The sequence below is a fragment of the Crocuta crocuta genome, unplaced genomic scaffold (assembly GCF_008692635.1).
Source record: "Crocuta crocuta isolate KB4526 unplaced genomic scaffold, BGI_CrCroc_1.0 scaffold409, whole genome shotgun sequence".
NCBI classification, from domain to species: Eukaryota; Metazoa; Chordata; class Mammalia; order Carnivora; family Hyaenidae; genus Crocuta; species Crocuta crocuta.
The window spans coordinates 1,396,912-1,541,090 of record NW_027528006.1 but is presented as its reverse complement, the minus strand read 5'-3'; the positions used below and the strand labels follow the sequence as shown (position 1 = coordinate 1,541,090).

The 144,179-nt window shown below is 37.4% G+C and overlaps 1 protein-coding gene and 1 pseudogene across 1 annotated transcript; one reads left to right on the top strand and one right to left on the bottom strand.

Annotated features, from left to right (window-relative positions):
* Positions 1–33,892: 33,892 nt before the first annotated feature.
* EMB (embigin) lies at positions 33,893–75,578 on the bottom strand. Its single transcript, XM_077752888.1, has 12 exons — positions 75,464–75,578; positions 75,313–75,396; positions 64,768–64,884; positions 64,189–64,278; positions 63,611–63,700; positions 48,690–48,873; positions 48,360–48,448; positions 40,299–40,426; positions 37,854–38,133; positions 37,050–37,083; positions 34,669–34,723; positions 33,893–34,080 (listed from the first exon to the last, which is right to left on the bottom strand). Exons 1-12 carry the CDS (start codon positions 75,576–75,578, stop codon positions 34,063–34,065), a joined length of 1,284 nt encoding a protein of 427 aa, XP_077609014.1. The 3' UTR covers positions 33,893–34,062.
* Positions 75,579–85,169: 9,591 nt separating this feature from the next.
* LOC144222409 (rhomboid domain-containing protein 3 pseudogene) lies at positions 85,170–86,601 on the top strand (annotated as a pseudogene).
* The last annotated feature ends 57,578 nt before the right edge of the window (positions 86,602–144,179 follow it).

The following is a 144,179-nucleotide window of genomic DNA, read 5'->3' as shown; positions in this document are numbered from 1 at the left end:
AACAAAAGAATGCTTTTGTTAAAATGTTTTATACAGGTTTTACAAAGATGAAAATATTTTGATGCCAATTTTAGTTAAAAATTTCTCCAATATAAAAAAAGCAGTCCAGTTGCCTGAGATTCAGGTTGTAATCTAGTTCTTTGGGGAATTAAAAACAACTCTTTGTCTTTCAAATCTTTGCAGAACCAGAAATACAACTCTAGAAACAAGTCAGAGCTCACCTATCTTTACCAGTCCCCAAACCTCGCCTATTCCAAAATGTTTGTAGATATTATCCACAGGGTCTTGAAAGATCAAGGCTTTAAAACAAGTGTCCTGTACTTAAGAAAAAAATAAGTAAGTTTTAAACAACAATTACCCTGAAACTTTGGAAACAAACAATAAATTCATTCTTTTTGTCTCTTCAAATTATAAATCACATGTCTTTAAAGTGTAAACGCAGCCCACAATTTCCCAAAATTAAGGAAATAAAATGGAAAAAGACTTCGGTTTTTTTTTTTAATTTTTTAATGTTTATTTATTTTTTGAGAGAGAGAGAGAGAGAAAGAAAAAAAGGGAGACCCAGAACCCAAAACAGGCTCCAGGGTCTGAGCTGTCAGCATAGAGCCCTATGCTGGACTTGAACTTTGGAACAGTGAGATCATGACCTGCACTGAAGTCATACACTCAACCAACTGAGCCACCCAGGCACCCCAATGTTTTTTTCTTAATACAAACTGCTAAAATGGCTCTTGGGTCCAGACTCTTGCACCCCTCATAACAGACAGATAGGCACCAAATCTTTCCTTTGGAGAAAACTTGAATACTTCCTCTTTGTGATGTAAAATTTCTACCCCCACCTGCTCTAGGACATAAGAGCCATTCTTTGAAATACAAAGAATTAGGGAGAACTTTCAGGAAAGTTTTTCACAAAAAGAAAAAAAAGAGGAAGGCATTTGGAAATTGGAGCGTTAATGTCCTTTCCACAAATAGAATAAAAGCTAGAAGACTGTTTGCATTTTGTCTGTATATGTTTCCATGAATCTCATCTGTGTCTGTGTCCATATATGTTATAAATGGAAGACATGTTTGTTTGTTTTTTTACTTCGGGATTGTATGGTTAAAATTCATTTGCAAAAGAGCTCTATTTAGGAGGTTCTAAAGAAAACACTTGTAAAAATTGGGCATTCCAAAATGCTGAAAGATAGAAACTCACCAAAATGTTTTCTTCATGTGTATGTAATCTGGGAAAATATTCAGTACTAAAGTGAATTTAAGGTTGTTGGTTTAATTAAAATAAAATTGTCTTCAGGTTACATGTTAGATTTAAGACTTTTAATTTATCTGTGTTTAATGAAGGTCGAATAGGTTCCTCTTGTCTCTGTTGCTTATTTGTCAAAAAGAAAAATTAAAATAATGGTTAACTTTGTCTAATGCCTCATGATGTTTGTGGGTAATCTAAACATTGTTAAATAGATTAAATACTTGTAAATAAGATTAAAGGTTTAAGCGTAAACTATTGGGTGGCCTCCAAAATATTTGGTAACCTGAAAGTTTTGCTGAGTTAGATGAGAAGTTGACTTTCTTGAATATCTAGTTTTTCCAAATAATATAAAATAATGAAATATTAAGCACTAAATATAGATTAGTCTACTTTTGTCTTAGTTCAATAAGTTAAAGATATGTATGGGTCTGTTAGTAAGCGTGGTTTGTGCTTTAATAAAATTGTATATTAAAAAAAACACATTTTGGGACACCTGGGTGGCTCAGTCTGTTAAGCATCCAACTTCAGTACTGGTCATGATCTTACAGTTTGTGGGTTCGAGCCCCACGTCGGGCTCTGTGCTGACACCTAGCTCAGAGCCTGGAGCCTACTTCACATTCTATATCTCCCTCCCTCTCTGACCCTCCCCAGCTCACACTGCCTCTCTCTTTCCCTCAGAAATAAATAAAACATTAAAATATAAAACCATACATTTCTAAGGCGTCTGGGTGGCTCAGCTGGTTAAGTGGTCTGACTTCAGCTCAGGTCATGATCTTGTGGTTCGTGGGTTCAAGCCCTGTATCAGCCCCTGTGCTGACAGCTCAGGGCCTGGCGCCAGCTTCAGATTCTCTGTCTCTGTCTCTCTCTCTGCCCCTCCCCCAATCATGTTCCGTCTCTCTCTCAATAATAAACATTAAAAATTTTTTAATAAAATAAAAAACCACATTTCTAAAAATTATAAATATATTCATAAATTTGCTAACTTAGAAAATACTGGTATAGCAAACTGTTCACAATTGCTTACTACTTAGTTTTCACTACAAATGAAGGTTTCTAAGAGCTAAGAATTCTTCTTTTTAATGTTATTTTACTTTATTTTTTTTAAGAGAAAGAGGAGAGCGTGAATGGGGGAGGGGCAGAGAGGGGGGACAGAGGATCTGAAGCAGGCTCTGTGCTGACAGCAGTAAGCCTGATGTGGTGGTGCTCAAACTCACAAACCATGAGATCATGACCTGAAGCGAAGTTTGATGCTCAACCAACTGAGCCACCCAGGCACCCTCCCAAATTTGTTCTCCTTGTGAGAAGAGGACACCATTGGAAACTTTGGTTATACTATCAAGGCTTTGACTGGAATGTCATATTTGAGACATGCATAGACTCAGAGATGACCAGACAGATTTAGGGAACTAAGGTTGACTTCAGGGAGCTAAGAGAGCCCCTTGGAGATGTTGGCCAAATACCTTGCCTATATACAGTTTCCAACAGCTTGGTTGCCAGGTGGACTGGAGATAGCCTGGAACCTGAGACCTCAACCCAACCCCTCCCAAAGTTGTCCCTGAAGACTCTCGGTCTCTTCAGGAGAATGAATTCAAGGACAGACACAGTACAGTGGATAAGCAGATCAAGCAGGAAAGTTTACTAAAGTATAAAGATATGAGAGCAGGCAAGCTGAAGCCCAGGAGATTCCACACACCAGAATTTGAGTTTGTCTTTTATTGACAGTTGTAAACAAGGGGGTGAAATATTCATTACTTGGGAGCAGGGATTTCTTGGAAGCAGAGTTTCACACTTTTTCTTCCTTACTTGGTCAAGCATTTCCTGTCATGACACCTGCCATCTTAGACCTGTCTGGGTTGATCTGGCTTCTGTTAGCTTTGATTTGGAGTGTGCTAGGACAGGCCTCTGACTTGCCCCATAGCTGGCCATGGCTTCCTTTTTGCTGGCCTCCTGTTAGAACCTAACTAGATTCCTCCTATGCACACTATCAAGTTTGATTTTTCTCCTGTTAATCTTCTCATGGCAATTTGATTCTAAGTCCAACTAGAAGGATATTAAAGGGAATGCTGGGAGCCACACCGGTCTCACTGGATGATAAGTCAACAGGGAGGAAATGGCAGCATTTGCACAGCTCCTGCCATGAGAAATGAAAACTGGTATCTTCTTCTGCTACTACTGGCTCATGTTGGAAATAAGCCTGCTGGTATTGACCAGGCCTCACAATATTCCAGATCAGACCCATATTACCCACACAGATTCCTCATAAAGAAAAGCATATTTCTGCCTTTTCAAAAGAGATTTTAGACGAAAGCACTGTAGATGTTTGTCAAAAGGCTCTTCCTGTGGGCCTTGTAGATCCAAGACTTAGATAATAAAGGGGGTTAGGAACACAAGAGTTACAAGTGAGCCTGGCCCCGAGACAAAGAGCCTAATTTAGAGTTAAGGAACAGATAAGGGCAGAACTTAATACTTATACCTTTTCTAAATGGTGATGTGTGGCAGTCCCTTCCCTAAGGCCTACATTCCACTAACACCCTCTCTTACACTGGCAGCTGGGATGAGGATAGATAAGACTAGCTACAACATAAACCCAAAAACAAAGGCTGACACATTTAGGGGCTCCGTGGTGTTTACACATTCAGCATCTAGTCAAAAAAGTTTCCACAACTTATTAACCAGCTCAAAAACACTTGTCTTTTTGTGAGCCAGACAGAATGACTCCCAGCCTATCTATGTACTTAACCCATGTCCTAATCTTACCGTTATTAACTTAGAACAAATACATATGTCATCCTGTTTTTCACTAAGAACATTCTGTTATTTCCGTAGTTGTAAGATTTACTCAGATTTACTCAACCTCACTATCATTGGGGTAATTCTGCAAGAAAGCTACTGTAAAACCTGTTTTTATACACTTTCCAAAGCATCTTATCACAAAGAGTTTTCCATTGTAAAAATTCTTTTTTTCTGATCTCATGTTGTCGTTTCACCTTTAAGTAAAGACACCCAAACCGACAGGACAGAGATGCCTGCCAGGTGATCAGAAAGATTCCCATGGCTCTCTCACTCCCACTCGCCGACACTGTCCATCCTTCAGGGACCCCTGGACCGGCTGGAGCCGGCCTCCGGCAAGGGGAGAAGAAGGTCTTCCTCCCAGACAAGAGCCTGAAAGTAAATATTTTAGGTTTTGTGAGCCATGTAGTATCTGTTGCAGCGACTCACTCTGAAGATCTAGAGGGAAGCAGCCTCTGAATTCGATGGCTGTCTGAATTTGGCCTATGGCTCACAGATTGAAAATCCCTGGTTAACAACATTATTTTTCATGCATATTATTTAAACTAAGAACCAAATAGTTCTATAAAGGATGTGGTATGCTGTGTTTGGGGGTCATGCACTCTGTAAAATGCTAGACAACTCTATTTAGCTATGGGATTCCCATGAGTAGGTGATAGCTAAGGACTGAGCAAGGCAGCATTCCTAGCAGCCAGGAGAAAAATTCTTCAGTCCTAAAATGGGGTTTTGGAGACATAACACAGTATTCATTATGATCCTCTCTTCACACAGATATCTGAATCAGATCACTATCAGTATATTTACTTATTTGCTCAATGTTAGAATACACCAAAAGTAGTTTCAAATTTGCCAACCCATCCCATTAGGGATTTGGGGAAGAAAACCAATAACTAGATTTCAATATTAGTTGTCAGTCTCTTTCATCTTAAGGTATTTAAAATACTGTGTTCAAAGGTTACTAGTATTCACTCTTTATACGCCCCTTTAGCGTGCTTATGGCATTCATTTGAGACTTGTGGCTGTTTGTGTTTCATTTTAAGATTTTTTTCTTTAATCTCTGTTGATTTTATTCATTATTTCATTCATTCATTCTTTTATTCATTTTGGATTGGAAAACATTAACATGGTTCCAAAAGTCAAGGCCATATAAAATACATACCCACAGAACCCTTGTAAATAACCAACATGACTAGTTTTTGGCATTTCTTCTGGTGTTCCTTTTTATAATGTTAAACACATATATGTATATTTTCTTATTTCTCCTTACTCCTGCATAAAAGCAACATACTACCATAAATCTTTTTTTCTTCACTTTTTAAACTTTTATGTGTTTGAAAATCCCTCCATTTCAGTTCCTAGAAAGCTTGTTTATTCTTTTATAGAGCTTCATGGTTCCCCAATGTGTGGAAATACTGTAGTGTATTCAACTAATCACCTGTGTTAGAATATTTTAGATTGTTCCTAATGTTTTGTAGTTGTAAACAGGGTATCGATTCTAATTGAAGCATATACATTTTTGTGTCTTTTGAAACTTTATCTTCAGAGTTAACTCCTAGAAGTAGGATTACTAGGTGTTTTATGTTAATTGATTCTTTTTAAGAAAAATATTGAATTTAACTTTAATTCCTGAAACAAATCCCATTTGTATATAATGTATGATTTTATTAATGTGGTGTTAAATTCTGATCATGAATGCTTTATTTAATATTTTTACATTAATATTCATAAGTGACATTTCCTTTTATTGTACTCACTTCATCAGATTCGGGTGTCATTGTTATACTTCCGTCTAAAACAAGAATCAAGAAATTGTCCTTTATTTTATCTTGGAAATAATCTGTGTATATTTGAGACCATCTTGTTTTTGAAGTTTTGTAGAATTTTCTGTGAAAATACATGATATTGGTGCATTTTTGTCAGAATTTCCTAGATATTTTTTTCTATTTCTTCTACGAAACTTGCTACATCTTCCAGAAATAACATACACTTAATAAAGGTTTACATATATATTTGTTGGAAATGTCAGCAGTCTTGTACGTTTTAAAATTATTCTCTTTAAATATTTATTTTATCCCTTGTCAACTAGTACATAAATATTGGTGTTTTCTTTACTTTTTGCTAATAAAGTCTGTTAGTAGTTTATTTTATTTTTTAAAATAGGATTTTGAGTTATTAATTAAATATAATATTTTCAATTTCCTACTTCATTTAGTTTCTATTTTTATATTTATCATTTCTGTGTATGTGTGTATGTGTATTGCTTTATTTGGTCTTCTTTTTCCAAGTTTTGAGTTGGGGATTATATTATTTCTCATTCTTTCATTTTTATTAATGTAAATTTAAGGTTATAGATGTCCCACTAATATGCTTTAAATGCATTTCAGGGGCACCTGAGTGGCTCAGTTGGTTAAACGTCCGACTTCAGTTCAGGTCATGATCCCACAGTTTGTGAGTTCGTGACATGCCTCGGGCTTTGCACTGAGAGCTGAGCCTGCTTCAGATCCTCTGTCTCTCTCTCTCTGCCCCTCCCCCATACGCACATGTGCTTGCTCCCTCTCTCAAAATAAAATTAAATAATTTTAAAAAATACATGCATTTTGTAGATTCTGAGATGCAGTGACATTTTTAACATTTTGTTTTGAGATAATTATAGATTCACATATACTTTAAAAAAATTTTTTTATTGTTTATTTTTGAGAGACAGAGAGAGACAAATTCGATTGGGGAAGGGGCAGAGAGAGGGAGACACAGCATGTGCAGCAGGCTTCAGACTCTGAGCTGTCAGCACAGAGCCTGACATGGGGCTTGAACTCCCGGACCGTGAGATTATGACCTGAGCCAAAGTCAGCTGCTTAACTGACTGAGCCATCCAGGTGCCCCGATTTACATATACTTTTAAGAAATAACATGGAGATCCAGTATATCCTACGTTTAGCCTCCCACATAGTAATAATTTTCATATCTGTCAGCCTTATTCAGATTTCACCAGTTTTCATGCATTTGTTTGTATGTATGCATTTACTTCTTAACAATTTATCACGAAAGATTTATGTAACCCTCACCTCAATACAGATACAGAACAGTTCCTTTACAAAGATCCCAAAGAAGTTGCCAAGGTGGCTCTGTTGGTTAAGTGTCTGACTGCAGCTCAGGTCATGATTTCATGGTTAGTAAGTTCAAGCCCTGCATTGGGGCCTAGGCTGACAGCTCAGAGCTCAGAGCCTGGACCCTGCTTCAGATTCTGTGTCTCCCTCTCTCTCTCTTCCTTCCCCACTCATGCTCTATCTCTCTCTCAAAAATAAATCAGCATTAAAATTAAAAAAAAAAAAAAGATCCCCTCATGCTGTCCTTTTATAGCACAACAAACTAGCTGTCTTCCCTATCCCTAACTCCTGGTAAAAATTAAATCTGTTCCCCATCTCTATAATGTTGTAATTGCAAGAATGCTATATAAATGGAATCCTACAATATGTAGACTTTTGAGACTGGCCTTTTTTCTCTCAGCCTGATACCTTGAGACCTATCCTAGTTGTTGTGTGTATTGACAGCTCATTCTTTTTCATTGCAGATTAGTATCCGTAGTAGGGATGTACCACACTGTGTTTAACTGCTGGCCTGTTGAAGGACATCTGGATAAGTTCCAGGTTTCAGCTATTATGAATAAAGCCCCCTACCTAAGAACATTCATGTTCAAGATTTTGCATGAACATAACTTCTCATTTCCCTTGGATACTATCTGAGAGTTGAATTGCTGGGTTGTATAGTTATTAAAAATTTAGCTTTTTATTAAGCTTCTATACCTTACCCAGAATGATTGTACCATTTTACATTCCCACCAGCAATATATGACTAGTGCAGTTTCTCTACATCCTCATCAGCATTTACTGTAATAATTATTTTTATTTTAACTATTTTGATACATGTACAGGGCTATCTCAGTATGATGTTTCTGTTTTTGTTTTTGGTTTTTGGGTATGAAGCTCAATGTGGAGCTTGAACTCAGGACTCTAAGAGTTGGACGCCTAATCAAAGGAACCACCTGGGCACCTCTATGTCAGTATGGTTACAATTTGCATTTCCCTACCGGCAAATGATGTTAAGCATCTTTTCAGTGCTTATTTGCCATCTATATGTCCTCTTTGCTGAAATGTATGTTCATGTCTTTTGCCAATTTTCTAATAGGATTTTTAATTTTTTTTAGAGCTTGGTTTGAGAGTTCTATATATTCTAAATACAAACCCTTTTCCAAATATGTGGTTTGCGAATATTTTCTCCCAACTTGTAGTTTGCTGTTTTCTCCTCTCTGCAGGATAGAACAATAGCTTTGTAAAGCCAAACTTTTTTTATAGAGCAAAGATTTCTAACTTTGATGAGGTCCATTTTATCAATTTTTAATTCTATGGATATGCCGTTTTGTGTCAAGTTCAAGAACTTTTCAATTAGCCTTACATCCTGAATATTTTTCTCCTTTGAACTGCATTCATATTTTGTCAAAATTTTCAAAAATAAATGTTTATTTCTCCAATAATATCACAGCCTTGGTTACGTTAGCTGCTAGGAAAGTCTTATAATCAGGCACAATAATTCCTCTCACTTTATTCCTTATTTTTTTCAAAATTATTTTGACTATTCTAGGTCCAGTGACTTTCCATGTAAATTTTAGAATATGCTTACCTATGTCTACAAAAACCTTGCCGGGATTTGATTTTTATAAGAATTGCATTACACCCATAGATCGATTTGAGGAGAATTGACTTTTTATTACTATATTAAGACTCCAATCAATGAAAACAGTATGCCTCTTCATTTATTTAGATCTTTTTTATTTCTTTCATCAGCATTTTATAATTTTAACCATACACATATTGTTCATTTTTTAATGTATATCTAAGAATTGTATTTTCTTTGGAGCAATTGTGATATTATGCTTTTCTCAGTCGAATTTCATTCTTAACATGTGAATTAATTTCTGTCCGTTAGCCTCATATCCTGTAACCTGCAATGACTTGTTAGTTCAAGGAATTCCTTTTTATAGATTCTTGCAATAACAGAAACAATCATATAATAATATCATCTGTAAATAGAAATGATTTTATTTCTTCCTTTCTACCTGTAAGCATTTATATTATTTTTCTTACCTTTTGTACTGGCTGTAGTGTTTGTTATCATTATTTTTAAGTTTTTTAAGTTTTAGTTTGTATTTCCCCTTTTACTGAGAAGAAAAGTGAGTAAAAACAAGATAAAAGGGGCCAGCCAGATGTCAGAGGATGGATACTCCCCTTGCATACTCTTGGCTTCCATAATCTTGTTTGCCTCCTGTGTCCACCAACTGCCAGGACAGCCCCACTGATAAGTGTCCCCACTCTTTTTCTTTTGTCTGTCAACCCCCTACCATCCCAGCCATAGAAGGAGGCTGATGCCAAGGTTCAGGGCTCAGACTTTGGAGGTGACTCTGGTGGGCTGCACCGCTGTTTAATAAATAGTCTTCTCTGATTCCCCAAGTGCACGAGGCATGTCTCCTCCTGGGCGTTGAGAATTTGCTGGAATATTACCAATATACAAATCATGTATTTTTATTCTGTAGTTTTGATGCTTTCACATTTTGGGATCTTGCTGGAGAGATTGCCCCTCCCAAGGCTAGCTAATTCCTAGAGATAGCAGACAACTCCCCTAGCATATGTCTTTTGTATGCAAACCAACCAATCCAGGGCTCATACTCCCAAACACCTCCTTTATCAGGCTTTCACACTTTTGGCCAGTATTTTCCTCCTATGCTTTCTTCCATACACAGAGGCACTATGGTGCTTTTTTTTTTTTTTTTAAATTGAAGTAGTTCATATTTTCAGAAGTCTGAGTATATGACATGTGCATTCAGTTTTTGCTCTTAATCTAAAGCATTTGTCTAAAGTGTCTTCACTAGATTATTCTTGTATAAGTAGATATCCTCCATCATTCCATCTGATGCATTTAACAATACACAGACTGATTGCTGGAATTAGTAATAAAATAGCAGATGGCAGAAAGGTGAAGCCTGTCTGTGTATGAACCAATGGTGTCTGAATAAATAACTGTCAAAGTAGAAACTGCAGTGACTCCGCCAACGTTCTGAGAAAGCAGTGCAAGCAAATGAGCATGCTTCACTATGTGGTCCCGATAGTAAGGCATGGCTGTTCCTCTTAGGACTCTGTGAGCATAACAGAGTATCATTTCAATGGCAGTTGTCTTCTGATCTGTTGGCCTTGTCAAACCTAATTAATAAGAAAACCTATATTTTATAATAAAGAGCTGTTTAACAAAAGGTTTTTATTCCTGGTAGAAAGACCCTTTGTTTTTATCGTATAACTAATTTCTAGTTTTATGGCATTGTTATCAAATGTTATTAGTGTATTCTCTTTTATCAGGGTGATGTGGAAGCATAAGGTAAACTGAGGGCAAAGTACAAGCTAGCATATCCCCCCCACCCCTAGCCAAGGTGGGCTATGTGTGACATTCCTCAGGCGCTCCTGGCTGCCCAGGAACAAAGGAAAGGAAAGAAAACAAATGGCTGACTGACAGATCACAGTCAAACAGGACATGGGTCTCCATCAGTTTACAAATTCCTTAGTAAATTATAAGAAAAAGGTAATCTTATCAATAGCCTGAATCTCCAGAAACCTATAGACTCAGTTTCCTGGAGCTCCAATCTCACCCCTCCATAGTGATGTGGGGAACAAAGACAAGAAAGAAATGGCGGGTAAAATTAAATTTCCGTATAACCTGCAGCCCATTGACAAATACTTGAGGCAAACCCCATACTGTCCTAATGTTAATGCTTTGCTAGAAAGAAAAACAACCTTAGCTTGACAACAGCAAGGCCTCAGGTATCTTAGGAGTCCTCTTTAGCATATCAAAGTCCTCTGGAGGCCTCCCTTTTAACTTTACCCCCCCACTTCACAGTACAAAACCAGTCACTCTTTATTACCCCAGTGCCGCTCTTTCTGCCCATGGGTCCAGTCCCCGTGCTTTAATAAAGTCACCTTTTTGCACCAAAGACTTCTCAAAAATTCTTTCTTGGCCGTTGACTCCAGATGTCCCCCCCCCCACCACACCAAAACCTCATCAGTTGGACAGAGTGGAGACTAAACAATATCAGCCTTTTCAATAAATGTGCATGGGCTTAAGATTCTCAATTTAACTCACAAAGCAACACTATATAAAAGCACACCCAAACAAAGGGATCTGGAAAGGTTAAAAACAAAGAGATGGACAAAGGTGTACCAGGCAAAGGGGACTAATAAGAAAGCATAGATTGCAATTCTGATATCAGACAAGTAGAGTTTAAGTCACATGTATCAAACATGACAAAGAAAGGCACATTTTATCTCAAAGCTGCAATTCAAAATGAAAATATAATACTTATGAGTATCTATGCACCAAATAACTATAAAACAGACACCATAGGTAATGTAAGAAAACACTGATAGAAAAATACTTAGGGCACCTGGGTGGCTCAGTCCATTAAGCGTCCGATTTCAGCTCAGGTCATGATCTCCTGGTTCAGGAGTTCAAGCCACATGAGGCTCAGTGCTGACAGCTCAGAGTCTGGAGCCTGCCCCAGATTCAATGTTTCCCTTTCTCTTTGCCCCTCCCCCACTCATATTCAGTCTCTCTCTCAAAAATAAGTAAAACACTTAAGAAAACATTTTAATGTTAGGAAAACTGCCAGAGACGAGCTCCAACCGGTCCAGGGGTCCCTGAAGGATGGACGGTGTCAGCGAGAGTGAGAGAGCCCCAAGATTCTTTCTGATCACCAGGCAGGCGTCTCTGCCCTCTTGGTTTTGGTGTCTTTATTTAAAGGTCAAAAGACAACATGACATCATAAAAAGGAATTTTTTATAATGGATAACTCTTTGTGATAAGATGCTTTGGAAAGTGTACAGAAGCAGGTTTTACAGAAATATTCTTGCAGAACTCTTCCAATTATAGTGAGATTAAGTAAATCTTATAAGTAAGGAATTAACAGGGTATTCTTAGCAAAAGACAGGATAACATACATATTTGTTCTAAGTTAATAACAGTAAGATTAGGACATAGGTTAAGTGTATAGATGGGCTAAGAGTCATTCTGTCTGGCTCTCAAGAAGATGCATGTTTTAAACTGGTTAATAAGTTGTTTGTGGAAACCTTTTTGACTTGATGCTGAAGGTGTAAACACCATGGAGGCCCTAAAATGTGTCGGCCTTTGTTTTTGGGTTATGTTTTAGCTACTCTTATCTATCCTCATCCCAGCCACCCCTGTAAGGGAGGGTGTTTGCAGAAAGTAGGCCTTGGGGAAGGGACTGCCATACATCACCAGTTAGAAGAAGGTGTAAGTATTAACTTAAGCTCTGCCCTTTTCTGTTCCTTAACTCTAAATTAGGCTCTTTGTCTCAGGGCCAGGCCCAATTGTAACTCTTGTGTTCTTAACTCCCTTTATTAATCATATCTTGGATCTGCAAGGCCCATAGGAAGAGCCTTCTGACAATCATCCACAGAGCTTTCATCTAAAATCTCCTGAAAAGGCAGGCATATGCTTTTCCTTATGAGGTATCTGTGTTCGGAATATCGGTCTGATATGGAATATTGTGAGGCCTGGTCAATACCAGCAGGCTTATTTCCAACATGAGCAAGTAGTAGCAGAAGGAGATACCAGTTTTCATTTCTCATGGCAGGAACACTGCTATTTCCTTGCTGTGACTGACATCCAGAGAAGCTGGTGTGGCTCCCAGCAGAAAACATTAAAAATTTTTTCAAAATATTTAAAAAAACTAAGAGACTTTTATACAATCCTGTATAGAAGATCTGAATAACAAAATCAACTAGGAAGACAGTTAGAGTTAGATATTGATCTTTTACACCCTTGAATGGAGTTTTGGAATGATGGAGTTTTCCTCAGAGCTGTCAGTGGAGGGGTAGGGGGGCAGGGGGGTTGCTCGCACTTTGTCCTCAGCCCTCCCCACACTCCCTCATCATTTAAGCCTGATAAATTTTTTCTTTACATTTAAAGTTGAATAGTTTTACTAAAATATGCCTATGGCTTGATTATTCTGGATCACTTTTCATAGATAAGTAGGAAGCCCATTAGATCTGTATTTTATTTCTGAAAAGTGCTCTGTCTAATAAATATAAATATTAATGTTATTCCAGTGTTGATTTTTCTTCAGTAACTTCATTTATGTTTATGTGGACCTTGTTTGTTTGTCTTTTTCAATTGCTGCCTCTCTGACCAATTTTACTCCATCATCTCAATTTTCATGCTCTTTGATGTTTTCCTACTTTTGTTTCTCAGGCATCTTTTAATTTAGTCTTCACTTATTATATGAGTTTCTCTTTTTTCTTCTATTTCTTTCCTGAAGAAGTCAACTACTCTTTAATTTTTTTATGGTTTTGGTGGTTTCTTTACTTTTTAAAATTTCTAATTGTATGGCTTGAATTTCTAATTCAAACCCATGGCTTGTGGGTTTGAGCCCCTCATAAGGGTCTGTGCTGACAGCTCACAGCCTAAGGTCTGCTTCAGATTCTGTGTCTACCTCTCTCTCTGCCTCTCCCCTGCTCTCACTCTGTCTCTCAAAGATAAATAAACATTAAAAAAAAATTTTAACTCCTAATTCAAGGTTATTGGGACATTTTTATATCACCAAGTGTTTGAGAATTTAATTTATTTCAGAATATTGGATTCCTTCTACTGTGCATATGTGCGTGTGCATGCATAAATGTGTGTGTGTGTGCGCACGTGCGCACACATGCACATGCATGTTGGGAGCTTGGTTTTCTTCTTCTAATAGCTTTCTGGTGATCAAACATCTTCTGCCTTATGTTTCATGAACAAGGCTATTGGTGTAGGGTGGTTCAGAATGTTGTTAGTTAAAGAGTGACTCCTTTCCCCTTAGTCAATGTAGGAATATGCGGTTTTTAAGTCAGTGGCACTTAAAGGATAGTTTTTGTGTTTTGATTTCTATAATTTGTTTTCTTCTTTCTTCTAAAATTTCTCCCTACTTGCTCCTGTTCTCTTCATTGCACAATTTCCATAGAACACTTCTCTCTTCCTTTTTACCCTATTGCCTCCAGAAGCAATAACTTTCCAAACTGCATACTTTTAAGTCCCTTATCTGTAACCAGTGCTCTGCTATAAAAGGCCTCTGTTTTCAGTATTTTAGCACTTAAGATAGACTTTCTTCTTTCTGGTCATGATTTAGTTCAATCTTAGGCCCTCCATTTCCTCCTATCTTCCAGAGAGTTTTTCAAAATGTCTACCTTCTATTTTCTGCAATGGTTTGGTTAGAACTCAAGAAATAGAGCCACAAAAACATGACATTTGTTTTTCTACGTAACAAGTCATGTGAAGTTGTAGTGTGCTCTATTTTCTACTTATAGTGAAGCCTTGAGATTTGTGTGTTTTTCTTTGTTATTCTTCTTGAGTTGTATCATTTTGAAGGACATGTGAGATTTAAATGTAGATAGCCACCACTATTTTGGCTATCCAGAGTCAATATATGGCATTTAGAGAATGACTGCTATGTTTCATCTATAAATTCTTTTTTTTTTTTTTAAAGGAATATAAAACTATTTATTGACCACTGTTTACCAGTATTTACAATAAAGTAAACAATATACAGTTGGATAACATTCTGACTACAAAGTTATTATTTTTCCTGGTTTCTGCTGAACCAGTAACTCAAATACTGAGAAGATTGAGCCTACATGTAAGGAATAAGTTGGGGTCAAGAAAAAACATGCAGGTCAAGAATTTAGATGACAGGTTTGTCCCCGTATCTATTTCAGCAGGTGCTAAATTGCCAACATCTCTAACCATATGATTATGATCAGGTTTCCATGAACAAATCTTAATACATTCTATGAATCATGTCCTTTTAGTCAATGCAGCACAGGGACTTCAATTTCTTGAAAAGGAATGGTTCACCAGAAAGAACCTTCAAATGTCTATTTAGCTAAGTTTTGCTTACCTAATTAAAACACACCAGGACTTGTCTGGTTTTCTCATTTGGGTGGGGAGGTTGTTGGTAGTGATAACATTTTCCTTTCAGGGATCTTGCAAACAAATTTGCATTTGTGTGACTATAGACATGGGTTCTGATATGGCTGCTTTCAAAGAGTCCAATTTAAATTGCTTACATTATATGTAAATTGTCCAATTACTTACAAAATTTGAAAGGTTAAGGCTTCATGAAAAATTTTAATTTAAGTGATTATTTCTTAGGTTGATGAAAATGATGGCATCCCAGAAACATGGGCTTATCCATGGTTTTAAAATGCGCCTCCGAGCTGCTCCTGGTCCCGGGTCTGCGGCGTCTCTCATCTATAAATTCTTAATTATGTATAGAAGAAAATATAAACTTTCTGAGTTTTATCTTTATTTTACTTTTTTTTTTTTTTTTGAGAGAGAGAGAAAGATCACAGGGCCTGCAGGCTGGGGAGGAGCAGAGGGAGAGGGAGAAAGAGAATCTCAAACAGGCTTCACACCCACCACAGAGCCCAGTGTGGGACTCAATCTCACGGCACTGAGACCATTACCTGAGCAGAAATCAAAAGTTGAATGCCTAACCAGCTGAGTCACCCAAGAGCCCCTAAATTTTTCAAGGTTTAATTTAAAAATTTTCACAATATAAATCCAATTTACTTTTGCAGATTCATCAACCCACTTAACTCCCAGCTCTCACATTTTTCCTCCATTTTAATAATTGGTGCCACTTGTGGGGATGAGCACTGGGTGTTATATGGAAACCAACTTGACAATAAACTATTTTAAAAAATAATAACTGGTGCCACAATTTTTAGCATTCATTGATTTTGCCTTATTATTTCCCATCTTTATGCCTTTGTGTGTGCTCTCCCTAACCTGAAAAGCTCTCTCCATTAATTATTCACTAGTTAAGAATATTATTTGTCCATTGAGTTTTTACCTTTCTCTTCAGTTGTCATTAAATACTCAATGACTATATGGAAAGAAATCAAATCAGGAGAACTTTCCCACTCTTGAGACTAGCACCATTTAGTGGGATGACTAGAAGCAACATACAAGCAAGAGAATATTTTTCTCTTTTTCAAAAGATAATTATTATGAAAGTAATAAATTCAACTAAATCAATAGTCTGTGATTCATTAAAATTGATCTCCCACTTAGTGTTTTAATAACATATGGTGACCTTTTCCTTGATAAACATTATGATTATGACTATCAAGTTTCAGTTTCTGCAATATTTCATATTCTTCCAGAGATACATTTTAAAGATATAGGTGGTTTTAAATCAGTAAAGGTCTGATTTTTTTTTTCACAGCTTTAATATTTTCTATTCTTGGTTAACTATTCCATGAGGCATAAATCAGGACTTTGGATGCTCATTTCAAATTTTTTTAAAAAGCCATGCATTAGGGTGCCTGGGTGGCTCAGTCAGTTGAGCATCCAGCTTCGGCTCAGGTCATGATCTCACGATTTGTGGGTTTGAGCCCCACATTAGACTCTGAGCTGACAGCTCAGAGCCCGGAGCCTGCTTCAGATTCTGGGTCTCCCTCTTTCTCTGGCCCTTCCCTGCTCACACTCTGTCTCATGCTATCTCTCAAGACTAAATAAATGTAAAAAAAAATTTTTTTAAAGACATGCTTTTTGGGGCACCTGGGTGGCTCAGTCGGTTAAGCGTCCTACTTCAGCTCAGGTCATTATCTCACATTCTTGGTTTCAAGTCCACCAGAATCCAGCTCCAGATGGTCCAGGGGTCCCTGAAAGATGGATGGTGTCGGCAGGAGTGATGAGAGAGCCTCGAGATTCTTTCTGATCACTAGGCAGGCATCTCTGTCCCTGTTGGTTTTGATGTCTTTATTTATATGTCAAACCATAACATGACATCAGAAAATGGAATTTTTACAATGGATAATTCTCTGTGATAAGATGTTTTGGAAAATGTACAGAAACAGGTTTTACATAAGTGTTCTTGCATAACTACCCCAATTATAGTGAGGCTGAGTAAATCTTACAACTAAGAAAATAACAGGGTGTTTTTAGTGAAAAACAGGATAACATACACATTTGTTTAAGTTAATAACGCTAAGATTAAGTCATAGGTTAAGTTGTAGATAGATAGGCTAGGAGTCATTCTGTCTGGCTCACAGGAAGAATGTCTTTGAGCTAGTTAAAGTTGTTTGTGCAAACTTTTTGATTTGATGCTGAATTCATAAACACCATGGGAGCCCTAAATGTGTCAAGCTTTGTATTTGGGTTTATGTTTTAACTACTCTTATCCATCCTCATCACAGCTGCCAGTGTGAGGGAAGGTGTTTGTGGAATGTAGGCCTTAGTGAAGGGACTACTATACATCACCAGCTAGCAAAGGAATATGTAGTAACTTATGTTCTGCCCTTATCTGTTCCTTCTCTCTAAATTAGTCTCTTTGTCTCCGGGCCAGACTTAATTGTCCAGTTATACTCCTTATGGCACCGGTGAGCCAACGATACCTTTAAAGAGTTTAGCTCATTTCCAATACATAGAACAGCTTCTTCGAGTGCATTTACCTTTGTGTTTAGTTTTTTGTCTATGATTTCTTGAATAGCTAGGGCATGAGAAACATTTTTGGTTAGTTGATTTACATGTTCAGCTGTATGAACCTTTTGGACTAACACAATGGTAGAAACAGAATTGTACATGTAAAGGTCAATCTTTTATGAGTAAGGATCATTAGCCTGTTTATAGCTCAAGGGAAGTATCAAGGAAAACAGTGTCCTCAGGAAACACATTGTCTGCTCCCATAATCACAAAAGAAGAAGTTTCTACAATAAGTTCCTTCACAAGGTGCAATCATCATACCAGGGCCAGAATAAGGGGACAAGTCACTCTCCGTACCAATCCACAAGGTGCTTTGGGGGTCAGTGCTCAAGCAGAAACAATTAAGGTTAGATATTGTTCATCATCTGACAGCAAGAGACCTTGCAAACCTGCTTTAACCTCACAAGGAGTATTCTCAACTAGTGAGTTCAGAATGGTTCCCAACACAACAGCTCAGAGCCTGGAGCCTACCTCAGATTCTGTGTCTCCCTCTCTCTCTGTTCCTCCTCTACCTGTGCTCTGTATCTCTGTCTCTCAAAAATAAATAAAATAAAATTTTTAAAAAGCTGTGAGTTTTTCTAAAGTCCCTTAGTGGCTCAGTTGGTTGAGCATCCAACTCTTGATTGTGGCTCAAGTCATGATCCCAGGGTTGTGGACTCAAGCCCCACATTGTGCTTGGTATGGAACCTACTTAATATTCATTCTCTCTCTCTCTCTCTCTTTCCTTCTGTACCTCTCCCTCACTCATATTCTCTTTTCCTAAAAGAAAAAAAAAGTGTTTTTAAAAACAAGACACTTGGATAATTTCCAGGTCATAACTATGGAGACTGACCTCCACCTTCATTTGGACTCTTGAACAAAGGTGATCTATATGATGTATACAAACATCTACAGCAGAATAAGAAGTAAATAAAATTCTGGGGAAGTCTAATTCACCAGCAATCTATGATGCCTCTATTTGAAAACCTCTGCACTTTAGTTCTTAACCATCCTTAGATTGTGGGGATTGTTCTAGTACAGTTAAACTAGATTTATATGGCCATGGCCCTTACAAATCGAACTTGACAGTGTAAGTTTGTTGCTGATTTGGCACATTTGTTTATTGAAGAACTTCTTGAAATAATTCTGTTAAACTCCTGAGCACACTAAAACGAAGCATAAAAATATTGAAACATTCTTCTATATATAGGCAGACACTGTACCATCCATCATGCTGCCTCCCAGGAAATTGACTTTTGGTTTCCTCCTCCTGCTTTTCCAAATCAATGATTTCACTGAAGGGGTGGAGGAGATATTTGTAATTGGTGGAATTTTCCTACCACTGCTCATATCAGACCACAACACAGAGAGCTGGCCTTGACAGCAAGATACCAAACACATCAAGTCATTTAGGAAATCCAATTTAATGCTCTTTAGCTGATGAAAAAATAATGACTTCTTTCCTGGCTTCTTTTCCTTTTCATATTTTTCTCTCTCTCCACCTTGCTTCAAGCACACACAACACAACTGCATTTCCATAGCCAAGTTGGAAGATATGTCTGTTCAGAAACAAAGCATGCTTTTCCTCTCCTTGGCAAAAATAATCATATATTGTTAAAAAATATTTGGTAGGAATGGTTAATATGAAAAATTACAGGAAAACAGTAAACACTGTAAATAATTTTACCAGATTATCTGAACCCTCTAGAAGGATGACTATTACTTGTTTTTTTTCCGTTCTCTCCTCTTTCTTTCATTCCTTCAACTATAGTTTGGCTTCTCATTGGAAGGGGATTTATATTAAGTGGAAATTATATTTCAAAATCTGGTCCATCTAAACCATGGCAAGAAAATGATGGCAAAATGCTTTCTCCTGAGATTATACTCTGCAGTGAGTAACAATGATTTCCATTATTTCTCTAAATATTTGTTTCACTAAACATATTCATTTGTCTTGTCAAAATTTTTGCACAAATTTATATATTTTAATGCACAGATAGCATTTCATGTCATTGAGATTCGATGACCATAAGAGGGTTACAGAAAAAGGCTTCTATATTGTCAGTTGACCTATTATTTTGAAACACATATTAAGCAAATTATCAAGAAAAGATAAACTTGGGGAAATAACACCAACAACTGGTATTTGGCTTGTCCCACAGTAAGCCCTACCTATCCCAATCTAAAAGCCATTACTAAGGTAACCAAAATAATGTTGAGTTTACTGCTGTGGACTTTTATCTGGTCTCCCTGCTTCATTTCTTATATCCTCCATTCTCCACACAGGAAGGTGATTTTTTAATAATGTAAATCAGATTGTACCATGCTTCTACTCAACACTACCCAATGGCTTCTGCTCTCAGAGCCGACTTATTTTCCACCAATACCTATTTGCTATTCTTTGATGAGAATTTAATCCCCAATATATTCACAAATGTCCAGAATGGAAACTACACTTTCTACTTTCTCTCAGAGCTAGGTGTAGCCTTAAGATACACTTTTCAGGAGATAACTTTTTTAAATAGAAGCATTTGCTTTGCTCCTTTGTACATTCTGATCATTGAAATGTAGAGTTGATAGCTAGGGCTCATTCAGCCATCTGGGTCCCTGAAGCTAAAGCCACATTCTGAGAATGACTGACCCCTAAGGATAGAAGGAGCTATGTCCCTGACAATTTTTTGAAGCTGAACTGGAATGCCTATATCTTAATATCTTTATATGAAAGAGAAGTAATCATCTGTCTTTCTTAAGCTATTCTAAATATAAATTTTTCATCACTTGCAGCTGTACCTAATTCCAACATTTCATATGACTGAGATTAAAATTAAAATCCTTTCTGTGGCCTCCATATTCCTTGGCTAATTTTATCCCTCATTTCCTACCCTTCATCCTCATTCAGCTATACTGGACTTCTTGCTGATCCTTTGACATATCAAGCACATTATTATCCTACGGTCTGTGTACTTTCTGTCCCTTATCCTACGGTCTGTGTACTTTCTGTCCCTCAGCCTGTCGCGCTCTCCTCAGATATATGTGTAACTTAAGTCCCTGCTTAGACCTCCTCCAGAAAAGCCTCTTAACTATTGTCCTTAAATTAAAAAAACAAATTAGTCTTTCTTTGTTTTATTTTTTATAGCATTTGTTAATCCCAGTTAATATATACTTTATTTGCCTTTTCATTTATCTGTCTTCTCCATTAGAAGGTAAGTTCCATGAGGGAAGCACCTCACTCTGTTTGCCACTCCCTGTCCCAGACCAGGAACTCTTTTTTCTTTTTTAATGTTTTATTTATTTCAGAGGAAGTGAAAGAGACAGCATGAGCAGGGGAGGGTCAGAGAGAGAGGGAGATACAGAATCTGAAAGAGCCTCCAGGCTCTGAGCTAGCTGTCAGCATAGAGCCCGATGCGGGGCTCAAACCCATGAACTGCGAGATCATGACCTGAGCTGAAGTCGGATGCTTAACCGACTGAGCCGCCCAGGTGCCCCTCCAGACCAGGAACTCTTACAGGCACAGTTGTATAATATATACTTCTTGAATGTGCAAATGCTTTAAGCAAACGATTATACATCTAGGTATACATCTACTATTCTTATACTATCATGAAGTATATATTCTATCTATGATACCCAGAGAGTTAGGCTCATAAGCTTATATGACACTGGTCACTTTTTTTTTTTTGATGGTGAGTTTGTTAACGTTTTCCTGAAGAGCCTTCAAAGTTCCACGTAGTGAATTACTATGTTGTTGGTTTCATTTGAAACACAAGAAATAGGAAGAAGTTTGGTGAGATTAGACCATTAAGATTGGTTGTATTTCTTTTCATTTGATGAGAAGAAACCAAAAATGAAATGGAATGAATTTGGTGTGCCCCATTGTTAACTGAACTGGTTTTGACACAAATATTATCTACTATTATACAAGTCAAAATTTAGCAAATATATTGTTCTCACACTATTATAGGATTGTTTTATGGACAAGAGTAGAATTTTCCCTCAGTGGATATTCCTATCGTCAATCACACTGGAAAGATGTCAAGATTGAGGAAGGAAATGAGCCTCCGGAGGTACATCAGAGGCTGAGAACTGCAAAACCTTTAGTTTTCTCTAAGTGTTTTTTAGATATGTGGCCAGGACTCTGAGAAGGTGAGACACTGAGAGTTCTCCCATTGGTTGAGGCAGCCTGGATTCACATAGGAAGGGAGTCTGGTAACCATTCCGCAGTACAGGGCTGCAACCCCGTAAGACTTATAAATTATTTTCAGCGCACCTGGGAGTCTCAGTCTGTTGTGCATCCAACTCTTGGTTTGGCTCAGGTCATGATCATGTTCCTGAGTTCAAGCACTGCATTTGGGCTCGGTGCTGACAGTATGGAACCTGCTTGGGATTTTCTCTCTCTTCCTCTCTCTCTTTCTCTCTCTCTGCCCCTCCCCTGCTCATGCTCACTCTCTCTCAAAATAAATAAATAAACTTCAAAAAATACTTTAAAAAAGATTTATAAGTGACTTTCTATGCTGTATTTCCTAATAGTGTAGTCAAGCCTACAGTAACATCTTGATAAGTGTTCTTTATGTCATAAGGAATTAAGGGAAAGGAACTCTTCCACATCTTAAGATGAAGCAGTCAGAGAGCTAGCAGAGGCCTCTTCCAAAATTCAGGGTGCCCGTCTTGCCCGGGTAAAGCTGTGTCAACATAATGGCATCCAGCCCAGGCAGTACACTGAGGCCTGCGGCATCGCACACAGGAGGCTGGAGGGGAAACCAGAGGCACCTGGCTCATAAGATCCAGGACTCTGAAAACCTGTCAGGAATTTGCTGAAAAATGAAGAATTTTGAAAAAAGTATTTATGACTATACTAAAGCCATCATCCCACTTTAACAAAGGCTACCTAGGTAAAATATCTTTTATATGCTCTTTTCTATTTATATTCCAGAAATTACTTAGCAAAGAAGAAAGCATTTATCACATTGTATCGAAAATTGGTTCTTATTTTTTTCACCCAGAACTCGTCTATAAATTCTTTAGGAACTGCTTCTTTCACCCCTGAATTTCTAGTAGCAAGCACAGTACTGAGCAAAGTAAGTCCTCAATCACGGCTTGTGGCATGCATAAACAAGTCTTTCTAACAGCATTTACAGTCATTCCTATCATTTGAATGAAATAATATATATAAACTTTCTGTCATAACAAAATTAATTGAATCTCATGCGGTCCTCTGGGCCTTTTACAAATGAAGGGTAAAAAAAAAATGAGCAAGAATTTCAAAATAGGAGATGACATGAAGCAACAAGAATGCCCTGTACAACTTCAGTCCAAGAAGTTCTTTCACAGATTTTTGCAATTCCTGTTCCATCTTTTAAGACACATCAAACTAGGATTGGGGGTGAAGAAGAGCCTGGAAAGAGACATGGGGACCATAAGGGTCCTTTCCTCTCAGCCCAACTGTGACCTAATTCTGAGACAATAAACTAGCTTCAAATTATGGTCTCTCTAAATACCTTCACTTCTTTCCCCAAAACACAACTTTTTGGATTTCTGAGACTAAAGGAAAGGAAAGTGCTGGCTGATAACCCAACTTTGTTCCTCACTAGATACTGGTTAGCAACAGTTTTGCCAGATAAAACTTAGCAAATGTCACTACATTTTATTATGTGTGGTATAAAGGGAAAATTGATAGAAGATGAACATGTAAGTTCCTATTCGTGATCTCAACAGTTCAAAGTTCATTAAAGTAAAACATTTTGCCACAGGTCCCAGGATTTTGCAAAAATTCAACCATCCCAGTTCATTCCTTTGGCCACATTCTTTCTCAGGTCAGCCCAATGCAAGACCTTTCGGCTTCTGTCTTCCAATAGGTCTCTTTTGGGCTAAGAAGCTTCCAGCCCAAGCTCAATCCTATGGATACTGATTGCTTTTCTGAAACATATTATTACAACTAATTGGAGCCCATTTAGTCTGTGTGCGCAATGGTAGGGACGCAGATACAAAGAAATTAGTACTTTGGCAAGTCCCTATGATTAGAACAGAAAAGTAAGAATGAGAGATAAATTTCACACGGTGGAAAGTCAGACCAAGAGACCAAAATGAGATGATGTCTCCTGCTATTTCACAAAGGAACATCATCATTTCTTTCTGCGACTGACTTTAATGGACAGGTTTTTGGGTCACGAACTCAAAGAGTACTTTCACGATGAATTGTTAAGCTCTAAATAATACCATAGAAAATAGCAAGGCACTATTTAATAGGTGTGAGATCAGAGGACTGATTTTCATGGCTAATTTCATTCATTTTCTTAATTGTAAGTTTCCGCCATAAAAATAGATTTGTATCATTACTGTCACCTCTTCATGTGCTTTTATAACATTTAAAAGTATGCAAAACCTTGTCTTCTGTTTAGATGAAATATACTTATTTATTATAATGTTTTGCACTAACTTATTTTATATTTAGTTAAAGGTTTTGTTGGTCTCAACTCAGGAAGCTTTAGGGCTTCACTAGGAGCAAAATTAAAATGTAATTTGATTCTGAGTTTCAGAATTTCAGGAGAAGTTTTGGAAACATAGAATGTTTCCAAAAGCATAGAATTTTAATGGTTCCTGAGCTACCTAAGCTGGAAGAGCAAATAGGCCGGCCGGCTCAAGGTGCCATGAGAGGCAGATGTCTGCCTCACTTGTAAACGTCCTGCCCAAATGCTATCTCTATGCTCAAACTGCCTCCAACTGCTGCAAATCACTGGGAACCCTGACTGGTCACCCTTTCCTCCTGCTCCACAATAATGGCTCCACAGCCGTATTTAAGGGAACAAATATGAGTTAATATAGTTATGATAGGGAGATGACAAGAATATGAATATTTACTCTGTTAATTTGCATGTGCAGATATGTTTTATAAATGTAAAAGGTTTTGATTCAACTTCCTTGATTATGGATTTATTTCCAAAATAAAGCAATCTTTTTGTTTTTGTTTTGTTTTTAGTAGGCATAAAGCTAAATTGCTCACCTATGGTTAGGTACAAAGAGAGATTTAATATAATTTCCATTTCTTACATAGATACAATAGCTCAGAAAAAAGATCCCTATGCTCAGATGATCTTTCTCTAGTTTGTACATAAATATTGTCAACCAATCAATGATGGGAAGAAATTTATAAACATGTATTGACACTTAAACAAGAATAACAAGTGAATTTCTTTTTTCCTGGCAAGGACTGTCAGATAAATTACAATCTGAGCTCATCAGTTTGTAACCATCCCTATTCTTTACTGTTTCACCAGCTTGTAGCTGACCTTTTAGGTTCATTTTCTACCTGAACCTGTAATTAAAAAGTAAATGTTTCTACCATATTCTTTTCTGACTCTAATCACTTAATGCCTAGACTACTCAATCATTTCAAACATTTTTTAAACATTTTGGATTGCAAAGATAGTACAGAGAAGTCCCATTTACCCTGAATCCTATTTCCCCCAAAGGTTATAACTTAGGTAATTATAGTACAATATCAAAAGAAGGAAATTGGCATTGGTATAATGCGTATGTATAGTTCAATGTCTTTTTCACATATGTAGATTCAGGCAACCACCAAAATACAAAACTATCGGATCATCACAAAGGTCTCCTGAATGCTCTCTTTGTAATTACATCTGTGCCCTTTTCCAGGATTTGTTAAATAGTCACCTATTACAAGACCTTTTGGTTGCTTGCAATTTGAGGCTATTATAATTGAAGTTGCTATGTACAGTCATGTACAATATTTTGTGTCAACATAAGTTTCCATTCTACAGAGATAAATGCCTTGGAATGTGATTGCTGGGTCAGATAAGGAGTGTATACTATTTTAAGAAACTGCTACACCAGAATACCTATACACCTCCACAAGCAATGTATGTGAGATCTCATTTCTCTGCATCCTTGCCAGCATTTGGTATTGTCAATATTCTTTATTTCCACTGTTCTCATATATATATAGTTAATAGCTCTTAATTTGCATTTCCTTAATGACTAGTGATGTTGAACATTTTTGTATGTGCTTATTTGCCCTCTATATATCTTCTTTGGTGAAAGATCTGTGTTTTTTTGCTCATTTTCTGATTGGATTGCTTTGTTTTTACTACTGAGTTTGGTGAGTTCTTTATATATTCTAAATATGAATCCTTTGTCAGATGCATGATTTGCAAATATTTTCTCCCAGAGTTTAATTTGTCTCTTAATCCTCCTAAGGGGATATTTTGCAAAGCAAAATGTTTAACTTTTGATGAAGTATAAAGTTTTTCTTTTATGGATTTTTTTTTTTTTATGTCATGCCTATGCACTCTTTATACCAAACCCCAGGTCCCAAAGATTTTATTTTACTTTTTCTGCTAAAGGATTTATAGGTTATTTTTTTCATTCTCTCACTCATTTTTAAAAATTGTAATAAGGGGCACCTGGGTGGCTCTGTTGGTTAAGTGTCCGGCTCTTGATTTCAGCTCAGGTCATGATCTCACGGTTTATGAAGTCAAGCCCAGCATTTGGCTCTGTGCTGACAGTAAAGAGCCAGCTTGGGATTCTCTCTCTCTTGGTCTCTCTCTCTCTGCCCCTCCTCCACTCATGTGTGCACTCTCTTTCAACATAAATAACTCTTTAAAAAATTTTTTAAAGAGTTATTTATGTTGAAAGAGAGTGCACACATGAGTGGAGGAGGGGCAGAGAGAGAGAGACCAAGAGAGAGAGAATCCCAAGCTGGCTCTTTACTGTCAGCACAGAGCCAAATGCTGGGCTTGACTTCATAAACCGTGAGATCATGACCTGAGCCGAAGTCTGACGCTTAACCAACTGAGCCACCCAGCCACCCCAAAATAAATATTTCTTTAAAAACTGTAATAAAATTGCCATGAATAAAGAATATTTAGCATCTTAACCATGGTTAAGTATACAATTCAGTAGCATTAAGTATATTAACATTATTGTAAAAAGATCTCCAGAAGTTTTCATCTTGTAGGACTGAAACTCTATACCCACTAAATAACTCCCACTTTCCCTCTTCCAGCAGGAGATAACCAGCTCAAGGCACACTTTTTTGTTGGGCTCTTTTGAGAAAGATGAATTGTTTTACCAAACTTAAATTACCCGTGAGTATAATCAAAGGAAAAAAAATCCATTTTTTCTTTTTTTAACATTTATTTATTTTTTATTTAAAATTTTTTTATTTTTTCTTATTTTTGAGACAGAGAGAGAGACAGAGCACGAGTGGGGGAGGAGCAGACAAAGAGAGGAAGAGACAGAATCCTAAGCAGGCTCCAGGCCCTGAGCTGTCAGCATAAAACCTGATGTGGGCAGGGCTCGAACCCACAAACCGTGTGATTATGACCTGAGCCGAAGTCAGATGCTTAACCAACTGAACCACCCAGATGCCCCTAACATTTATTTATTATTGAGAGATAGAGACAGAGCATGAACTAGGGAGGGGCGGAGAGTGGGGGAGACACAGAATCTGAAGCAGGTACCAGGCTCCAAGCTGTCAGCACAAGGCCCGACTCGAGACTCGAACTCATAAACTGTGAGATCATGACCTGAGCCAAAGTCATATGCTTATTAACCAACTAAGCCACCCAGGTGCCCCCAAAATTCCATTTTTTCTATAGAAAATTGAAAATATACTTTTTAAAAAAATGTTTATTTATTTTAAGAGAGAGAGAACAGAGGAGGGGCAGAGAGATTCGGAGAGGGGTCAGAAGGAGAGAGAGAGAGAAAGAGAGAGAGAGAGAGAGAGAGAGAATCCCAATGGATTCTCCAATCCCATGGAGAGAGAGAGGCTCCATGCCAACGAGAGGCTCTTTCTCACAAACTGTGAGATCAATCACAACCTGAGCCAAAATGAAGAATCCGACACTTAACCAACTGAGCCATCCAGCTGCCCCAAAAATATATTTTCTTTCTTTTTTTTTATGTTTTATTTATTTCTAGGAGAGAGAGAGAGAGAGAGAGAGAGACAGCGTGAACAGGGGAGGGTCAGAGAGAGAGGGAGTCACAGACTGAAACAGGCTCCAGGCTCTGAGCTGGCAGTCAGCACAGAGCCCGACGCGGGGCCCAAACCCACGAACCGCGAGATCATGACCTAAGCGAAAGTTGGACGCTTAACCGACTAAGCCACCCAGGAGCCCCCAAAAATATATTTTCTAATACTCACTTAATCCTTAATTCTGAGGACATTTTATTGAATTTAATTGCATATTAGATACATTCTTTCAGTTATATGAAACAAAAAGCTTTTTAAAACTTTCCAATACAGACATCTTCTGTGCTATTTACATAATACAGAAAGGCATTAATGAAAATTTAGATACATATGATAAAAAAATATTAAAATTATTAGGAAATATGTCATAATAAATCCGCGGTCCTTGATTTTTTTTAAATTAAAGTTTATGGTCAAATAAAGTTTTATCTTAAGAGATACAAAAGCAATTTATATAATCATATTTTGTGATATTTTTGTACCATTAAATACCACTATAGTTAATTACATATGTAATAGGTCTAATATTTCCATTTATCAAATAAAAGAACAAGAATTTGTGCTTTCCCTGAAGTAAATTACAAATTAAATAGCAAAATCAATTTTTATGAACAAAAGCTCTGAAACATAATAGATAACACACCAAAATAATATAAGATTTCAACCAATATCCTGTAAACAAGTTTCCCTAGCATTTTCTTATTTCAAAAATGAGAGAGAAATACAGACATTCCAAGTTAATCATGTGATTAAAAGTAATTTTGACAATGCTATTCATGAGTGATCTTCACCAATTTTGCGAGTAAATTTTATTCTAGAAGCATAGTCAGGCATTCCTGATTCATTGACAATCACACAGATATTATTATGATACATTAATCATGAAGATAAGCAAGTGCAAAGAATTGCCCAGTTCATTTCAAGGTTATCAAAAACATGACTTTCTTTTCCAACTTCTCTTACAACTGTGAATCACACTTTCGAATGATAATAAATTGTAATCACACTACCTTTGGAAATTAATAAATCTTTAAGCTGACTACATTGCCTCATAATAGGCATTTCTCTATAGTGAGTCTCACCTGGCATTTTCTAAAGATAGTTCTTTCCCTGCCCTTGAATTTATCATTCAAACTTGCTATAGATGTTACTGCTATGCCAAGGCAAGAACATCCATAAAGTACTTAGCTCTTCCCTGCAGACTGAAAATGTCACCATATGGACTCATTTTTTTGTCTGTTGTCCTGATGAAATGATACATAACACTTTCTTTCATTCTCAGTATTTGAATGATAAAGCTAATGGTCACACTAACTACTGAGAAGTAACTTGAGGGGAAGGTGGGAAAAAGGATTCTCCAAGGGAACAGAAGGGTCACGATTCCCAAAGGACTTGCAGGGGTACAAGTTTGCCACAGCATGGATCATATAAGCCTCAGGGATAAGACTGTGGAACTTATTTGACTGACCATTTAAGAAAGTAAAATTTAGTTAAAAAGGTACTTGATATAGATAATAGCCTCATTTTCTAAGATGCATGTAAGTAGAGGCTAAAGCCGGTCAACATGGTTGTTAAGCGAAGCCTAAATGAGAGCACTCCTTGGATTTCCATCCCAGCTCCAAACACCAGCCCCCCAAACTTCCTGTTTCTCATCTCTAATACAGCAAATGGTAAGAGTTTTTGTAGCATATGGATGTGATGTGGGGATTCAAGGAGGTCACAGATTTCAAAGCACTTAGCACAGTGCCTGTCACATGCTGAGCACTCAACAAATGTCAGTTATTATTACTTAATAAAATTATATATTCTTTTTAAAAAATTTTTTACATTTATTTTTATTTTTGAGAGACAGAGTGAGACAGAGTGTGAGGGGAGGAGAGGGAGACACAGAATTGGAAGCAGGCTCCAGGTTCTGAGCAAACGTTCAGCACAGAACCTGATGTGGGGCTCGAACCCATGAACCATGAGATCATGACCTGAGCCGAAGTCAGACACTTAACAAACTGAGCCACCCAGGTGCCCCATAAAATTATATATTTTTAATGAGGAACTCAATTGGGGATGTAATTGGCCATCTAGATTCAGAGCAAATACATTCCTAAATATCACAGAATTGAATATAGACAGTTTCAGTTTTCTTTTTTCTCTGGATAGGGTATAGTCAAAGTTAGTTCATCAAAATCAAAGTAGACATTATGTAAATATGTATAATTTAAGATTCCAACAAAATTGACTCATTTGTCTATTTTTCATTCATCCAATAAATATTAACTCAGAGCATGCTCTAAGTGCGTCACTGTGTCTTTTTTTAATGTTTATTATTTATTTTTGACAGAGAGAGAGAGAGCATAAACAGGGAAGGACAGAAAGAGAGAGAGGGAGACACAGAATCTGAGGCAGCTTCCGGGCCTGAGCTGTCAGCACAGAGCCCGAAGCGAAGTTCGAACCCATGAACCTTGAGATCATGACCTGAGCCGAAGGTGGACACTTAACCCATTGAGCTTGTGCCTTTTAATTAATACTGGAACACATACTTGAACTTACTCCCACCTGAAGATGAACAAGAGGGAGCAAGTCCCCTAATTCACTGACTGCAGAGCCCTTTTCAATGAGAAAAGTTTATTTTTGGTAAGGAAGTATAGTAGATATTCAGTAACCATCTTGTATAAATCTATTTAAATGCCTCAAAAATGAAGACCTAGGGAATAAGTGAGCAGAACTGACATTTTTTTCTTTTGATGTATTTGATTAAAGACAAATCTTCAGTGATCAAAACTAAACAATGAAAGCTTTCTTTAACACGTTTTCTTTTATAACATTTTGAATTGGATTCTGAGATACTCTAACGTACTAGAAGGTATTGGCAGGGAAGAGAAATAAGAAGTGAGTAGGGGGGCACTACAGCACCAGGCAAAGGCTATAATTGCTAAAGTTCTTTACATTTAAGTTTAATACATTATCTTATTAAAATAAAAGATAAAATTAAGGTTAACATCAAACTGTCCATCAAAAATAGAGGACAATAGTAATCTAAATAAATTGAAAGGGGCACACCCTGTATAGCAGTTTAGGAATCAGAACTCTCTTCACTCACTAGATATTAATACATTATTAAAATCTGATGACACTTTTGATCCTATTACTGTGTGGTTTTCAAAGTAATAGAAGCAAACATTGACTCAAAACCATGTTTATCTCTGTTAAAATAATGTGTTTTAATTCTGATGTCACAATTTAGATTGCTCTAAAAATAACTACAAATTTATGAAACTTGATTGATTTTTATGGATACATTTATCTATTCATTTTGTGACATCTCCAATGCATCCTCTCTGTGGTAGGTTAGGCACAGGACAGGAAGAAAGATGTTACAGGGTAATAAATGCAAAGAAATGCAGAATTATTTGATTACACAACATGGTATATACTCCACTGGGTGTGAAAGATTCACCAGGAAATAACATCAGATTAAAGTTCTGAAAGCTCAACTCGAGTCAGTCCATGGAAGGAGCACAGAGGAGGGGACAACATTCTGTACTAGTTCTCTGTATATCGAGGCTAAGTCAAAACACTGGAGTTGGATTAGCAATTTGGAAAACTGCAGTATTAAGAAACGGGTGCCTGCATAGCTCATTCTGTGGAGGCTTGGACTCTGGATTTCAGCTCAGGTCATGATCTCACGGTTTGTGAGTTCAAGCCCTGAGTTGGGCTCTGAGCTGGGATTCTCTCTCTCCCTCCCTCTCTGCTACTCCCTGCCCCACATCCATATGCGCATGAGCATGTGCTCTTTCTCTCAAAATAAATAAACTAAAAAAAAAGAAAAAGAAAAAGAAATATCAAAGATGAGCCTGCAGAATGGAAGCTGTCATATTGAGTTAACAAAGCAAGATCTGTGTTTTAGAAAGATGACTCAGGCAACAGTACAAAAAATGGACTAATAGAAGATGAGACAGAAGTAAGAAAATCAAGCCCTTGCTATTGCAGTGGTTGAGAGTGGGGTGAGGAAGGCAATGGGTGGATTAATGAACTACTGAGAAGGGTGAAGAAACAAAGATTCATTAATAATGAGCATTAGTTTAATAGAGGAGAAGAAAATATCATAATGAGTTCTTGGTTTTGGCCTGAGTATCTAGACGCTGAGAAAAAAGAGAAAGTTACAACGGGAGAAGATTTACATTAGAGCATTAACTGAATATGAAAGTATCTGGGAATTTTAAGACATCATTAAATCTACTTATTCTGCAAAACCCTGTTAGCTGGAAAGATTAATAGAACTTCCCAAGGTGTCTAATACATAAACACAGAGCAGTTTCCCTACTTCAGCTTTTCTGCTTACTTAGAATTTTCAGCCAACTTACAATTGGTTATTATGAGTTAATCCATTTATCTTCCACATGAGGTTAGTTAATGGAAGCATTCCATTTTTAATCTAAGAGTCTGAAGTAATTTTCCAGAAGTTCCTCCAGAGAGAATCTAAAAAGCCAAAACTCCACTTTAATTTTCTGAGTACATTTTCTGCCTAACGTCACTGAAATGAATTGCCTTTGCTAGGAAAAATAGCAAGCATTGATCCTTAACAATTCAACTTATTAAGTAAATATTTCAGATTACCATGGGGCAGCAATTTTTCTTGCTTGAAAAATATCTTAGCCTAAACAGTGTTGCAAAATGTAAGGATGCATACTGTCTATGAGCTACAAATTGTTTTTTGTTTTGTATATACTCAATCATACCATTTTGAATGTACTTAGTCAAATAATAGGTCTGACTAATTTTTCACTGAATTCAAATTGTTCATGTCAATTATGTGAACTGATTGGTTGGTTATCTGCCATCACAGAGATACCATCCCAGAGAATTTTATCAAATAAAGAATTAAACCAAAACAATGCATGGCTTATGGCTCTGAGACTAAGAATGACATGAAATCTGCCATTACTAAAGGGATACCTAGCTCAATAAAACAGGTATGCATAGTTTTAACATGCTTTACACAAAACATTCTGCAACAAAACAATGAGCAGTTTCTAAGTCACTACGTTATGTGTGCTACTCCTATTCATAATATTTTCAATATTAGTTAAGATGTCATATAAATTCGAATTTCCCTTGATGCAATTTTATTACTTTTCTTAGCTACTACACAATGTAAATTTCTATAAGTTTTTTTTTCCAAATCATTGAACTCCTCGTCTCCAAATATGAATCCCTTAGTCACCAAAAATCATGGGTGCCTTGCCACCATTCCCAACTCCTCCCTCTTGGCATCTGACTGTTCTGAATGCTGCAATACCCCACTGGACCGACCAGCATTAGGGACACAAAGGTGTCACATCATCAGCTTCAACCCAGTCTAGTATCCTGCAGTATGATTTTAATAGTCCACTCAAAGCCATTGACAATTTTTCTATTTCATTCGATTTAGTTACAGTGATTTTACAAAATATTTCAGTTATATATGCAATTGGAACTACTCTAATTTTGAAGAAAAGTCTAAGGCATTTGTAACAACAGAGAAGAACTACCATAATACCTCTGGATTTCAAACAAAGGAATTGTGACTATTAAGCACCAAATGCCTTTTTAGATATTTAGCCACCCATGGGTATCAGGACACCAGGTACCAAGTCAAAGACGCCAGGAAGCCGTGAACCACAGAAGCATCCCTGTAGCAGTGCTATATTATGACAATATGGACCTGTACGCTACCACATCAACACCAGGTGGAACTTAGGAAATCTAAAACCCACGACATTTAAAAAATATTCCACATAATGACTAAGAGTCACTTTTGTGACGCTTTTTCACACTTTTGTGTGAAAGCAGTGGAGAGGAGTGAAACAAAGGTTGGGAAACATGCTTTTGTGGTGATGGTAGATCTGGGGAAAGTATATGGCTATATTTCCTTGCCTTAACCGATGTTTGTGGAGGAAAATTACGTGGAGGTTGCAAATTGTTAGTAAAGGCAGAAAGTATTCATTTTCTAGTGAAGATGTTTTTTTTTCCCCAGTGTGACAGAAGGATGAACATTACATGGAAATTATTACAAATATTTCTATACATAGTAAGCATGATTAGGGAAAAAAAACCTTTTTAAGGCAAATGGCAAAGGCTTTCTCATTAATGAATTCTTTGGTTATAAACAGGTCTGAATGACATTAGTTCTGTGTAATATTAACTGGTTTTGCTGGTATCTGTTCTGTGCGTCCCTTGAAAAACAGGATGAAATTAATTATCCTGGGTTATATCTCATAGAACATATTTAAGATAATTTACCTTGCTTTAATGTAAAAATAATTGCAGAATGAAAATATATCTTTAGATCCCAGATAGTATATATTATTACAAAGCTACTGCTGAGCAATATATTGCATAAACTTTTCATCCTTTTAAAAATAAAAAGTCAGATGTTCTTAACAGGAAGCATAAATAAAGCTGAAATACACACTGTACATCTTCCCATGACTCTTGACATGATGTTTCGCATTCATTGGCTCACAGATTCCTGAGTTAAATAAAGCATAATGAAACATAATTAGCATGTCCTGATCATTCCAGAACTACTTATCACTCTAGCAAAGCAGTAAGTGTTAGAAAGGAGTGATCCAAACCACTGCCAAAACCAACAGTAACTATCCTAAATACTGAGGAAAAAAATGTTGATGAACTATGAAAATTTTGATTCTAATCAGTAAAGAAAATAAGCTAATATGAATTTGCTCATAGTGCCAAATATATAGCAGTATATGAGAATAAAAAAAGGAAAATCCACAAAACCTATGAGAGAGAAAAAAATAAGACTACATGAAAAGTAGTAAAAGGAACTAGCTAGCCCATGGTGAGATATACACACACACACACACACAGTGCAACAGATTTACTTTTAGATTGGTTGCTACATGTTCTCTGATAGAAAAGATATATCACTTATTCTTGCAGAACTACAAATTTTCTCCTATAATGTTGTAAACAAGCATATTCAAGCACATAGTGAATGATTAGGTCTTGTATGAAACTAAAAATGTAGCTGGAATAACAGTCTGTGTATATGAATTTTACCTTTCATTTGGAATATCCTTTGGAAGTAACTTACATTTTTTCTGTGCCTGGGGGCATTATTTTCTACACCATTGCTATCATCTGATTTCCTGTATAGAAAACAAAAAAGAAAACCACTAGCTATTTACATTACATAAAACCAAGTCAGTATACCATATGTACTATGGCCATCAGGTTAAAACGAAAAAGGTCAATACAGACAATTCATTTTTCCTAAAAATGTTTTACTCGCAATGTTGATTTCATTTTTATACCATTGCTTAGAGATGAACTGTTGCCACAGATGACTGTGACCAAGTCCTGTGTGTTTTATGCAGAGGAAAAATTGCTTCTCACCCAACCTGCGTGAGGACTTGGGTATGTGGTCATAACTTGTGTATTATTTTGAGGCCTGCAAGATAAGAGCCAATCAGAAACTCAGTGAACACGTAAGAGACGGGTGCTGTAATCTAACATGTTTATTACAATGAATTAGAGGTTGAACACAGTTCTCTGTCTACCCGATGTGCATCAGGGCAAGACCACAAATGTGGGCTTCAGATTCTTAAAGGCAAGAATGACTAAACAAGGTAACAAGAGTGCATAAGAATATGCTTCTAGGTCTTTTGGGCAGCCCTGAGCTCATTAAGCTGTTACCACCAGATAATAAATTCAACCACTTAAGCAAAATTTGGAGAGGGGCCAGTAGATGAGATTGTATGCATTAAACCTATGAGTGGATCAGATAAATGAATGAGTTCCTCATTGAAATACCTGAAGTGACTAGCTTGCTTTGATGTTACATACTTAGTACTGTTTTATGCTCTTCTGATGTCATCCTTTCAGAGTGTGTGTTAAACAAACCACAAAGCCTCCAAATGTGACTACAAGGGAATGGCTGGGAACACTGGGGAAGCAGAGCTCGAAGAACAGAAATCAGGCAAGTCTGTAGCTGTTTCAAGTATCTGAAATACGGTCTTGTTTTTCATATGAGTCCAAGTATAACAATGGGAATTGATAGGTGAAAGATAAAACATTCAAAGCAGTATAAACGAGGTGTCCAAGTTCTCCAGAAAGAGGTGCAATTTCCTTCCAACCATGAGTTTATGCTAAGACAACACTATTGTGTTTTGTTTTGTTTTCTTTCTGAGGTTATAGAACTCCTGATATAATTATTTCATGCCCTTACTTTAGAAGTTTGTATCTATTTTACCTACCATATGTGAACAGAGTAAAAAGAACTATCTGAATAATGTCTGCAAATATCTAAACGACAGCGGTCTAACCCACTCCTGCTCTCTAACCATGGCTATAGACCATACCTAAGGGCTTGTGTTGGCTAACAAAGATAAACTTCAAGTGCCATTCTATATTGGTTACATTTTCTCAGGCATTCCATTTCCTAGCTTTCTATCAGCTGCTTTAATCTGGTCTCGTTTTCCTGGCCCAGCCCTTCACTGTGGCACTCAGACCTTGAATCCCAGGCTTGGGTACCTCTATCACTGGACTCCACGTTCAGTCCTCTGGCTGAGAGGAACTAGTAACACCCATCTTCACCACACTAAACTACATCCCTGACAATTTTCTTCTCAGCCCTCTTCATGTTTGACTCACCACAAAGGGGCTATAAGAGAACCTGTGGCACAATAGGTGTTCTCTCAAAAGTAGTGACTAATAAAATTCTTGGCCAGTGATTTTCAACATGACAGAGAATCAGAATCAGTGATAGACATTTTAGAGAAATACAGATGCTCCGGCACCAATCCCAGAGGTCCTGATCCAGGAGATCCATAAAGTCTGAGCAACTGTATTTTTTTAAATTTTTAATGTTTATTTTTACTTTTGAGAGAGAGAGTGTGAACAAGACAGGAGCAGAGAGAGAGGGAGACACAGAATCTGAAGCAGGCTCCAGGCTCCGAGCTGTCAGCACAGAGTCTGATGCGAGGCTCAAATTCACAGACTGGGAGATCATGACCTGAGGCGAAGCCAGACACTCAACTGACTGAGCCACCCAGGTGCCCCTGAACAACTGTATTTTTAAGGAGCATCCTAAGTGACCAAAAATACAGCCAAGTTTGAGAAATACTGTTTTACACAAATAATACTTCCTTATGGTTACTGAACACCTTTGTGCATCAAAGCCTAGGCTAAGCATTGTTACATATAGAATACCATTTAGTCCAAAAGCCTTATATGGCAAGTACTATCATTAAACCAATTTTTTGAGGAGAAAACTGAAGCACAGAGAGGTAAAAGTGAGTGATGGGGAGGAGGTCCCTTGCAGATATGCCTCTCCACACACAGATGTGTACTGAAAATAACATGTACATTATGTTACTCTTATGTTTTTTCCCCAACTGAAAACTTTTATATTCAATTTCATACTCATCTGTATTTTACTCAAGCAAAAATTAATTTGTAAAAAATAATACTTACAGCTGTTCAACTTGTTCAAATTCTTTCCCATCATCTGTGTAGCAAAAGAAGAATTTATTAAGATTGGTTTTATTATTCTTATGGCACAAGTATGTTGAATTCAACTTTCCCCGTGTTAAAAATGCATTGTGCCATTTTCCCTCTTTGGAATGAAAGAGAGACGTACTACATAAGACACCTGCACATCCATTATGTTCTCCCCTTTCCCTGCTCTCTAAGACCTTACCTGCAATTTTTGATCAGGCATAGCCTAGGGTCTGGGATTTTCAAAATAGGGCTGATTGATTTGTAATTATTTAAGTTTATAAAAATTTAGTACAAAATCAGAAAAGAATACAGATTGTAAGATAAATTTTCTTAGAGGACCATTGGTTTCTCAACCTGTAATCTCTAAGACACATGCTACAAAAATAGAAAAGTGACTGAACAATGTCTCTTTTATGAGAACTCCAGAACGTTTGATAAAATATTTTTTAAATGTGTTATCTAAGTGAAAGACAGTCTTTGAGATTGTCTATGTTAGGCTATAATGGAACTTTCTAATATTCCAGTACCAAAGCACATATCACTTAATCGGTGACTAGTAACACCAAAGAAAAAGGGAAAAAAATTATATTTGCATACTAAAATATTTAAAGAAGTTGAAACAGAAAGTCTATCAATATAAACTCATAGCACTGTCACCATTAATATTAACATAAATATCACTCCAGATAACAAAAGCTAGATATTTCCCCCAAACTCTAAAGCCACGATAATGTATTGTCATAATATGAGAACATTATCTAAAAAAAGAAATCTTACCTATGTGCTTCTTTTTCTTTTGGGTGTACGTTTCATAAAGCAGAATAATAGCCACTAAAATAACAACCTCAACAACTATTCCAAGAAATGGTTTGAGGGGCACCAAGTAACTCAGCACCACAAGTTCAACACGCTCTTCACTCTCGCCCAACTGGAACACGGCATGGCACCAGTAAGACCCCTGATTGTCCTCTGTAAGTTGCATTATCTTCAGCCTTGTTTCATTAGCATTTGTTCCATTGATCACATACTTATCGGTCATCTGAACATCAATAGGAACCTAATAAAAGGAGACATTAAAATCCATTCCTATCATATTGCAGAAAAGATACATATCCTAAATAATCTAGTTTGAGCAGAAGGTATAAAGCATATTAACAGTGTCCAAGAGTTTGATCCCCAAAGGTAGGGAAGGAAAGGGATAACTTCAGTGTTAAGCACTCAGAGTTTGTAACTATAGTGTATAGGTCATTGTGGGTACATATCAGAATCGAAAATACAGAAAAATTCCAGCCATCTGGGTTACACACTCTAATCCCTAACTAGCTGTTTAAAGTACTTCCTCCTTCCCAAGAGCAGGCATACATCAAATCAACTATTGAAATTAATGAATTAATGAAGCTATTAAATCTGATCATTCCTATAAAGAAATCACTGGCTCCTGACATTGGGAGTTCCTCAGACTGGAACTGAGGATGAAATCTTTAGGCCTTAGAAGCTGACGAAGAGGGAACGGTGGAAATCCCGTGTGAGCCCAGTATATGAGCTTGTCTGCACGCTTTCTGTCTTCTCATATCCGAATTTCTGTCTTTCTCAGGCAAGCTGGCTTCTGAGATTCACTGGCTTTTCCCCAGCCTCTCAAAAGCCATACTAAGCTATTGTGGAGCTGATTTATTTAATCCGTTTAAATTAAAATTTATTCTCAGGCCATTTGGTGCCTTCACTGCACTATCACTCAACTGCATTGCTCGATAAATGCTAATCTGCATACAAATATTCTTAGAGGTTATCTGATGAAGAAATGTCCATCAGTTTATTATTTGCTCCCCAAAATTTTAGCAACCTGGCTCCCTGTACACAGCGCTATCTGTGATGTTCAAATGAACCCTCTCTAACACAGAGCTGATAAATCAAAGTAATGCACATGTAATAGGCACCCCAGGTGATTCTGAGGCACATGGTCCATCCACATTTTGAGAAAACACTTGAAGTTTGACCTGCAGCTCTTCCCTACACTTTCCTCACATCCTAATATGACCCATGCGTAGGGCCAAATTGAGAGAAAACTACTATAGCAAATGAAGAGAAGTACAGACTACATTCTGAGAGTTTAATATCATTAAATATAAGTTATTTTTTTGCCTCATGTCCCATATACATAAATAAATGAGGCTATGTATTTCAAGTACTACAATTGGTATTTATCTTTATAAATTTACATGCTTAAAAATATTTACGCACACAAAACGATTGCCTTTCCTAATCATCAATGAGAAGATAAGCAGAAATACTACTGGTTTAAATTTACTCTTAAGTGACCTAGAGCTTTCTCTGAAAAATCAGACCAATCACAGAAACAGTCACTCCCCCCTTTATGTCCTTCCTCTGGTTCTCTTCAACAGTCTATGGCAATATCAACTTAGTCTAAGAAGGAATTTAGTATTTCACTGTAAGGTCTACACTGTCGCATACTATCCCTCCTAGAATTACAGCTTGCCTTCACAGGACTTTAATTTCAATGCTCATTAGTAGCAGAGCAATAGACAGGTGTCCTCTAAAGGACAATGTGCTAAAGTTCCCTTAGAGGCTGAAAGAGGCTAAGCTTTCTCTTAGAGGCTATTTGGGAGGAAGAAAAAGAATGAGAAATGATTTTTTGAACGCTCATGTTTTCCTTATTATCAGCTCTCTGAACAGCCATTAATTATTTAACAGGAATGTAAAGTCTTTGGTTTCCCTTAGGATTCTGGCAGGCCAAGAAAGGCCAATGACACTCCCAAGACCTGAGTTTAAGCTACCAAATTTTTATTCTTTTCTCAAATGACGCCACTGTGTTGCATTCTATCACAATTTTTTCCAGAGACAGAAGCTGGAAAAGAAAACTGTTTTTTTCTAGATACTTTTCATGGGATGGTAAGAGAAGAGAATCTTCTTGTTAGGGTTATTTCGAAACTCATCAACTAAAAGTGAATTATAACTTCCTTTCAAAAAATTTAAATAAGTTGCTAAATCTAAGAAACAAAGTTCCAGTTAATGAAACATTAAGAGTTATCTTCAGATGTAAAATGGAATATGCTAAAAACATTCAATGACAACTGCATTTATCATCGTTCTAGTAAGATAACAGAAGTACAAATAGTCCTCGAAATTCTGAGTCTGTTAATCTTATTATTTATGAAATAAAAGTTTTCATTTTGTTTTTTTCAAATCAAAGAAATATGATCTTACCTGGACACTCCCGTTACTACTGTACCAGGTCCAATTTAAAGGAGAACAATGTTGACATTTACATATCAAGACAGTTGTATCCCTCACATAATTGACCAATGGTTTGTTTTTTCCATGAATCTTAGGGACTAAGAAATATTTAGAAAAATACATGTTACTCAAAGAGTTTGAATAAGGAAATTCATTCAAGTTGAAGACAAATTCTCCTTTCTTTCATTTTCTCATTAATATAATTTTCTTTATGTAATTTTAGTTTCATATAATATGAAACCACTAACTTTTTTTTAATTGGAACACAGATGACACCCAATATTACATTAGTTTCAGGTGTATATCATAGTGATCAGACAAGTCTATGTTACGTTATGCTTACCCATGTGCTTACACATCGGCCGCCAGGCAACACTATTACAATATTGCAGACTATATTCTCTGTTGTACCTTTCATCCCCTGGACTTATCCACTCCATAATTGGAATCCTTTACTCCCACTCCCCTTTACCCATCTTGTCCATATTCCCCACCACATCCCACCCCTCTGGCAACCACCAATTTGATGTCTCCATTTATGACTCTTTCTGTTTTTGTCTATTTGTTTTGTATGGTAAATTTCCTAAGAAAGTTTGAGGCAGCTACCATTGGAAACAGAATAAAAGTGAGCACTGAATTTAGAATACTTAAGGATGTGAATGACTTGGTAAAGAAAATTAAAACATAAGAACATAAGCAGAGCAATAAAAAGACAGCCACCAGTTCCATGGTGGAATCAGCTTCTTCTTATTGACCTCAAAGGATATATTATGGAATATCCTTACACTGGAGATGTAGACAAAGATTACTTTTATTTTCTTTTTTTACTCATTTTAGCAGGTTTTTTGTTTTGTGTTGTTCTGCCTGTTTTCGTTTGGCAACAGAAAGTATAAAAAATAACTGCACACTTGCTGGATGTATGAATTATAAAGATGAGGTAGGAGGAAGTAATTAGTAATGATTAGAAAAGAAATTCTGACTTGTATAACTACCAGGGAAATGGTAAAAATAGGGTTGGAGAATAGGATTTCTTTATGGAATCTGTCCTTAGGTGATTAATGTTACAATGATGGGTTTGGGGAGTTTTCTTTATTCCTGATTGTTTAAATTGTGCCTAAATACAATTACATGTAACACCCTCTCCCTCATCAAGACCGCTGACCAGCAGAGTGTTGAATGAGGCACTGCTAACAAAAAAGAGATGCAAATAAGAGGAAGATATGTTACGCATCACAGTATAAATGCTTCAAGTAATCATAAGAAAGATAACAGAGCAATCTATAAGTCAATTGTTCTCACACACTTTTCATAACTAAGGAAAGATGTTTTTATGAAACTGAATGGTCTTCAATTTTACATTAATCATAGGTGTGAACTGCCAATCTGAATTTATAATCACCCACTAGAAGTATATGAAAACCTAGTAAGGTACCACTAGGGTGCTCCTGGAGAGAGGAGATAGGTGACTACATATGACTACCTTGATTGAAGACCGCCCAGCCAGAGAAGATACTCTGTGCATTCCTTTGCCTGAGGCCACTAGTGTCCCACACTCCCTATTGGTCAGCATTAGGCTGAAGGATATTTAGTTAATATGTGATTAGTATGTGTCCACTTCAAAGGTCATGTCATTAAGTGTTTGAAGGAAGTCAGCACAATGTGACAATGATATGACAAAGAATTGATTTGAGTGCAGGAAATGCATACATTAAGATTACATTTTTACTGTTACTACTGTTGAGGACATAGGTAGGACATACCTATTGTGCAGTTTTTTTATAAAGGATTAAGTATGGGATGATAAAACAGGAAGTACTTGGCACAGAGTAAACACCACAAACTTTTGATTATGCACTAGTACTGCTTTTCTTAACTGACCTTTCTTACAAATTGTAATGCCCATGGCCTTACCTACAAAGCAGCATTAGCCAGCTTACTAAGATAGATTATCATTATGTGCAAAGATGATTTCTAGGTCATGTAGTCATGTGGGACAGAGAAGAAATAAGACTTAAAATAAAAAAGGAGAACTGGAAATTCATCTGAAAAGTCTCAGAATTGTAGGAACATGTAAAAACACTCCAAAATGGGGGAAAGGCTCCAAGCTGAGTCCTCTATGGACCACCCAGCCCATGTGAAAAAGGAGATTATAAAAGTAAAAAAATGAAAAACTCAAGGGATGAATTAACAGGAAACAAGGCCCAAAAGAATGTAGAAACAGTAGCTTTGAGATGTGGGTAACATCACCAATCCATCCTTTAATAACATATATTAAACAGCTTAGTGAAGCTGTAAAACAAATTCTACTGCTTAAAATACACATTCTAGTGTTTGGTGAAAGCAGTTAAAAATATTTCGTTTGTATAAAAATTACAATTTCAGTATAAATTGAAACAATTAAATCAGGGTGCCTCATTACTGTTCCTTACCAGAACAAGAAATGAAATTGGTTAAAAAGTTAAAAGAAAATCTTGTTGGGGTGCCTGAATGGCTCAGTTGGTTAAGCGTCCAACTTCAGCTCAGGTCATGATCTCACAGTTCATGGGTTTGAGCCCTACATCAGGCTCTGGGCTGATAGTTCAGAGCCTGGAGCCTGCTTCAGATTCTGTGTCTCCCTCTCTCTTTTCCCTCCCACTCTCTGTTCCCTCCCACTTTTGCTCACACTCTGTCCCTCTCTCTCAAAAATAAATAAACATGAAAGAAAAAGAAAGAAAGAAAGAAAGAAAGAAAGAAAGAAAGAAAGAAAGAAAGAAAGAAAGAAAGAAAATCTTGTTGCCAGATCTATGTAGTATATGGAGCAGAAAGAATATATGGAATAATAACTTTATATACTACATATAATGTAAGAACAAAAAGGGCCCATTTACCACACACTATTAACAAGAAAAAGCAGAATAAAGCAACTAATACTTTAACATAACCTATGACCTAAATTTTTAAATAAGAAAATAATTGCTATCCACGTGCCTTTTTAAAAATAAAAGTAGAATGTGTCTCTCACATAAGTGTTCTGTCCTATAAAGTCAAACTACTTTTGTTTAGTGTCCTAAGTCTGTGGCTACCCCCTCTGGGCTCATTCATAGACCTGGAGAGCCCACTCTAATGTGGGAAAATAACCAATATAAGAAAACTGGAAGCAACTCTAGGATCTAAGAGAAGAGATTGACCACCTGTCCTGATATTAACATTACTATATTTTAATTCTTGACAAGACAATAAATTTCAATGTCAAAATGTTACAGGCCTAAATTAGTCTGAACCATTGGACGTTTTATTCTGTTTTGTTTTTCTTATGGTAGATCCAGCTTCCTTACTAGCCACTGGAGGTGGTGGCAATAGAAGGCTGGGCAGTGGCCTGTGGACTGAAGTCCCTGGTGGCCTCAATAGAAGCTTCCTTCTCTCATTCAGCCCTCCAGTTTCCCAGTCCTAAAGAGGAAGATTGTTCTGGATTGGTCTTGGTCCAGGGCACTGATGGGACCCTGTTTTTTAGGGATAGAAATCTGGAGGTATAAATAACACAGCCTCAGGCTTAGCATGTTTTTTTTCTGGCTCAGGAGGGTGTGTCCTCTTGTCTTGGTAGTAAAGACCAAATTGACCTTGGGATGGGAAGGAATATATGGCTCCACTTTAGCTGAAGGTCAGTATAATCCAACTGAGAAAAGAGAAGACTTCCATGTGGCATAGTCTTCCAAGAATTTCAGCAAGGTTTGTGGTCAAGACTGGACAATAACAAAATGTTACTTTGCTTCACTATCCCTTTTTTGTGTATGTTTTCTTATTTGAGATTTTGTTGTGGGAAGAAACGACTGGATCAAGTGAGAGTGAAGTTATTTGTGGGCCTCCTGACAAAACACAATCTATCAATTAAAGATCACTTCCTAATCATATTTCATTCTAGTATCTCCAACACCTGGTATGGCTTTATTCTTCAATGAAGTATGAGAACACAGAAATAAGCTCTTGGAGAGATCAATCCTAGTTTAGGGGAGGCCTTGACTAAAGACTTACAGATGAAGCAGAGATTTGAGCTTGGCTAAAATAAGAATTCTTTTCTGAAGCCAGGAGATTCCCCTTCCAAACCTCAGATGAAGCAGAGCCACACTTCTTGAGTTCCATGTGAAAAGGTACAACATGTATATATCTGGCACTGTTTGCCAGTAGTGTAGCTCTGTTATGGTTACTTCTAGAGTCAGGCTAGGCTTGCCTTGAAACAAACACCACTTTGAAGGCAGACTTTGAAACCAGTTGTGTTGGCCACTCGTCAAGGGCGCAGTTTCTGTTCTCTTTGTTTGTTAATCTCCCATCCCAGATACCAGAACCATCTTGGTTCACAATATCAGCATGATTCTCTCTGGGAATTCATTAGGTCATGCTTTATTGGGAAAATATGTGTTGAAATAAGATGAAAATACTGAAATCTAATCATAGGCTAAGAATCAAAAGTAGAAGAAAGGCAACATTGGGGGGGTGGAAACATGGCAGAAAAACACTGTTTTTCAGTAAGTCTCTAAGAGGCACAGGGTTGGAAAGCATGATTGGTAGCTGAAAGATTTTCAAGAAAATCTTGGATATTTTATGAGGTTTGGGTGAGGAACATAAGGCTATGCTGTTAAACCATCCCAATGATCTGTTAAGATCAGGATGCAGACAGCAGACAACGAACTGTGCAGTGACTTAGTGATGCCACAAGGAAATAAAACCAAAATTCGATTTTCTTTTCATCTCCTCTGTTTTCTTGACTATCCCCTAGACTAGTGGCCAAAAGGACATTAACCACTGCTCTGCTATACTTTATATGGCCGGCTATAGCAGTGTGGATCTAACTTATAAAATGCACCAAGGCCAGGAAACATGAGTTTCTTTGAATTTCTCCAGAGGTCACAATTGGTTCTGGGCTGCTACCTATGTTTGGAAATATTTATGCAAAGAAGGACAGTGATATAGCATTCGAATGTGTTCTGTTGACCTTTTGAAACTTTGGATAAAGCAGGACAGGTGAGAATCCTGGGATTAGAAGAATCCCAACTTTGAAGATGGCAAAATTGCTAATTCAAACTCGTGTCTAATAAGATGGGATCTGGGATGTACCTGGTGACAGTAAAAGCCCAATGGAGTTGTAAGGTGAGAGATTTATATTTGCATATTCATGACCTAGAAAACAATCAGCCTGTGTCACCTTTTGGCTCCAAGACGTTAAGGTATTATCAAATTAGGAAGAAGACCCTCCCACATAGTCAAAGATAGCTAACTAGACTTCAACACTAGGGTTTGAAGCTGAAGTTCCAACTGATTCTATTAGGCTACTCTTCTATACTTTGACCCCTTGGATTCTTCCTAGTAAAGGTAGATGGCTACTCCAAGACAGGTTTTGCAGTACTTGGTACTATCAAAATCTCACCATGACTTCAAAAAAGTTCTGTGTGCTATTATTACTTGTCCTTCCTCAACTAAATTTCTGCATCTTTCTACTAAGAGATTTTAACATTGATGAATATTGTTTTCAGCAACTACATCAGAATACGTGACCCACTGCCAAGAAACACTGTAGCCCACCACTCATCTTTCTTGAGTGAAAGGTAATCACTGACATATTAGCACTTGCAAGCTTCCAGTATGACTTCGCTCTCTCTCCTGTACTGACACCAACAGCCAAACACACAAAGTTTGCATTGTATTAATCAGTGATGTTGAAGCCCTTTTACAGTCTTATGGTAATAAATCAACCAGCTCCCATAAAGGCCAAAGCAGGGACTTTGCTGATGAATTGTTCTGAGGACTCATGCTCATGCGGTATAGTTGACTCATGTAGTCAATAGCAAAATGTTTTTTTTTTTTTTTTTTGGCTGAATTTAAAATAGAGGATAAAAAAGCCTTTTCAACCACACTCAGCTGTAGCATTGCTAAGGAAAAATAATCCTTCTTCTTGGGAAGAACCATAAGCAAGCCATGTGGAGAAATAATATAGTAGGATATTTATAAAAATATATATCTTATGGATTTAACTAAATAACTGTGATATGAATGAATTATTCTAAAGATGCCTTTAAATTGTAATCAAATGAAAATTTTTCCAAGCAATATTCAATTTAGATGAATTATAGGAAATTATTATTTTACCAAAAGACCATCTGGAAAGGCCAAACTTATTAATTTTATAGATAACTTTAAGATACAGTACATACTTAAAAGTTACATTAATGTTAAGTGGGCACTAAAAACCAATAAACTGAACTAAACTACTTTAAGAAAACTATAAAAAGAAAAAATATAGTAAATATTCAGTGGCTCTATGCATTCCTCAAGCATTTGATTTCAAACCTAGGCCTTGTGCTGATGCTCCTGACACCAGCCAAAATTAGCCTAGATAACTCAAAATAGATATGGAATCGAGAGGCCTTCCTTAAGAACACTCGGCGTTAAATGTATTGGTATATTGAAAAGTAAAATGCTTCTGTTAATCTCCACATTAGCAGCAGGAACAATCACCACCAAATAATGGTTTAAGTAATTTATTATAAGAGAGATAATAGGAAAAAGTGTAATATATTTAATATTTAAATTCTGAACAAGCATTTACTAGTACATATTTCTAGAAAACAGAACTGTTTAGGAAGGGAGGAAAGCAAATTTTTAAAAAACTGAATCTCCTAGAATCATTTTAAGCCTGGAGATTTGATGAGTATTTCCTTAAAACTTATAGGATTTCTTTACACATTTAAAGGAGACTCAATAAAATGCTAACTAGGGTTGTGTGTGTGTGCATGTGTTTAATATCCTTTTAGCTCATTAGGAAGGAAAAAAAGGGAGGAAGGGTGGAGGGAAATGGGGGTGACAGAAAGAAAAGAAAAAGACAGGGGGAGGAAAGGAATAAGAGAAGGAAATGCATAGTGTATCTATCCTTCACTAAATTAAATTAACCAAACAGAGGAAAGGAGGTTAAGAAAGAATGTACATGATCAAAATAATCAAAGGATGGTAATAGCTTCTGCTTTTGCAGAGACCAAATTTCATAAACATAAGGATTTATTATATTTACCAAGTAGGAACATTTACAAAACCACATGAAGGACATGAATCTGTGAGTATAGAGGGAATATAGGGAGGGGTGTAAGAGCGAACCATCTTAAATCATGCCAATACTGAAGCAAGCCATTCTGCAGTTGATGGGGCCTTGGAGATAATATTCATATTTTGTCAGAGCAGCTACCCACACTTCACAATTTTCTGGAAAAGTAGAGAATAATTTCTCATGTATCCTGGGAAATTAATGTAAAGCAAAGCCCAAAATAATTAATATGGCAACAGACTACGTGTCCCAAATACCAGCATGGATATTGTGGTTCATGAATCTATCACAAAAAAGGGTTTTTCATGAAGATAATTATCCAACTCAATGACTAGTCTTTATTATGAGATTGAGACCTTTAAGGTTTTGGTTTAATGACAGAAAAAGTAAAATACTTTGATTTTCCTTTTTTGTTTGCTCCACAGGAGAGTGCTATGGATTGTATTTTGGAGTGTGTCCTTATTTGAGGGCCCCAAAACAGGCAACCCTTTGTGCACCTCCATATTATTTTTAAATTTGGTGGATCCCTAAAACCCCCAAGTCTTGGAGTCACTGATAGGTACAGAACACCAGAGCCCATTCTCACAGTCCAGGGGAGGTACTAACAGATCCCTAGATGGATGATTTAAAAGCTCTGAGTTGAGTGGGCTAAACAAATGAAAAAAATAAATAAACTTGAGAGACTGTTATGACTTACAGATAACCTGGAGCCCATCTTTCAAACTAAGATTTGTGCTTTAATCTAGGGGAGGGAGGCTGGATGGCGAATGGATTGAGAAATGCGAAGTCTACCACTGGAAAGACTGGGAAGCTCCATTTTTAAGGTCACCACTTAGCATTCAGAGAAAAGTATACGATTTTCCTTCAGGTCATTATGTTTAGTCTTGTAACTCTAAATACTTGGATATTTAGAGTTCTCAAAATATAATGCTGAAATTATTACTCTATAAATTATTAGTACTGACCTTTAAAATGAAATGTACCCCTTTGTTCCTTTTTCTCTCCAAAGAAACAAGAATAGCTTCCCATTTGTTTGCTATTAATGATGGTAAACCTAAAGAGAATTTATTAATATAGGCTTAGTTCTCAAAACACTTCTTGATCAAATTGAAAAAGACTCAGCATTTAGTCAAAATTCTAAAATAGAAACAATTCTAACAATTATATAAATATTCAAAATAGAATATTAGCATAACTTTCAAGAGACAGCAAAGGAAAGAATGCCCCATCAGCAAAGATGTTTAGAAGTTAACCTATTTCCCCTAGCCATGCAGGTTAAAATGTGGTATACTCACAGGTACTGGGCATACACGATGCTTCCTGTTACATTGATGAGATAATTCTCAAGTAGTTCATCACCTTTTTTCCATGTCACATTTACTGAATTCATATCCCTAGATGCTGTGAATTGGCATATGAGTTCTATATTAGAAGGTCTTTCTAAAGTGATATTTTTTTCCACTGGTACACAGGAATGTTCTATTAGCCACAAAAGAAAACAAAAAGTTGTAAAGTTACCTTTATGGGAGATCCAATACATATAAAGCAGTTTTAAGTCATCAATAACAATGCTCTATCAACAGTTTCTCTTTTTTTAATGTTTATTTATTTTTGAGAGAGAGAGAGAGAGCATGAGCAGGGGGAGAGCAGAGAGAGAGAGGGAGACACAGAATCTGAAGCAGGCCCCAGGCTCTGAGCTGTCAGCACAGAGCCCTATTGGGACTTGAAACCATGAACCATGAGACCAAGAACTGAACCGAAGTCAGATGCTGAAGTGACTGAACCCTCAAGTGGCCCAACAGTTTCTTAATGTAACATTCTTTTGAAGAATTATTCCTCTGTCAACATTGATTTGGTTCCCTTTATTATTCTCTTTCATTGTCACAGCTGAAGAAAGCGTTTGTTACATTAACCGAATAGCAAAAGCCTAAGGCTATAATCTTAATCTTCTTAAAATCTAGCTTAAAATCCCTAGACAAGGATACAGGGAATGAGCACTGTATAAAGGAGTGCCATATGCTGATAGCACAGAAACAGTCCAACTGTAAAAACAAAGGAAACCTAAGGTAGAAAATGAAGTAACTGTTTTGACTCCTTTCAGGAATCGTGTTATTTGTAGTTCTTACAAGAACGTATCCAACAAATAAATGAAGAAACTCTAGAAATCTGACACAATGATGTTGCAGATTTGGGCATTCTACATGAACTGCTGCAACCCTCCTAAACACTGAACTGTGTGTCCCTTCACCACTTCCTAAGCTGTACTTTTGTCCAAAAATATAAAATAAAATAAAGGGGGAGGAAGTCCTGAAACTAAGTCTCTAGATCCAACTACCAATTTACAGGAAATATAGAGGATGGGGAAAACATGTTAAACTGCACCCCATGAAACTGATCAACAGAATCTAAGTGTGAGAAGACTACAAGATGAATGATCTGGTTCTTTCAACAGATAAATTAGAAAAGGGAAAGAAATGAACCTAAAATTGAAAAGATACTTTAAAAACCCGCTTTGAAAAAAGGAAGTAAAACTGAACTATAACATTGAGGGATGTACACCTGCGTAATAAAACAATTTTGAAAAGCAAGGCTGTGACCATATAAAAATCAGAATAGTGGTAGTTACTCTTAAAGGGAAGTAAAGGGTTGTGTTTGGGGGAGGGCACTGCATTATATGCATGAGACGTTTCTCGGTCTCATGCTCAATAGTGTAGTATCATTAAAAGCAGAATGCAGAGCCAAAAATGTGGAAAGGAAAAAAGAGAACCTAAACAGCATAACATCACTTTTAATTACATTTAAAACTTTACAAAAATGCTTCCTTAAGCAATGACCAGGTGCAAAGTTAGCAAACAGTGAAGCACACAGAGCTAGTGTGAAGTGCTTCGTGAGCACAAGCTTGAAATAACTGCTCACAGAATTACAAGAGTGCTGAGTAAAAAACAAAAACAAAAACACCTAGGGATAGACAGATCTTAACAAGATTCGATTATCTAGGGAAAAAATTGAGTCAGTCAAACTCAAGGAGTTTACATGTTTTGGTGCATTTGCTGAGCACACCAAAAATAAGACCAGGTACTCATAGCAGGAGAAAGTGTTTTAAGAATTTTTATATTTGGTCCTAAGCTTCTGTTTTCTGTAAACTCTTCCTCTTCACCTTTAGCTCTGGGGTACCCTTGAAAGTTAGTCCTGTCTGTCTGTCAAATGAAAAAATTTACTTCACTAGTCAATTTCATGAAGGAATCTTCTACACAGTCTCTACCTTCCCCCATTATAGCATATTCTGGTATCCTACCACATTACCATGTTATCATAGGTTAGAAATGGCCTTATTTGTTTAGCCTGACTACCACTTTTCACATTTCATGTTTTATTTGATATCCCCAAAATATCAGACATCACCAAAAACTACACACGCCTTGAAATTCCCTTTCCCTTGCTCCTATTTCAGGATTCTAACACTTTGCTGGCCACACCAACTCCTCCAACTACCCATAAATATGGTATCCCTTGGGACTTTGCTCTCTGGCCTTACTTCTCAACTTGACACTCCCCTGTTGGATTCAACTATTATTTCTAATATCCTTTATTCACAAAACTCTTGGCTCCATTGCAGTTCCTTCCTGATCCCCAGGTCCATAGCTCTGGGTATCTACTGAGCAGCTAAACCTAGATATCCCACAGCTACTTGGAACTCAATATCCAAGGGAGATGGATTAGCCTTCTCTTCCCCTGACTGGTAACACTGAATCACATAGGGAGAATTCAGTTGATTCCACCTCTGAAATGTAAGTCAAATTTGCCCAGTTGTTTCCAACCACTTTTAATGTATACCTTTGAGGTGATTCAGGACACACTGCCCTCAAAATATGTCATCTTGGTATATTGATTTTTTTTCAACATTTTAAATGTTTTTTATTTATTTCTGAGAGAGAGAGACAGAAGAGTGTGAGCGGGGGAGAGGAAAGAGAGACACACAGAATCCAAAACAGGCTCAGAGCCTGACACGGGACTCAACCTCACAAACCACAAGATCAGGAGCTGAGCCAAAGTTGGACACTTAACTGACTGAGAAGCCCAGGTGCCCTGGGATATTGAATATTCTACACTGAAGGAGTATGAGGAAATCGCAGCAGCAGGAAAGTCACTCTGACTTTCCCGCTGCCCTTCTCCACCGAAACAGGTCATAAAACCTTCATTTGAGACGTTCCCTCACCACACCTGCAGGAAAGAAGTATCCTTATCTCTGAAGACAAAGGCAGGCAGAGACGAATCCCAACAAACAAGCCTTGCTAAATTTCTCCATTTATTATACTTTATACTCTGACCTATCATATTTCCCCATGATTGTCAACTCTTCATCAAACCTAGCATAAAAATACTCAGATTTAACTGCTTATTTGTGTCTTCATTTCCTTCTGAAGGATGCTGTGTTACATAAAACTTACATCAAATAAATTTGTATGCTTCTCTCCTGCTAATCGGTCTTTGCCGGTTTAATTTTCAGGCCCGGTCTCTCCTATACTTTTTTCTTCCTCTCCTATAACTCTATTACCTTTCACCAAGACCAGACAAATGGCCTCCTAACTTCTCTTGGCTACATTTTCTCTTCCTCCATGTACTTTCTATAACAACACCAAAGTTGTCCTTCTAAAGCAAAATTCAGATTATTTAACTGCCCTGATGTCATCGGCAAAAAAAATGTCATTTTTATTTCTTTTAACTGTGGTATAACAACACTTAACATGAGATCTATCATCTTAACAGAGTGTACCACACACAAAGTATAGTTATCAAGAAGCACAATGTCATACAATAAATCTCTAGAACTTATTCATCTTGCGTAACTGAAACTTACTTAACACCTCCGGCGAATACCTCCTCAGTCTGCCTCATCCAATGCCTGGCAACCACCATTCCATTCTTTGCTTCTATGAACTTAACTATTTTAAGGCTCTGATCACAATAGCCAAGATGTGGAAACAATCCTAAAACCCACTGATGGATGAAGAGCCCTGAAAAATGTAGTCTATACATAGAGGGGGACATCACTCACTTAAAAGAGATGGATATTGGCAACATGCAACAACACGGACGGATGGACCCCAAGGACATCAACCACAAGTAAACTAAGCCAGCCATGGAAGGACAAAGAGTGAACGACCGTACCCATCTAGAAGGGTCTGCATTGCTGCGCCTCTGCTCATGGCAGTTAGCTCTTTGCTGGTCCTGCATGGATCCTTAGAAAGCTGAACTAGTTTGGTTTATCCCTTAGCTGCCGTATGACAGGAGATCTTAACTTACAGAAAGGGAAGGAGCCACAGAAGGTCAAAATGTCTACGGCGTGTCTATAGAACATTCCTTCACATCTTCTAAAACTCTGCTCACTTGTTGCTTCAGGACAGTGTCTTTGGAGATTTGAGTCTTCCCCCCAGGGGTGAGACAAGTGTCTCTGCTGGTCTCTGACCAGCTGGAGTTTAAGCGGGGAAGGCCCCCCTGCTCAGAAGGAGGAGACCCGGGCCGTGGAGCTGCAGGCCACGGAGCTGCCAGAGGCTCTAGAGGCTGGAACACCCCGAGAAGGCTATTTTGACCCTTGCGTTATTTCTCTGGCACCTCGTAGGGCTGAAGACAGACCATTTTTCTTGCGGGAGGACTGGAGAGGACACGACAGCATTACCCCTCCTAGAAGGAGGCCTTAATATTCCAGAAGGTGACTCCAGGACAACATACTCTTTTCAGTGATGTGGCTCACTGGAGCCTTCTAACTTATCCGGAAGTTAGAATATGGATTCTCACCCCCTTTTCACAAGGTAGCAGCCCACTGTCAGGTTCCTTGCCTGAGGCTGCTCACAGGGCAATACAAAGTATCTTTATGTTGGACACCTCAGTTTCCTCATTTGTAAAATGGCACAACACATATTTCCTGAGACTGCATAAAGGATTAAATGAGCACTCATAGGGGAAATATCAGTAATATATTAATTGCTGAATAATTCCCCACTTCACGTCCTCTCACCATTTATCTCATCGGGGAATGTAACAAAAGCTATCATGTATTGCCTAAGTTACATATTTTTCATATCATTCCATTTTTTACAACAGTTCTATGACATAAGTACCATTTTTATCATTCCTACTTCATAGATGAGGAAGCTGAGGCATAGAAAGGTTACCCATCTTTCCCTAGATCACATATCGAGACAATGACGTATGTTAATACAAAATTAGGCGTGGCTGAGTCCAGATTCGTACAACCAGTGATGTGTACTGACTCTCAAAGATATGACATTCTCATGACAATGGAATTAGCTTTCATCGCTTTCAAACTACTGAACTGTGATCTTAAATGAAAGAAAATATGAATCAAAGATGAAATAAACTTATAATGCAGCAACATGGCAATGTGATGATAGACGGTGTGGTCAACATATTTTAAACATTCACACTTTCATCTGAATGCTCCAGTAGACTTTCTTTGTGTCAGGCCATTTTCCAAGCCCTCATTGTCGCCTCCTTGCTTCTTGTAATACTCTGCAGATGCTTCTGCACCTTGCTTTCCTATCAGAAGATCAAAAATGTGTAAAAAGTTTTGCCTCTATCTTTGAAATATTTTGTAATTAGCCAACAAATATGTCCACCGAACTCAATGGACATTGTTTCAACTTCCCCAAAACCACAACTGCAATGCTTTTCTGCTATTTTGTAGTGTTGCAAAAACATCCATGACATCAAACATCTCTAAGTCTATACCTGTTTGCTCAGGGTCTGAACAATATTTTTAAAAAAACTGTCCTTAAAGTCATACGGTAACTTATACTTGTCTCTTATTTTCCTAATTCTTTTTTACTTTCCTAATTAAAAACTTTTAAGTATATGGACATTTAAGCAATTTGAAATCTTCAGAGAAATGACAGCAGTAGGACCTTAATGGGTCCACTTAGGAATCCTATCACTTGAAATAAAAGTCTACTTTGTTTCTTTGTAATGGAGAAAGCAAATTAAAATTTCTTGCATAGGACAGGGACAGTGTTTCCAAACACGCTTTAAAAGCAGAAATTTTTATTTGTAAGAGTTAATGTGCCAGAACATAAAAAACTGGAAAAATGGAACAATTCTGGCTGAGGCAGACATGGGAAATATGGAGCTCTCCTTTATTTTACTGTAGAAGTCAACGAAGTCCCATGTTACATCCTAAAATGTAGATGGAACATTTAGAATCCTTAGAGAAATAGTCAGAAAGCCACTCTAACATGAGGCCAACATCCCTACATGAAAGTGAAGCAATCCTTCCTATTTTTAACATGTTGTTGCTCCATTTATGTGATGCTTCTTACCATACAAAGTTTAACTGACTTTATAAAACAACTCCTCTGAATAAGAATAAAATATGGTGTCTTAAACTTAATATTCAAAATTTGTACAGTAACACAAGAAAATTGCTCCTTCCTTCTTGCAATTGTCAGCTCCTCCCAAATTAAATTTCATATTGAAGTGAAGAATCATGATCATCTTTTTTCAGCATCTGTTATTTACATGCCATATGATCAGCACAATACTTATGTGATAGAGTCTAAAATATGTGTGGTTCCTCAATGAGGTACCACCTCACACCCGTCAGAACGGCTAACATTAACAAATAAGGCAACAACAGATGCTGGTGAGGATGAGGAGAAAGAGGATCTCTTTTGCTCTGCTGGTGGGAATGCAAACTGCTGCAGCCCCTCTGGAAAACAGTATGAAAGTTCCTCAAAAAATTAAAAACAGAACTACCCTACCACCCAGCAATTGCACTACTAGGTATTTATCCAAGAAATACAGGCATGCTGTTTTGAAGGCGTATATGCACCCCAACGTTTATAGCCAACACTATCAACAATAACCAAAAGTATGTAAAGAGCCCAAATGTCCCTTGACAGATAAATGGATAAAGAAGATGTGGTATATATGTACAATGGAGTATTATTCGGCAATCAAGAAGAACAAAGTCTTGCCATTTGCAACTACATGGATGGAACTGGAGGGTATTATGCTAAGTGAAATAAGCCAGTCAGAGAAACAATCATATGACTACATTCATATGTGGAATTTAAGATACAAAACAGATGAACATAAAGGAAGGAAAGCAAAAATAATATAAAAACAGAGAGGGGGACAAAACATAAGAGACTCTTAAATATGGAAAACAAACTGAGGGTTGTGGGAGGGGTTGTGGGTGGGGAGGATGGGATAACTGGTAAGGGTCATTAAGGAAGACATTTGTTGGGATGAGCACTGGGTGTTATATATAGGGGATGAATCACTGGAATCCACTCCTGTAATCATTATTGAACTATATGCTAAATAACTTGGATGTAAATTAAAAAATAGAAATTAAAAAATTAATAAAATACATGTGGTTCCTGAATCCCATAAGCTTAGGACAGAAATTCATCAACGTGCACAAGAAACCCAAACAGATATAAGCCTAACCTGAATATAAAAGTATATATTTAAAAAGTATATAATAAAAGCATGTATGTGTGTATGTATATGTATGTCTATACACACACACACACACACACACACACAGTCTCTAAGTCTTCCCTTTTGAATCCCCAAAACCTAGGAACTATGTGACTGGTGTTATATAAGCACAGCTTATTCTCAAAATTTTTGGAATTTCATGCAGGCAGCATCAAAAGAAAGGGAAATATTAGAAAATGTAGCTGGCTTCTACACAAATGAAGCCAGGTTTACCGACCATAATTCAAAGATTCAGCAGTATGACGGAAAATGTTCTAAAATTAGCCAAGAAAAGATGCTAGCTAGTCTTCATTAAACAAAGTTCCTGCTGGTCACTTAGTACCAGGCATACTGGTTATTTCTCTACTTCCTAAACTTCTTTAAAATCGTTTCAAAGAACAATGTAAAAGGGACATAGTTCCATTTGAATATTAGAAAGGCACATTTCTTCATGTTTTCAACAATGTAGCATTTAATTTGAGGGTATAGCATTGAGTAATAATCCATCAATTCAATACCTTTTTGTACAACCTAAGGAATAGGACAGTACTGCAACAACTCTTCATATCAGTTACAGGGAAAACGCAACCAACTGTTTTAGTAATAAAACAGGTTACTATTATTTCCAAATAATTAACACAAAATTAGTCCAACACTGTAGTAGTAGACTATTTTTTTATGTCTTTATTTTATTTTGAGAGACAGAGAGTGAGTAGGGGTGGGGCAGAGAGAAAGAGGGAGACACAGAATCTGAAGCAGGCTCCAGGGTATGAGCAAGTTGTCAGCACAGAGCCTGACGCGGGGCTAGAACCCATGGACTGTGAGATCATGACCTGAGCTGAAGTCGGAAGCTCAACCGACTGAGCCACCCAGGCGCCCCAGTAGTAGACTATCAAATTTTTAGATAACCAGAATCAGAATACCATTCCCCTCTGTGTATGTTTTAATGAGAGGCAAAGCCCCCTTAGTCACTATGTAAGCTGAAAAACCAGATATTCCTAAAGGAAAAACCAGATGCCTCAAGGAAATGAAATCAGGAACTTAAAGAGGTATCTGCACTGCCATGCTCACTGCAGTATTGTTCACAATAGCCAAGACAAGCCATAGAAAGAAGGATGGATAAAAGAAGATGGAACATTATTCAGCTGTGAGAAAGAAGGAAATTCTCTCTACCTTTACAATAACATGGATGACTCTAGAAGACATTATGCTAAGTGAAATAAGCCAGACAGGAAGAGACAAATACTGTATGGTTTCACTGTTATGTGGAATCTAAAAATAGAAAGAAAAAAGTTGAACTTGTAGAAGCAGTCTAGAAGGATGGTTACCGCAGACTGGGGGAGTGGGGGAAATGAGGAGATGCTGATCAAAAGGTACCAAACTGCAATTCTGTAGGGTAAGACTAGAGAGCTAATATACAGGCATGAAGACTACACTTAATAATACTGTTGAACACTGGAAATATGCTAAGACAGCACATTTCAGGTGCACTCATCATACAAAAAACCAGTATCTTTGTGAGACAATATGTTAATTTGTTGACCGTAGCAACATTTCACTATATATGTATATCAAATCATCATGTTGCATACCTTCAATACGTACAATTTTTATTTTTTTACATATTTTAAAAAGGAAAAAATTAACTGTAATAAATATCCCAAGTCGAATGAGATTTAAATCACAGGTGATAATACAATATCAGAAAATCATTAATTCCCCTCTGAATTATTCTACAGATCCAGTGAAAAATCAGTCAAAATCCAAGCAGTACTCATTGTGGAATTTGATTCCAAAAGAAATATACACAAAAGAGTGAAGATGTAGGACACTGGAACACCTTTTTTTAAAAAAAAAAGAACAAAGATATAAAGATGTATCATAATATTTCACAAAATTAATATTAATGTGTTCATGATGCTGAAATACCAAGAAATTAATGGAATAAAATAGAATTTTCTGGATTGCAACTTGGAAGACATTAGTGGTCAAGTAAGTCAACAGTTACCACCAGATTTTTTTTAGTGAATTGGAAGAAAAGGGAAATTATCAGTGTAACACACCTATCAGGTGTGGGTGTTGCTTAATGAGCATTTTGTTTAGTGTGTGTGTGTGTGTGTGTGTGTGTGTGAGCACGCGTGTGCATAGGTGGTGAATCAGGTTATAAGGAAAATTCATTTCTTACTGTACCCAACTCTATAAAATATCTGAAAAACACTGAAACAATAAAGGAACAGAATAGCACATGGGAATTTGGAATATGATTAGGGTGATGGTTCAAAGCTGTAGGGAAAAGAACTATTCAGTACAGAGTGGTGAGACAGTGGCTATCTACATAAAATAATAATTTAATAAAGTCAGTGCTCTATCACACACAGTAAATAAAACTATATTTCAAATGGACTAAAAAGTGAAGGATGAAAAACTCTTATGAAAATAGATCTATAAAAATGATAGGAGAAAACAAAAACAATGAAACTTCCTTACAATAAAAAACACCATGTAAATGTGTAAAGACAACTGGGAGATAATATTTGCAATTTCAATTACTCTACCTACTATTTCTACAATATGAAAATTCTAGACAGTCTAATCCTACTGTTCCTCAGCTGGCTCTCAGTCTTGGGGGCTACTCCATGGTATTTTATATTTCAGTCGTGGAAGTCCTCAGTAGAGATTCCATAGCTAGAGCAGGCAATGTGTCCTTCCATAAGCTTTTTTCATTTGCTTCCCTGCAGAATTAAAAACTGCCAGGGTCATGTTTGTGTGATTTTTCAGCATGCAGGCTCCTATACAATCCAAGTAATGTAAATGTACAATCTAAATCTCACTGAGGGCAGGCCCTTGACTTTGAGTACTCAGGGGTCTTTGTTTATGATGCAGAACAAGGCTAAAACCAGGCTAACATCATGGCCTGGTACTAATCCACTGTTGTTCCCCACCTTCCTCACTTCCCAGGCCACACCTTTTTTCACCTTCTGGGAGTTTTCAGTTCCACCTTTCTGGAAGGATCAGCCTTCTGGGGATTTTCAGTTCCAGCTCCCCTCCTTGCCTAGATTCAAGGCCTTGTTCTTAGATCTATGGCTCTTAGAACTCATATGCCTTGTGGACAAACATAAGGAAAACTAACACATCAGTTCACAAGCTTGATGCCTGGTCACCAGTTTTGGTTGGTAGACATTGTTTTTGCTTTTTGCGTACTTAACCTAATAGTTAAAAGAATGTTTGCGATATTTAAAATTTTCTACGTGTGGTAGGAGGATTTTCAGATTCTCTAATTTACTATATTGCTGGAAATAAAATGTTTCATTATTTTTAAAAATCAACTCATTTTTACTTATGTAATTAAAAATTAATTTAAAATGCTAAATACATATCAGAGAAACAGAAATAGTACCTCTCTGTATGTGCCTTATTGAAGATGTAGCTTTTGACTTAATTCTCAAAGACTCGGAAGATTTGAATGGAAGCAGCAGACAAGAGAAGAGATGGGATTATATCCAATTTGGTTCCTTCTCCCACTTATGCTGGGATGTCCTGTGCCGGTTCCTTACCATCATCGTCTAACTTTTTTTTTTTTTAATTTTTTAAATGTTTTATTTATTTCTGAGAGAGATAGACAGTGTGAGAAGGGGAGCATCAGAGAGAGAGGGAGATATAGAATCAGAAACAGGCTCCAGGATCTGAGCTACCTGTCAGCACAGAGCCCGATGCTGGGCTTGAACCCACGAACCGCGAGATCATGACCTGAGCCATAGTTGGCTGCCCAACCGACTGAGCCACTCAGGCGCCCCTAACTTTTTCATTAAATCCTTTACCCAATGTTAATAACTGTGTGATTATTAAATCATTTGTCTTCTCATGTTGATGGAGTGGGGGTACTGTTATACAGCTATACTTTAGGGACAGCGCAGTGTTTCTCAACTGGGTAGATTTTTGCCTCCCCAGGGGACATGTGGGTGGCACTGTGTGGAGGGAGGTTTTCAGTTGTCAGGACCTGGTGAGTGCTACTCAAATCTAGTAGGTGGAGGCCAGGGATGCTACCAAACATCCTCCAGTGCCCCCCCGCCCCGTAGCCCCACTGCTCCCACAACAAAGAATTATCCAGCTCAAAAGGTCACTATTTCTGCTAATGAAAAACCATGGTGAATGTGTGCAGCTACTGCCATTTAAATCACTACAGTGGATCCCTCTTCCATATCTTTCTCTCACTCTGAATGTTAATATTTACTTAGCTTTTCTCTGTATATCAGCAGCAGCGTCCACATAAGGTGTAAAGACTGGTAGTCTGCCCCTGGGAAACATCATACACATTTGAACCTTCTGGGAATCATTCTAGGGTCTTCTCTGCCACAAAGGGTCTGAGCAGCCAAATATAAGGGACTCATTATTCTTTTTCTTTTTCAACTAAAAAGTCCATTTCCGGGTGCCTGGATGACTTAGTCAGTTAAGCGTCTTGAGTTCGACTCAGGTCATGATCTCACGGTTCGTGGGTTTGAGGGTTTGAGCCCCATGTCGGGCTCTGNAAAAAAAAAAAAAAAAAAAAAAAAAATTAAAAAAACTTAAAAAAATTTTTAAATAAATAAATAATTTGAAATAAAATAAAATAAAAAGTCCATTTGTTTTTCTGTCTTCCTGAACACCTAACCCCTTTTCTCAATCTCATGGACCAGGTACACTACCCCTGCTGGGGTCTGAGAGTTCCTAACCCTGACTTCTTGCCTGCCTGGCTCTAGGCAACACAGTTACCTCTCCTGACCTTAATTAGTCTTCTCAAATTTCACTCCATACCTTAATCTAAATATCTATCCTATTAGTGATTGCTTTGTCTAACTCTCAGTTTCACTAGGACCCTGCCAGGACAGATGCTCACATTTCACCATGGTAAATAAAATTTGTCATCAGGGAGAACCTACCCCCAACATTACGAGGGTGGTCAAGAAAACTGCCTGCTGATGTTTAGATTTTAACCTCTTTGGTTAAACTATGACACACTGATTGAGATACCAAACACTATAAAATGCAGAGAGAAAGGAAAAAAATAAAGTAACAATAAAGAAAACACTCTGATTGCTGTAACACAAACCATGAATTTCAAATAGTGACAATGGGGAAAATTAGTGATGTAAAAAAAAAAAGTCCATTATCAAAAAAGCAGTTTTAAAAGCCCAATGATATCAGAAAGGGGGCGGAAAACCCCCTTACTCTTAGTCAATTATACTTTTACAAATATAATCATTATCTCCACAAATGCAATTTCTAAGACAAATATATTTAAGAATAGGGCAATTAAAATATTTTTGTTTTCATTCTTTTTGAAACTTCATATAGTTTCAAAAATAATGTAAGTTTCCTCAAAATAGGTAGAATTGTTTTAATAATACTGTTGAAGGAAATGGATAAATGGGCACTCAGAAAGACAGTTTATATAATGGGTAATAGCCATGCCCCCAACAGCACATTTCCTGGATTCAAAACCAAGCTCCGACTTATCATCTGGGACCTCGGTCAATTCACTTGATTTCTTTGTGCCTCCTTTTCCTCACCTGCAAATTGCAAATAGTAATAGTGCCCGCTGCATAGAGTTGTCATGAGGACTAAGCTATGTTACGTTCAGAAATACATACATTGTGTGTAGTCAATCCCAGGTGCCTGCTAAGTAAATAACTGGCAACAATTTAAAAACATAAAATAAGTAAATGACCAGGCTTCCATGAATCAAAGGTCATATTTTCCATTTTTCCAGGCACAGGCTCCTGTGTTTCCCAGTCTCTAGCATATTCGGTAAGGAAGCATGCTAGGAGCTGAGCCAGTGTTGTCACAATGGTCCAAAACATGCAACTAATGTTTTGTATTTGAATCTCTCTACGAGAAACACGTTATCTCCTAACACAGAGCTCGATTTCTAAAAGGGCCTGAGGGAAAGAGAAAATGATAATGACAACATAGAAACGTAAGTGCAATTCAAGTACACAAAAATACCACAATATGAAAACATTCCATTCATAAAGTAGATTAAAAAACCTAGTGACGGCAATAAGAAGAAAGCCTCTGGTTCCTAATAAGCATGAATACACCTTCAGATTTAACTTCTATATTTCAGTAACGGCGGTCTTGAAGACCAAACGTTTTGGTGGGAAGGGAACCAGAACAACGTACACGAAAACACAACCAGCTCAGAAATCCACTGTTTCAAGATCAACGTCAAATCTTTTTATTGTCAAATAAAAATGAATCTGAATTTACGTAAGAAGAGGTTTTATTCAAAGAGTCTATTGCAGTAAGGAAGACGCTCCAGACTTGGGATCTGTCTGCAAACATCTCAGAGTCAAAGAGAAAACATTTTTCATTTACAGGGAGGGGGAAGAGGCCAGCAGGCACTTTTGAGGGGAAATAAGGCAAACTGGTGGGTGGAAGCCAGCGGTATGATCCGGCTGTAGTCAGGACTTAGTGCTTGCTCAGACGTAGGGCAAACCAAAGTTCCAGGGGCCTGGGAGGAACAAAAAGTCTGACTAAAGCTTGATCAAGCCAAGGCAGATGGTAACTAATAGACAACTGTGGACGTTTGGTCTCTTCATAATGGAGGAATATTGGCTTTAATAGGAGAATTAGAATAAAAGAGTAGTTAGAAGTTAAACCCTCAAACAGGTTAAGTAAGTAAATAACCAGTAAATAACCTGATATCAGCTAAAAAGTCCATTATTTTCTCTCTTCCCAGACACCTTTTTTTCTCAGAGTCCTTACTGGGTAAGTGAGGGGTGTGCTGTTGCCAACATCACCTGGCTAGTCAAAGGATTTGCAAACTTAGGTTCTCATAGGGATCTCTCTTAAAGAAACATTTCATCTGACAAAGAAAATCAACAAGTAGAACACGTAAAAAGTAAAAAATTAGGTAACAACACAAAAATGTTGCAATTACTTTTTACAGTTAGGGATAAACTCCAAATACTGGAATAAAGACTGAGAACAAACAGCTGTACAAAGTCATAACAAAGGTTCTCCAAAAAAGGTCAGTGCAAACATTCCTTTGGTATCAGATGGGAGATGTGGGAAGCATGCTTTTCGTAGGAGAAAAAGAGAAGACTGTTCTTCAGACAAAAGGACAGTTAAAGACTGAACAGGTAATTGGATAAAATATGCTACTGACCCAATAAATGGGTTAACATTATTTTAATTCTAGTTATACCTTTAACATTGTTACTAAAACAGACTACTCTTACTAATTTAAAAATCTGAGATTACTTTTGAAATACTGGAATCCAAAACTGTGAAAAAGAAAGCAAAGCTGAGTTTCCGCACAGAACACTTGATTTTTCCACAGCACTGCCACTGACTCATTTGACAGTATCTTTCATTTCCCTGCCTAAAGGTCTTCCAGGATGCACAAAGATTTGAATGGACGCACCAGCAAGAACTGATGAAAACATAAGACTATCTGCCAACCAAATGGAACCTTCCCTTCTACTCTGGCATCCCTCTTCTAGAGTCTCCTTAACCTTCCCATATCTGACCAGCTGCCCACTCCATGCACATGAAGCAGTTTGCCCTCTGCATTAGACTTCTACATGTTCTCTTCTAATTGTATGGGGTACTGGTGTGTTTCTCCCATCAGACCATGAGCAGGGATGAATACTTCAGGAGGCAAAATGCAGTCACTTAATCAAAAACAAAAACTTTGGGGGGTACTGTATTATTCGAAATGTGGTACATTTACCAGTCACTGATATGTTATGACTCTCCAAGGAAAGGTTAGAATACTTTGTCGTCATTTCTTCTCTGATGGGTAGACTTGTAAAAGGTGAAGCTGTAAGAAAAAAGAACTTGTGATTACATATTATTATCAAGACAAAACAGTACTTCACTTATTTTTCCATAGCACTGTCATTGACTCATCTGATAGCATCTTTCATTTCTCTGCCTAAAGCTCTTCCAGGAGAGGCCCAGACCCCTCCTCAATGCAGAGAGATTTGAATGGACGCACCAGCAAGAACTGATGAAAACATAAGACTATCTGCCAATCAGAATAAACCTTCCCTTCTTCTTAGGAGTCCCTCTTCTAGAGTCTCCTTAACCTTCCCACGTCTGACCAGCTGCCCCTTCCCTGAACACGAAGCAGTCTGCCCTCTTTGCATTAGACTCCTACATGCTCTCTTCTAATTGGGTGAGGTACTGCTGTGTTTCTCCCATCAGGCCATGAGCAGGGATGAATACTTCACCAGGCAAAATGCAGTCAGTTACAAATAAAAACTTGGGTGGGGGGGCACTGTATTATGTGAAATGCGGTACATTTACCGGTCAGTGGTATGTTAGGACTCTCCAAGGAAAGGTTAGAATACTTTGTCGTCATTTCTTCTCTGATGGGTAGACTTGTAAAAGGTGAAGCTGTAAGAAAAAAGAACTTGTGATTACATATTATTATCAAGACAAAACAGTACTTCACTTATTTTTCCATAGCACTGTCATTGACTCATCTGATAGCATCTTTCATTTCTCTGCCTAAAGCTCTTCCGGGAGAGGCCCGAACTCTCCCTTCAATGCAGAGAGATTTGAATGGACGCACCAGCAAGAACTGATGAAAACATAAGACTATCTGCCAACCAGATGGAACCTTCCCTTCTTCTCTGGCATCCCTCTTCTAGAGTCTCCTTAACCTTCCCACGTCTGACCAGCTGCCCCCTCCCTGAACACGAAGCAATCTGCCCTCTTTGCATTAGACTCCTACGTGCTCTCTTCTAATTGGGTGAGGTATTGCTGTGTTTCTCCCATCAGACCATGAGCAGGGATGAATACTTCACCAGGCAAAATGCAGTCACTTAATTAAAAATAAAAACTTTGGGGGGCACTGTATTATTTGAAATGAGATACATTTACCAGTCAGTGATATGTTAGGACTCTCCAAGGAAAGGTTAGAATACTTTGTCGTCAAGGAAAGGTTAGAATTCTTTGTCGTCATTTCTTCTTGGGTGGGTAGACTGGTAAAAGGTGAAGCTGTAAGAAAAAGAACAGGTGATTACATATTATTATCAAGAAGAAATAACAACAAACTGGTGTGTAACAGCTAAAATGCTATATTGTATACTATTAATGGAAAACAATGTTTCAGGAAGCTCCAATGAACTAGGTCTCATATGATCCCAGAGGTTCAGAAATATATTGAGCTATTAAATGTGACCAAATTTTCAACTTTTTCTCTGTTCTTTGTGTTTTTTTTTTTACTGAAAAATCCCTACTGATTTATATCAAGTGACTTTATAAAAAAGTCATTGTCTTAGCCGACCATCTGTAGTTTCTTTCTAAAACATAAATGAAGACATTGAGGAATTAGATAAGAGTAGCAGAAAAAAAGACAGACATGAAGAGGCAGAAAGAAGATGAGTGAACAAACATAATAAAGGGCATAAAAAGAGGAGAGAAGATACAATGAATGTACAGTGAAGGTTTCTGCTGTTTGTCTTCCAGCTACAGACCCAGCAGCCATCTACCAAACTGACTTTTGGTGTTCCTCTGTCACTTCTTTCATCTTTTGAAAACTTTTGAAGATAAAAGTTTCCATTTCCATCTGGCTCACTCTCCTCGAGAGTATATTCTGGCTACTGTTTCTTTGACTTTAAGGCACCTGAACTTACCTCCCATGAAAACCACTCCAACTCTATCAAGTATGTCAGAAAAGGGAAAAAGGATTATTTATGACTGTAGTCTGGGCTGCATTCTTTAAACATCTCATTCAATTTAAATTAAACCTGAGCCTTTTTTTATTTCACTTTCTTAATACTCTGCTCAGAAACTTACTCCTAGTGCAAGATTAGGTTTCCAGTTCCTTTCTTGCTCACATGAAAAATATTATCAAAGTCAGATCACTTTTGTGGCTTCAGCTTACAGATAGCTTTTCCAATATTGCCTAATAAAAAATCTACCCAGCAGAACCTAGCTCTCCAACAAGCTGTGCTCCAAAGGCTTGATCACTTCAGTGCAGCTTTGGAAGGTAGAATGTACTTCCTCCTTAATCCTTTAATGAAATTAATATGTAAATCATACCACTCTCTGACAATGATTATATAGGAAAATATGCCCTGAGTTTCTCACTGGGCTATCAGGAATACAAAACATTTCTTCTATGTACACCTAATATTGATTCATTTATATNTGATTATATAGGAAAATATGCCCTGAGTTTCTCACTGGGCTATCAGGAATACAAAACATTTCTTCCATGTACATCTAATATTGATTCATTTATATTCTCTCTCTCTCTCTCTCTCCCCCCTTCTCTCTTTCCCTATTTCTCTCAAACACACACACACACACACACACACACACACACACAGCCAAAAAGGCTCTTATCATCATTCTTCTCATTTAAAAAATATTGTTTTTTCCATTCTTGGGCATAGCTCACTTCCTTGTATTTAAGAGGAAATATTTCAGGAAGATGAAGGCGGATGCAATTGACTTATGGATCAGAAGCCAGGAGGGTGCGGATGGGAAGGAATGAGCTGTTCTATATCATCTGTTCTGTGAAACTTGCAAAACATCAACTTGGATATTTTTGCTTCCTTCCTCGGGAGTTCTCTTTTCTTGGCCTAGCCTACTGCAGAGCTGAGTGCAATTGTGAGGGTTCCCACCACATTCTTTATGGGCCTAAAAAAGCCCATAATCCTTTGATAATATCATTAATACTAATAAATGATATGAGAAATATGAGAAATATCATTTATTAGTATTAGTAGTAGTATTATTCATACCACCAACAGCAATAAGAATGTGATATAAGCTGGAAAAAGTGTTTTACTTCTTATTCTTATTTCCCTTAAACAAGTAAATATGTAGAGCACCTGATACATGCTTGATGCTGGTAAGGACTATGAAGCTGAGTAAACTTGGTCCCTACAGGGCGACATGGATCATATTAATATTGATTAAGCCCACAATTTGTGATTGAAAGTCATTAAAATTTCAGAGTGCCACCCATTCATAGTACTGACTATAACTAGCCTATGTAGTTCCCAAATTGGCATGTAGGCTGCAGAGTGTGCAGACGGATTTACATTTTTAAGGGACTTTGCTGGTGGAGATAATGCCAAAGAGACAAGCTTAGAGAGTGGGGTCATTTTGTCATTTCTCAGTATCAGGACCTGGATGGAAGAGCCCACCTGTATCTGAATAAGAAGAGAAGAGAGGTCTAGGCTTGGTGTGGGTGAAATCCAAGCATACAGAAGCTGAAGGAATAGGAGGAAAAAGAAAAACCAGGCTTTAAGAGTAGGGAAGTCTGGGTAGCTTCAGGATCTGCTAGCTGTTGTGACCACTTCCCACTGCCAGTCCATATATTATAAGTACGGCCATCCATAAACCAGCCACCACCTGTATCTTAACTTTACATCCCCTTCTAAAGCGTTTATCTTGATCAGACTCTGGATTCCACTGAACAAGCCCAAGTGCAAAAGAACACATGTAACTCTTGTGATGTTTTGCCTTGGGAAAAGTCCCTGTAAGAGGCAAGGTACACAAATGTCTCGAGTGGGAAAAGGGAGGGCAGTCTCCGGAAGGTGTGAGAATAGCAAAAGTGAGAGTCCTTTGTTTAGCCAAGAGATTTGTTTAATCAAAAAAAAGTGGGAATGTAAACCTTATTGCTTTCAGTAGGAGGACACTGGCAGAAGGCTGATTCAGCTGAGACTGATGTTTAAAGGAAATTGGCATGACAGTTAGGCAGATGTGGTTTGAATACTTCCCCGAAAGGATTAGGCTGAGTCACAGAAAGAAATTCAAAGTGGAGAGGCAGAAATTTTGTATCCTAATCCAAGTTCTGCCTCTGACTTGTTACCTGGGCTTTCATTTCATGGAGGAAAAAGGAAGGATCAGAAAAGTTGTATAACATTGAGTGAGGGTGCCAAGATCATAGAATATATTCCTCAAGGTATGCTGCTTACCCCCTTCTTAATCATTGCTGGAGATTTTCCACTCGGCATTCTTTTATAGGTAGTGGCAAAAATGCCATGTAGAAGAATAACATCTAATAGTTTTTCTAAAGATTAAGGATTTCTCTCCATCTGCAAGGGTGATGGGGCATGAGGATGTCGCATCAAAGAACTAAATAACATCCCAATTCCACCTATTATTAGATTCATGCAAAACAGCAAAACAGTCTCTATTTACATATCTTTCACATAGTACATTTTATAATAGACATTGCTAGATGGGCTTATAATTTATGCGTTAACATTTTTAAATGAAATAAACATGCTATAATTTCCACTTAAAATATTAAGGTAACATTTTTACATATTTAATTCTGGAGCTCCATTTAAATTGGAAAGAAAAGAAAAGAGGAGAACACTGCATTGGGTCTTAAGATTTGCTTTCATCTAAATCAGAAAATAAGTTCAACCATATCTCTGTTTAAGAATAGGCATTTTCTCTGAATCCCCCCAATCTCTTTATTATTTTTTACAATCTTGGCAGGACTTCGTTTAGAGAAAGGTGTAAGTAAAAATCATTATTAGGATAAATATCATTCTCTTTTTCTCTCTCCTCCATATAATGTATTGATTGCTATCAATATGCATAATAACATTATTTTTAATAAATCTTAATTTTAGCATTCTCTGATACACAGCATTATAAGGTGCAGCCCAACTGCAAAAAGATTATAACCTAGGAATGGATAATATGTACTATTTATAAAACAGAGGTTTGGAACTCAGAGTATATTTCCTCATGGAAGCAACACTATATATAACCATGAGATCCCATGCCAAATTGCAAAAGCCATTTGAGCCATGATATGACTAAACTATAGCATTAAAATATCCAATTACCAATATTTCTAATAAACAGTGCTTTTAGACTTCTACTTCAGGATTTGAGGCATATGGTATTCCTTTTTTTTTAATTTTTAACATTTTTAATTTATTTTTGAGACAGAGCCTGAGTGGGGGAGGGACAGAGAGAGAGAGGGAGACAGAATCCAAAGCAGGCTCCAGGCTCTGAGCTGTCAGCACAGAGCCCAATGTGGGGCTTGAACCCATGAACTGTGAGATCGTGACCTGAGCTGAAGTTGGACGCTTAACCGACTGAGCCACCCAGGCGCCCCACAGAATATGGTATTCTTATCCCCTGTCTGTAACAGCAATAGTAGAAAGAAGGGGAGAATAAAGCTATATTGATTCCCATACACTATAAGCCAGAGAGAGTTTGTCAAAGTTTGACGAGAAAATAAATTCCTGATGGGGACATTTATAAGTCAGACTTTCTAAGTCAGGGACAGATAAAAAAAAAAAGCAAACAGGGAACTCCTTTTTTTCCTACATAGAATCAGAACCATTGGACAAAAAGGCCATTTTTAGACAAGCAAAAACAAACAAAAAACTGTAGAATTAAAAAGCTTAATGACGAACAGTATGCACGTTTACATAGCCTTGTAAAACTGTTTTTAAAACTTGGTCACATTGAAATATAAGCAAATTGGTCCTTTCTTCTCTTTTAAATATGATTATTGCAATAAAATATATTTTGAAGGGCAGTGTGAAAACTCTTGTTTCAAACTACCTCTACATAGCCATTAAGATATTTTAACAGTGAAACTTGGGCCAAATAAAACTCTTAAAAAATAAAATCCCCGAGGTTTGACTAGGATTTCTGCTCTTTCTAAAGACTATGGGTTTGTTGAATGTCTCACCCACTAGATTATTCTTTGAGAAGACTTACATTCTGTTCAAACATCAGGTGGGGCTGACTTTTACCCTCCCCAGGACATCTAGCTTTGTCTGCAGACATTCTGGAGGTCACAAAATGGAGGAGGTTACTACTTGTATCTAATAGGTTACAGTAGTTTTCTAGGGCTGCCATACAAATGACCACTAATGTAGCAGCTTAACATAACAAGACGTTTATTCTCTCACAGTTCTGGAAGCTAGAAGGCTGCAATCAAGGTGCAGGGCTTTGTCCCTTCTGCAGGCTCTAGGGAAGAACCCCTCCTTGCCTCTTCCTAGCCTTTGGTGGTTGCCAGTAATCTTTGGCATTTGTTGGCTGTTAGCTGCATCACTCCAATCTCTGGTTCTGTCTTCACAGGGCCATCTTTCTTCTGTGTGTGTCTGTCTCTGTCTCCATATCTCTCTCTCATTTCTTTCACAAAGACCACCATCATTGGGTTAAGGGTCTATCTTAATCTCATATGGCCTCATTTTAACTTGATGACATATACAAAGACCCTACTCTCAAATAAGGTCACTTTCATGGGTACCAACAGTCAGGACTTGAACATAACTTTTTTGGAGACACAACTCACCCACGACATAGGAGAGGCCAGCAATACTGCTAGGCATTCTATAATGACCGTCCCCCACAATGGAGAATTATCCAGCCCCAAGTGTCATAATGTCAAGGTTGAGAAACCTTGTTTTCAAAACAAGTACATCCTTAACTCTTGATTCTTCAATGTGATTATTTTTAGTAATCTTCAAATGGCCCTCTGGCCCTGAGGTCCTGTTCTATACACTTTAGGTGTAGATATTTTAGAGCAAGAACATCTCTTGCCACCGTTTTCTGCCAGCCACCCTCTCCTGACAGGGGCCTTTTGAGGACCTTTTACAGAGAGGCACTAAGGGCTGGATGGAGTTTTGAAATGCAAACCAGGAAATCTATTATAGCTATTAGCTAGCTCCAGGCTCCTAGCTACATGAGGAAAGCACTTCGGGCTTCAAGATCAATGAAATGATATATCTAAATTCCCTTTCAGGATTCAGAACTATGTAATTATAAGACTATAAAAAAAAGATTCTATCTTTGGAGTAGAGATATATTAGTAATAATATAATCACAAATTTTAAAAATAATTTTTTAATGATTATTTTTGTAACAGAGAAATACAGAATATGAGCGGGGGAGGGGCAGAGAGAAAGGGAGACACAGAATCTAAAGCAGGCTCCAGGCTCTGAGCTGTCAGCACAGAATAATGACCTGAGCCAAAGTCAGGTGCTTAACTGAGTGAGCCACCCAGGAGCCCCGATATAATCACAACTTTAAAAATTGCAGGCAAACATTATTTCTGATTATAAAAAAACACGATTTTCAAAGATAACACCTATTGTTTCTACATTAACAATATATTATTTGAGATACTTTATGTGAACAGTGACTATGTTTCATCAGGAGTAGGGGGTTTATTATTTTCATATAATATGTGAGGTTTTTTCCTTTTCTTTTTAAGATTTTATTTTAAGTAATCTACACCCAGTGTAGGGCTCAACTTTACAACCCTAGAGTAAGAGTCACATGGTCTACCAACTGAGCCAGCCAGGTGCCCTGAGGTTTTTTCCTTCTATGTCACTGTGTGTGTCTTTCATTGTTTTATTTCTATGGTTCACATTATATAGTGAAATATGGGATGCCAGTGATACAACAGTAATTTCAAAAGAATACAATCTAGGACAAATAGCCTCCACACTTAAAATCTGTTTAAGGACAAATACTCCTTTGAAAAATGATACTTAATTACATAAACTAAGGACAGTTTCTCAACTCTCATTGTGGCTTAATGTCTATGTTAACTGAAGCTTTCCCAGAAAGAGTTGAAATTCTTTTTTCACTAAGTTTGTTTGTTTGTTTATTGAAAGGGAGAGAGAACAGAGAAGAGGCAGAGAGAGCAAGAGAGGGAGAGAAAGAGAGAATCCCAAGGAGGCTATGCATTGTCAGCACAGAGTCCAATGCGGGGCTCAAACTCACAAACCATGAGATCATGACCTGAGCTGAAATCAAGAGTCGGACGCTTAACCAACTGAGTCACCTAGGCCTCAAGAGTTGAAAGTCTTTTTCCTTCTTTCCAAATGATCTCAAAGAGAATAGTTTCAAGTTTAGAATAACTTTTCCCCTGAACCATCTGAGAATAAGCTGCTGACCTGATGACCAATTCCCCTCTGAAACATGACTGTACATTCCTTACAAAGGACATAACCCCCAAGCCATAACAACACTGCCATTAAAACTGGGAAATTAGCAGTTACGTATTACCATTGCATCCCACATCTCATCAGTTTCAACAAAAGTCCCTAAAATGTGCCTTTTAGCCAAAGTTACAGTTCAGAATTAGGCTCTCAGCTGTCATGACCCTCCATTCTCCTTAACTCAGGAACAGCTTTAGTCATTCTTGACTTTTATGACCAGTATAGTTCCAGGTTAGTTATGTTGACTATGATTAGATTTGGAGTAGATCTCTTTGGCAAATATATCACAGAGGTGATGTTGTGTTCCCTTTGTATACTATCAGATGGCTCACAATTTTTAATCCTCTCTTTGCTGATGGTTTTCACTTTGATCACTGGAGTAAAGGCTTCTCCACTGTAAAGCTGTTCTTTTTCCCTTTTCATTAATATGACTTCACCAATTTTGTGGGAAGTTACTTTAAAACTGTGTAATATTTTGTGCCTCACCAAACTTTCAATTGATTTATTTAATTAATTTGTATCAGTATGTACTCATAAATACCTGTATTATTCAATGGGCACTCTCCAGTGGATACTAATGGATACTAGTCCATTAGTATTATTATTAGTTTATTATTTATTTTGATGCTCAATTTGTCCCAGGTTTGTCCACTGGGAAGTCTCTGGCTCTTGTATCTCTTTGACACGGCCCATCATTCTTTGAGCACTTCATTGCTTTCTGGCACAAGAAGTTCAGGGCTTATCTTATACTTATAGTTAATCTGTTCCTTTAAACAGTTTTAAAAATGACTCAAAACTGCTTAAAAAATTGCTGCTGAAGTTTTCTACTTAGATCTAGACTAACACAATGTCAGGCACATGTAGAGGCTCCAATAATACCTGTTCTCATAAATATTTATTACTAGACGGTTGCTGTATGTGTGGGATGGGGAGTATCTCTAGAAAGGAAGGTGGGTGATCAAGAAAGGATAGAAGCAATGTCCCGCAGAAGTTAAAAATGATCATTTCAAATGTTTCTCTTGCAAACATATTTTTCAAAATAAACATGACCCATTCCCTCAATCTGCTCCACATAAGAGTAATATTAATGATGTTTAAATATTCCCATTTATCTGATAGTTGCTTTAATAAAGTGATTTTACATTTCTTATTTAATTGAAACAGCTTAAAAGAATTAAAGTGAGTCCTTTCCCTAACATTATTCTACAAATCAAAGCATGTTAGCATTCCCTTCAGCTCAAATCAAGCATTTAAATCCAAACACCATGTTCTGTCAGTGTTTCCAAACTTTCATAGACATACCCAGTTATTTCAGAGAGACAACTGAATATTGTAAACAGATACCGGAGGGGGTTCCTGGCTGTCTCAGTTGGTAGACCGTGTGACCCATGATCTCAGGGTCATGAGTTCATGCCCCATCTTGAGCTTAGAGCTTACTTAAAACAATTAAAAAATAAAGAAAACAGGCATTGGAGTCAGACTGAACAATGCTCAATTTCCTGTTCTACTGCTTAAATAATTTTATATACTTGGGCAATTATTTAATCTCCCTAATTTCCAATGTCCTCATCTGAAAGTCGGGGACAATAAAAGTTAAACCATAGGGTTGTATGCTGCACAGTGCAATGCTTGGCCCACTTGTTATACAGTAAATATGACAAATTATAACTATGTTTATTATTAAAATTTGGCCAGTGTCTTAGGCTTATAAGAGTACCTATTTCCAGGTAATTCAAAGCACCTACATAAAAAATAGTCATTAACTCCCCTATAGTCTTTAGCAAAGAGAAAACTGAATCTCACAGAGATCAATACAGATTCTATAAAATGAAATGAAGTTGCTTCACAATTTTTGATCATGCCTTAAAATGAGATGCTAACTTCATGCCTTTTGTACAATACATCGTTCTACAGATTTAGCTTAAGCGGAGGAAAAGGCCAGGACTGACACTATATACATACAGAGACAATTGCCATACGTACCTACATCTTCCCATTGATTTACAACTTTAACTTATTCCACCTTCATTTGTTTCCTACTTTTTTCTCTATAGAAGTCTACTCTGAATGCCAACTTAAACCTGACTCCGTGCTACCAACAGTATAAATAATCACCCAGTGGTGCACTCTGTAGGCCACTGGAATTTTAAAGCAGTGGTTTTCAACCGGCTTAGGCTCGCATGATTAAATCACATGGGAGCTTTTACAATATCTGATGTCCAGCTTCAATCCCAGACGACCTGAATCAAAAGTTTTGAGGGCAGGATCCAGGTATCAGTATCTGTAAAACTCCCAGGTAATTCTAACACAGAGCCAAGTGAAGAACCACAGGACTTAACCAGAATGCAAGGGCTCTCAGAGCTTCAACAACAGTCTTGAGTGAACCAGGAGTGATCAGGAATAGCGCCAGGGGATAAAAAGTCCTTGACCATTCTTTGTAAGTAGCAGGAATGAAAAAGAGGTGAGTGGCTAGGAAGTGGGGCAAGGAAATTTTCGAACTGAAGCAACCCAAGATGCTTTGTCCAACTTAAGCACTGGGCCTTTTAAAGGACATTTATAAAAACTGAAAAATCTTATCCTCTGATTATCTTTCCATCTTTATTATATGTTACAAAAAACCTACAGGCTATAGGCACCTAAGGTGAATTCCTATGAAAGTTTGAAAACCTTGTGTAGAATAGCTTAATTTTAGTTGGCGGTAGGCAGTATTTGTCAACCTGAAAGGCAGTCTGTTGTCCTAATTAGCTGGTAGCACTTTAATATTTGTAACACAGAAACCTGCACTAGAAAGTAGGTTGGGTGAAATACTTTCAACATAACAAGTAATTATAAACAAGTGAAACTACAATGCCAAATCTGGTATTGGGTTTTGGAAATGTTTTGTACACTGATCCCTGTTTCAAAGTGTCTGAAACAATTAAAACAAAAACCACGACAATTTCGTTTTCAGAAACCATGGTAAAAGAAGATGCACACACTGTCCAATGAGTGGGGGGCTTTCGTTGAGTGGTTGTGGTTACGCTATTTCACCTCAGCTCTAAAAAACATCCTCAGGGCCAATCCACCTGCCAGGCAGGGAGCTGCTATTTAAGCCCACTACAGACTCAAGCGAAGGGAGCTGGCCCTGGGGAAGGTGGCTTTCAGGAATCCTGCCACCTTAGAGCTGGTACCCTGCTCCCGCCCGCACCCCCGCACCCGGCCGCCCTCGTCCCAGGAGCGCCCAGACCTGCCCAACTACCAACGCCCCCGACTCGCGGGGCGCTCGCTCTCGGTCCCTAGATTCCCTCCCCGGAGCGGAGGAGCCCGAGCCGCCCCAGCCGTCTCGTCCAGCTTGGACAACCCAAGCCTGGCCAAAGTCCGCACCCGCCGTCTCCAGCATCCGCGCGCCTCTCCCCACCAAGCCCTCAGCCCACGGGGACCGAGGCCCGCGCGCCCCTTGCTGCGCACTCTCCGCCCCAACTCGGCCCTGCAGCCATCGCACCTGAGGGCTGGCCGTCCGCCAAGCTCCCGCGCGCCGCGGCGAGGAGACACAGGAGGGCCAGNTGTCTAGCCCGCCTGTTCCCTCCTAGTGTGTATGTATGTATGTCTACAGTATTCTGTGCAGTTCGTCTGAAGCAGGTTCACTGCTTTACTTTGATGAGACAGATGAGAGGATGGGGAACACTTTTCCGCTCCCCCGGGACGTCCTGGGCTATTAAGGAGATTTATGTTTGCGCAGGTGCTAGGTGCTCTCCAGCTGCTCTGCATCCTGGACGACTCTTCTCTGCTCTCCAATGGCACACACCCTCCCCTCCAGTCTCTGAAGGTTTAACCGGTTCTCTCTAGATTAAGGTTTCCGAGTCCCAAGGCCCCATGGTGTCTGCTTCTCTTTTTCTTTTGTTTGTCTTGCCTAACAGCTTTTAAGGAGCCACCTAGAGGTGAAGACACAAAAACTACCGAAAGTAGAGACTGTGTAAACGGCACAAGCCTGTTGACCTTCGTCAAACTCGACCACAGTTCTAAGACCATATTATCTCTTACCCAGCATGGCTGTAGCTTGGAATTTTCAGTGCTCCCCACCAAATAAAATAAAACTGAACTATCAGAGAGAGGAGGAGAAATCTATGTTACATAAAAGAGCAGTAAGTAAGACCTGATGATTTTCCAGGGTATTAGAACACATGAAAAGATTTTCAGTATTTCTCATGAATCTTGTTCCCTCTTTCTTTGTTTTGAGAATGCCAGGTTTGATATTCATAAATTCATTATATCGGTGCCAAAAAACTTTAAAGAAAATGTGAGATACAAATTTTGAAAACTGAAGTGCTAAACAAGAAGTATGCTCACTTTACTGAAGAATAAAGTTAAAGGTTAAGTTTTAATTGGTGTATTTCTAAAGTATGCCTGTTTCTGGTTTAACATTACATAGGCAGAATTTCTGAGGAGTGTAGATTATTTAAATTGGTGTTAAGAGAATATGAGTAATACAAGCATATTAATATCTAATTAATATTAAATAATCTACCAAGTGCCACGCACTGGGTTCAAAATAGGCTGCATGGTGTCACCTGGATGGGTTAGTCAGCTGAAGGTCAGCCTTCCTTCAGGTCATTCTGATGAGTTCAAGCCCCACTTTCTGCTGGTTGCTGGCAGCAAAGAGCCCACTTCAGACCCTCTGTCTCCCTCTCTCTGCCCCTCCCCTGCTTGCACTCTCTTAAAAATAAACATTAAAAAAAACAAAAAAACACTCCACTCTAGAGAACTATTTATCTACGAACTACAAATCTCAGGAAAAATTCTTCTCAGTGAGAAAATTATGGTTATGATGATTAACCCTTTCTAAACAAAGCCTTATAAGAGACCCTGTAAGGATTAAGATTTTACATCATGGACTCCCTTGGGACCTTGACCAAGCTTGCTAAACCCAAATTGTCTGATCAATGGTTGCTAAATCACTCTCCAGTCTTGCTGCCCTGAATCCTGTCTCAGGATTAACTACAATCATTTGTCTATACCTTTGGAGTTTGAACAGTGAGCACTTCTCCAAATAAGCTGAACATTGACTGACTTCCCCAGGTGGTCCTGGTGGTCCTGGGGAATAAGCTTAAATTCACTTTACTTCAAATGAGCTGACCTCGTTTAAGGAAAAATTATCTTCTCGGTTGAATCCATGTGTTGGTAAAAAGGAAAAAGTGACTTGCCCAAGCTGAGGCTAATTCCCACCATCATGTTTGTTGTTACAGCAAGATAAATTGAGAAAGAAATATAATTATATTTTTGCTAAGCATTTTGACAGTCTTTTCCCCATTGTTAACTGTTTTTATATTTAGATAGTTAATATGTTTGGCCTTATCTCAACTTCAAATGTTCTATAGTCTTTAAAACTAGCTTATATAATACCTTCCCTGTATAGCTTTTTCTGACCTTTCTAGTCCAAATTGACCTTTCCTTCCATGATGAACTAAATATGGCCACAAATACTTTGACACTGTCCTCACCATGCGGTGTACTGAGGGGGAAAGAGAGCCCTGTGTTTCCCTTCTTCAAAGAGATCGGGTGGTCTCTGTGACCTCTCTGATCTATTGAACATGCAGAAGTAACAATGTGTGAGTTTCCAAATCCAAACCACAAAAGCATCTACTTCCTTCCTCCTTGTTCTTACAATACAGCTGCCAGGAAAGCAGTGTGACTACCTAGAGATCAACAGCCGTGAGAATCCCGAACTGCAGAGAGGGACAGGACAATGAGATGCCCTGTGGAGGGAGCAGAAAGATGCTAGATTTGTGACAGTCTCTTTTTGGAGCCTCAGGAAAGGCCAGCCCCCAGCTGAGTACCATGCAGTGACCCCAGTTGATACTCCATGGAGAAGAATTGGCCCGCTAAGCCCCACCCAAACTCCTGGCCCGCACGACTGGGAGACAGCACCTGTTGTTTAAGCCACTAAATTTTTGGGAAGCTTGCGTCACCACAATAAATTATCCAAATGGTCTCCTCTGAACTCATACTGTCCCCAGGATTAATTTGACAATTAATAATTTATAGCTTTGTGACTTGACCTTCATTGTTGGCTTCAAGTTACATTTAAATATTTTATGAGTATACAACTGGTTATGTGATTATGTCTTCTTCCTTCCCAACCACATTACAACTCTTCTTAGTACCTCAAGATGGTTGTATATGTCTTTGTGTTTCCGGCAGTATCCTAAAAAAAAAAATAATTACTTCTAGTATGCTTTGTTTTTACTTATTAGAGAATCAGTTAGGAAATACATTTTTTCCTTTTTTCCCCCAGAACTCATGTTTGTAAAATAATGCTATAAAATCTTTATTTTTTTTTCTTTTAGGATATAAGCTGTCATTGAGTGAAAAGTATACGACAGGATCCTAGAAAGGTATGAAAATGAGAATGGGGGGGCCTGGGTGACTCAGTTGGTTGAGTGTCTGACTCTTAATTTCGGTTCAGGTCATGATCTCACAGTTTATGAGTTAGAGCCCTGCGTTGGGACTCTGTCAGTGTAGACCCAGCTTGGTATTCTATCCCTCCCTCTGTCCCTGCCCCACCCCCTCTTGTCCATACACACTCTCTCTCCCTCTCAACATAAAAAAAACAAAAACAAAAACAAAAACCAGGAAAAAAAAATAAAGTGAGGATGGGAATGTGGATGAGGGTTACCTCTTATGGAAAGGAATACTTAATTTTTAAAACTTTTAATTAAAGAAAAACATTATATCAAACAGTAACATAGGAGAGGGAAATATATGTTTCCCTATATCAATCAACAAACCACAATTTCTATTTTTGTCAATCTGACAGTTGAAAACAGCATGCATTTACAGTTTAATTTACATTTGTTTTATTATGAGTTGGGGTGAGCATTTTTAGTATGTGAAAATGTAATGTACAAGCGTCATTGCAAACAACAAAATTCAGTCTCGGTAGTTGAAGCAGAAAAATATGCACTTAAAAGTTGTCAGGTACTTCTTGGGATTGTTGAAAAAACAGGCTCAAGGATAAACTTTGAGAAACACCAGAATTCATGGATACCACTGATGCCTCCCCCATCAAACATGAAATGCCAGGGACTTGACACCCTACATCCACTCCCATCCCTGAGGCCTCTTGCGTGTCAGCAGCTGGCCCTTGGCGATCCCTGCAGCCACTGCACTAGCCAGTGGGAGGTCTGCTCTGCTCCCCTCCAAATCAGTCTCGCTCACCCCGGAGTGTAAGGCCTCACCCCTAGCTTCCAGAGGAGATGCTAAGTGTTTGAGAGAAGGCAGAATTCCGAAAGTAGAACTATCTCTAAATACAGAAGCATTTTCCAAATATAAGCAGGAGCCCTGAATATGTCAAATAACCGCTCCAGACCTCTCCATGGTGCCAGGCAACCTTTCTTCATCCTGATTCTTTGAAACAACAGCAGATGCTCCCCCGGCTTGATATGCCTTGTACCCACTTCACATGCGGACACCCCATCCAACCCCAAAGGAGGCCCTGTCTCATTAGAAAGGGAAGTTGGATCCCTTCTACTGCCTTGTACAGATGCACATTCTAAGGCCCTGGGATAGGAGCTCGTAGCGTGTTCATTGGACATATGTTTTTGTAAAATTTGCTAAAGTAAACATTGTAACTGGAATTATTTAATATGACCACTTATTTCTACTCCAGCTGCTCTTGGATCTCACTTTCCCACATGTCAGATGGGATGCTGTGAACATTTTTGAGATCCTGCTACGAGCAACTTGAGTTAAGGATACATTTCATAGAGATTTGTTATAATACAGTTTTGTGTTCTGTGGTCCCTTTGGTAGAGAAACAAGTTACTGCTAGCCACCCGGTTTAGAAATGGCTTTAAGGTATACAGACTTTTTGCTGTGTGATTCAGCTAGCCTTGTGACTGACTGAGCTGACTCTCTGGGCATGCTGACATAAAGGTGAAGAATCAAAGACCAGATCCTGATACCATATTGTCACTTGGCACCAGAAATAAGTTGATAGGGAGGGAAAAGGATGCCATAGCCAAATAAAAAATGTAATGGTCTGAATTATATCTCCACCCCAGACACATCAAATTCATATGGTGAAGCTCTAACCCTCAGTACCTTGAATGTGACTATATTCAGTGATAATCCTTTAAAGAGGTAATTAGGTTAAATGAGGTCATATGGGTTGGCCCAGAAGCTAATATGACTAATCTTGAACCTAATCCAATTTTGAATCCTTAAAAGAAGAGGAAGAGATACCAAAGGTAGTGTGCACGCGCGTGCGCGCGCCCGCGCGCGCGCACACACACACACACACACACACAGGAAAGGTCATGTGAGGACACAGAGGGTAGTCATCTACAGGACCAGGAGAGAGGCCTCAGTAGAATCCAAATTTGCTTCCATCATTTGTCCCTGTCTGTTTAGTTTTTGGTAATAACTTTTCCCAGTGTGTCTTGTGACATTACCACCAAGAATTATTTGTTATGTAGTCAAATTAACCAGTCTTTTTAAAAAATGGCTTTGTTTTTGTCAAACCAGAAAGACCTTCATTGTTTTAAGGAAAAAATAAAGATATCCTATGTTTTCTTCTAGTATTTTTTACTTTCTATATTTTCTGTTTGAAATTTAAGTTAACATAAATGTTATTCTCTATAAATGTAAAATCATTATGAAGATTTATGGTAATAATTATGATTCACCTTCCTGTCATTTTAGGCTATCTTTTATTTTAGAATTTTATGACATTTCAGCATTTTGGGCAATAAACTCACCAGTCATTTAAATGAATTATTTATTTGTTATTTGTTTAATATTCCTGACTGTTTCTCATATTTCAAGTTACCTCAAGGAAGTGGATAGGTCTAGTTAAGAGGATGAGAAGAAGCGGCTCACCAAATACATGACTAAGAAGGAAAATTAAATAATCTGAATATCTGAATATATAACTGAATATATACCTGAGAGTAGTAAAGATTTAGTAACCAGACTGAGTCTCAAGAGATCTAGCTCATATTCACATTTTAGAGACAAAGCAGCTTATAAAAGACAAAATTGGAGATCTCAAAGCCTTGATCCCTAAAATTTTATCTCAGTCTCTCCAATGCCACCGTCACTGGAGGGAGACGGTGAGGGAGAATATTTTTCACTATTAATGATTTAAGAGTTTCAATTATTTTTAATTTTTTAAACTTTATTTTGAGAGAGTGTGTGTGTGCATGTGTGTGTGCATGCGTGCACTCAGGGGAGGGGCAGTGAGAGAGAGAGGGAGAGAGAGAATCCCAAGTAAGGTCCATGCTCAGCACAGAGCCTGACACAGGACTTGATCTCATGACCGTGAGATCAGAATCAAGAGTCAGATGCTTAATTGACTGTGCCGCCCCAGGTGTCCCTAAAATTTTAACGTTATCCAAATATTTGACTTTATGTAAAGTTTTATCTCAGAATAGAACCAATATATTATTACTTCCCATGACATTTTAACCGTTTTGCGAATTTTTTAAAATAAGAATTAAAAGTTAGATAAAATGAATTCATCTCTACAATTAGATGTTTGGCCATTTGTAGTGATGTCCTTGTTTCTTTTTTGTTAAACTGTTATAGAGACAGCATACTCTATTTTAGTTTTAACAAACTGTTAGGTGCTTCATAAATGTATTTTTGAAGATGTAGCATAATCAATAAATAGTAACTCTAGTTTGCATTCTGATGCAAAGCAGCTTTGTATTCGTTCTGGAAGATTAATGGTTGCTAAGGAGAGTGGCTAATAAATGCAGGTTTTCTTTGGTAAAGAACTTTTGAAGAAGGTTTAGGTTTTTCAGTGCAGAAAGTTAGCAGAAATGGAGACAGCATATAAAAAAAGAAACTTCTGTGTGTGGATGAGACAGCCTTGCATATTCACACTGGTTAAAAGGATATTTGAAGGCAGTAGTTTTGAGTCACAGCAGTAGCATTTAATCTTTTTGTGAATTTAGAAAGAATTACCACTCCAAATATCAGTTTCCTTTCCTTTAAAACAGGTATATAGAATGCATCTGTCAAATGTTGTCAAGATGAAAGTTTTGGCAGTATTGCAAATTATAAAACAAAATATTTGGATGTTCGTCGTGATTTTTGTTGTTATTAATATTATTGTTACAGGTTACACAATAGCAGTATTTTTTTCTTGAGGTAGTTTTGTGCAAAATGCATCCAATTTGGAGCTGTGTTTTTCTGTGCACTGGAGCTCAGAATGAATGTTACCAAGTCACTATAATGGACTAAGGAACAGAATTTAATGGCAGTGTGCCTGGATGGTGTCCAACTTTGGCTCAGGTCATGATCTCATGGTTTGTGAGTTCAAGCCCTGCATGGGGCTATGTGCTGACAACTCAGAGCCTGGAAATTGCTTTGTATCCCGTGTCTTCCTCTCTCTCTGCCCGTCCCCTGCTCATGCTCTCTCTCTCTCTCTTTCTCAAAGATAAAATATTTTAAAAAAGAATTTATTGGCCAAACTTATAATGGATGTGATCACCAGAAAGAAAGGCACAAGTCATCCAATACCTCCTCTTAGACGGCACAATACCCGAGGAGGCCTGCTAGCCTCAGAGTACTCTACTGGGCACACAATGTATGTTTGGCGTTCAGGGGAAGAACTCCACCTCACTGTTGGTAGAGAGCAGCCTTCTTGATGGATTTTGTGGCCAACACATGTAGGCATGGTAGAGAAAAATCAGCTGCCAGCGTGCTGTGACCTTGGTGCCCAGACAAAGCTAGACTTAGACACAGCTGCTTTGTGATGGAAAGAAGGATAAAAAGCAGCAATAGAATAGAGAATCATGTGACGTTTAATTTAGAAGCAGATCTCCAGATCCCCACCTGAACTGTATATTGTTGGGCAAGGCTCCTCTCTTAGCCTCAGAGAAAATGGAAAAGCGTAAAACTGGTTTTTAGTTTGATCTGCAGATTTGGGGGTGTGAGTACTCAGTACTGGACACATAATTTGGGGTTCCAGAGCAAAACTAAAATGAAGGCTCGATGTTCAAAAATTGCTAATTTTAAGAGGACGACCATAGAGAATTAAACCACATGTACAGCCCTTCTTAGGACTCAGTGTAACTTTACAAGTTGGTTCTGCCTCTATATAGTCAGCAGCATGGCTGCTTTCCTGAAAATAGTAAGATCAGTCTCTACACACCCTGAACGCTGGATGCTAAGAACTCTTTTATTTCCCTTTTTCTAAAATATTTTGGGGCGCCTGGGTGGCTCAATCGGTCAAGAGTCCGACTTCAGCTCAGGTCATGATCTCATGGTTGTTCGAGCCCGTCAGGCTCTGTGCTGACAGCCTAGAGCCTGGAACCTGCTTCAGATTCTGTGTCTCCCTCTCTCTCTCTGCCTCTCCCTTGCTCACATTTTGTCTCCCTCTCTCTCTCAAAAATGAACATTTAAAAAATTTAAATTTTTAAATTTTACTAAAGTTGACACATGTCACATTAGTTTCAAGTGTACAATATAGTGATTTTATAACTCTATTTATTATGGTATGCTCACAAGTGTAGCCACCATCTATCATCATACAGTGCTATTATATCATTGACTATATTCTTTATGCTGTACTTTTATTCTCACAAGTATTATCATAAACATCCTCAGATTAAAAGATGATATTGTATCTATGAAAAAAGTACAAGCTATTATGAAAAAGAACATTTAAGGAGACGAGATCAGAGTTGTAGGTCCTGTTGATATGTCAATTAAATATGAGGACAAATTAAATATATGTTAAAGTATGAACTATCTCAATAAAGTTATCCCCCATGCATACTTTTTCTCAGCAAGCTACTGAAGAAGGTTCTCAAAATTAAGAGAGTAAATCAAATTAAAGGGGAAACTATGGGACAAGAAGGGAGATCTTTATTTTTGAAGGAGAGAGAGAGAGCATGAGCAGGGGAGGAGCAGGGAGAGAGACACACAGAATCTGAAGCAGGCCCCAGGCTCTGAACTGTCAGCAGAGCCCAATGCGGGGCTCAAACTCACAAGCCAGATCATGACCTGAGCTGCAGTCGGACGCTTAACCGACTGAGCCACTGAGGCACCCCAGGAAGGGAGAAAATATTAGAAAATATTGCAAAAATATACTCGTCAAAACATACCGAATAGTAGCAATGAAAGTATAATTTATTTTCTTACTTTGACTAGAAATCCTACAGTAATCTGTTAAATAGAATTTTTGTTGCTAATTTTTATTAGTTTCTCTTTCCATATTAAATCTTCTTGCGTGTTGGGTGATGTTTAGTTGTTTATTTTTGTTTAAGACTATGGGGATTAAAAGTTTATTTTAATCACTCTGAGCACATATATGGGACTTTTCTGACTGAGCTTCACTTGAAGATTATTTTTCTTTTTTAAAAAAGATTTTATTTTTAAGCAATCTCTGCATTCAAAATGGGGCTGAAAGTCACAGTCCGAAGATCAAGAATCACAGTAGACTGAGCCAGCCAGGCACTCCCACTTGAAGATTATCTTAAATGTTTTTGAGAAATCTTGGACTGGTTGTATACACCTGAAAATACAATTTTTGAAAGATACCCATAATTATACAAAGGAAGTTTTCTTTTATTCCTAACTTACTAAAGGTTTTTGTACTTAATGGATACTTTTGAATGCACCTCTCATGATCAGTTACTTTTAAAAGTAGAATTTATTTATTTATTTATGTTTATTTATTTATTTAGAGAGAAGGCATACAGGCATGAGCTGGGGAGGGGCAGAGAGAGAGACAAAGAGAGAGAGAGAGAGAAAGAATTGTCAGCAGGCTCCATGTTCAGCATGAAACCTGAAGTGGGGCTCAATCCCTTGACCCTGGGATCATGACCTGAGCCAAGAGTCTAATGCTTAACCAGTTGAGCCACCCAGGCCCTCCAAAAGTAGTATTTAAAGAGAAATCATACTGAATTTATTGATTGATTTAGGGAAGGTCGACAACTTAGTAATGTTGATTCCTTTCAATAAAATGGAGATTTTATTGAGTCTGAGGAAATTTTAACTTTTCCTTCATGTAAATTTTACACAATTTTAGTTAAATGTGTTCATAAATATATANTTTTATTTCGGGCTGTTTGTTCCACCTCTCATGTTTCTTTTTCTCTCCCTTCTTAACTTCTCTCGAGTTTTTTTTTTTTTTTTTTTTTTTTTTTAAACCTTTTTTTTTTTTTTTTTTTGGAGGCTTCACACCCAGCGTGGAGCCCAACCACAGGGATTGAACTCATCATCCTGAGATCAAGACCTGAGCTGGATCAAGAGTCAGATGCCCAACTGACTAAGCCCCCCAGGTGCCCTTAAAGGTATTTTAAAATAAATGTTTGTATTTTTTTATTTTTGTAAATTTTAAAAAGTGGGATGGACCCAGAGGCTGGCGGGAGGACTGGGGGAAGAGATGTGGACCTAGAAAAATGGTTGACTAATGGCGGTAGCCCAGGAGAGGGTAGCGTACAGGTGCTGGTCCTGAGTGCAAGCAGAATGGGCTCTGAGCTCTTGGGTTTCATGAAGAAGCTGGGGTCTCAACCCTCTGCCAGGGTCCCCACTCACCATTCTGGAGGCAGGGTTTGCACTTTGCAAAGAGGGAAACTGAGGCCCAAGGAATGGGTATTTTTCTTTTAAGTTGCAAAGCTGAGTCCAACCTACACTGCGGCTCTCTATCACTAGGAAGAATCTTCTCCGGCCTTGTGTTCTTATTCTGTCCTCCCAACTTCCCAGTAAACACACAGCCCAAAACCACCCTTGACACCTTGAGCCGTGGTATGCATTCCAGAGCACCCCACCCACCCACACACCCTTCTACTGTCCATGCGTTGCTGAGCAGCTGTGGCCGGTGGGGGCTTGCCCCAGCCTCACCCTGACCCCGCAGCTGCTGCTGGAGCACCCACTACTGACCCATGCCCTTGGCTACACAGCCCTATGTGACCTGCTCTGGGCTGGTGAGGGTGTGCTCCCTGGGCACTCTGTGGCTCCTGCATGCCTCTGCCCTGCCCCCTCCACACTGCTCCCTCTGGCTGCTAGGCCAGTGGTGCTGCCGGCAGGCCTCAGGGTACCCTGAGCTGGTGGCCACAGCTACATGCCTGTCTGCCTGGCCCTGCTGGTGGGGCAGGGTTACTACTCTAGACAGCCTCAGAGGGTACTGCCACTGTGTGCTGCCATGGTTACTGCTTGCTCAGCAACAAGTCACCCTTCCTGAAGCTATTCTGTGGCTTCCTTGCTGGCCTGGTCTATGCAGCCTGGGCTGTCCAGTGGCTGGAGCTCTTGGAGCTGTGGCTGCAAGCACTGTAGAGGGCATCTTGCAAGAAGCCCAGACAGGGCGCAGGCCAGTTAGACTCCTTCCTACTTCGGGCAGCCTGGTGGTGCTGCCTGTCATCGGCCCCAATGGAGTGAGGCCTCCTGCCCCTGGACCTCCTTACAAGGCCTCCCCTAGCCTCTGGTCCCACGGTGAAGGCTCAGCCCAGCTCCAGCCAGGTGTGGGGACTTCCTCAGAGGTGGGCCTGGCCTGGGCCCCACTGTGGGCAGATGCTGCAGGGGATCCAGCCCTCACTCCCTGGGGAGCCAGCCCCGTGTCCGGAGAGCCCATTCTGGCTGCCTAAGTCCTCTGTCTCCTCTCTGCGGCCACAGCAGCTAGAGCGCACGGGCTTCCCCACGGAGCAGGCGTTGGTGGCACGGGCAGCCACAGGCCACGTGGAGGTTACCATGTCACTGCTGGCTGGGGGAGGGGGGCACTGAGGCCCTGGTGACTCAGGGGAAAAGCTGCGTGCCCACCCCCCAGGGCCGTGATCCTCCCTAGCACATGTAGGCCTTCGGGTGACAAGAGGCTCTGCCTATGGGTGGTAGTCTCCTGAGAGCCAGACAGGCAAATAAGCAGGACAGGGCAGGGCAACGATGTGACCTGAGGGAGTTGGTCGCAACACGCTGGCAAAGACAATCTGGAGAGGTTTCCACAATGGTGGAGTCAGGCAGGATGTCCAAATACCTGCTGCAACACCTGAAAGAGTGACCTCAACGCCATGGTGGTATCCTCTCCGGGGCCTCAATAAGCTGGGCAGAGATGCCTCCACAGTTTGCAGGACCCAGCGCAGAATGTAAATGCGAGGCCTCAGTTCAGAAAGGAGGAAGTACTGTTACAAATACTAAACTATAATGCTGTTACCTTTCTTCTATGGTCTCTCTCTTGACTTCTCCTGTCTTTTTACTTGGTATCTAATGTTCTAATGTTGTTCTAAATAGAGGAAAAAAATTGTAATTATTCAGAAGAATTATGCCATTCATCTTTATATTGTTCAATATCATATGAGATGCAAATGTAAGAATGTTTCACTCAGATGCAGACTCACTGAAATGACACAGTATAATTACTACCTATAAAATACTGTCATCTCTTTACAAAATATTTTGTTTGCAATAAAGATTATATAACATAATACAGCTTTAGAAACTATTAAGACAATGTCTTATATTTAAAGTTAAGCAAGCATTTTACTTTAGAATATTATCAGAAATAGCTCAATGACTATATAGCAAAAATCTTTTTAATTAGCCCCATCTCATTTTTTCCCTCTCTTTCTCTCTTTTCTGTTCGTTCGTTCGTTCGTTCTTTCTTTCTTTCTCCCTCCCCCTCCCCCCTCCCCCTTTCCTTCCTCCTCCTCTCCTCTCCCTCCCCCTCTCCCTCTTTCTAAAGATTTTATTTTTTAAGTAATTTCTCCCCCATGAGGATCGAACTCACCAGTCACATGCTCCACCAACTGAGACTGCCAGGTGCCCTAGTCCCTATCACACTTTAAAAGCAATAGTATTTGGCACTTTCTGGAGTACTTTCAAATAACTGATTATACCCACCAGTGACCCTACACGACCTATGTTTCCTATTTCAACAAAGCCTTTATCTTTGAAGTGGGCTAGTGTGAGATCAGATACTGTTGTTCCCCAGGGAACTGAAATTCTAGACCCTCATCGTTTAGTTTCACCTCTCTGGTCAACTCAAGTTGATAAACAGGAAGAAAGGGTAACATCTTCTATACACAGAGGAAGAGAAAGGCAGAAAAGAAGATAAATTCTTGCCAGTTTCTTACTCCAGAGCTTCCTCAGTGGAATTTGCTTTTCTTCCAGGAGTTCAGCTATTCCAGTGACTTTATTTACATTTCCATTAGAATTAGAACTTGACTGGGTTAGCATCTCTGCTCTCAGTGTTATTGATTACTTGACAGCAATAGACAAATGTTCCTCTAAAATGTGAATTTCCCAAAGTTCCAATAGAATCTGATTCTAACTATGTACAGTTGTGTGTGTGTGTGTGTGTTTGTGTGTAAGATATGCAATCCTGATCATCGTCTATTAGTTAGTATCTGTACTTTATATATCTACTACCAATTTCAAGGAGAGTAAACACAAAACAATTTTATCAAACTTAAATGATTTAACTTTAAATATGTATATATATTTATTTTTATTTATCAGTTAGCTGTACTGCCACATTCTGCACCGTACATAAATGGACTAGAAATATAAAATGGTATCTTTTCCTGTGTTCCCATCCAATAGGGAATTTCATCAACATTATACTGTATCATAATAATTTCATGCCTTTGGGACACAGCTTTTAGTATTATTCTTGTTCTCTATTTAATACCTCTTTTTGGCCTGAATTATAATTTATTATATAAAACACTTTAAAAATATTTTTCTTATTATGCCTGCAGGAAAGAATATTCAGAAATTCTCAATTAACAAAACAGTAGTGCTCTCTCTCAAATGGAAGCATGTGAGATGCCCTTAAAATACATAAGTTCATTTTTAATCTCTCACACATACGCACACACATCTATATATCTAGATATCTAGTGACACACACCTATATAGATTTATGTATATATGTATATATATATTCAGGTATATTATTTCAAACTCATATGTATGACCAAATTTCAGTTAAAGTCTGTATCCCTAACAATGTGATTGGAAAAGTCAGAAATATCTGACTGAAAGATCTTTATGAAAAAGCAAAACGTAATGTGTATTACTCTTTAGAATATAAAATATGAAACTATATATAGAACTTATAAATTACCAGAACTTTTTGGAATGTGAACTGACTCCTGCTGTTCAAGTAGCAACATAATAATCCTGTCAAATAGCAGTGGCTGCTCCATTTAAGTCTCATTTTCCCAGTCTAGGATCAAACCTGAGTGTATTTCAGTCTCTTTCATTCTCAAATCAAACTGTATAGTAAAAACAGGCAAAACAAAAATGCACTATAGTTTGAAAAGTGCATGGTAATGAAGCAGTAATATTGGTTGATTCTTAAAAGCATTTTCTTGGGAAATCATTTTAAACCACTGAATATAAAGGTGTCTCAAAATTTAGCAAATGCAGGAAAGTAGGATTTTAACACTGTAATCAATTGTGGCTAATTTGGTTTAAAAATCAGGACTCTGGATGCACAATGTTCTCCTTTAACATTTCTGTATTGTTTTCAAGTCAGCATTGACCTCGAAAATTTTTTATGACTTCAGATTTTGTGTAGTTCTTTTTCTTAGCCTTTTCTATTTTCAAAATTTTGTTATGGAATAATTTAGAACCATATTCCAGGTGATTCTTGTTGTGAAAATAGGCTCACTGGAGATAAGCTTCTAATTTTCAGGTTTTTTCCCCCCTTTGGAGACATTCTTTCTGCCATTATCACTCATATTTATCCAGCCTCCACAATTTGCTTTTTCTTGTAGGCAACATGTTAAATAGTTCTTTCATGACTACCATTGAATTTATACTCTAATACAGAAGAGAAATTAATAGAAATATAATTTTAAAACTCTTAATGCCTCAAAGTTGTTCTAATTTTTGATAAAACTACTGAGGAACTCTGAAGTAGAGATGACAACATCTTTTCAAGGAAATGGTCAGTTTGCTGAACAAGGGTCAACTCAGAAAATTTCTGGTGTTTGAGTTACAGGTGATCAAAGGAGACAGCAGTAAAATATGATCCAGATCCAGAACCAGAAAAGACATTTGCTGATGTAATTCCAACTGCAAGTGTCATTCATGTTCTAATAGTATATCAGTAGCTTACATTGGACTCACAGATGATTTTTTTTTGTGGTTGTCTGTTCATTTGTTTATTAACACATGACCACGACCCTCAGATGATGGCTTTCAAACCTAGTTGCACATCACCATCAATTTGGAAATGTCTCAAAATGCAGTTTTATAGTAGCATCCAATTCAGTCTACTGAATCAGAATCTTTGGAAGCAAAACCTATAAATCTTTTCCTTCTATCCATTCCTCTCCTCCTTTCTCCTTCTAGTTCCCTCTTTCCCATCCTTCCTTCCTCCTCTCTCCTTCTTCCTCCCTTCAAGCATATTACAAAAACAAAAACCATGGGTGCAAGATAGAAAAAGAAAGAAATAATAAAGAGAAATTGTTGTCAAAAAATCCTTACAAAAACAAATATTCAAATAGCTCTGAGTTTCTTTTTCTTTAAAAAAATTTCTTTTTAATGTTTAAAAAGAGTGCAAGCAGGGGAGGGGCAAAGAGAGGTAGACACAGAATCTGAAACAGACTCCAGTCTCTGAGCTGTCAGCACAGAGCCCCACATGGGGCTCAGACCCAGAAACTGCAAGATCATGACCTGAGCTGAAATCAGATGCTTAACCAACTGAGCCACCCGAGTTTCTTTCTCAAGTGAAAAACATGATGGTTTTCCAGCTCTTTTAAAAATTACACCGATAGTGGTCCCCACTTTCATTTTCCTGTAGTTTGTTATTAAAATGCCTTAGCTGAAGGCCTAGTCTGATCATTGACTTATTTGCCTACATAGGTTTCTATAATATGAATTCTCTAAAGGAAATTCAACGGTACCAACTTGTCCTTAATTTTGTTCAATTCACCCTGCCCCTTAACTGCTTCCACTGTCTAAAACACCCTGTCCCACCTTATTCATCCCTTGAATTCCTATTTATCATTCTAAATGAAACTGGCACATTCAGTAGGTTATTTAAAGACTGTTTATTTATAGGGTACCAAGAATTGTGGTTGCACTGAAAATACAAAATGGAATTAGGCTTTGTCTCTTCATCAAGGGTGTTACTGTCAGGCTGTTGAGAGTGATAGGCAAATAAACAGTTACAGCAGGTATGATAAGAATGATGCTAAGAATACTTTGCTAATGCAGCAAAGCAACATATAAACTGAGCCAGAAGGCCATACTATACTAAGGTGATGCTAAAGTAGCATGCATCTGTGCTCTGTTCTTGAACCTCTCCTCTTAATATTTTTATCGTTTGAGTGGAAACAGAAAATATTCTCAACAAGACTTGAGGGAAAGCAGCACAGCAGATGGGAGATCTAATATGCTAGAGAATTGAATCAAGATCCAAACTAATGTCAACAGTCTAGGTTGATGGTCCAAAATCAAAGTAATCACACTGAACAAGGCAAAAATATGGTATGGGATGGAAGATGCATATCTAGGTAATATTTTTAACAAAAAATATACAGATTTAAGAAAATAAATTTTACAAAGTCCTCAGTGTCCTATGGCTGTCTAATATTTATTTAAAATTCAAAAATGTTTAAAATTAAGTAATGTATACATTAAAACTTTAAGAAAAGCAAAGGAACGAAAAGCATAAAATCTAGAATAGTGGTTACCTACGAGAGAAGGAGCAGGTGGAGAGATACAAATACAACAGAGATGGCAGTGAAAGGGCGCCAGCCTCAGGTATATCAGTAATGTCTTGCTTCATAAATGGGGTATATCAGTGTGTACAAATGTGTGAATTATTTCAAAATTAAATTTGAAAATAATGAGAACTTAGATAGTGATTGTATCCATCAACTAGGAAATAAGAATCACTAGGAGAAAAAATATATATATATATAAATTTGCTCCAGAGAATTGGACAGTTGTGGGAGCGGGTTAAGCACCCTTGGTAATGTGGTTGTCACTGCTTCTCATGCTGATCCATAAAGTTCACTAGGTAGGCAGTCAGGAAGGGAAGATAAATGGAAAGTGGAGGAGACCGAGGGGAATTTGGAACCCATAGACACCAGACTGAACCCCAAAAGGACAGACTGAAACCGTGTTAGGTTGTTTTGCCTTGGACCTTTTGACAAAGGTACACTGCACGATTTGCGGGGTCCTTTGTCAGAGATTTTACAAATACACCTGAGTGAGGAATAAAAGCCAAACTGGGATCCAGGACAAACTAGAGCACTTGCAGACCCAGCTGCTACTTCACCCAAGGAGGTGATTCAACAGATTGGAAACAACATGTGTGAGCTTGGAAAGAGCTATTGCTTCCCCTCTGCTTCCAAATTTCCCAAGTACCTCCTCTGTGGACCAACCTAACATATGGCAAGGGGGATGGGAAACGAAGTTCAGCATGGTTTAAACAATAGTGACAAACTATTGGCATACCAGGCTGTTTTAAAAGAAGGCAAATCACTTGTTAACTGCATGTGGCAGACAGTATCGACATTCAGTTCTGAATATTGCATTTTAAGAGGGTCTTGTATAAAATGAAATGGGATCTGAAGATTTATTCATAATATCTAAATAAGGAAGATCCTGACTCTTAAGATTTTTAAAGAGCTCTCATGTGGAAGAGGTAGTAAGTTTGGTTTGCTGTTGAGAATCAGCACTTAAAATGTCATAGGAAGGTACACTTTTGGTTCAGTTTAAAGGCTAAAAATCCTGTGTTTGTTTATTTATTTATTTATTTGTATTTAAAAGAATGAAAAAAAATTAAATTTATTTATTTATTTTGAGAGAGAGAGAAAGAGAGAGAGCACGCACTCACACAAGCCGAGGAGGGGCAGAGAGGAGAGGCGGAATCCCAAGCAGGCTCCATGACATCAGCACAGAGCCTGATGCGGGGTTCGAACTCACAGACTGTGAGATCATGACCTGAGCTGAGATCAAGAGTTGACACATAACCAAATATGCCACCCAGGCTCTCCAAGGCTAAAAATCCCTTTACACTGAAAACTCCACAAAAGCAGGAAATAGTGTGCATGTTTGAGCACATATGCTTTTAATTTCCAATGTTCAGACATATTTGCATATATGTAAAGTGATAAAAAAATGTTTGTTGGAATAGTCAATTAATTAATGGACAACGGGGACAATTTTCTAACAAATAAACTTGAACTAGCTAACTGTGAAATGGACTATGTATATATTACATAATTCCCACTTTACCACTGCAGAGTAAATACACCATTTCTACATAAGCATATGTTCTTTCAAGGTTGTAAAAATCAGATAATGGGAAAGTTTAAAAACATAAGCAATCTCCATAAAAGAGTCATAAAATCTCAGACCTTTGAGAAATTACAGTTTAGTAAAATCATAAAAATAGCACAATGACTAAAAATATTTTATATTTCCTTGGGCAGCTTGAATGTGTCTACTGAATTATAAAACTCGGTGGAGGGTAAATAAAGGTTTCCATTTTCTCTGGTAGTGATGTCTGTTAGTTCCATATACAATAATAGACAAAAATACGATATCATTTTTCATTTACTTTCAGTGGCCTAGAAGTCACCAATCATTTGAATGTGACTAGTGCTACTTCACAGATAAAAACATTGAGGAGACAAAAATAGTGATCACCTGGGAATGTTTATAGTTTTGCATCCTTTGAGCAATATATATATGTGTGTGTGTGTGTATATATATACATATATATATATGAATATATATTCACTAATATTTGCATCACAGGCAGGCTGTGTCCCTCACAGTGACCTATGGACACAATAAGAATATCGATCAATTCTCTTTAAAACTCAAGGATTTTGAAATGTTTTGCATTGTTTCATGAAGTACTCCTTTTCCTTCTTTTTCTACTTTTGACTTTGTAGGGGAGGGGAATTCCTTTACCCTCTAACATTCTTTCAGTTGGTTTAGTAATTAAACTGATCTGAGACAGATTAGCAGGAGAAAAAAGCTTTCCTATGTGTACACAGAGGGCCAATAATGAAACTGAGATCCAAAGAAATTATCAAAGCAGGTAATTTTTATACATTTTAGACATAGAGACAATAAATTTGGGAGGAATTGACAGGATAAAGAAAACAGTGTGGGAGTTTTAATTAGTAAGAAATTCTATGTGGAATTGGGACTGGGGTAGTAGATTAGTAAGAAGTAACAAAGTTTGTTTCTGCAGCTTTCTCTGCTTTAAACTCCCTATCTTCGGTGATGAGGATGTCATTTTACTGCTTAGTACATGGAGGATACCTTATGCATGGGAGAATTATTTGCTGTCTCCAGGGAGATGGAGGAGGGTCTGAATGTCTCTTGAACTGGCTATATCCCAAGTAGCTTCAGTTCAAAAATAATAAATATGCTATTGGGGCAGCCTGCTTTGGGCCCCTGCAGTTTTAATTTGTTAAGTTTTGTAATTATTTTTTTAATTCTTTTTTTTAAAAGTTTATTTATTTTGAGAGACACAGAGAGAAAGACAGCATGAGCCAGGGAGGGGCAGAGAGAGGGAGACAGAGAATCCCAAGCAAGCTCTGTACTGTCAGCACAGGGTCTGACGCAGGGCTTGATCCCACAAACGGTGAGATCATGACATGAGTTGAAATTAAGAGTTGGACACTTGATGGAGTAAGCCACCCAGGCACCCCATGACTCAACCATTCTATTTTAATTTGCACCCTTCCTCTTCATGTCACAAATGGCTGAAAAACACACTGTGGTCTCTGGTCTTCTCTTTCGTTAAAGCAGTGACTCTTTCATTCTGGGCTCAGCCTCCTCTTCATACTGTTAATAATTATATCATCACAGGTCCTGCTTATTAGGTTAGATTTCTCTGAAAACTTAATAATGTTGGCATTTTGCAGCATTAATATATCACATTTTTAGACTTATGTTTTCCAAGATGTGTATATAAGACTGCCCACAAAATTCCTGGTTTGTCAGGTAACACAGTAGAAGCAAGTTAGAAAATGTATCATGCTAGGAAAACCTCTTGCTCTTGCTCACAGTTCAGAGGATGACTGCGCACACTTTTCTTTTTAATAAAGTACATTCAAGGAGTTCCTGGGTGGCTCAGTTGGTTGGGTGGCCGACTTCTGCTCAGGTCATGATCTCGTGGTCCATGGGTTCAAGCCCCGTGTTGGGCTCTGTGCTGACAGCTCAGAGCCTGGAGCCTATTTCAGATTCTGTGTCTCCCTCTCTCTCTGCCCTCCCCAGCGCCTGCTCTGTCTCTCTTTGTCTCGAAAATAAATAAATGTTAAAAATTTAAAAAAAAATAAAGTACACTCAAGTAAAAGAGACTGTCATCCATGGAGAGAGGTTGTGATCCTATGTAAAGACTTTGAGGTCAAATTTCTTGGATTTAAACCCAGTGCTACCTTTTACTTACTAAATGACCTTGCATAATCATTTAACCTGTTTTCCCATTTACAAAATGGAAATCTTTAAGGGTGCCTGGGTGGCTCATTTGGTTAAGTGTCCAACTTTGGCTCAGGTCATGATCTCACAGTTTGTGAGTTTGAGCCCCACATCAGGCTCTGTGCTGACAGCTCAGAGCCTGGAGCCTGCTTCAGATTCTGTGTCTCCCTCTCTCTCTCTCCTCTCTCTCTCTCTCTCTGTCTCTCTCTCTCTCAGAAATAAATTAAAAAAAAACATTAAAAAAATTAAAAATAAACATTAAAAAAAGAAAATCTTTAAAATTTAGTAGCACATAGTAGGCACTTTATAAATATTAGTTCTTGTTATTATGACAGTTTTTTTCAGAGGTTCCAAGAGCTTTAAAGTTCTGATTCTAGAAACCCACTATTATTATATATCCTTTGCCCCCATTTTCTGCCCTCTAGTGGCAATTTCAAATATGACTTCTCTGTCTGATTTTAAATGAAATTCTTGTTCTTGGGTGGAGGGAATAAATATATATATATATGCCCACTTTATTTCCCTAGTCTTATTAGGCCCAATCATTTTAAGTGCAATCTTATATATGTAACATTGCATGCAATTTGCAACCATTTTTTAAAATGAACTTGGTAAGGAATAACTTGGGGACTATTTTACAAAAGGAATTTTTCTCTTCAGTGCCTATTTACATTCATTTTTCTGAGAGAACTCAGTCTGAAAGCAATCCCTTTCTGATAGAAACAAGACCTCTTCCTTTACCTAAGCTTACCAGTGAGATCCCACCCATTTTAAGCCCTGTAAAAATAACAAAGCATTTTTATATTAATGGGATTACAGTACTTCGCTGCTCCCTTAATGCTTAATGCTCTAATTAATGCTCACTTAAAAAATAAGCATTTAACTCCAAAAATAACAATGCTCCAAAAATAGAATGGTAGCATCCATAAGCTATTGGGATATTTAATCAGAGGATGATAAAAAGACTTGAAGCTTTGTTGCCTTGAAAAATCTGTCATCTTCTTCCCCTCCTTTGAACACAAACTCCTTTCCAATATACTTACTGTTAATCTGAATTTAGAGAGAATAAAGATTATTCCTTTCTCCGCAGCCTTGCTGAGATATAATTGGCATATAACTATGTGTAAGTTGAAGATGTATACACATACATATCGTGAAATAATTAACATAAAGGAGTTAGTTAACATCTCCATCATCTCACATAATTACCATTTTTGTACTTGTGGTGAGAACATCTAAGATCTCCTCCCTTAGTAACTTTCAAGAGTATCGTACAGTATGGTCAACTGTAGTCATGCCGTACATTAGATCTCTAGAACTTAACTCATCTTGTAACAGGAAGTGTAAACCCTTTGACCAACATCTCCCCATTTCCCCTTTTCCTCAGTATCAGAGTGTAAATAAGAGCAAAAACCTAACTGGCATTCTTCTTTTAAAGACTTTTAGGGAAGTTTGGGGTGCACAGAGAGATTGAGAGGGTGGTAAAGAGATTTCTCATATATCCTTTGCCCTCACATATGCATGGCTTCCCCCCTAAACTGTCATTCTTAAGAACAGATCTTTGGTACTATTGATGTTGAGTTCAAAAATATCAACGTGGACCAAACATGTAACATATAGACATATTACAAAGAGGGATATATTAAATTGTAAGAAATTAATTAATATATTAAACTGTAAGAAATTAATTGAGTTATCTGAAAGGCCTTGTACTTTTATTTATAAACCAGAAAAAGAAGTTAGGAAGGAGAATTGAAGAACTAGACTGAGTAATAAACAACATGATTTAGCGAGTAGATCAAATATTCAAAAAATGATCTTGAACCACTTAATTTATCAGTATATTATTTTGTCCTTGATCAGGATAGGACCATACATATAAGAGAAAGAAACTCCTAGCTTAACAAGTTTGTTCAGTTTGACTGATAACACTTATTTCATGCTCCCTAAAACTCCTTCTTTGAGCTTGGAGTGGAAAAATGCTTATCATAAAGTACATTTTATTACCTTCCCTTTCTAAGTTAGTGAAATGATGAAGACATCTCCTTCTGATGTCAGAAATGTATTACCATAGACCAAGAAGGATAAGATCAGTATGAAAGGAGAGCCTGACTATTCACTTCAGAAGAGAGATAGGAGAGTCCCTCTAGAAGTGGCCAACAATGACTTTTCAGGAATATTCATAAACCTGATATATAAGCAGCTATTATTGGGCAATAATATCAGTGTTAGAAATTAGTGTCTTCGTGCCAATTCATATCAGCTTGCTCTCAGTTTCAAGTGCTACATGCATAATCGGGTATAAGCCTATATAGCTGTGTTAAATTTATATCATATATCAAGGGTTATTTATTTTTCAGTAATCTTTCTGCCCAAGGTGAGGATTGAACTCACAGTCCCAAGATCAAGAGTCAAAGGCTGTACAGAGCCAGCCAGGTGCCCTGAATTATGTATGTATCAAGGATTATTTAATACGTTTATTTTGCTTTAGTTCTGTTGGATTGGAAACACTAGCAAAGGCAAAATTAAAATTAAAAAGAGATTTTAGAAGTATTCAAAGAAGTGCCAATGGTTTCCGCATGGACCAAACTGTAGCCAGGCTCCTCTGAGCCCTCTTCTTGACAAGCCCCAGCCTTGACCTATAAAGACTTGTGTTTACCTTAAGTTTTTATTTTCATCCCCATTGGTTAACATACAGGGTTGTACTGGTTTTGGGTGTACAATATAGTAATTTAACAGTTCTGTGCATCACCTTGTGCTCTTCACAAGTGCACTCCTTCATCCTCATCACCTGTCTAATCCATTCCCCCACGTCCTTCCCCTACAAAGACTTAAATATCAGTATAGTATCTACCAACACAAGGGCACATCCTTAGGTGACTCTAGCACCCCCTTAAAGTCCACCGAAAAAAACTCAAAGCTCCAAAAGAATTCACTGTTTGCCCCAGCCAATACCTGAAAATGGAGCCCCTGTCTCCCAGCCTCTATTGGAGGATAGGAGCTTCACCTCCCTAAGGGTGCCAGTTAGCAAACCCAGATGGGTCTCATATGGAACAACCCTTTCACCGCAGTTTGCAATTTTCCACTTCCCTGACTCTACTGTGCCCTCGTTCACTCCCTTTCCAATTCACTCATTCTCCTTTTAAATTGCCCAGTCACTTCTATACAAATTCAAGTTCAGTTCAATTCACACTGGACTCTCTTCTTTATGCGATAACTTTTTAAAAAAATTTTTAATGTTTTATTTATTTCTGAGAGAGAGAGAGACAGCGTGAACAGGGTAGAGTCAGAGAGAGAGGGAGACACAGATTCCAAAACAGGCTCAAGGCTCTGAGCTGGCTGTCAGCACAGAGCCCAACGCATGGCTCAAACCCACGAACCGTGAGATCATGACCTGAGCCAAAGTCGGATGCTCAACCGACTGAGCTACCCAGGTGCCCCAGTAACTTATTACTGATTAGAATTTGTCCTTAACGCTTTGACGAGTGCCCAGTTTTATTTGTCTTTGACAGAAGGAAGTGGAAGAGATAGAAAAATAAGAAGGGAGACACCCAATCCAGTCAAAATAATAAAACTAAAAGGAAATATGTGAACACACCAATTCAAACATGGTTTATTAGTGCTTCTTATAGTAAGGTATAGTGTTAGGTATTGGAGACAAATTAGTGAACAAAAGGTTTCATCTAGTAAGAAATGGCAGTATGATGGGCCACCCACTTAGAAAGAAACTGATATGTAAGTACTATGAAGGGGTCAAGAATAGGGTTCTTCAGAGTCCACTAATATTTGCAAGTGGAAATAACCTTTAAGATGAATTCTGAAGGGAGTTAGTCAGAGGAAAAGCTGAGAAAAGAGTGTTCTAGACAGAGCAGAGAGCATGTGCAAATGCCAGGAAGTAAGAAAACAAACACGCAAGCACAAGAGAGAACAGTTTCAAGGAGCTAAAAGAACTACATCACGGCTGGAGAGTAATTATCGGGTCAGGGAAGAGAATGATGGAGACACCCAGGGTGAGGGAGAAAAGCTAGAGCCAGAGTCTGAAAGGTCCTCTGGGCTTGTTTTGCCTCCTCACACGGAGGGGGAGGGGTCTGAGTTTCCAATAAGGGCCAATGTGGCTTTTCTGTGTGTGGGAAAGTGGATTGGAATAAACAAGACAAGAGGTGGAAAGAAGTGGATTTATTTACGAGTTATTTAGGAGACAATATACAAGAATTAGGAATTACTTAGCCATGGGGTAGAAGGGTCAGAAGGGAAGAAGCCAAAGTTGAAATCCCCACTTGGGGCTGGGCAGTTCAGTCAGTGATGCTGCCTTATGTTTCTAAAAGAAATACAAGGGGGCACCTGGCTGGCTTAGGCAGTAGAGCATGTGACTCTTGATCTCAGAGTCTTGAGTTCAAGCCCCACATTGGGTGTTTTTGATTACTTAAAAAATAAAATAAAATAAAATAAAATAAGAAACACTTGAAGGAAAGCTGGTTTGTTGGAATAATGGGGCAGCCGTATTTCATGACTAAAGATCTACTCCACCTTAACACGCAAGTCAGGAAACTGAGATCTTTGTTTTAATAGAATAAGAAAAAATCCACTAAGATCTAACTACATACAAGGTTTTAGTTAATTAGTTTACCAGAGGACGGGAGGTAAAGTGTAAATCAAAACGCAGAACACAATTATTGCAACTGTATTTCCTCTTTAAAATACACAGATGATGAAAAGGAGGGATGGACTGTAGAAAAGAGGAATAAACACAAAGAAACAAATTCAAGAGGCTCTCACTCTATGAAGTAAGAAAGCAGATAAAAGATATTCCAGAAGTTGGGTAATCGAGAAGTTAAAAAATAAATGTTAAAATAGGTAAGAAGTGGACATTAGAATGTTTCTTTTTCTTTTTCTTTAGGAATTATGTTTAAAAAAAGATTTAGAATGTAACCAGTAGGAAATACCAGACCTCAAAAATCTAACCTCCAGACACACTCATGCAGTTTTTACTTTAAACTTTTAAAAACATTGCACTTTTCTTCTTTAGTTGAACGTTTCAGTAATTTACACTTTCAACATATTTTACATGGTTGATAATTCTGAAGTAGGAAAAATCTTTGCTTTTTCCACCCAGGTAAAAAATGCATGCTGTGAAACTGGCAAATTTATACAAAAGATGGGCAATGAGGAACTTCTAAAGTTTGTTGCTTTCTTCCTCTCTGCTCTGAAACCACACAATTTCAAAAACTTTTTTTTGTTCTTACCACAAAAGTGCATAAGTTCTCTAAAAAAGCCATTGGCATTCCAATTTTTGAAAATCCTCTTAAATGACCAAAGTATAACATTTTAGATTTAAAAGGTAACAGGAGTTCTGTTCTTAAGGAGATTCTATATTACAAAGAAAGAAAGAAAGGAAGAAAGAAGAAAAGAAAGAAAGAAAGAAAGAAAGAAAGATTCTCTTAAATAAAATTCCTGATTTCAATGATTCGTTCTTATTATATATACATATATACACACACATATATATACATGTATACATATGTATATATATACATATATATAATACATATATATACATATATAATATATATATTTATAAATATATATATGTGTGTATATATATAATACATATANATATGGGCTCTTTTTTTCAGGTTTGGGTGTTCTTTTTTATTTATATGTATAAAATATATGTATACATTTAAAAATTCTTTATCTTATCTTATTGCTAATATTACCTATAAAGTTTAGGTAGTATAGCAAAACTTCACAAATTAAGATTTCATTCAAGTCCTATCATTAATACAAATCTGCCTGTGAATAGACCCTACTGAATTCTCCTTTTTGTGCATGATTTTGCCATTTATTCATCCATAAATTTTTTATCCTTTACCATGGGCTGGACACTATTTTAAATGCTGAAGATATAAAGCAAGTGCAACCAGAAAGGACCTTGACTCTATGGAGCTTCTGTTCAGCCTAGTATCATAAGGAGGAACTACAGAATGAAAGAGCAAAGGCCATGGGAAGCGACATAAATCAAGGCCTCAGTGCCTCAAACAGATGAAGGAAAATGATAATAATAATGATACTGCAATCTATTATTTCCCTCAAAAATTGCACCTTTGCTTCAAATTTTATTATTATCAAAGTACAAAAATGACACTAGAAAGACAATACTTGAGATCAAGATAGGAATCTGCATTAAACTTTACAAAACAGTGGGACAGAGAAGATTGTACCTTAAGATTTTTAGTGAGTGATATTTAATTTTTTAATGCATATAATCCCAAGTACCTTCCAAGAAATGTGAATAATATACAATATACATGCAACCCTCAACGCAATCACCATAACTAAATGTTGATTCATTGGGTTTTGTGAGTGAATGACCTAAAATATTTCTTTTCTCAAATTTAAATGATATAGAATATTGTGATTTGTGCTTATGTCAAATTTCCTGGGAAGTTTTTTTTTTTTTTTAAAGTTCTGGTGTGTGTCCCTCCCTAGAGTACATTTTAATAATGGGGCTTATAATCACTATATTTTTCTCTCATTCTTTGGTTTGGTTTGGTTTTCATTTGTTTTTGCATGGAGATTTAAGAGTAGATTGGATCTTTTTTAGTTTTATTTATTTATTTTGAAAGAGAGAGCAAGTAGGAGAGGGGCAGAGAGAAGGAGAGAGAGAGGGTCCCAAGCAGGTTCTGCACTGTCAGCATGAAGCTTGATGTGGGGCTCAGACCCATGAACCGCGAGATCATGACCCAAGCTGAAACCAAGAGTTGGACACTTAACCAATTGAGTCACGGGTATTGCCCCAAGAGTAGATTGTTTTTTAGAAGAGATACTGACAAGAAGCATCCTAAGAGGCTCCACTGTACCAAGTGAGACTGTATTAGTCAGGGTTCTCCGGAGAAAAAGAACCAATAGAAGATATCTATGTATCTTCAAATTATATCTGCATTTATCTCTTTGATATAAATAAATCTATACTAAATAGATAAATACAGATACAGATTTATACATATATAGATATACACTTATTATAAGAAGTTGGCTCATGAAATTATGGAAGCTGGAAAGTCCCAAGATCTGCAGGGTGAGTAAGCAAGTTAAAGATCCAGTTGAGAGGATAACATAATTCCAGTTCATAAACTAGTAGGCTTGAGACCGAGGAAGATTCAGTGTTTCAGTTTGAGTCTGAAAGCAGAAAAAAGCTGATTATCTCAGTTCAGAAGCAGTCAGGCAAAATGAGTTATTTCTTACTCAGCCTTTTTGTTGTATTAGACCTTCAACTGATTGGATGAGGCCCATCCACATTAGGGAGAACAATCTACTTTACTCAGTCTACTGATTCAAATGTTAATCTCATCCAAACACTCTTATAGGAACATCCAAAATAATGTTTCATGAAATATTGAGGCACCTTGTGGCTCAATCAAGTTGACACATAGAATTAACTGTCACAAGTGACTTTCATTAGTTTCCTTTGCTTTCTGAAGCTAACAGATAATGCCACTGCATTTAGAAGAAAGAGAAACCATTGTTGGGATAATTTTGTTCTGCCTCAGACTAATTTTCTTGTTTCTTAGTCCCAGAAAAAATAAACAGCACAACCACTAACATCTTTACATAGTTTTTCTTTTCTTCCTCTTTGCTTTATGCAGAGTTTAGTCATATCTGGGCTGCAGAAAAAATGGTTTTGAATTTTTACCAATATATTTCAAAAATGATATCCTATTTGGACTTCATATTTGATTGGATATTTTTAAGTTTATTTCTTTTTTAAAAAGTACCTATCAAAATGTAAAAAATGTCCCCTCCTCCCATTGCAAGCTATTTTAAAATTGTCCAGGTGGTGCCTTCATCAGCATTTTGCCTGTTCATTATGCATATGTCATATTCATCATTTTGTGTTTCTTACAAGCTTTGTAATTTTTCCTAAAATACTGATTTCCTGCTGAGATGCTTGAAGTGTGGATACACACCACTTTAAAAAATTCTTTTAAACATCTGCTAATTATAAAAATCAAACTATAGCTAGAAGCAATACCTGTGCATAGTAGGAATTTGGTAACTGATGAATGAAGAAATGAGTGAATGAATGAATGATGAATGAATGAAGGTTAAATGCAGCAAAGGGGGTATTGATCATACTTGTGGTTGATCCAAAAAATTTTTCAAAAGATAAATATCTTTGGTAAGATAAAACTTGTATCCTGGCCATCATCAAAGTAGAACTACAAATAGAGTAGTGATGATTTTAAATTTATATCACATGTAAGTGATGCATAAATTTATTCTCTATGTAAAAAATGTTTAAATATTGTAGATGAGATTAAGGTACTATGAACACTACCCCACAGACAGTGTTACAATATTGTTTTGTGGATTTGTGGATTTTTTTTTTCTCAGTAAACTCTGAGTAGATGTTTTATAACAAGAATGAGGGACAAAACCAGGGCAGACTATCCACATAGCAATAATAGAAATAGCTAATATCTACTAAATTCCAGTCATTTTTCTAAATGCTGTGCACACATTAACACACACAAGTCTTTCTAGGACACATGGTATCATTATTATGTACTATCCATTATTCCCATTGTGTACATGAGTAAACATCTATACCCCCCCCCAATTTTCCATAATTTCTTCAAAGTCTTGGATTTGCAAGTGGTGGAGCTGGGATTTGAACCTAAGTAGTGTGGCTCCTGTGCTTGCTCAAAATCACCACATTGTCCACAAAATACGTAGAGAAAAAAGGAGCCTACTTGAGTACTGATTGTACAACCATCTACTTGTGCACTAGAACAACACAAGTGCCCAGCCTGGTGAACTCATGTTTCTCTCTTGACTACCATATACTCTAGGCAAACTCTCAGCTTTATATTCTACTTTCTAATTTACTGCCCTTCCCTTTTATGGGAATTCCGCTTCAGTTCTCAAATGTAGTTCTTGATAAATAACTGCACTGAACTAACAAGTGAAGACTCTGATAACCCCAAGATCTTCTCGCTCTAACTTTGTGAATCAATATTAACATACTCTTCTTCAACATAGAGGATCCCAACTAAGCATCATTTCCAATAAGCTGAGCAGCCATGTGTTTCGTGCCTTCACTGTGTCTGAATGTTTTTCTTTTGTTAGTTCACATGTTAACACCTACTTATCCTTCAAACTCTTGCTCGGGTGTGATGTCCTCAGTGAAGCCTTCCCTATATGTGTTATTTCAATCTCTTGTGCATTTTGTCACTACTGCACCGTCAGTCTAGATTTTAATTCTTATTTTTTAACATGCTGTTCTCACATTGGACAGTTAGATACTTGAGAATAATCATGGTTTGCATAAACCAGGTGTGAACACCATGCCTGTCACATATTAGATGCATCATAAATGTTTGTGAACCTAAATGGAAATGTGGCTATTACTACAGCATCACTGAGACTGGCAATACTTTTTACAACCACCTTTGCAACTCAGTATTTACCTGATTTGGGAATTAACCCCTATAGATTGAGAAAAATTCTTTCCATATTTCCCTCAAATAGTCCACAAAGCTATAGTCTTCCATTATATTTTATTTCCTTATAACCTTATGGAATGAAAATCTTATAATGTCTTACATTTGGAGGAAGCTTTTTAGTTATTTCTTTATTAAATTTGAGAAGAATTTGGGGCATCTGTGTGGCTCAGTTGGTGGAGCCTCCAATTCTTGATTTCAGCTCAGATCATGATCCCAGGGTCGTGAGATCAAGCCCTGAGTCAGGTTCCATGCTGAGTGTGGAACCTGCTAAGATTCTCATTCTCTCTCTCTCTCTCTCGTTCTCTCTCCCCCTTCTTCCCCACTCACACTGTCTTTTTCTTTAAAATAAATAAAATAAAATAATAAATAATTTTTTAAAAAAGAACCTACTTCCTTTAAAAAAAAAAAAGAAGAATTCTAACAATTAAAAGCCTTCATAAATATTTGTAGTGGCAAATTTTATGTAGTGGCCATTTTTTAAAATATTACACCTTAGCAGTATAGAAGACAGCAGCTAATTTGCCAAAATGAGCTCACTAGCAATGATTATTTCCTTTAAGGGGTAATTTCTCAGGGTGCCTGGGTGGCTCATTCAGTTAAGCATCCGGCTTCGGCTCAGGTCATGATCCCACGGTTTTGGGTTTGAGCCCCACCTGGGACTCTGTGCTGACAGCCAGCTCAGAGGCTGGAGCCTGTTTCAGATTCTGTATCTCCCTCTCTCTCTGACCCTCCCCTGCTCACGCTGCCTCTATCTCTCAGAAATAAATAAAACATTAAAAAATTTTAAGGGGTAATTTCTCTCTTCAAACAATTTTTCCTGACTATAAAGCTGGATAAAACTCTCATTTCTCACAGGGTAGCTGACAAAGATAACTAGAAACCTTACCACTATAAATACCAAGATACGGTGGATGGAACAAACCAAACTTATTTTTAAATGCATAGCTAAATTTCCAACAAAGAGAGGAAAATTTGTCAGTTCCAGAAATAAAATAGAAACTGAAAACCAAAGGGTAATCATGTGAGTGGAACCTGAGTGTGTCCTGTGATGGACCTCTCTTCCTAGTACTTTGGGGATTCAAGTTCTATTCCTACGTGAGAAAAGGGATGTGCCCGGGGCCTACACATGACAGAAAATTGGGACTAAGAGACTAGAACAGAGCTGGGACCCTCTACTGTCCACACATTTGGTGGATCATTTAATTTTTAAATTGTCCGGTGTCCCCAAAGAAACGTGTCTGCCTCGGCTATGTTGGAAAAAAATAGAACCCCAAATAAAGTGAAGTTCTACTTTATTCCCACAGGCTACTGTGGGCTTGCAGATAAAATTAGCATATTGTTAACATTAACAATATGCATTATGTTGTTCTTGAGATCGTGATTACCACTAGGCCACCTGGCAAAGCGAATGCAAAGCTGTTCCTTAAAGCCATGCCACGGTATTATCTGAAAATTAAAGATAGGGAAAAAGGCTCACTAAAATAGGCAATTAACAAGTAACAGCATGTATGGAAATCACAGAAATAAACCATCATGAATGAGACTAAGCCACAAGATAAGGGGACAGACTCAAGAACTTGAGACATAAAAAGTTAATCTAAAAAAGAATATACGGTAAATAATATATATCAATATAAAAAGCTTTTTTAAATATATAGAGGTAGAAACATGGCTGCATTGAACAGTAAAGGTGACAGGATCAGACCACGTAGACAAGGAGAAAGTAGGATCAAAGGCAGTTAGGACATAGATGACATGACTTGTGGGGGGAAACAGTTTAAAGGATAAAAATTTAATAAAAAGAGCCTAATTTGGGTGCATATTATAGAACTATGAGGAATAAGATTGACCAGATAGAATGAGTCCATTTCAGTAAGCAGTAAATAGTCCAGTTCATTTCCAACATGCAACCCATCAGTTCCCTGATAAGTATTGTGTGATTTGGGAATAGAACTCGGTTTCGGGGTGGGCCTAATTTGTCCACTACTTTCTTCCCCAACCATATCTGACCTGCAATGCACCACTTTAACTGTAAGGATTATGCCTGCCCTCATCCCATTGCTGCCCTGTGTCTCTGTAAATTCCCATGCTCTGCTTCTCCCCATTTTGTTTTCCAGAATTTAAGGTGTCCAACTGGACCAAAAAAAAACAAAAAAAAAAAACAAGCACAAATAAAATATTTGAGAATGCCCCTGTTGTCTTAAAAGCAGAAACTTTGCAGTCGAGGAACAACCGTGTAGAATTCTGATTGATGTAATAATGGTGGGAAAGGAGTGGAGGTAAGAGGAGTGCTTTGCTGACCAGTGTTTAACAACCCACGGGGGAAACGGGCTGACTTGTAACCTTGGATGATTTCTATGATATAAATACTCCCACCAAGGCTGATTTCAAGCCTCAGTGGAGGCAACCATCTTGCAAAATCCCTGATAGATTAATAATTGTCTGTCTCAAACCACTGTGAAGGGCTCCAGCACACCACTGCTCCCAGCCCACCTTTAGAAGGCAGTGTTGCACCATTTCGCCTGCTCTTTCCCAGGCGAGTTGGCCACTGCCATTTTCTAGCTGGTTGTAGCAGCCTATGGATGATAAATATTCCCAGATTCTAGCAATAGGGTTATGGCCATCTAGGTGTTGATGACAGCGTGGGCTTTGTCTTTTTCTTTATACATATTTTACTGGGGGGTTGGGACAGAGTAAACCAAAAGCTATTTTATTTTATTTATTTATTTTTAATGTTTATATTTCTTTCTAGGAGAGAGAGAGAGACAGCGTGAGCAGGGGAAGGTCAGAGAGAGAGGGAGTCACAGACTGAAACAGGCTCCAGGCTCTGAGCTGGCAGTCAGCACAGAGCCCGACGTGGGGCTCGAACTCACGAACCGCGAGATCATGACCTAAGCAAAAGTCGGACGCTTAACTGACTAAGCCACCCAGGCGCCCCTACCAAAAGCTATTTTAAATTGGATGCCCAAACTATAAAATGTTAACAATATTTCTAAATTTATGAGTCGTGAATTCAACAAAAATGTATAAAGCCCTTTCTAGGCACCGTGTGAGCTAGAAAGGATTGAGCAGTGAGGAAAAAGTACAGTGATTAAAACCAAACAATTCCTTCTCCTCCACTCCCACAAAGTTCTTCCATCATTCAGTTTTAATATATCCCATTGCTTTCTTTTATGTAACTGAATACAAAACAGTAACTATATACAATGATCTTATTTTTAGTGTATAAATGTTGGAAAGTAAATAAATCTCAAACATAAAAATATAGCAAGCCCTGGTAAAACATTTGCAAGTAGAATTTTTATTTTAAACAAGCCATCTAAATTATGGCAAGTCACAAGATCAATAATCCACCTATTATAGTAAATAAAATAATTAATGGTAACACTTTTTGTAAGAGAAAAAAATTGAAAAAAAATCTGAAATGTTCATTAATTGGAAAATAGACAAGTAAATTATGACAATCCATACAATGAAGTGGTTTCATACTTTTTAATTTAATTTAATTTAATTTAATTTTGAGAGAAAGAGAGTATGTGAGCTAAAGAGAGTGTGCGAGGGAGAGAAAGAGAATCTTAAGCAGGCTCAGCACAGAACCCCATATGGGGCTTGATCCCACAACCCTAGGATCATGACCAGAGCTGTAATCAAGAGTTGCATGCTCAAGTGACTGAGCCACCCAAGCACCCTCATTCATTTATTTATTTATTTAGAAAGTCAGAGAGAGAGAATGCGCACACGTGCTTACATGTGCATGGGGAAAAGAAGGAACAGAAAGAGAGGGAGAGAGAGAATCCCAAGCAGACTCTGCACTGTCAGCAGAGAGCCTGAAATAGGGCTGAATTTCACAAACTGTGAAATCAGGACCTGAATGGAAACCAAGAATCAAAGGTTTAACCTGAAAAGCCCCCACCCCAGTGCCCCCATACAGTGAAATGTTATAGCAGAGAAGATGAATAAATCCAAGCTATATAAATCCAATGGGTGGACCTTACAAATTTAATGATGAAAAAAATTGTCGAAACGTATATAGTATAATGCCTTTTAAATAAAAATTGTAAAATGTTTATATATACACATATATGTATGTGTATATATTCATGCATATTTCTATTTTTTATGTATATTTACACATACATAAAAAATCTACCAGGCGTGGAATAATAAACACCAAATTGCATGCAAGTAGTGACCTCAGAAGCTGAAGGATGCTGTTAAAAAAGAGAAATCAGCTTTAACTATGTCAGAATGTTTTATTTCTAAGCTGAGTAACATATAGATTTTTGTTGACTTTTTGTTCCTTTGGGATTATGAGATAATTCCATAATACATTTTAACAATTAAAAATTTTAAATTCAGGGGCTCCTGAGTGGTTCAGTCAGTTAAGCATCCAATTCTTGGACTCAGCTCAGATCTGATCTCAGGGTTGTAAGTTCAAACCCCACACTGGGCTGTGCATTGAGCATGGAACTTACCTTAAAAAAAAATTAAATTCATGGACTAAACATTTGTCACTTCACAAAAAAAAATGTGTGTGATTTGAGCATTAGTGAAGAATATTATCTTGTGTATAAATACCATCATTAATCTTCCTGTTTTCAAGTTTGGGAATTTCTTTCCTTAATATTTAATTATCGATATGTCACTAAAGTTATTAAGAACTTTCTACCCAACTTTAAATGATAACTTGGAGAATAATACAAAAAATTAGAATTAATATTCAGGAATGAGATACAGATATCATCTCTCCTGGAATACATATAATAATGACACAAATTCAATCACTCTTTGTTATTTATTAGCCATGTTTTGTCTCAGGAAGATCTACCAGGCTTTACATAATCACGAAAATTTATGGGGTGTGTGTGTGTGTGTGTGTGTGTGTGTGTGTGCTGGTGCCTGTGTGTGTACAAGCATGTGTGTGCACAAATGTACATGTGCAGGATTGAGTCTGACCTAGAAATCCCTGTATTGCCAACATCAGGACTGAAATTGTATATTGGATATAAGTAATGTTGACATAACTCTCAGTGAAGCTAAGGAGAATATTGCTTCTCCTTCCATTGAATTTTAAGGTTAGATCCAGGGAAAAATTGCCTTGTAATAAAATGGGCTGTTTGGAGAATAAAAATGTAGTTAGCCAGAGTTTCAAAATTCCAGATCTCTTTAAAAAAAAATTCTAGATCTTTTTTGGTCACTGACCAGTTTTTTTTACCTTACTTCTCCGATCTTATTTTTCTGCATCTCTTTTTTTCCTCTCACTTGTATAAAATATATGACATTTTATATATAATTATGTAATCCATACCAATTATATTCATTTGCTACAAATAGTACAATTTGTTTTCCCAGAGCAACCCATGACTTAACATGTGCCCCAGAAATTCCCCCAGAGATAACAAAAGTTTCTTAGCATTACAAAAAATGAAACAAGATGTTTCCTCTAGTTTATTCTTGGTGGAAAAAGATGAACAAACCTAGATTACTTGGGACCTGAAAGAACCAGAAAAGTACATGCAGATGTACTTTCCCCAAAATGGTAACAAATTTTGAGGAGAAATGGTAGAATGGAGAGGAAACATTCAGGTTTTACTAAAGCTTGAACTTTTCTTTTTTTAAGATTATATTTATTTATTTTGTGAGAGAGCGAGAGAGAAAGAGAGAAGTATGCATGTACACACACACACACACACACACACACACACACACACACACACACTGGGGAGAGGCAGAGAGAAGGAGAGAGAAAATCCCAAGGGGGCTCCAGGCTAAGATCGTGGAGCCCAACACGGGGCTCAATCCCACGACCCTGGGATCATGACCTGAGGGAAAATCAAGAGCTAAATGACCAACCAACTAAGCCACCCAGGTGCCCCTGAACTTTTCTGCTTAGTTAGGGCCATGCAGTTTTTCTCAGGACCATATAAATTGACTTTACCAAATTCTAGCACAATTATATTATAAGAAAGTAAAATGTTTACAAGATTCTAAATGGATAAATTTTGAAATGCAAAAATTATAAATTAAGTAGTATTTGTTTACTTTCAAATGGACTTAGCCTAATATTTAAAAATATTATTTAATTTATAAAAATTAAATCTCCATTGAAAATTTAAAGTGAACATTTATTGCTTAAGGCAATGTTCAGCTGTATTTGAAATAAAATTTATATTAATTCACATCTTGCATACATAAAATGATGTTATGGTGATTTTTCTTTGTTTTGTCTTCATTTTTAACTAAAGCTTAAGTTCCAAATACAATTGAAGCAGAATCTTAATACTGATCCTTGTTGATGAATATTCCGAAGAAAACAACTTGGTAAGTTTAATGAAGTAGTGTAGATGGGCTTATGGCAGACATAAAATTTAATAGTAATATCAAAAGAAATTTAACATGTGCCTTCATAGGAAATGTCAATTATGTTTTTAAGACTTTATTTTTTAAGTGATCTCTACACCCAGAGTAGGGCTTGAACTCACAACCCCTAGGTCAAGAGTCCTATGCTCTACAACTGAGCCAGCCAGGCATCTGTAGATATCAATTCTTTTAAGGAAGAATGCCTGGTTACCAAATATTATTAGTTTAAAGTAGTAAACTCCTTTCCAAAGTAATCTAGGAGGAAATTTTTTCTTTCTTTCCTTACCACCACCACCAAATTTCTCCCAAACTTGGAAGGAAAATTATCCTACAGTTACAAATGCTCAGTTGGCTTCTAGAGTTTTCCAACCCAGAGTATATATAGAACCCACTTCATGTGCCTTCCCAGATTCCCACATTCACATCTGTCCTCCCAGACTTGGACAGTTTGCTCATTCGAATATTCCGCTGTCACCCCTGGTGCGCTGTCTGCTCACACTGCCAGCTGTCTCAGCCCACACGGTGTCAGTGGGCCCAGCCCAGCCTTCATGCACTGACCACAAGGCTGCTGTAGCAGCCCAGGCTCCCGGGCCAAACGGAGAGGACCCACAGTGGCTCTGGTTCTTCCCATCATGTCCACATTCAGATAAAGTATCGTGCCATGGGATGTGGAAGAGGGCTTCCCCAGCACCTCATAAATAATACAATTCAGAAGTGTGGGGGATTCAGTCCCATGGACAAACTGAAACTAATAGAGTCAGGAAAATGGAAACAGCCCTCAGTTAAATTCCTCTCCTTTCCCTCTCTCTTAGACTGTTCCAAGTAGTAGGGGTTTCCTAAGACCCTCTTCAAAGACTTCCTTACCAATGTGAGATATATGTTGTGCTTTCAAGATTCTGAAGCTATGGCCTGATGGGCCACATACCGCCTACCTTCCTTCCTTCAACTCACTCTTTTTCCCTTACTCTTGCCATCCTGGCATTGAATCTCCTAATAAAGTCTTAGGACTTTGGGCTCTGACTCAGGCTCTGTTTTCAGGGAACTTGAAGGCATCCTCATTGGGGCATATCTCATCTTAAGCCAGTAAGAAACCTAAAATGCTATGATAATAATTTAAAATCTTTCTGTAAGAGTCCCTTGAATATCCATTGTTAACTCTTTAACAACAACATGCCAAATTAATAATAATAATAATAAGGCAAAGATCTGAATGCCCATAAATCAATACTGTTTGGGAGATCTATTTTTTCATAGCTCTGTGCCATGTAGTATAAAATACTAATAAATATTATTAAAAACTTCAGTCAGGACTGATAAAGGATAATAAATGAGTATTTTTTAAAATGTTTTATTTATTTCTAGGAGAGAGAGAGAGAGACAGCATGAGCAGGGGGAGGGTCACAGAGAGAGGGAGTCACAGACTCTGAAACAGGCTCCAGGCTCTGAGCTGGCAGTCAGCAGAGCCCGATGAAGGGCTCGAACCCATGAACCGCGAGATCATGACCTAAGCGAAAGTCGGACGCTTAACCGACTAAGCCACCCAGATGCCCCAATAAATGAGTATTTTTAAAGAAATATGGGAAACACATATTGAGTTTACTATAGAAAATAGATTTATAAACAATAATGATGAACATTAATAAAAAATGTGTTCAATTTCTTTACAGTGAACTAACTGAAGTATAGTTTATATATAATACAATGCAACCATTTTAAGTATACAGTTCAGTTAGTTCTGACAAATATCTGTACCAATATTACCACCATCACAATCAAGATTTGAAATATTTGCATCACCCCAAATAGATCCCTCATGACCCTTTGCAGTAAAAATTTCCCACCCTTAGCTTTGGGCAACTGCTAGCCTCATTAGCTTTCACTTTCTGTCACCATAGAGTAATTTTGTTCCTTATACACACATATTGTGTATGTATGTATATGCCAAGCTTCTTTCTCTCACCATGTGTTTGAGGTTCTTCTATATAGTTGCGTGTATAAGTAGTTCATTCCTTTTTCTTGGTGAGGATTATGCCATTTTATTGATATATCACATGTTAATAGGCCTTTGCATTGTTTCCAATTTTTGCCTATTACTAATACAATGGCTATGAATAGTTGTATGCAAGCTTTTTGTAGTTATATCTTTTCATGTATTTTGGGTAAATACTGAGTAAGGAATTGCTGTATCGTAGGGTAAGTGTATGTTTAACTTTACAAGAAACTACATCATTATTTTCTAAAGGAGTCATACCCATAAGCTCACGCAAGGCTTCCAGTGTTCCCTATCTCTCCCAGCACTTGACATTATCAGTCTTTATAATTGTAGTCAGTTTAGTGGGCAGTGTTTTCTCCTGGTACTTTTAATTTGCACTTCCTTGCTGTGTAATGGTATTGAGCATCTTTTCATGTGCTTATTTACCATGTTCTATCCTTTTGTGAAAATCTTGTATTCATTTTTATTGGTTTTTGTCTTCTTACTCACTTTTCAACAGTGAAAAGCCTTCAGAATCCACTCAGGGGTCTTGTGGCTTGCAAATATGCCAGGGCATTTTAATTAAATTCAGGGAAAAAAAAACAATTAATTACCTCATTTTCTGCTTTTATCTTCCTTCTGCAGGAAGCTCCAGCTAGCCTAAACTTCTACCTCTTCTTAGAACAGGCCCAGTTCTTATCCCCACCTCACATTGCTCTAGAAATTAGCTCTGCTTGAAATTCTGCTTCCCTCTCCCCCTCTTGAGACTGGATGCTTCTCACCCTTCAGCTCTCGGCTCAAATGTCACATTCTTAGCAGTACCTTCCCCAGCCACCAGATCTAAACTAAAGCCCTTTATGCCATTTCTGATCACAGCACCCTGTTCCATCACTTAGCATCAGCAGTGAAATATTTTCATTTATTTGCTTACTTGCTTATTATTTTCCTTTATACTCACCAGTGCTCCTTTGGAGTGGAGACCATGCCCAACCTGGGTTGGGTTTCTGGGGTCCCTCCAGCACATTGTGCAGAACAAAATTCACATTGGCAGTTGAATAAATATTTGATGCTCAATACATTAATACCTCAGTTGTCCATGCGTTATTAAATTGGAAAGTCAGTATATGTAGAAAAATCATCCCCTACGGTTCCTGTTGAAGTTTGACACAGCTATCAGTGATTCACAAATGGGGATATCCTTGGAATCTCTTGCTATTTGACTCTTTATCAGAAAGTTCCTAGGATAAAAGAGCTTTCGTCAACTTCCCTAGAGGACTGTGAGAAACTATGGAAATTCCAAGAGGCCATAGTATAGGGACGCCTGGGTGGCTCAGTCTGCTAAAGGTCCACCTTCAGCCATGATCTCATGGTTCATGGGTTCGAGTCCCATGTTCGGCTCTGTGTTGACAGCTCAGAGCCTGGAGCCTGCTTCAGATTCTGTGTCTCCCTCTCTCTCTGCCCCTCCCCCGCTCATACTCCTTCTCTCTCTGTGTCTCAAAAATGAATAAACGTTAAAAAAAAAAAAAAAAGAAGCCACAATCTGACTTAGCTTTTTGGAACTCCATATCAATGCTGAAACTTTTCAGAAGTTTACAGGCCTGAGAACTACCCTACAGGGATGCTCAGAGTAAACAGGCTTATTGAAGTTTACCGGGCTACTTTGGGGTTCTCTGAGAAGGTAGGCAAATCACACAATAAGTAAACCATGTGCAATGGAAACAACAGGGGATAGTGGGTGGCTTGGTGAGCACCAAGTCCAGTCCAGTGTTGTCAATCTAAAATGCAGGATCCATTTTCCCCAATCTCCTCATTTATGAATGAATAAGTGAATGAAGACCTGAACTCATACGTGGGCTCTGTGTCTTAGTAATTATATGAATATTGCCAAGTTACTTAACCTCTATGTATTTTAGTTTCTTTACCTTTAAAGTGAGGATATAGTATCTAATTTATAAACTGTTTTCTGCATTAAGTAGAATGTTAATAGAGTTCTTGGCATATATTAGAAATTTTATTTTTTTATTTGTCTTCTATTTTAATTCATATCAGGTTACACATACTAGAAAGCAGACATTTCCCAAAGACATACTGTATTCAGTCCTCTATTCAAATTGCTACTTAATAAATATTTACTGATAGCATTAAAAGCTTAATGGGCATAGGAACAAATAGATAGCAATTATATAATCTAGAGGCTGTAGCAGCAAATAAAAGATAAATCTTATTAAAAAAACAGGTGCCTGGGTGACTCAGTCTGTTAAGCATCTGACTTTGGCTCAGGTCATGATCTCACAGCTCATGTATTCAAGGCCCACATCAGACTCTCTGCTGTCAGTGCAGAGCCCACTCCTGATTCTCTGTCCCCCTCTCTCTCTGTCCCTCTCTTGCTTTCATGAAATCTCTCTCTCTCTCAATAAAATAAAACAAAACAAAATAAAATAAACATTAAAAGCAAAACAAACAAAACCCCCCAAAGATCCTAAATGCATATTACTAACTGAAAGAAGCCAATCTGAGAAGGCACATACTGTATGATTCCAACATATGATGTTCTGGAAAAGGCAAAACCATGGAAACAATAAAAAGATCGGTGGTTGCAGGGGTGGAGCAGGGAAAGGAGAGATGAACAGGCAGAGCACTGGGGGTTTTAGGGCAGTAAAAATACTCTGTGTGATATTATACTCATAGATATATGTCATTATGTATTTGTCCAAACCCACAGAATGTACAGCATCAAGAATAAACACTTTATGTGGTCAGCTATGGACTTTGTGAGATTATGATATATCAATTCTATGGACTTTATGTGATACAGTATATTGATATAGGTTCATCCTTGGTTTAAAAAAAATCATTCTGGTGAGTGGTGTTAACAGTGGGAGTCAGACGTATACAAGAAATCTCTGGACCTCCTTCTAAATGTTGCAAGCCTAAAACTACTCAAAAAATAGTCTTTAAAAAAATGAAAGGGCAGCAAAAGCAAAAATAAACATTTGGGACACATCAAACTAAAATGCTTTTGCATGGTGAAGGAATTCAGTGAAGGTGATCTACTGAATGGGAGAAGATATTTGCAAACGATATATCTGGTAATGGGTTTATATCTCAAATACATAAAGAATTCATATAACTCAATAAGAAAAAAACAACCCAATTAAAGAATGAGCAAAAGACCCGAATAGATATTTTCCAAAGACAACATACAGATGGCTAACAGACACACGAAAAGATGCTCAACATCACTAGTCATCAAAGAAATGCAAATCAAACCCACAATGAGATGCCACCTCATACCTGTCAGAATGGCTACGGTCCAAAAGACTAGAAAAAATAAGTGCCAGCAAGGATATAAAGAAAAGGGAACCTACATGCACAGTTGGTGGGCATGTAAATTGATGCAGCCATTATGGGAAACAGTATGGAAGTTCCTCAAAAAATTGAAAATAGAACAACCAGAGAGGCACCTGATGGTTCAGTTGTTTAAGCGTTTGACTCATGACTTCGGTTCAGGTTACAATCTCACAGTTCATGGGATCAAGCCCTGCATCAGGCTCTGTGCTGACAGTGTGGAGCCTACTTGGTTCTCTCTTTCCCTCTCTTTCTGTCCCTCCCTCACTGGCTCATGCACACACATTCGCATATTCCCCCACCCTCTTTCAAAGATAAAATAAACCTGAAAAAAATAGAGCAACCATAAAATCCAGCAATCCCTCCTCTGGATATTTATCTGAACAAAACAAAAACATTAATTCAAAAAAACATATGCACCCCCATGTTCACTGCAGAATTATTTATAATAGCCAAGTATCCATCAATAGATGAATGAATAAAGAAGATATTGTGTATATTTGTGTATATATATCTTTTTATCGCATACACACAGAAACACACATACACACACTGAAATATTACTAAACTAGAAAAAAGCAAATGAAATCTCGCCATTTGTGACAACATGGATGGATCTAGAGGGTAATATACTAAGTGAAATAAGTCAGACAGAGAAAAATAAATACCATAAGGTTTCACTTATATGTGGAATTTAAAAAATGAAACAAATGAGCAAACAAAACCAAAACAGATTTATAGATATAGAAAATGAACTGGTGGTTGCCAGAGAGGAGGGGAATGGGGGATGGGCAAAATAGGTGAAAGGGATTAAGAGATACAAACTTATAGTTATAAAATAAATAAATAATGAGGATGTAATGTACAGTATAGGAATATAGTCCATAATGTTGTAATAACTTTGTATAGTGATCACGGCAACTTACCTGTTGAGACATGATCATTTCACAGTTGGGGCATCTGGCTAGCTTAGTTCATTGAGCTTCCAACTCTGGATTTCAGTTCAGGTCATGATCCCAGACTCATGGGATCAAGCCCCACTTTGGCTCCATGCTGAGTTTGGAGCTCGTTTGAGATTCTCTCTCTCTCCCTCTGGCTCTCTCCCTTGCTCATGCTCTCTGTCTCTCTCTCTCTCTCTAAACAAAAGAGAGAGAGAGAGAGATGATCATTTAAATATATATAAAATATATATCAAAACAATATGTTGTACACTTGAAACTAATACAATGCTGTATATCAGTTATAATTCAATAAAAAGAGAGGGAGGAAGGAAGGAAGGAAGGGTGAATGAATGAAAGAAAAAAAAGAGAAAAAGGAAGAAAGATGTACAATTATTCAAGGAAAAATTTTTTCACAGTCAATTTAATAGAGCAGATTCAGACAAACTTGAAAAATAATTATTTCAAGATATTAAACATTCTCCAAAGAATAAGAAGATTAAATAATTTGTGTTTGACCTAATAAAAGGTTGACCATCACTTATTTGGCAGTATCATGGGCCTAGATATTACATTCTACATATATTTTCCAGATATTTAAATCTTCCTCCATGAAATTTCCTTTTAAAATAACTTTGTCTCACTATAAAATTAGAAATGCTGATGCAGATGTTATTACATAGCAACTAGTATCAGAGATTAATCAACCTGTCTGAAGTTAAACAAATTCCTTTAGGTCTTTTAGGATAGGAAAGGAAAAAAAATTGACAAAATGAAATAACTTAAAAAATTACATCTAAAATCAATGCATCTATGACTAAAGTCAGCACTTGCACGCAGATGTGTCAAGCCCTCCTGATCATGTATACTCCATCTTCATGCTGACCGTGTATGCTTATAAATCTTGTCACCTTAAACTCAGCAGCCTAGAAGAAATGTCTTCACATCTGCAAAAAAAGTTTCATTTTCTCAATCAAAATCTGTTTTTATTTTCTCAATCATCAAGACAATCATTTACCTTTCATTCCTTATTTGATTTCAAACCTCATTTCTAATCAGTTGCCAGGTTCTGAAATGTTTCTAGTGAGATAAGAAAGACTGGTGGCTATTTCCTTTCTTAAGCCTCAACCCAGAAAGAAGAAAGGAAAGTCTAAATGTAACAACCACAATTCAATCATTTGCTTCTCATCGGAAGAAGGAGCCTCTGAATTTTAAAAATAGCTCTTGCCTGGAGTCCAGTGATCAAAATGTATTCTTGTCTCAGCCAGTAACTAGCCTTCTGACATCACATAAGACACTTCCCCTCTCTGCTTCAGTTACCGGATCTTCAAACTGGTGGGGAAGTGGGTGGTATTCTAAAATACCTTTCCATTCTAAAATTTTGTGTGGTTCTCAGTTTGTTCCTTTCTTTCCATTCCCAGTGTAACTTTGTAGATGTTTATATTACTTTAAAAACCATTGCAGTTCTTTGTCCAACATCTATCTTTGACCTTACTGACAGATTTAACTTACTAAAACACAATTTTCTTTGTTATTTCCTTACCTGAATTGGCTAGCTGTGTTAATAAGATAAAGTCATATGCCAGATCTTTCCAGTCACCTGCCACTGAAATTTCTTACTACATGAACCTCCCTCATAATCAACCTTTCGGCTTCAAGTCAACCCAGATCACGCATTAATAGAAAAACATGCCCTAGACTTTCTCATTTCTACTCTTTTGTCCATTTTATGTGTACCAGTCTTCTCCACCTGGAATATTCTCTTCATTTCTTGCTACCCACTGTAATTTTGATATTTCACATTCTCTGAAAAGTCTACTCTGATTACCCCAAACTGAAAAATTTGTCTTGCACGTGAGCCCTCAAGTCAGATGGAAAGAGTGTTAATAGATTGGGTAGGAGAGGGGAGTTCTCCAGCCCACAGGGATAAAGAGGCTTCCCAAGATGGGTGCCCATATAGCAGGGAGATTAACATGACAATTCTCCCTTGGCCATTCAGATGAAACATTTAAAAACAACAGCAACAACAATAAGTAGGTGCTCTAGTATAGGTTGTTGGGGCTCTGCCATCACTCATCTGTATGATGCACGTCAACAGCTGCTTACTGGAAGCACCTAGAATTCTCTGGCTGAGGACTGCCTCTGGCTCCCATGCAGAGTGGGTCACAAGTTTCAGGGAACTAGTACCTCCAGGAGAAACTCTCAACAAATGAAAGATAAGACTTTGTGGATACATACCTTAGTTTCATTGTTCCTCAAGTGGCATAATTCTGAAAAGTATTGCACACAGACTTCCAGAAGCCTCCAGGGGAACCAAGCCCCACTTATCACTATTGGTAACCCACCTGGGAATGTTCTCGCTTTGCCTTCACTTTCTACACTTCCACATCAGTGCTTTCAGACCTCAACTCCTACTTGCAGCCAAATACTTGCCTTGAGATCAGCTTTTGAAGGAAATGTATAGGTTTTCTATGTATTTTGTTTATCTTTTTACTCTGCCTTGGTTTTATTTATAGAATTCAACCTTTTGAGAAAATTACAATTTCATTTATACTTTCAAATTTTTTAATATATATTTATTCATTATGATATTTTATAAGTTAAAAAAACTTCTAATGTAGGTTCAGTTTATGTTTTTCTCCTTTTAGTTTTAGCTTTTATTCTCTATTTTTATTTATGATGCTTATGAGAGTATCTATTTTATTTGTCTTTTCGATGAACTATCTCTTAGTTCTATTGATCATCATTTCTGATTTTTGGTTGTTATTACTTCTGTGACTCTTATTTTCTATTTTATTAATTTTTACTTTTTTTTAAGTTTTATTTTAATTATTTTGAGAGAGATTGAGCAAACACAAGCAGGGAATAGAGAGAGGGAGAGAGAGAGAATCCCAAGCAGGCCCCAAGCTGTCAGTGCAGAGCCTGATTCTGGAGTTAATCTTACCAATCATGTGATCATGATCTGAGCCAAAATCAAGTCATACCCTTAACTGACTGAGTCACTCAGGCACTCCTATTAATTTTTCCTTTTACCTGTGGTATTTTTTCATCTACATTCTCTCAGCTTAATACATTTTTAACTCTTTGAAGCAATTGCTAAATTTATTTATTCTCGATTTTGTCTTATCTTTTAATTAGTGGACATGAAATTCTACATCTCCATCCAGATATTGATTTTGGACCATCAGTTGGTACACAATGTACCTTTTCTTTTTCTTTTCTTTTTAATTTTTTTAAATGTTTATTTATTTTTGAGAGAGAGACAGAGCGTGAACAAGGGAGGGGCAGAGAGAAGGAGACACAGAATCTGAAGCAGGCTCCAGGCTCTGAGCTGTCAGCATAGAGCCTGATGCAGTGCTTGAACCCCCAAGCCACGAGATCATGACCTGAGCCGAAGTCAGATGCTTAAGCAACTGAGCCACCCAAGCGCTCCTCTGTTTATTTTAAATATTTTAAAACTTTCATTGTTATATGTTTAGCAGTATGTATTATTTGACAATGTGATATTTCATTTCCAAAATTATTCTGTTTATTAGATGTGTTTGGTTGCTAATTTTAATTTCATTTATTGTTTTTACTAAAGAGTTTTGGGCTGTTTAATTTTACTTTTTTCAATTTTGTAAAACTTCTTTCTAAAGTAATCATTTATTTTATAAAAGTTCAAAATATGTGCTTAAAAATATGCATTCTCGGGGCACCTGGGTGGCTCAGTCGGTCATGCATCCCAATAGGTTCAGGTCATGATCTTGCAGTTCGTGAGTTCGAGCCCTGTGTCAGTCTCTGTGCTGACGGCTCAGAGCCTGGAGCCTGACTCAAATTCTGTGTCTCCCTCTCTCTCTACCCTTCCCCTGCTCACATTCTGTCTCTCTCTTTCAAAAATAAATAAACATTAAAAAAATATGCATTTGCTATTGGGTGAATAGTTCCCTAAAATATCTATTGGCTAAAAATTATCAATCAGGTTTGAGTATTTCAAGAACCACTTTTTGCCTGCTTAATCTATCAGTTTATTAATTAGTTGGTTAAAATATTCCGCCAAAATTGTAGATTTGGGATTCTTCCTCTTTAAATCTGTCAGTCTTGCTTTATATCCTGCAAAGTTCTGTTTCAGTGCACGTAAGTTTTAATTGTCATGTTTTAGTGTATTGTTCATTTTATCATCATGAAATATTTTTCTTTGCCACTTTTAATGCTTTCCATCTTCTGGCCTCACAGATGTTTCTCAGTTCTGCCCCACCGTATGTAGGGCCTAGAAACCTGGCTTCTCTTTCTATGCAGGTGCCGAGATCTTAGCCACTTCAGATTTACTACGTGATAGTCACTCACTGCATGGGCCTAATGGCTTCAAATCTGGTTTGGTGCTGTATGTTCCTTCTCTGTTTCTGTATCTAGACATCTAGACGCTTTACTTTTTTTTTTTTTTTCTTAAGAGAGAGAGCGCACCTGAGCAGTGGAGAGGGACAGAGGGAGAGAGAGAAAGAATCTTAAGCGGGCTCCACACTCAGCATGGAGCCAGACTTGGGGCTTGATCCCATGACTCTGGGATTGTGACCTGAGCTGAAATCAAGAGTCAGACACTCAACTGATGGAGGTCCCTAGAGCCCGGACACTTTCCATTTTTTATTCCAACACTGGAGATTCTATATCTATATCCTATATCTATATCTATACCATTATCTATCTTCCTGTTACATATACATACATATACATGTATACATAACAGGAAGAGATGCATATACATATGTGTTATATTCAGAAAGAGAAAGCAAGAGAGCTCACAAAAAGGGGCATTTTAGCATGTGTTTCTCCTGCCATCCTGAGGTTAAAGTATACCTAATCTTTTCTTTCTTTCTTTTTTTTTAAGCTTATCCATTGATTTCGAGAAAGAGGGGAAGGGGCAGAGAGAGGATCCAAAGCTGTGCTGACAGCAGAGAGCTGTATGCGGGGCTTGAACCCAAAAATGGTGAGATCATGACCTGAGCCTATGTTGGATGCTTAATTGACTGAGCTACACAGGCACTGGCCTAATCTTTTCTTAAATAGAAAATGTGACTAATTTGCATTACCATTCAATTTCTTGAATTGCAAAATCATCTTTCATTTGGAATTAACTTTCGTAAGTAGTTTCATGAATATCCTCATTGCTCTCTTGTGAAAGTTGTCCAAAGATTCCTGTAAAATCTGAGTCCTTTCACTGGAAATGCATAGCTCCCCTCAAGCAATACTACTGAGGTATTTCTACAAAAGGCCTTGTTAAGTGCTTACTGCTTTTAGAAATAGCACCTGGGCTCCTGACCAAGCTTACATTAAGGGAATAGTATTAATGTGCACTTAAAAAAACATCTTTTTATAGCCTAGCAGGAAGAAAAATCACTTTCATAATTTGCTTTATGTATTGATGTTATCATCACTAATTATAGTAACACAATAAAGTATTTATTTGTTAAGTCTCTTTAGTTGGCCTTCCTCTATTAGTAAAATTTATTTTCCTCTCTTAGTAGAATTTCTTGCTTCCTATTAAAATTTTAAATCATTTGATTAGATAAAGGGTATGGATAATGACCAAAATAACTAAGGGCAGAGAGACTGGTTAAGTTAATGCTTTGTTTTCTTTTATCATTCTATTTAGACTCAAAAATTCAAGCTTTTTTTTCTTTCTAAACTCAAACAAGACTTAAGGAGTTCTAAATCTCATTTAGCCAGACACATCCACTTATATCTTTAACAATTTTGAACGTGTTTTGACAGATTATCTTTCTTTCTTCGCCATGTACGTTGTAAGTTATGGTTTCATTTCACAGCAGTTAAATATTATAGTCATTTTCAGGAAGAGAAAAAAAGTTACCATAATCTAGCTACCTTTATACTGTGATACATGAATCACTTAGAAAATTTTAGGAAGCTGTCCAACAGCATTTCTCATAAAACAACGCCAAGACTTATCTCTGTGTAGCTTAGAAAATTGGGAAAATTGAGACAACTAAGTAAAACAAAGGAAATTAAATAAAGCATATTTTGCAGCACCATTGTGACCATGCAACTTGAACAAAGCCTACTAAAGAAAATGTTGTTCAAATGCGTTTTCTTCCATAACTTTCCAGCATTTTACATAATGTGGTTTGAATTGAAGATAGATCTTTACGATCTTTTGCAAATAAGCACCAAAAAAGCTATATTCTATTAAATATCAATGGCTGCAAACTATAAATTTTTTCAGTGTTTTTTTTTTTTATTTTGATAGAGACAAAGCATGAGCAGGGGAGGGGCAGAGAGAGAGGGAGAGAAAGAATCCTAAGGAGGCTCCATGCTGTCAGTGCAGAACCTAATGCAGGGCTCCATCCCATAAACTGTGAGATCATGACCTGAGCCAAAATCAAGAGTTGGATGCTTAACTGACTGAGACACCCAGGAACCCCAATGATTACAAATTATAAAGAAGATATGTTGTTATTTTCTTGTCAAGGTTAGAATGGTTATCCCAAATAGGCTGAAGTTAAGAATTTTTGCAGAGGGAAAATGAAATAAATTGTTTGGAATTTTTTTATTTTGAGAGAGAGAGCAAGAGAGAGAGCAGGAGAGAAGGACAGAGGGAGAGGGAATGAAACTTAAGCCGGTTCCATGCATAGCACGAAGCCCAATCCTGGGTTCCATCCATAATCCCGGGACCATGATCTGAGCTGAAATCAAAAGTTTGAAGCCCAAACTGACTGAACCACCCAGGAGCCCCTAGTTTATTTAAAGTTACATTATAGAGTTATTGAAATCGTATAGCTTGTTTTTATTGTATTTTCAAATAAGATTTACACAAATTTAAAAAGGGGTATTGTGGGATGCCTGGGTGGCTCAGGGAGTTAAGTGTCTGACTTTGGCTCAGGTCATGATCTCATGGTTGGTGGGTTTGAGTCCCATGTCAGGCTCTGTGCTGACAGCTCAGAACGTGGAACTTGCTTTGGATTCTGTGTCTCCCTCTCTTTCTACCCCTCACCTGTTCACTCTGTGTCTCTCCCTCTTTAAAAAATAAATAAAACATAAAATAAAAGGGTTTTGTTATTTAATATACTAGATAATTTGGGTTAAAATCAGAAAAATCTTTTCATTAGCATGTGTCCTTTCTGACACCTGACCTTGAAGTGATCTATTCTTTTCTTCTGCAGAACAATGTGATTACTTGGCATTAGCCTTAAATTAACCTGATGAGATGGTTATTAGTCTACATATATTTTCTGGGGTGCCTGGGTGGCTCAGTCAGTTAAACGTCCGACTTCGGCTCAGGTCATGATCTCATGGTTCATGGGTTCGAGCCCCATGTCGGGCTCTGTGCTAACAGCCCAGACCCTGGAGCCTGCTTCAGATTCTGTATCTCCCTCTCTGACCCTCCCTGCTCATGGTGTATCTCTCTCTCTCTCTCATAAATAAATAAAACTTAAAAAAAAAAGAATCTGTTAAAAAAAAGTCTACATATATTTTCTAATCTTTGTTATTTTTAATTTTTGCCTGGGCTTGATTAATTCATTCTCTTGAGAAAATTGTGACTTCATGTATATTTTCAAGTTTACTGGCATATATTTACTCATTATGTTGTCTTAAAATTCTTTTGATTCTTAATATAGCTTTAGTTTATGTCTGTTTTCATTTGCAGTGGAAAAGGTTATTATCATTTGCAATGAACAATGAAAATAATTACTTTGGTCATATCTTAAAATATATTAGTCTCTTCCAATTGTATCATTGACTCTCTTTGATATTAAAATGTTAACAATTGCCATCATTTTTTTTACTATAAAATGTATTTACTGAAATTACTTTCCTGTTTACTAAATGCTTAAAAAGCTTCAGATGAAAAGATAGGACAGGAAAGTAGTTTCACTTTCAGTTCATCAAAAGTCTGGATTTCCTTTCATATTAGTAAAATTTCTGAACGCATTTCTTGTTTTTATCAGTAATCATTTTTCTTCATACCCGTTTGTTCATAATTGCTTGATATCATTATGGTATTTTCTTTATTGGAGTTCCATACTTCCAAGTGGTTTTCTCCTGACAACTATGAGAGTAATGACTCTGTAATAGGACATAATTGTCCAGTAGGTAACAAGACTCAAAGTGAAACAGTGGGTCAAAGGTGAAGAGGAGACAATAAGCACATAGATATCTTTAAACATAGACCTTTGAAAGCCTGGCTCTATCTACTCTTTTTGGCTCAGTGTGGAAATTACAGAAGGAAAGTGTCTAAAGAATGAAGGAGGAAATAAGGGGAGGAAGAAGGAGAAACTAGAAAGGTAACTGATAAATTTCATACAATTTTTAAATTTTTTTTAACATTTATTTATTATTGAGAGACAGAGAGAGACAGAGCGCGAGGATAGGAGGGGCAGAGAGAAGGGGAGACACAGAATCTGAAGCAGGCTCCAGGCTCCGATCTGTCAGCACAAAGCCCGATGTGGGGCTCAAATTCACAAACCATGAGATCATGACTTGAGCTAAAATCGGATGCTTAACTGACTGAGCCACCCAGGCACCCCAAATTTTTAAAATTATATTACAGAATTTATTTAGCAGTGCAGGCTCTGTCTCAGAATAAATACAGTCATAACTTTGACAAAGTGATAGCTTTGTAATTCACAAATAAAGGGAAAGACTTCATACTTCATCTATTCCAAATTGTTTTCAACATTAAGAACTGGTGGCACAGACTGTGGCAAATACGAACACCACTGTGCACTCAATACGACTTGGCCATTAAGCTTTTACTTTGCTTTATTTTTTGTTAATAGAAAAGCTGTTGCCTGGCGGTCTCTCTATAAATACTTGAATGTAAATGAGGGTGCCTTTGAATTTAAAACAGAGAATAGTCCTGACATTGTGACAGGCTACTCATATTACACTTTTATAACTACTCTCAAATAAACATTGGAAACACTGTGCAATCTCAATATATTATTAAATAGTCGGGTTGATGCAAGATAATTTCAATAATTTCACATTTCTCATGATTTGGACTTGAGCTTTAGGCTTCAACACAAATTACTTAGACATTGATACAATCCATGTGTATCTTCCAATAGTGTCGAGATTGTTGAAAAATACTAATCTTATTTTACCGCCCAATTTAAATCTTCGAAAATGGTTTCCCAAGGTCACATTCCTTAACAAAACCTTGCTGGAGCCTAAAAGAAGGATTCAAGCCTTGGCGATCCCTTGTTCCTGTGTGGCAGCCACAGTGAGCATCTTCTAGCTCTTCCAAAGTTCCACAGTGCCCAGGTTCTCACCTTTGTGTTGCCTACTCTTTGCAGAACTCTGTCCACTACGCTTTTAGCTAACCCTATTTCATGTGTGAGTAAAAACCTTTACTCCTTGGACTCCTACATTAGATCAATCCCCTCTGTCACATGCACATTTAGGTCTCAATATTTCCTTTCATACCACTTGTCACAGTTTGACATTGAGTGAGGATAAATATATAGCCACTGTTACAAATTGCACTAATAAGGTCCATGAGTAAAAATGGACCTTATCAATTTTACTCACCATTTTATCTTCACAACATAGTATTGTACTTAGGATCTAGTAGGTGCACAAGAAATCATTTTGACTGAATGAATATATATGCCACACGGTCATTATAACTTTTTTCATGTTGATGAAAAAGCACATAAAGAATTTCCCTTGTTTTGTAATTTTCACAGGTGAATTCAGATAGTCCAAGAGTGCTATCATGTTCACAGTGGACACAAGATTAATTTTTCTGAAAATACAGTAGTTCCCCTTTATCCACAGTTTCAGTTACCTGTCTGTAATCAGCCATGGTCCGGAAGCAGATGATCCTCCTTCTGAAGTATCCTCTGGTCAGTATCAGCCTAAAGCTATGTCGCAATGCCTATGTCATTCACCTGGCTTCATCTCACCAGCCAGGCATTTTATCATCCCACATCATCACAAGAAGAAGGTTAAGTACAGTACAACAAGATATGTTGAGAGAAAGAGAGACCGCATTCACATAATTTTAGGTGTATTGTTATTATTGTTCTATTTAAGTATTAGTTTTTGTTAATCTCTTACTGTGTCTAATTTATAGATTAAAATTTATCATAGGTACAGAAGTATAGGAAGAAAACCAGTATATTTAGGGTTCTGTACTATCTGCTTCAGGCATCCACTGGGGGGGTCTTGGAACGCATCCCCCACTTAAAGAGAGGATCCCTGTGATGCAGCAAGTGCCCTTCCTGTTCTCTTTTCTCCCCATCATGTTTAGGATTTTTAGGTATTTTAGAAAATACATGGGGCACCTGGGTGGCTCAGTCAGTTAAACATCTGACTTCCGCTCAGGTCATGATCTCACGGTTTGTGGGTATGAGCCCCGTGTCGGTCTCTGTGCCGACGGCTGGCTCAGAGCCTGGAACCTACTTCAGATTCTGTGTCTCCCTCTCTCTCTGACCCTCCCCTGCTCACACTGTCTCTCTCTGTCTCTCAGAAATAAATAAAAAACATTAAAAAAAAGAAAACACATAATGAGAAAATGTGATTGTATCTTAGTTTGAATTTCACCACAAGTAAACCCTAGAAAAATGGATTTAAGTATAAATAATTTAGAGGGGAAACACTGGTAGCAGAGTGAGGAAGTGAAACGGAATGGAGACAAATTTAATAGCATATGACATAATAATTTAACAAAAGATCAAGAGTGTTTTATTAGGCAAATTACTATTGTATGCTTTGGGAGCCAATGTCGAACATGCACTTTATTCAAACTGAAGGACAGGGGAGCTGGGGTATTTAAACACTGTCTTCCATCAGTTGTGGCTGCTTGGGGAGTTGTAAATTTCCTAGGGCTTTCAGACTGCTACTGTGCACCAGCAGAACAGCCTCAGACTGCCAGAGAAAACCTTCAGACAGATGTTCATGCTGTCTTTGGCACTCTACTAGTGTGTGTGACAATGCTAAGAACCTAGGAGATATGGCAGTGTACAGAATCTGCCTACAATAGGATTCATAAGTATTTCCCTGTCTACAATACTATATATTTTTAAATTTTAGTATTATTTGTTCTAGTTCTGTGAAAAATGCTAATGATATTTTTACAAGGGTTGCATTAAATCTGTAGATTGCTTTGGGGAATATAGACATTTTAACAATATTGGTTCTTCTGACGAATGAGCATGGAATATCTTTCCATTTATTTGAGTCATCTTCAATTTCTTTCATCAACATTTTACAGTTTTCAGAGACTTTTACCTCCTTGGTTAAGTTTATTCCTAGGTATTTTATTCTTTTTGATGCAATTGTAAGTGGGATTATTTTTCTAATTTTCTTTTCTGCAACTTAATTACTAGTGTATGAAATGCAGTGGATTTCTGTATATTAATTTTTTTTAATGTTTTATTTATTTCTAGGAGACATAGAGAGAGAGAGTGTGAGCAGGGGAGGGTCAGAGAGAGAGGGAGTCACAGACTGAAACAGGCTCCAGGCTCTGAGCTGGCAGTCAGCACAGAGCCCGACGCGGGGCTCAAACCCACAAACTGCGAGATCATGACCTAAGCGAAAGGCGGACGCTTAACCGACTAAGCCACCCAGGCGCCCTGTATATTAATTTTATATCCCACAGCTTATTGAATTCATTTATCAGTTCTAGTAGACTTTTTTGATGGAGTCTTTAGGTTTTCTATATATAGTATTCATGTATTCTGCATTTCCTTACCAATCTGAATGCCTTTTTTTTTTCCTTTTTCTTGTCTGATGGTTGTTGGCTAGGATTTCCAGTGGTATTGGCATCTTTGTCTTTTCATGATCTTAGAGGAAAAGCTTTTGGTTTTTCACCATTGAGTATGAATTTAGCTCTGGGTTTTTCATATATGGCCTTTATTATGTTGAGATATGTTTCCTTTAACACCTGTTTTGTACAGAATTCTTATCATGAATGGCTATTATACTTTGTCAAAACCTTTTTCTGTATTTATTGAGATGATCATATAGTTTTTATCCTTTCCTTTTTAATGCAGTGTATCACATTGATTGATTTGTGAATATTGAGCCAAACTTGCATCTCTGGAATAAATCCCATTTAATCGTGGTGAATGATTTTTTTAAATGTACAAGTGAATTTGATTTGCTAATATTTTGTTGAGGACTTTTGCATCTGTGTTCATCAGAGATCCTGGCCTGTAGTTTACTTTATTTGTAGAAACTTTATCTGGTTTTGGTATAAGGGTAATGCTATCCTTGTAAAATGAACTTGGAAGCTTTCCTTCCTCTTCTCTTTTTTTAAATACTTTGAGAAAAATAAGTATTAATTCTTCTTCAAATGTTTGGTGGAATTCACTATGAATCCCTACTGTCCTGGGTTTTTGTTTATGGGGAGTTTTTTTTATTACTGATTCAATTTCATTGCTAGTAATTGGTCTGTTCAAATTTTCTAATTCTTCCTGATTCAGTTTTGGGAGCTTATATATTTCTAGGAATTTAGCCATTTCTTCTAGGTTGTCCAATTTGTTAGGATCTAATTTTCCATAATATTCTTTTATAATCCTTTGTATTTCTGTTGTGTCAGTTGTTATTTCTTGTCCCTTATTTCTGATTTTATTTGAGTCCTCTCTATTTTTTCTTGACGAGTCTGGCTAAAGGTTTGTCAGTTTTATTTTTTTAAAGAACCAGTTCCTGGTTTTGTTTATTTTTTCTTTTAGTCTCTATTTCATTTATTTCTGCTCTAATCTTTATTATTCCCTTCCTTCTACTGACTTTGGTCTTTGTTCTTCTTTTTCTAGCTCCTTTAGGTATAAGGTTGGTTGTGTATTTGAGATTTTTCTTGTGTCTTAAGGTAGGCATGTATTGCTATAAACTTCCCTTTTAGAGCAGCTTTTGCTATATCCAAAAGATTTTGGACCATTGTGTTTTTATTTTCATTTGTCTCCACATATTCTTTTATTTCCTCTTTGATTCTTTTGGTTGATACATTTATTGTTTAGCAACATGTTATTTATCCTCCATGTGTCTGAGTTCTTTCCAGATTTGTTTACACTATATTATATTTTATTATCTCAAAGTCTATAATCTTGTTTTAATCATGATATTTTGAATAAAGTGTTAAAAATTTTGGTGGTGCATTTTAAAATGTAATAATTTAAAAACCATAATAAGAATAGGCAAGTATAGATTATAGCAACCGGTAGCATTGCTGAAACTATACCAAAGCAGGCTGCCCTTAAAAATACTTGTGGAAAGAAATCACAATTTTTTAAGGTTTAATCAAAAACATAGTCTATAAAAATTCTTCCAGATATATGTGAACACAATTAGAAAAATAATTTGGCAAACAGCAGACCTTTTCCTTTCTTTTCTTTTTTACTTCACATATTGGAATTGCTCAAATGTGTTTTCCAAGTAGTAGAAGTAAAATGGAAAACCAAATACACATTTGGGTCCTAAGGATATTAAAAGAACTGAAGTGGAAGAAAAATCAAAATAAAATATTGGTCATTTTGTGACATTTTCACATAAGTAATGGATATATGATAGAACTTGAAATTATTGTATTGGAATTACCCTTAGACACTTTACATGATACCATTAACTTTCCATCCAAAAAATAAAATACAATAAGAGACTGATTAATGCCTACTTAATGAATAGCAAACTCACTTTATGTACGTAAAATAAAATAATGAATTTATGTTGTGATTTTTAGTAAAATAAAATATTTTATACATTTTTAAAGTTTCCTTATTTTGAGAGAGAGAGAACACCAGTGGGGTAGAGGCAGAGAGAGAGAGGAGAGAGAGAATCCTCTTCTGATGCAGGGCTTGAACTCATGAACTGTTAGATCATGACCTGAGCTGAAATCAAGAGTCAGTTGGATGCTTAACTCTCTGAGCCACCCAGGCACTCCTATTTTATACATATTTATTACTCTCAGAATATTTTGAGATAATAAATGTTATTTACCTGATAAAAGAATTGGAAACAATGCCACAAAGGAAAAAGACCTTACCGATTGTTAAAAATAATATGTAAGAGTATCCAAATTTACAACAGTATTTCTGTAATGAAAATGATTAGTATAAACAATACTTTCAGTTTGTCATAGTGCTTTCACACTCATTAATTCAACCAATCCTTAAAACATTACATTTTAAAGTTAGGAAACTAAGTCTAACACTAAATATCTAGTTATGATCTTATCTTCCTCCTTCTCTCTCTCTCTCTCTCTCTCTCTCTCTCTCACACACACACACACACACACACACGTCATTGCATTGAACCTACTTCAATTTCCCCCAAATAAATCCAACAATTTTGTCTCTTTCTACTTCATCTTCTCACCCTTCAAAATAGAATAAGGGAACTGAGCCCAGGCCCTTCACTGGTGCTCTAAATCAACTCCTCTATTGCCTTATTGAGGAATTGACACTACCAGTTATCCTTCTTCCTTGCCTCAGATATATCAGCTTTAAATATCTTCATGTCCTGACTATATTTAAAACCAATCAAAGCAAAGAAACACAAAACAGATAAATTCACCCTTAAATCCCTCTCCATCTAGCCCTTCCCAGGCCACTTCTCAATCTCCATTCTCTGCCCCACTAAATCATAATCCAAAAGTTTTTTCAACTTGATTTTATTTAACCCACTTGTAACATTTATATCTGTTGACCACTTCTGTCTTCTTTGGCTTCCTTGGTGCTACTTATTCCCAGCTTTCTTCTTATATTCCGGCTGTAACTACTCAAATTCTTTGTTAAGTTTATCTTACTTACCTACACATTAAATGTTTCAAGGCTGGAACTTTCTTTCTCCTTTATATGCTTTTTCTCACTAATTTCATTCCTGCCAAAGATTTCAATTACTATCTCCATGTCCTGACTCCCCAGTTTACGACTTTAGTATAGACATCCTTTTTTCCTTTAAATCAATATATCCTGTTTTTCTTCTAGATATTTCCACTTACCTGGCTTAAAGTCATCCTTTTTCTCAAACTAAACAAAAGACTAAAGCTAAACTCATGTTATTGTCTTCTTTTAGGACTCATTAACTCAGTTAATGGCATTAACATCTACCCAATTTCACAAACCAGAAACCTAAGAGTCATCTTTCATCCACAAGGCCTGCAAAGTTCTTCTCCTTGCCTAGCTCTTCAGCCTCATCTGATATCACTTTCTCTCTCATGCGCAGCTCCAGCCACTGTAGCCTTTTAGGTTTTTTAATCTTATGTTCTGCTGCCCCCGTTCTTTGCACTAGTATTTATCTCAACTTAGAACACCTCTTCTTGCCTAGACCCTCCAACTCATAATTTAGACTTCAGTTCAAATGATTAATTCCCCCAAAACACTTAACCTAACCATCCAATTTTACTTCTACATTCTTAGAACAATATTCAGCTTTCTCTTAGAAATTTCTCTTAGAAATTTATTTTTAAAAAAATATTTCATTAGTGCTTGTCTTCCCCCATTAGACTATCATAAAAACAGGATAACGTAACTAATTTTGTTCACCATGGTCTCTGAAACATAGTCAAACATAGTCATACTCTTTGTTAAATATATGAATAGTCATATCTGGGTCTTGATTTTAGTGTGAAACTCTGTCCACTCTACCCTATATAGGAACTTCGCCATTGCAGACAAACCTATCATGTTTAAATTTTTTTCTGAATTTCTATATACTATATACTGTCTATTAACAGTCACATTTAACAGTAAAAATAGGGACTCCACCCTCTTTGAAAACTTAATTTTAATTTTTTTTAATATTTTTTATTTATTTCTAGGAGAGAGAGAGACAGCATGAGCAGGGAAGGGTCAGAGAGAGAGGGAGTCACAGACTGAAACAGGCTCCAGGCTCTGAGCTGGCAGTCAGCACAGAGCCCGACGCAGGGCTCGAACCCACGAACCGCGAGATCATGACCTAAGGGAAAATCGGACGCTTAACCGACTAAGCCACCCAGGCGTCCCTGAAAACTTAATTTTAAATCCTCAGCTGTTTATGAAGGTCTACCATACAAAAAAAAAAAAGCCTATGTACTTAACTACGTACATCTTATTATGGACCACTCTCTTTCACTTTCAAAGTAAATATATCCAATAGAAAACATCTATTCTATGAAAGCAAAGTAGAAGATTGTGTCTGGGGAAGTTGTAACTAAAGAAAGATGTTTAAGTCATTCAGACAGACTACAGATTCTTCAGTTGCAAAGGCATTAATTATGTGAGACATTAGAAGGACTTCCAATGTGCCTAAACTTTGTAGTCAATAAATATATTGGAAGAAATAAAGAAACTGGCTACCATCTGTTTTTTTAATACTGTAATCCAATCAAATATCAATGACTACATTTAGGAAACAACCTTAGATTTGAGAAAGCTCTAGTTCATGGTAAGAAATATTACCTTTCTCTCTTTCTTTGAAGGAATGGCCATATTAGATACACCTTGACATCTTATATTTCATGGAATAACTTACCTTTACCAGATAAGTGTTCCTGCAGTGACACAATCCAGCTGCACACTCCACCTTGTAAAAGAACAGTCTTGAGCCTCACTTTATTTGATTGCTAACTACTCTAGAGACTTCCTTCAATAGCTCAAGTCCTGATTATTCTTACCCTGTGCCCTTGAATTCCAAAATATAAATCAAACTCATGTGTATTACTTGTCTCACCTACTGCATGTCATTGCTTTGCAAGCATAGCCTGGACTACTTGAACAGTATAAGTTACAGGTATGAATACAATGGAAATAATTATCAATTATTTTTCTGAAAATAGTAAGAACACTGAATGATGAATTGCTGCTATGAGTATTTTTCTATGCTAAAATGTATCCAAATATTACTGTTATCTTTCCTATTGTTTTTCATGGTTTATTTATTTACTTTGAGAGACAGAGACAGAGAGAGAGAACACAAGTGGAGGAGGGACAGAGAGAGAGAGAGAGAGAGAATATCACATAGGCTCCACACTCAGCACAGAGCCCGATGCAGGGCTTGATCTCACAAGCAAGTATCAAGAGTCTGATGTTTAACTGACTGAGCCACTCAGGTGCCCCATCTTCCTTACTGTTTTATCCCATACCAAATAGGTTTGAAATGCAGGGTTTTTTTTTTTTAATTTACATTTTTGTACAAGGAAGTACATTTTTATAAATGTAATATAAAATATTACATTTTAAACCATTAAAGCAATGGTTTCTAGAAACCATAACCTGACATATATTTTCTAAAGTTTCCTTAAAAGAATGTTTTAGAATTTTGAAATTTTCTGCCTAGACATAGTCCATAATTGAGACATGAATTTATTTTAAGTTTTAGAATGCTGGCTCATTCTCACTAAAGTTTTATTGTAATATTAGATATTTATAGAGGTCAAGGAATAATAATATATTAATACATTTATTCACAAGATTTGCTGGTGCTAAGCTTGAAAAAAACTGATATATTAATAAAATGCATAATCTGAAGAATTTGCTAAACTTTAATGATATTATTGCTTACATAAATAATAAAGAATAGAGATGTAAACTTTATGTTGTGTGCTTTGTTTAGTAATTAATATAATGTACTGGGAAATATTTAACAAACATTAATACTTGCAAAGCTAGAAATGAAAAATTTTAATATGTGAAATTTTCACAAAAGCTTTCATAATTCTTATTGAGAAAGAGTGATTATACATTTTCACAAATGTGATCATTTAAGCTAAACATACTTGATCTATTCTATTGCCTTACTCTTGCCTACAGTGTTATTTCCTATTACTATGGTTATTTTGCTTGCACACTTTCAGTAAAGTATAAAGTCAGCTAAAAATGATGACTGTGACTTTTTTCAATATTGTGGAGCTTAGATTTACAAGTCTCATTAGTTTCGATTTCAGCAATCCATAACATTCCAGTTTTTTAGTATGTTTCTTAGTTAAATGTTTATGTATATATCTAAACTTCTGCCATGCTGCTACACAATCTTAATGATAAGAAATTTAACTGCCCTGAATAATGTTATTCAGCATTGAGATACCTTAATTTGAGTATGCCATTGCTTAACTGCTAGTTACATAGTTTGTTTCAACATCTTTCTTTTACTGTATATTGAACACTAAAATGAATATTTTCCAGCAAATAACTGTTTATAAGATTTATTTGAATTTGCAAACACATTTTCCTTTGTAAAAACCAATTTTATAGAGACATGATTTAAATATAATAAAATACCCAGTTTATAAAAATCAACGAGTTTTGACAAATGTACACTTCCATATGATCATCAGTACAGACAAAATATTTTCATCACCTCGGACAGTTCCCTCAAGCCTCTTGCAGTCAATCTCCTCCTCCCCACAAATTCCCCATCCCAAGACCACTTATCAGCTTTCCATCACCACATATTAGTTTGACCTATTCTAGGATGAGATATAAATAATCATACAGTATTTATCTGAGTATCTGGCTCTTTAGGTTCAGCATAATATTTTTGAAGTTCATCTATGTCATTATCTGTACCAGTAGCTTGTTTCTCTGTATTGGTGAGTAGTATTCCACTGTATGAATTTGCTCATGCCTTCGTGTGTTGAAGGACATTTAGCCTGACTCCAGTTTAGGAGATTATGACTAAACCTTTGTCAACATTCTTATACAAGTCTTTGTGGACATAGTTTTTTTGTTGTTGTTATTATTGTTTGTTTTCTCTTGGAAAAATACCTAAGAGTAGAATTTCTGAGACATAGAGTAGATGTATGTTTATTGTATAAGAAAGTATTCAACCATTTTCCAAAATAAGTGTACCCTTTCACATTCCAACCAGCAATATACGTGTTACAGTTGTGCCACATTCTTGCCAACATTTATCACTCCACTCATCATAGGGCTATCGGACAGTGAGACCACACAACTTCATGTCTGGACACTACAGGATTTCTAAGACTGAGAAACAATGAAAATGCAAGACTTTTAAACTGCGAGATTGTAAAGCAATGTAATCTCTCAATTTCCTGGTCCAAGATTTGACTACTCAGTGAAATACTCATGTGAGACAATTCACTAGGGAAGAGCATTTTCTTTGCATTTGAGGCTTCCTCAGACTCAGACTCACATTAGCTCAAAAGTTTAAAAGGTTTGGCAAAGTTTTCTTAGTCAAAGCCAAGATTGTTCTTGAGCCGGAGGCTTGCCCCTCCACCTATCTTGATCCCAACCCCAAAAAATGTACCAAGTAAAAGTGTTCTCCATCACGTTCTCACTTATGAAGAGTTTGTCTCTCTGGAGAGTTTAGTTGTTTTAGATTTACTTGTGCCTGTGAAACAGGATTTTCCACATAATGGTGGTTTTGCACAAAAGTTGAAATTTTTGATGTTTTGGGTCACTTGTGTCAGTGGGAATGAAGGTCTTTCATGATTTCTTACATCCTAACTGTAAGCAGAATTGTTACTTTTTTTTTTCTGATTTCAATGATTTTTCTAAGGATATATTCCCAGAAGAACATTATTAAGTCAAGAATAATAAATGTTTTTGTGACAATTGCCAGTATGATGAGTATTATTTATCAAAAGAAAATTGTTCTCTCTTTTTCACAATTACTCTTTCTCACATTACTCTACAGATCTGGAACAAGACTCATTGAATTTTATTGTATTCACTTTGTTATAATATTTGTATCTTGTTCTCAAGTGTATTTGCATTATATACTCTTCTCTCATCTATTTAACACTCATTTATTCAGGAGCAGTCTTAGTTAGAGAATGACCTTTCCTTCACTTTTACAGACAAAATGAAATAAATGAGCATAACTGCTAATGAATATGGGGTTTCTTTTTGGAGTGATTAAAGTTTTCTAAAATTGATTGCAGAATTGCATACAATAAAAATCACTGTATTATACACTTCAAATGGGTGAATTATATGGTATATGAATGTTATCACAATAAAGCTGTTATTTAAAAATGAAATAAGGAAATGAAATATGAATGTCAATGAAGCTTCTATGATATGTCTTCAACAACTGAATTCTTACCCAACTGAAAACCAAGATCAGCTTTAGGGGGCAACTTCCAAGCACACTGAAAAAAGAAAAAAAATGATCTGATATACCAGAACATTATCGTAATAAATATAACAAGAATGAATTACATTTTTATTTGAAATCAGGCACTGAGCTACACATTTTAAATAAGTTAACTCATTTAATCTTTGTATGAGCTCTCAAGAGCTCTTTATTCTTTATTACATATCCTTGTAGGTGAAAAAAACTGATATTTAAATCAAAGCAAGTAACTGAAAGATTCAGGGCTGAAATCTCAGGTTTGTCTGATTGAATTGTTTTGGATCTCTTGCTTCCTAATATTAGAGTCTAACATTCAAGATGATGCCATTGTTTTTTATTGTGGCTAAAAACTCCACACATGCAGATATACACACTCAAAGTCATGCAATGTATAATAAACATTTTTCAGGACAAGAAAAATTAGCCTGCTCTGGTGAAAACCTAGATTGAGAAATTCTAAAAGCTTAAATGGAGAAATCCTAAATTCCTTGGAAGTTAACTGGATGCAGGGGATGCTGATGTATCCTCCAGCTCGACCTGGCTATAAGTTTATAGCTGTGTTCATGTTTAACACCAATTTAAAACCTCATTGATCTGGTGTCTAACCACAATAATAATACTTTAGGTTCTATGACACTTTATAGTTAATGAAGATATTTTAATGGTTAAACAACTATGGCCAGCCTTTTGAGAATTATCAAATATTAGTTTTGCAAGAAATCTTTGAAATTTTAATTTTTAATGGTTATTTATTTATTTAGAGATAGAGAATGTGCAAGCAGGGGAGGGACAAAGAGAGAGGGAGAGAGGAAGGGAGGGAGGAAGGGAGAGAGAGGACCGCTAGCAGGCTCTCAGTGCAGAGTTCTACAAGGGGCTCCATTTCACAACATGAGATCATTACCTGAGTGAAATCAGGAGTCAGACACCTAACCTACTTAGCCATCATTTCATCACCCCTGAAATTTCATTTTATTAATAAGGACACATTTTCCAGGGAAGTAAAGGCAATTTTCCAAAGTAAAGCATCTTGAGAAAAAAAAAGTCAGGGAACTATCTCAGGTGCCATGAAGCAGGGTCCAGAAATAATTTTACTACATTGTATTGATTATTACTGATCAATAAATGTTCATACCCTTTCTCCTCTCCAGTCCCTAGTAAACACCCAAGATTGGTCCAATAATTACTCTTGATTCTGCCTTTCTGGTTTCTAGTACAGTCTGCTCTCTGATTGCAAACTCTGGGAATGAACTTGGCATTTTTCCAGACTCTGTTCCTGCCAAGTCCAATTTCATCAGGGAGTAATAAAGAACAACAATACACATTTTTACTTTAATGTTCAAAGAACACTTCTGGATCATTGATTCTGGACAGCGTCTCATCTGTGAGATGCAAATTATTCTAATTACGTTTACCTTATTAAAAAAAAAGAACACCTGCTCTTTCAAGACAACATCCTCTAAACACTACTGAATTAAATAAAATTAAATTTGTTTGCATTTAATAGTAGTTAGGAAAGAATGAAAAGGAAGCAAGGAATTGTGTTTGCTGCTGGGGAAAGCATTGGGTAGCTAGTGCACTTTATGGAATGAACATTTTAGAATGTTATATTGTGTACATTTCTACTGTGTGCATTCAATAAAGAATATACAAAGAAGTAATAGCATATAAACCATGTAAACAATTTTAGAGTTGGTATTCCAAAAATGAACTACTCCTTTTAGAAATACAAGTAAACATCAGGAACTGAGAATTGCATTATACATAGCAAATTTTTCAGGTAACTAAGGCTTATAGCTTCAAGGTGCATCACTGTGTTTATTTCATTATTTGTTCTGGAAGTGTAAATTCTATATAAGCCTACTGTGTTCGCCAGGCACTAGGCTAACCTTGTGGTACAACAGAAAATGTTGTCACCACCCTTATGGAGTTTTTGTAACGCAAAATGGTATCATTACTGAAGATATTTTTGCGTCTTTAAACCAAGGGTAATCTATGTATGTTCATATAGTTTTGATGGCTTTTGATGAATGTCCATTATTGACGTAAAGTATTTTAGACTTTGTGTCTCTTCCTCCTAAACAAAAGTCTGCCAATTTTGATGGCACCAACTGTGTACAAATTCACAAAACCTGTAGTATTTTTCATTCTTTCAGTTTTTAGTCATCCATGCAAGGTGAGACCAGATAAGCAAACTTGTTGAAAATGGTATGCTGAAATACGTCCCTATTAAGTACCCTGCCACTTGCAGGGACTCTGGGAAACTTCTTCAGCGTTTTGAAGACTTTGGGTTCACATATTTGCTAAAGTCTATAGCTCCCCATCAATGAAATTACCCATAGTTAACTCCATTCTCTGCATGATGATAGAAGAAGGGAAAATTGGTCACTGGGCTGTTTGGGCTGCCCTAACAAAATGCCATAGAGCGGTCAGCTTACACAACAGAAAGCTATTTTCTTACTGTTCTGGAGGCTCAAAGTCCAGAATCCAGGTCCAAGAGGATCAATGTTCTGGGAAAATTGTCTTCCTGATTTGCTGGTGGCCCCTTCTCACTGTGTCCTCATATGACAGAGAGAGGGAATGAGCTCTCTGGGGTCTCCTTATAAACACACTAATTTTATCATACAAAGGCCTCCCTTTTATGACTTCATTATCGTCAGTACTTCCTTAAGAGTTAAGGCTTTACCATATGAATTTTGGGGGGGAAGGGAAGCACATAAATATTCATAACATTTGATTAAACTTAATAATATAAATATTATTATTATTATCTTAATAATAATGTGTATGGATATTTATTTTAGTGATATTTGGTTAAATTTGTAGTTAAACTCAGAAATGATGTCTATTCTTTGGATTTCTCTTTTTTTTTTAATTTTTTATGTTCAGTTATTTTTGAGGGAGAGAGACAGAGTGTGAGCAGGAGAGGGGCAGAGAGAGAGGGAGACACCGAATCCAAAGCAGGCTCCAGGCCCTGAGCTGTTAGCACAGAGCCTGACACAGGGCTCGAACTCACAGACCACAAGATCATGACCTGGGCCGAAGTTGGACACTCAACTGACTGAGCCACCCAGGCGCCCCTCTTTGCATCTCTTAAAAAAAGATATCAAAGGACTACCACTTGCAGTTAATCTTTAGAATCAAAGATTTTGATTCTGGGTAGCTCAGTTGGTTGAGCATCTGACTTCAGCTCAGGTCATGATTTCAAGGAGGTGGGTTCAAGCCCAGCCTCCACCTCTGTGCTGATAGCTCAGAGCCTAGAGCCTGCTTCAGAGTCTGTGTCTTCCTCTCTCTCTACCCCTTCCCCACTCATGCTCCTCCCCCCTCCCTCACCCCCCAAAAGAAGAATCAAAGATTTTGGTTTTCATTGTATTTTTTAAAATGCTATAGACATCAATGAGAGCAAAAATAACCTTTACTGTTATCAAACACATATGTCTCTCAAGGTCCGATTAAAAGCTGTAGTAAGCATTTTCATTGTGAGGTTATTATTACTGCTTGATGAGGTGAATGAAAGAGCAAAATTCACTGATCAAATTCGTTTTTCAGTATAGTCTCCAAATAAGAATAAGGCTTGGTTGCTATGAAGCTTTTTCACTTGCATCTTCTTTAAAAAGTTACAATGACAGTTTTCAATGACTGTCCTTAACTCAGCAGTTGTAAAACTAATCAAGTGTAGTGCTCCTTCATCTGGAAATTCCTCAGACTTCATCAAATGATTTTTAAGTTGTTTGTCCAGATACAGGTCAATGAATTAAGCTAGTGGTTTTGTTGGTGGTGGTGGTGTCTAACGGGCTGATACAATAAACAAAAACACCAGTTTTTCCTTCATAGTAAAGTAAATATACATTATAAATATTTTCATTTCTATATCGTAGTGGGACCATGAGTCCCTTGTTCCTAGCGTGGATACCTCTTGCTTTCAGTCAACAGACTGCTGAGTGTGCAGTGTTTGCTAAGCTAGCTGAGCACTTAAATTTGCAGTGCTTTTTTAAAATTATTTTTATGTTTATTTATTTTTAAGAGAGAGAGAGAACATGAGCAGGGGAGGGGCAGAAAGAGAAGGGGACAGAGGATCCGAAGTGACCTCTGTGCTGACAGCAGAGAGCCCAAATGCAGAGCTTGAACTCACCAGCCAAGCCGTGAGGTCATGACCTGAGCCAAAGTTGGATTCTTAACTGACTAAGCCACCAAGGTGCCCCTACTTGCAGTACTTCGTAACCTGTAATGTGTAAATAATCCACTAATGATATTGTTAAACTGCCCTTTCTAATTTTTAGATCCAGTAAGTCTAGGGTAGTTCCCAAAATTCTACAGTTCTAGGGGTGATACTGATGTTACTGGCCCAGACCACACTTTGAGGAATGAGGCTCTAAAAGGTCCAAGACAATTAATTAAAGTATCTGGTTGACAATTTAAATTAATTTTGGGGGCACCTGCGTAGGCTCAGTCAGTTGAGTGTCTGTCTTCAGCTCAGGTCATGATCTCACAGTTCCTGAGTTTGAGCCCCGCGTCAGGCTCTGTGCTGACAGCTCTGAGCCTGCTTCGGATTCTGTGTGTGTGTCTCTCTCTCTGTCCCTCCCTTGCTCATGCTTTTTCTCTTTCTCTCTCTCTCAAAAATAAATAAACATTAAAAAAATTTTTAAAGGTCCAAGACAGTTATTTCTTTTAAAAATCTACAAAACTGAAATTACTAAAAAAACATTTCTATCCAACTCTTTATGGGTGCTTGAGGGATTAATGAGGTTACATAGGTAAAGCAATTGGCACAAAAGAATTTAAAAACAATGAAACCTATTAATTGGATAAACAAAGACATTGCTTTTCGCGGTGCATTTTATGTTGCTGAATTTACTTAGAGCAGAGAATTTGAAGGGTTTGTTATAGTAGCATGGGCATGTCGGTATGAGTTTCCTGAAAATATTAAACTCTAGGGGCACCTGGGTGGTTGAGCCAGTTAAGTGTCTGACTCTTGATTTCAACTCAAGTCATGATCTCATGGTTTGTGAGTTTGAGCACCGCATTGGGAAGCTGCTGGGGATTCTCGTTGCCCCGCCCCCCACTCCAATAAATAAATAAATGTATAAAAAAAGAAAATATTAAACTCTAAAGATATGAGACTTTATTTCAAAAGTGAGAGTAAACTTATCAGTGGCTTTCAGTCATGATAATGACAAAGTAAAAGTAAAATTTCATTCCACGAAATGAAATTTTTGGAAACCGGTGTGAACATTTGTGCAGTAATATGGATTTGACTTGAGAGGCATGCCGGTTAATGGTGGAAATAATGAAAATGTGGGAAATGAGAGGCCAACAGGTATTGAGAGCCTGCTCTCAGCCAGGCAACGTACTCTACAGGAACACCAGCTGCATGGAAAATCGTCCGGGAGACTCTCAGAATGTATGCATACACATTCAGGCTTTGCTCTCATTTCTCACCAGAATCTCTGCAGGAAGGGCCAAGCAAATCTGTTCAAAGCTTTTTACAGCCTTTCTCATGACAGGTATACCAGTTCGCCCGTAAGGCTTCTTGTCACATCTCTCAAGGAAGAGGCAAACGGTTACGGCCGATATCCTGCCCTCTGTTCCACAGACGGCCTTTTCATTTTTATTCTCAAAAGTCTAGTTTGAAAGTAAAAGATAGCTTTAAATTAGTCGTGTTTCCTCCTTATCTCTCTGTTCACCCTAAACCCTCTAAGGCAGTTAAAATTCCCCAGAGGTGTAGACAAGAAAGGGATGCACACAGTTCAATATATCAGGATCCTTTCTCACTACAACAAATGGCCTGAGTCAGGGTGTGATTCCAAGACTGACTGAGCCCCAAGTACATATTTATTATCCCTACTCTGCCCTGCTGCCAAGTATTGCAAGCTATCTAGGAAAAAGCAATTAAATTAATAATAACTTTTGCTTTTCCTCTTCTAAGACAGGAAAGAAATAAGAGTCTATATTTCATCTCCCAAGAAATATACTTTGAAATATTAGGAAATACGGTCCTGTCACCAGAGCAACATCCTTATCTTGAGCTGCGAAGGTTTCACCACTGGATCCATTTCATCTCCAACTGCTTGGTTCATAATATTTTGGGCCCAACTTAGATTTTAAAAACTGAACATCACCTTTCCTATAGATCTTTCTCTCCTACTTCTGCCTTTTCAGAGTTTCTATTATGTTGCTTATCTGCCTTGACCTGATCAGATCTCCCTTCTATCAGAGCACAGTCTGTAAAGTTTGCTTCCTTTCAGCTTTCCTGAGCAGGAGAGTCGAGTACATCCAGTTTAAAATCTATGCATTAAAATTCCTAACACAGTCCTGAATCCCTTTTCAAAACTGGCATTTCCTTAGTGTGTATGCTCTCTTAATATATATTCTTTTAAAGTTTTAAAAGCATATAGTATTGCATTGCCCTCTGATCTTTTCTTTAGACCTTCTCTAAAATACGTCTGTGATGATTTCCTGGGAACAATGATTCTCAGCTCTAGCTACACATTGGAATCTTTTGAGGGCTTTAAAAAAAAATATTGTTGCTTGTGCCTAATTCAGTCAGAGTCTCTGGGGTGGGACCGAGTGTGAGTTTATTTTTAAATATCAGGATTGAGAATTGCTACTTTAGAACATACATTAATTCAAAAATGTCCCTTCTTTTTCCCCCAAAACTCAAAAGCAAAAACAAGCAAAAAACAGTCTCAGGGGATAGGTTTAGATAAAAGGAGCCCTGGAAGGGTTTGGAGGCCTCCATGTCCGAGGGCTCCCAAGAGAAAAATTGGAAAGTCACAGAACTGGAGGACATAATTCAACCGAGGACTCAGCTACTAGATGTTGTATTTATATC